Below are 144179 nucleotides of genomic sequence, written 5' to 3' on the forward strand. Positions count from 1 at the left end.
GCCCTAAGACTGAACTGTTTTTGCTCATGTATTGGAATGGTGTGATTATATGGTTGATTTCATGTCTCCTGTTTCGGTTTTCGATTACGGTGCCAATCGGGAAGGGTGCTTAGGTCTACGAACTCGGTGAATTGTCAAGCAGCGAGTTATGCATTGGCATCGAATATAACGGCTGCTGTATGGAATTACAATTGCAGGGGCGCTTTGCATACGCTTATTGTTTTGTACATGCCTGTGCATTTGCTAATATGAGTTGGCGTTTCGGAGTTATGGAATATGAACAGCTAAATCACCCTTCCTCTGAAGGTTACAAGCGTAATGTGTGCATCTTGCTACTGCGTGGCAGATCAAAATGTGTTTATCGCTTTGATATATTTAGTGGAGAAATAAAGTATCAAAATAAAATGTTGCTTTAATTCTGTGGTACCAGTAGTCTGTCGTACACAAAACAAAGAGTTGGTCCAATAAACTAATACCTGTGGTCTAATTGCAACTTTTACATGCCTTCAATAATGTAAAGTGCTAGATTTCAAACTGCAGCAGTAGTCGAGTCTGTCAAAATGAACTCCATTTCGCACTTCATCAATGAAAATAAGTTCATGGCTTTTAGTATGCGTAGATGCAGGGGCAGTGAACTTTCTTGTTATTATTGTAATGTGGGTAAGCTTGCAATAACAACTCTTGTTGCCCTTTCTTATAGGTACATCCAGTCATCCATTGAACTGGAGGACCAAATTTTCATCCCTACTGAGCATCATGTTTGCTGATATGATCCTCAAATTATGGCTTGAGCAGTGGCACAACCAGAGATTGTACGGGGGCCACACAGGACGCGTTCTTAGGATGTGTCACAAGTGGTTTTTGTCACACACCAGGCTAATGACAGACTTATGACATCAGACAATGACCAATATTCTGTTTACTACCAGGAGTATTTTAACATTGGTGCTGAACTAGGTGAACAGTCGGTTATTTCGTTTTTGTTTATATCTAAAAATTGAAGTTAGTTTAGCAGTTGACTGTGGCAGTCATTTAGATGTTTCACATGCAATTCACTAGGAAGACTAAGAGCTAAGACTTTCTTTTAGTGCCCTAACCTGGACTGTCTTGATGTTGTTTTACACCATGTCCTCGTGTTGACTTTTGCACACAATATTTTTCAGGCACCCGCTTTATGTAACGCAAGAAGACAGCTGCAAGGACACAAGGATATCAAAGAGCCAGCCCAGAGTGACTTCACGTGGTGCAGAGGAACGCATGCCAAAGAATCAAAATATATTGCCGTGCAATTTGGACAAGAAAAATAGAATGTGGGTATATTGGGTGCACTATATGAATAAATGTCAACAAAATCAAAATACAGTAATGTTTCTTGTGGGAAAGTCAAAATCAAGTAGGCTCGCTGGAGACAAACACATAGGAGCAAGTGTCATTCAAAAGTTAGAAATGTGCTTAAAATAAGCTGATTTTTTTTTATGAAGTGGTGGTTTTTGTCTTGCCTCTCAACGTATCTATCCATGTGATGAAAAAATAGTGGTACAATGAAATTGCATGTTTGCTTAGCGACATGATACATACATGCAATGAGCATGGGGCCTGCGTTCACTATAAACAGCAACAGCTCATGCTTGGTTAGGTGCTTACATACATTTAGCAGCTTTAATAGCTTACATTTAACAGCACGTGAATGCAAGGGTACAAATACAAACCACTGTGATTATGTATTTTAAATGCTAACATGAAGCAGACAGATTTTCATGTATTCCCTTTTATCAACGTTAGCACTTAATTTTAGAAGTGTGGCTTCCTTTTAGGTTACAGAAAGGAGAAGCATCGGGGGAAGAGAGCGCCATGTTTAAGAAGTCATTATCGTTTACGTGCATGCTCCCGAAACCAGTTCATGAGAAGCGCTCGTGCCTCCCGAAGCGAAAGCAAGCAGCAATTAAGGCCTTTAACTGTGTGCACCGTGGTGCGCACCGTATGTCATAGAAGCCAAAGAGTCACTTGGAATTGAAAATTATTTAAAAAATTAAAATTGTGGCTTCTCCTGGGAAATAGTCATGTGATTGCTTCTGGCAGGTAACCCGCCGTGGTTGCTTAGTGGCTGTGGTGTTGGGCTGCTGAGCACGAGGTCGCGGGATCGAATCGCGGCCACGGCGGCCGCATTTCGATGGGGGCGAAATGCGAAAGCAACCGTGTACTTAGAAATAGGTGCACGTTAAAAAACCTCAGTTGGCACCTCAGTATTGGCACTCTGTGCCAAAGCCTCAGTATTGGCACTCTGTGGAAGAGTACTAGCACTCCCTTGCGGTCGAGTTACAAAACTCTGCCAGGAGGAGTTGTCCTACTCTCTCTCAAAGAGGGTCGATCTGCTATCGAAAAGAGAGTGAAATACGGGACAAGCAGGTACTCCCTCAACGAGAGTGCCCGGAACTCTGTTTTTAGAGTATAGCGCCCGCGAATTTCCCAATTTCATCGCCCCACCTAGTATTCTGCCATCCTCGACTGCGCTTCCCTTCTCTTGCCACCTATTCTGTAGCCCTAATGGTCCATCGGTTATCTAACCTATACATTACATGACCTTCCCAGCTCCATTTATTTCTCTTAATGTCAATTAGAATATCGGCTATCCCTGTTTACTCTCCGATTCGCACCGCGATCTTCCTGTCTCCTAACGTTACGCCTGACATTCTTCGTTCCATCGCTCTTTGCGCTGTCCTTAACTTGTTCTCGAGCTTCTTTGTCAGGCTCCAAGTCTGCCCCATATGTGGGCACCAGTAGAGTGCACTGATTGTACACCTTTCTTTTCAATGATAATGGTAAGCTTTCAGTCAGGAGCTGACAGTGTCTGTCGTATCAGATCCAACCCATTTTTATTCTGTAAATTTCTTCTTGTGATCAGGGTTCGCTGTTAGTAATTGACCTAGGTAAACGAACTCCTTCACAGACTGTAGATGGTGATTGGCGATGCCGAACTCTTGTTCCCTTGCCCGACTACTCATCATTATCTTTGTCTTCTGCATATTAATCTTCAGCCCTACTTTTACACTCTCTCTGGTAAGATCCCCAATCATTTGTTGCAACTGGTCTCCTGTGTTACTGAACAGGACAATGTCATCTGCAAACACAAGGTTACTGAGATATTTGTCGTTGATCCTCACTCCTAAGCCTTCCCAGTTTAATAGCTTGGATTCTTATGGTTGAGATTACTATTCTATTTTATAAACTGTTATGCTATGGAATTCGCGGAGTGGCCCTAAAGCTGATTGAGAATTGCTTCACTGGCAGACTACAATACACATATTAGAATGGGTTTTGTTCACAAAAGAAAGAAATAGCACTCGGTATCCTTCAGTGGCAAATGTTAGGTACATTATTTTCTCTACGTCAACGAAATTGTAAACATACCTCTTACACCAGATATAGTCGCGCTTGTTTATATACATACACTTGTTTTTCTCAGCTAACAGCCTACGTGTGCTCGACATTGCAGCCAATCACTGGTTCGATCAACTTTTAGTTCAGTTAGCAGTGAACTAACTGCAGTCAAACGTCAATGAAACCAAATATGTGATTTTTAAGCCTAAAATAAGCCTCATGACTGTGCTATTTGTCTCAAGTTCAATAGTTGTGCAATGGAGCGCATTTCAGCTTTTAAGTTTTTAGGTGTACTTCTTGATGAAAACCTGAGATTTAAAGCTCATGTAATGATGCTTCATTCTAGTATTCGGAGATGAGTAGGCATATTGTTTAAGATGAGATATCTTGTTCCTATTTGGTTGAGGCACCATCTGTATTACTCGTTCATTCAGACCTATCTTAGTTATTGCCTGGCGCTATGAGGGACTATGTACATACCAATAAAATTTCGATCGGCTGATATGTCTCCAAAAACAAGCAGTTTGCTGTATTGGTAACATTGTGTCTCGCGATCACACAGCATTTTTTTTTCTTGAAGCATGGCCTTTTAAAAATTAATCAACTATATCAATTTAAGCTCGAGATACACATACGATGTGAACTCGGGAAAAATACAGTAATTGTGTAGCAGTAGTACCTTTCAAGTAACACCCAATACAATTTGCGGCACAACCATTTTAGAGTTCTCTTTAGAAAGACAAACCACTGCATGAAACTACTAGCATACTTAGTGCCATTCCTTATATATGCACATCCTAACGCAGTCACTATTGCGCAAAACTTCAGACCATTGACTGCTTTAAAATACTATGACAATATATTTGCTTTTTTATTCTGATTAAGACAGTGCCAATTAGTTTCTTATGTGCTTTATCTATAGTTTCTTTACAGCGAAGCTGTATATGGCTAGGCTTCCGTTCTCGGCGAACAAAAATTATCATTATCAATGGCTCATAGCCCTGTAAGCATTCATGCTCTCGTAAGCAAGGAAAAAAATGCAATGACTCATAGTCTCGTAAGGTTCATGGCTGCTCACTTCGCGTGAGTTAGCTGCGATGACACTACCCCTGCTGTCGTTGTCGGGGATTTCAATGTGGACGTGTCTGTAACGAAAAAGGAGTGGTTTACGCGTTCCGTGTTGCAGACATACTCCTTGCGATGCCACATGCAACCCGGCCCAACCGACCACCCAGCGGCGCAGGTGCATCGATTGGAAATTATCAAAGAATGTGATTGCAATTGCGAGTGAAATAATGACCACCTATCAAGACAATAAATGAGTGTGCGTACCTTTCGTCATGATTACCACCCAACAAGACAATAAATGAGTCAGCATCTTTGTTCAAAATCACGTGTCACGCCGCGTCATGTGCTAAACAGCTTCGCTGGTCGACCACCTCCACAGAGTGGAATGGTTCGTGATTTTTTTTTGTTGAGTCAGTTTCATATTGTGCTTGTCCATATTTATCAGTTTTTCTCTTACACACATTATACTCCGTTTAACCTAAATTGTTCCTACTTACAAAGTTATGTAATGACACAAATATTTAATGTACGTATGTTTGTAAAGTATGCTATATATGTGTAATCCACGCTATTGAAATGAATGTATACTGTATTTTATGCTATGCTACCTCACCGTTGGGCCATGTATGGGGGCAAGGCCTCAGCCAGGCAAACAATGTTTTGCCTTTAGCCTTGCTATCGAAGACCTCCAGCGTGTCTGAACCAATGCTAAATTAATAAATAAAATAAACATGTGCCAAAGAGATATAAGTGAAGGCGGAGGTAGAGAAGTTGGTACAATTTTCTTCTAAAGATGATTTGTTAGATATTAATTTTAAAGCTATGCTTCAAGGTTCTACTTTCACGTCTAAAACATCTAGCTAGGCGTTTCTCCATCCACATGACTGCGAAAAATGATTATCATCGAGGCACGATATCTGTAGGGGCTTCATCTTTACATTAACGCGATATAGTGATGAGGCTCACAACCTCAATTTTCGCCCATGTGGTTAGCTTTCCCGGTGTAATAACAAGCGATCACTATCCCTATATGAGTTGGCACAAGTTGATTCTCCAGTTTTCGCCGGCGCTCAGGCGAATGCCATGCTTCCTACCTACAAAACGCTGAAAACCGGAAACCTATTGGTTAGAAAAGCTGTTGTCTATCAACATGGAGATATTGATGCTGTGCCCAAAAACAAGATCTGCGTTACGCACAGATCCCCGGAGAGGGACACTCCTACAGCCATACTATGGTTCAACGGAGGCAAGAAAGGGTTCAGCTTTACAGTAGTTGGGCATTCTTCCAACTGGGGAAATGATCGCTCTGGGCAACCAAATATACCACAGACCATATGGAGGAGGATCAAAAGAATCACCGGAACACACACAGCTGACGCTAAGTCTCGTAATTAGAGTGTATATATAATAAAGCCCAGATAAAGGCGGAAGCTGTTCTGTAAGCAGTCGTCTTTGGCAAACTTGCGGTATATTTCTGTTACCTCTAGCTTGCCGATTAGGAAGAAAGAATTATTCATTGAAATTGATAATTACTGGTCTGATATGAAAATTGAATGTCAAGTTGTGCTTCCGCGAACAAAATCATCATAATAAATAGTTTGTAGCGCGCTACGATTCTCTAATGTTTTTTTTCACTCGCTTAATTGCCTGACAGCAGGCGAGAATCTAATTGGCAGACTAAGGGTAAATAATTTAGAAATTGTCTAACTAAATATAACAGAAAGAACGAATACCCCAGTGCGCAGAAGCCAAGTGCTGACGGAAAGCTGCGAGGCCCATTGGGGTATCTCGCAGCCTGTGTTGCTTATTTTCCCAATAGCTTAGCTCATGTTAGCTTGGACAGCCTGTCTAAGGAACGAAATGCATATATTGCAGCCAGCATAGAGTTTCGGACTGAGAATACTAGACGGAATTCTTGGTTTAGTGTCTGATTGGGACTGTTCATTCAGCATGTGAATCATGAACAGCACAGCGCTAAATTTCCTCCTTCTGGATTCCCACGAAGTCGTGACGCCTTCTATTAAATATACTAAAGCTCATTCCTGATCGAAATATCGTTGCACGGCTTTCTAATTGCTTTCATTTAGCCTCTGATGTATGTCATTTAATAGTTTTCAGCAAATTACATAAACAATTCTCTCAAAACAACAACAACAACAAAAAAAAAAAGGAAAGCTAGAAGTGACGCTTGACATCGGCACAAAAACAAAAGAATGCCGAGAGTCAGTGGGGCTATACTTGTGTAGGTGCAACCAAATTAGGAAGACCCTCTGAACTTCAACAAAGAAACTTCTCCCTAGTGCAATATTCGGCCACTACCTGCCTCATGCTGTTGCTCATGATGATGGTGAAAAAGAATAGGTACTCGAGGTGATGTTTACTTAGCTTACATCATATGCATTTAGTGACGGACATTCGTGAAGGTAATAATTAATTTAGTACTGTATTTAGGTACACTGAAATGAAAAATGTGTGGTGCTTACTGGTGCAAGGGCCAGGTATGGCTAAAGAGCGCCATTAGTTATTTTGGAAACGTTGGCATGCATTACAGTATGTCACAGGTTTCCCCATGCCGCTAAATTTCCGTATGAATGAACGCTTATGATTGGTCAAGGGGATACATTCAGATATACAGGTGTGCGCTACCAAACGCGGGGAAGTTGTTATTTATGCTCCATAAATAGCGCTAGCTGGATTGGAATATAAAGAAGTTTACTCGTCGCAATATGGGTTGGGTTGCTGACAAGTGCGCCTGTCCATATGAAATACAAAAAAAAAAGAACAAGAGAGAAACATCACGACGGGCTTTATTTAATCGCCCATGAATTCATCGGACATTGAAGAATAATTCACGTACTTCCGATTATTTTCTTGCTGAAGGATCGTAGCACTACTTCTCACAATCAGTGGTCTCAGTATAAAGCTCTGTGAGCGTTGAGACGTGAAAAAGGACGTATTCGCATCCTTTCGGGCTTGCGACCTTCAGGCAGTATTCTAAGGCGCCCGTCCCACGCATGCCTGCACGAGGACGTTGACACGGGGCCGACAGAACGCGTACGTGACGCTTGAAGAACATGCGCACGTTGATACAGGGGCTACTCGCCGCTACATGCACGATTCACACTGCATGAAGAAGCGTTGCATTATGCTCGCACGAGCGCAAATCAAACATTGCGTAAGGAGCCGGCGTGTTATGCCGTTGACGTTCGTCCTTTTAGCGCGCCCGGGCCGGCGGATGTCTGCGTCATTCGAAACGAGCATCGTGGCATGAATTCTCAGCTGCCCGGGCCACGTCTCCACGGAGCGCCCCACTGGGGTTTCATAACACTGCATGCGTTCACTGCGATTTCGCCGCGCATTCAGTGCGTGCGTGCGCGACTCCACGCCCCTTCATGCAATATGAATTCAGCGGTGTGACAACAGTTGGGGCGTCGGGTCCTTGAAACTGGGGTGACGCCGAATTGGGGCGCCTTACATGGCGTGTCGCGGCGCAGATGCCTCGAGCGGGTTTGCCTGTCTCGGCGAGAGGCGCGGATATATTTCAGGCGTTTCGTGCAACGGGAACGCCTTGTTGCGTAACTATGCACTGTGCGGGTGTAGTGCGCAAGATCGAGCGACTGCTTCTACAGGCTGCCTGTTGGCGAAATCAGGTCTCGGCAGCCGCCGCGCCCCAGCTTAGCGTTATGCGGTGTCGTCGTTACTGAAGTCCGTCCTTGAAACCTTGCAAGCGTCTGCCTGGGTCGCAGTTCGCACCCGCCTCCTCTAATGTGTCACATCGAGCGAATAAGTTGCGTGAATCAGTATAAGATCATTTGAACTAGCATTACAGAGAGGAGTTAATTGCCCTAAACAACAGTAAAAGACAGCACCACCATCACCGCCAGCGTTTCTCGGTAAACATTACGGTTTCATAAGCTGCCGCTGCCGGGAGGGGTGAGAAGCAGTCAGGAATTTTCGAATACCATCGCGTTCCACTCTTAAAGCAGATTAAGCGTTCACCAAATTTTGTTGCGTCAGTCAGTGGCCTCACGCCTTCCTCCGGCCGCAGCAATTGTGTAGACCGCCATAACTGCGATAGGAACTATATGAACACTCTAGGCGGATTTATGCCGTCGCCGTCACCGTGAGGTTTCGTATGAGTGAAAGTGTGTGAGGGTGAGCCGGTGAACGCGGAGGAACACGGCCCGGATGCATGCCCTCTCCTGTGGCGCGCTGGGCAGAGGGGGGAGGCAAGGGAGGAGAGGCGTTCTTCTCCGGCGGCTGCTACTGTGCTTCGATGTCCTCCTCACCCGCAGCTCCGGTGGCAACCGCGGCGTCTACTACGGCGTTGGCCACGCGAATCGCGCCCGCAGTAGTAGACGCTTCTGGCGGAAGCCGTAGGGATGCGTTGCCGGCGCTCGTGTGTCTTGAAAGTGGTCTGCGACGTGGCTAAAGCATGGCTAAAGTACGCGCCCACGCGGGCCTCATCTTCAAAGCGATCTGCGACGTTTGCGAGTGCGCGTAGTGCCGGTAGCTTCGTATGAGCTGTGCTTTCGACGTTCCGTACGTGTTGAAGCGACAGACACACGGAATTCAATTGGCTCGCGCCTGCTGCCGCGATTCCTAGCTCCAGCATTTTCACAGACAGTTTCCGCTGTCATCGAGCGATGCTTGTTCATATTTGCCTGTGCGCGCGTGACACCGTTCTGGCTAATGTAGTTAAAACACGTGGACGGGCTAGTTGGTTGGAATCCATGATAGAATGTGTAAGCGCGACTCAACAAGGGCGTACAAAGAAGCAGACACACAAAGACACGCTCTCTCTGCGTGTCTCTTTCTTTCTACGTCCTCGTTTAGTCACGCTTACACATTCTATCTTTGTTAATTGAGTTGGTAAGCGAATGTTTACAAGTTTATACGGCCGATAAAACTACTATCCTTGCGCGTACAACTATCTACTAATTTGCTATCGGTGCTTCACCTTTCGGGTGGAACTGCGATATTTCTCAATTTAATTGAGGTAATTAATTGATTATTAATTACTTAATCATTCATTCATTCATTCATTCATTCATTCATTCATTCATTCATTCATTCATTCATTCATTCATTCACGGTGCCAGGAAAGCAATGGATGCGTCTACAAACCGCAAAACTTATGCCACGCGTTGCTTGCACTTACATACGAATATGCCAAAATAAGGGACGGTTACTGCGTTCGTATACACACGCAACAAGCACAGCTTCGGTTCTTTCGACTCCTTGAAACGTACGATAAGGCTGGCAACGTTTCGTTTCCTTCCCGCCGGTATACAGCGCAGAAACGTGGTGCTGCGTCACACACTGCTGCCACATTCGATTGGTCACTCTCGAGCTCTGGCGGCGCGCTCTGGTGACGCGTTTCACATTCGGCTGATCGAAATCGAACGCTCGGAATACACTGGCCTGATTGATTAGATTAGGGCATCGCGCTTCAGCTATAGGAGCGCTCGGAGGCTCTCCGGCCTGTCCCGCTTTCGAGCTTTCGCTTTCGGGACCCCAGATCCGACATTATTCTTGTCACGTGCCTACTCCGAGTTTTCTGGAAGCACCCGAACGCTCGGATGGGACAAGTGTTCTCTGGCTTCTTTCTGGGTAGTCGGAGCGCGGTGTAAACCAGTCGAATGCACCGTGAGTCATCTTCTGGGGAAATCTCTTCGCAGGAACGAAACTAATGCGTGTTCCGCGTATACGCACGCAGTGCATTCCGAGTAGGCGTACGGCGTCAGCAGCACGCGATTGCATAATAAGCGGAGAGTGACACTGCTTACAGGACACGCTGAAGGAAGAGCCTGTGTCTGAAATTCAAATGCCGTGTAATTTTCAGTAAGTGCGATTTGCTCTGCCATGCGTCATATCGCCTTCTCTCTGTAGCAGCGCAAGAACGCGGGCGGAGGCATTGCAAGTATAGGTGCCGCTTTGCACGGTGCAGGATGTATGTGAGTGTATATATATATATATATATATATATATATATATATATATATATATATATATATATATATATATATATATATATATATATATATATATATGCATGCTAACAATACAGTAGTGTTGTATAGGTGTCTAGATGTACTGTCCATGGGTGCAGTTTCGCAACTCGGTTAAGCTTCGCACTGCACTGGGTCACGGCGCTTGTCTTGCAAAGCAATGACGTTTGGCCAGCCATGAGCACTATCGTTGGCTCTCATGAGGATCTTGGGTCCAGTTCCGTTTCCCCCGCTTGAACACAGTAAGCCCTCGTTAAAACAAACGAATTTATCCGAAATGTCACTTTATGCGAAGTCCCGACCGCAATGCATCCATTTTAGACCTGATTATTCGCGAACCGCGGAACGGAGTGCGAAGCGGGGTAATATGCCCGGTCCTGAACGGGGGCGCACATATACGCGCGTGATCCTTTGCGCTCATTCGTATCAACCCGGTGAGGCAAAGGGCGCTAAAAAAGCAAACCCTCCGCTTGACGGCTGCTTCACTGGCTGAACTCTATCGTGGGAGGCATCTGGTTTGGGACGTCAGCAGAACTTCTCCGCTGTCATTACTTCCATCCGCTATCGAGAGCCGATGTGTTTCAGCGTGCTCTTTACGAGATCTCGCGCTGTCGGAGTGCACGTCTTGACCTATAGCTATCCCCGCTCCATTAGAGCCCCATGCGCGTTTCACAAAAAGCCGCTTATGGAGAAGTGCACTTCCTGTTCCAGTGACAGCGTTACAACGAACGTTTGCTATGCGTGTGAAACGCAGAAACGTTCTAAATAGGCGAACGTGCGCTGAACAGATTTAAATCAAATTTGTTGCATTTGAAACGCTATGTTATCCCAATTAACTGGATGCAGTAGAATTTTGTTTTCGAGCCTCGAGACTTTGCAAAAATTTCACCAAGGTTGATTAATAACTGTCAAAGTAAGTCTAAGACTTCCAAAATTTGGCAACTTCCAAATGTGGATCACAATGTTTGCAGTATAATCTAGACGTGCACGTACACAAGAGATTTGCGGGAAAAAAACCGTGTTTTATAGCTCGCGTAGCGATTGAGGTTGGATACTCTTTCACATTATATATTTTTAATTCGTCCTTTTATCAGCTATGCAGACAAGTTCTACAGATTGCTCGCGGTTTTATTCAAGGCATCTTCTTCGGGACAACAATTCAGGGATATATCGTGCAGGGATATATCGTGCAGACTGAAAACGAGCAGCGCAAATATTTTTCTAACGAGGACAACGTGCAGAGATCTGATGCAATGCAGACAAGTAGGGAACCTTGCAGTTATTTATTTATTTGTTTACGTGGACCAAATTAGAGTGCTGGCACATATTTTCCTAGTTGTATAAACTTTACAGCAGTCGTCTCCAGCGTAAAGGTATTCCAGTTAGCAAGTAAGAAGGTTGGAGAGCCTCTTGAAGATCTTTCAATCCGGTACTGAAGCTAGTCTCGAAACACTGAAACTGGGATTGTGACCCCCGACTGGGTGCAGCCACAGTTCGTTATATATATATATATATATATATATATATATATATATATATATATATATATATATATATATAATTAGTGAATTTTAGCAACATTGTCTTACTGTCATTACTGTCATTGTATGCTCACTGACCTGGAGAGGCAAAGCCGAAGGGTGGGTCTAAAATTAATTTGCAGGAAACTAAAGTAATGTTTAACAGTCCCGGAAGAGAACAGAGTTTACGATAGGTAGTGAGGCACTGGAAGTGGTAAGGGAATACATCTACTTAGGACAGGTAGTGACTGCGGATCCGGATCGTGAGACTGAAATCATCAGAAGAATTAGAATGGGCTGGGGCGCGTTTGGCAGGCATTCTCAGATCATGAACAGCAGGTTGCCATTATCCCTTAAGAGAAAAGTTTATAACAGCTGTGTCTTACCAGTACTCACCTACGGGGCAGAAACCTGGCGGCCTACGGAAAGGGTTCTACTTAAACTGAGGACGACACAGCGAGATATGGAAAGAAGAATGATAGGTGTAACGTTAAGGGATAAGAAAAGAGCTGATTGGGTGAGGGAACAAACGCGAGTTAATAATATCTTAGTTGAAATCAAGAAAAAGAAATGGGGCATGGGCAGGACACGTAATGAGGAGGGAAGATAACCGATGGTCATTAAGAGTTACGGAATGGATTCCAAGGGAAAGGAAGCATAGCAGGGGGCGGCAGAAACTTAGGTGGGCGGATGAGATTAAGTTTGCAGGGACAACATGGCCGCAATTAGTACATGACCGGGGTAGTTGGAGAAGTATGGGAGAGGCCTTTGCCCTGCAGTGGGTGTAACCAGGCTGATGATGATGATGATGATGATGATGTATTACTGCAACGTACTCTGCAATGTACTGCAACGGCATAACCATTATCCTGCGCAGAGGAAATGTTTTTTTATTGTCTAAGCTTTAGGCGTCTACCTTGCTCTATTTTGCACGCGTCAATAATCCATGCTGCCCCAAAGGCTTCGGGCACTGGGAAACAATTTCTGGCGGGGCTGTCGATGATGGTAATTGGGTGAGAGGATTAATTTACAAAACTTACGAGCTTCTAGAAGGAAACACTAAATGAGGTGCGTGCGTGCGTGTGGATGTGTGGTTGTGTGTGCAGAACAGCCAAGTAAACGATAAACTGTTGCGTACAATAAAAGCAAGGGTTTGCAGGAATAATCAGAGATTCTTAAGATCAGAACTATTGCTGCAACATTTCAATGAAGACATAGGGATAAATATAACCGGGAAGACTGTTCCGAAGGTCAATGGCTCTAGGCAGCGCCGATGGAGTGTGACGTACCGTATACGTACAGATACGCGCCTGTAATCTAAATAATAAACCAGTTAGGAGGGCGTGTCGGGATTTGGATTGAACGTGCGTTTCGATTAGACGTAGATGTTGGAGAATATGGATCAAAGCCACGCTGGAGTATAAGCTTAGAATCGGGTAGCGGCTGTCCTCGTCCGACAAGCGCTTTCTCTCTGCTTCCTCCTGAGCACCCTCACGCTTGGTAGCCGCGGTCCAAGTCTACTCTCCAGCCCCCCTACCCCCCCCCCCCTCCCGCCACCTTAACGATTGGCCTGTAAACCTTCAGGTAATCCTACCGACTCACGTGACAGTGAGCCCGAGGCACGGCCCCCGAGACAATCTCGTTTTATATTTATTATCTTTAATCTCTCCCGTCGGCGTGCTTGCGAGAGACGAGATTAAGGATATCTGCGTGTTCTCAGGGCTTCGTGTCGTTTCGTCTGCATGCTGATGACAACGGGGCCGCAATCACGGCCAGTCTTACTGATTGTCGCATCCTCCTGCTTGTCCCCATTCGCGTAGAAGCAAGCAAAACAGCAGCGCTAATTGCGAGCTCAAGAACGCCGACAATATAACGTGTCACGAGCGCGACTGCACTCCCCCGGCACCGTCTCACTTGCGTTATATAGTGCCTCTGTACCCACCTCGGCGTGTCGCACTGACACCCCCCCCACCCCGTCTCTAGGCCCAACCGTGCATCGCGACACACATATTTGCCCCGTTTCGCGGCCGACTGCGGCGAATGTATGCGCCGTATGCGCTTTCGATCATCGCTTCGTCGACGTACACAACCTCACGCGGACGATTCCCGAGAAACCGCGGGGGGCCTGCAACGTAACAAGCAGGTGGAAAGCCAGTGCCATGCCGCGTCGTCGCCTGACACCCAGGTGCATTTCGATTCGCCGAGATCGATGTGGCTGGGACCTGTATGCATCGCCTTTCCATTAGGCCTTTCCCCACCTCCATATCCAGCACGTTTCTTTCCTTCTTTTTTTTTGTTATTTCGGTGTACGTATACCTTTTCTCGCAGTTGTTTTTGCTTTGTTTTGCTTTCTTGCCTTATTGCACCCTCCCTTCTCGCGCCGGCGAAATACACAATTCCTGCCACATGACGCGTATTCACGTATGCTTTCCGCGGAGGTCAAGTAAGTCTATTAGACGTGTAGCTGAGGAACACCCATTGCGGCTAGTGATAAGGCCGGCTAACGCGTACCGCATGTACAAAAAAACAAAACGGCAATGCAATGTGGGCGTTCACGGCGCAATGATAAGCACACGTTAGGTAGTTCGGTATGAAGGGACTACTTTCTGCAATTAGGTTTGCCTATTCTTTTGTTTTTGATTTCTCTGTGTAAGCGATCTGCAGCGAAATCAATAGAACGAAAAGGAAAATAGGAATCCCCAAACTTCGCTGAACTTGGTTTTTTTGTTCGAATTACTTCAAGCAGCACATATTACCGCTTATTTGTCGATACATAGATAAATTGACACGTGATTTTGAAGGACTCACGTGCAGTCCTGTACGCAGGAACAAAACGTGGTGTCTTCGTTCAATAATAGCCTTCACGTAACATGGATTCGCACATGACGGTGTGGGATCTGCGTAACTTATTTAGCGTAACAGCTAAGCAGCCACTGCACTTCAAGTCGCATCTCTCTCGCACTCAATCCAGGAAACGAGGGCCATATCTCCTGAGGCGCTTCATTTATGATGCGAGAATCTTATACATATATCGCTTTTAAACAAAATAAACGTCGCAGTTTCTCCTGAAAAGCATAGCAGTGACAGCGATTGCCAAGTATCAAATTATCACACGATGTGACGCTCTTAGTTTTGTGAGTGGGATAGATTGCATTTAATGTTCGCTCACTAACTAACGCAAAGCGCGGCGTCACGTCTCCCAATGACACGCGTGAACAGAGTTTACGCGAAGACCGCGACCATTAGAGACATTTAGCGCGTCCGGTATTCCGGCAAGCGCGGGCGGTTTGCCGGTTTAGCGGGGGCGTCAACGTGAGCGGCCAGATTGGTGGCGCCAGCTGGTGGCGCCAAACTCAACCACACAAACACAACGCTAATTACTATATTCTGCTTCACTGCTGGTGTAAATTTTCGACAGTGGCGTAATCGTGTTCACAATTACGCCACTGCCAAAAATTTGCACTAGCAGCGAAGCAGGATATAGTGAGTTACTGCGATTTCAGCCCTGTGTTTGTCTGGTTGAACTCAACGCTACCAGGCGGCTGCATCGCTCTGCCCGCTCACGTTTACGCTCCTGCGAATCCGGTAATCCGCCTAAACCGCTCCCCTTTACCGGAATAGCGGACAGGATAAAAGTCTCTATTATAGCGGTGTCACCGCGGTCGTGATGAGGTGCGCCGGCAACATTGTAGCGCACGTGCATACGTCCCGGAGCGACGCCATTCCTTGCTTCGGCTCCCTTCGCCATTCCGACTGCACAATCGCGCCGCCAAAATTTTGGAAGTTCGCGTGAGCTCGAACACTAGACCCGCGTCGAGGTAGCGCGCGCAAAGCCACCAGCTGTCTCGGTTCACCCTCGCGTCATGTCCCCGGCAATCTACCCGAATCGGCGCACAAGAAACACGGCAGCACAAAAAACAGAAGGACACAGGACGATCGCGTTGTCCTGTCAGCGTTCGTCCAGTGCCCTTTCTTTTTTTCTTTCTTTTATTGCTCCCGTCGTGTTACGCGCTGATGCAAAGAATGCATCAATTCCAAACTCGCGTCAATACCAACCCTAACTGCAATTCGACCTCCCTGGCACACGAGTGCATACAGCGCAGATCACGTGACCGTAAACAAACGACGCGCGGGTCGCGCATGCGCTCGGCCTCGCGGGCCGCGCGCAAGTTGTTGCACCTATGGGACCGCAAGACGACGACGCGAATGTGCCGAGAGAAATAAATTCACAAGCAACAAAAAGAAGGAACAAGAAAAAGATGGAAAAGACAATGACGTTAGCCAGTGTAAGAACGGCTGGCTAGTCTGTAAAAAAAAGTATGAGTAAAAGGGGCTACCATTAATTAAAGATGATGGAAAGGGAAACCGAATAAGAAAAGGAAGGGGAAGACGTCTGCACATAAACGTGATTCAGTGGGCTGCAACTCTGATAGTCTATCGCGCTGTCCTCATTTCCTTAAGTTGTCATAGGAGCGCGCATAAGGGCTGTGTTGAGCGTGGCCCCGAGCCAGTTTCCCAGCATTCTCCCTTTCGACGAGGCGTGTTGTCCAGTTTATCAAGGGCGGTTCAATCTTTATTCTTGTGACCCTCTATTGAGAACAGTCTCAAAGCAGATGTCTGATCGCCTCCGTGCAGTCACAACTGTCGCTTACAAGGCAGCCAGCCTCTTCAGTGGGGAAAGAATAGGTTGCAGATAACATATCGTGATTGACATGGATTTATTTTGTTAAGAGTATCAGTAACGGCCGATCATGCGGTATCCCCAAACGTACGTCGTTGATCAAAAGATAAGGAAGCAAAGGAAATTGTACGTTGGTTGTCGGTCTGAGAGTCGGACTCAGCAGCTCTCTTTTCGGAACTTCGCGCTTTTCGAACTTGGTGCGTCGGTACATTTCTTCCTTTAAAGGTAAGATCCTGCGTTTGATTGTCATTTGATGATTGCGTTGCCCACGAAAAGGGCATAACTTTGTTTATGTTATACAGCGGGATCATTTTTAGGTTTTACAGAAATTAAAAAAAATCGCTTGTTGCAGCAAACATAAAGTCCTTGATCCGAATTTTTCTGAAAGATGGGCACTACTTGCACGAGAAATTAATTAATTCGTTTTTATGTATTTATTTATTTAGTACCTACTGCAGTCCAAAGAAAAAGCAGGAGGGGCGGGAAGAGGAACATAGTGATCGAAACTGAACAAGTCCTACAACAGCATATAAGCAAGCATTACCACTCAAAGACAAGCCTACACTAACAAAGATGATTAAAAATATGTTGGAAACATATCGGAAGACATATGCATATAAACAACAAGAATTCACTAAATAACTTCGTAATTACCTTACGGTACATATTGTAAATTCTGATTTGTAGCCGCTGAGTTTGCGAGGCGTATGCAATTGGAATGTATTTCCAGAATGACACCAGTTTGGAGGTGTGCGACATTAAACCCCCCGTAAAAATGCACTGTTGTTCAAAACACCTTCTTGTGGTGATAGCAATTATTGGAGCCACCAGGCGCACTTCTACCGTCGGCGTCGCTGTTGCCGTAGAGACGCATTGCCGGCGCTCGTGCGTCTTGAAAGCCATATGTGACGTGGCCAAAATGCGCGCCCGCGCACGCCTCATCTTCAAAGCAATCTGCGATGTTTGCAGAGTGTGCGTAGTGCTGGTAGCTTCGTGTGCGCTCTGCTTTCGACGTTTCGTTCGCGTTGAAGCGAGATATGCATGAAGGTCAATTCGCTTGCTGCTGCCGTGATTCCTCACTCCGGAATTTTGACAGCGAGTTTGCGCACTCATCGAGCGAGATGTGTTCATGTTTACTTGTGCGCGCGTGGCACCGTGTTAGTTAATTTAGTTAAAACGCGTTGTCAGGTTATAGTTGGTTTGAATCCATGATGTAATGTGTAAGCGCGACTGAACAAGGACGTAAAAAAAGTAGACACACAATGACGGCGCTTTCGGTGCGTGTCTATTTCGTTCTGCTTCCTCGTTGAGCCACGCTTACATATTCTGTCATTGTTAATTTAGTTGGTAAGCGAACGTTTACAAGTTTATACGCCCGATAAAACATCTATCTTTTTCACAGCTGTCTACTAGTTTGCTATAGCAGTCGGTGATTCACCTTTCGAGCGAAACTGCGAATTTCTTTAATCAACACGCTCTTTTACGCATTGAAGCCCAAAAGTAATTGGAATGCCCCCGTACTTCATTCCATACTTTTCGAAGTCGTAAACTGGTGTCATTCTGGAAATTCACTTCAAGTGGATGCGTCTCGCATACTTACCGGCTACAGTTCGCAAATTGCAACATGTGCTGGAAGTAATTAACTAAGAAGTGAATTAGTTATATTTGTTAATTAGTTTAATATGTGTTTTGATTTCTCGTGCTAGTAATATCCGCTTCTGGATAATACAGGTGAAGGAAAAGAATTATGATATCGGCCACAGGCGAGATTTAAAAATGATCACCGCGTTGAATTGAAACTAACCCACCGTGGTTCCTTAGTGGCTATGGTGTTGGGCTGCTAAGCACGAGGTCGCGGGATCTAATCCCTGCCACAGCGGCCGCATTTCGATGGGTTCAAAATGCGAAAACAGCCGTGTACTTAGATTTAGAAGCACGTTAAAGAAACCCAGGGGGTCGAAATTCCCTGAGTCCCCCACTACGGCACGCCTGATAATCAGATCGTGGTTTTGGCATGTAAGACCAAATAATATTTAAATTAAAGTTAAATTCTGGCCTTTTAGGTACCGAAGCCACATGATTATGAGGCACGCCGTAGTGGAGGACCCCGGAAATTTCGACCACCCGGGGCTCTTTAACGTGCACCTAAATTTAAGTACACAGGTGTTCTCGCCCCCATCGAAATGCGGCCGCCGTGGCCGGGATTCGATCCCGCGACAACGGGCTTCGCAGAGCCACAAAATATGATCACCTTGTATACCTGGACAGAGAAACGTTCTGCAAGAAGTATGGTAATTCCACGTATTCGCCATGAATTTCTTGCAGACATAATGCGTATTAATTACGCAAATAATCATGAATTCCCTGAGAACTACGCATTAGGCACATGAATATACTGGACTGCAGAGGGAAACGTTTCAGTTTTTAAGCAACGCAGGATGAGTAATATCTACAGAGGTATCATTTTTAACTTTCCCGGAACCTTTAAGAATCGCCTGTGGCGGATAGTATAATCCCTGATTTAGATTTGAAGAGGCAGACATCTCTAGCTCGATAAATCGGAACACATATCCTGTTAACTAACAAAAATTCACTAATTATGCTCTAAATTATTAACCTTGCGGCGCATATTGCAATGGGGAGATTTCAAGTAGTATCCGCTTGAAGTAAACCTCCAGGATGACACCAGCTTCGAGTTACTATTTCCCAAATTGTGGGACGAAATACATGGGCGTTCTAGTTAATTTTTTGCTTAAACGGATAAAAGAGCGCTTGCAATGGTGAAAAAAGTAAGCGGAACAGGCGAATTTTTACGGCGAGTTTGATGGCGCATATTTCCAAACTGGTGCCATTGTGGAAATTATTTCCAAACTCAGCGGCTACGATTCGTAAATTGCAGTAATTGACGTAAATTACTCAATTATGAAGTTAATTAGTGCACTTCTACTTAGTTGAATGTGTGTTTCGATTTCTCGTGCAATTAATGTCCGCCTCTCTGAATAATCCATGTCAAGGAGGCAAGCAAGAAAAATATTTTTTCTGTGACAGTCGATTTTTAAAAATTCCAGGGAACCTTAATATGTTCACCCCGTATATAGCTCTACATCAACGCACTCCCTTGTCTAATTTCGTTTGTCCTCATTTTACGCATGGACTTCTTTCTACTCCATTTTTTTCAACTGATTCAGGCGCACGACTGGACTTCCTTGAAATCGAAATGTTGATGGGCACGAACAAAAATGAAAATAAAGAATGGCCAGACCAACGTACGAGGTTGAAAAATGCAGATATATAAAGAAAACAAACAATCACTTGAAGCTTGAAGTACAACTCGCTGACCATTCTTGCTTTTCTTCCCTTTCTTTTCTTTTTGCTATGATAAGACTACTACATCGGTATTATTGCCACCATCTATGATAACTTTTAATCATATTGCAGCATCGTTCACTGTATGAAAAATGCGTGAGATATCGCGGCCAAAACTTACGTTCTCTTCACTGCATACAGTAACGGCAGTAGACACGCGGGTAAAGCAGGCAAGGGCAGGACCTCTTGTTGCAGACCGCTGTTTTGAAGACGAGACATCAAATGCTCACGCTGAGAAAGAAATTAGCGACCCGTACTTTCAAGCCCCGACCCTTATATATAGCTTTCATTGATTACGAGAAAGCGTTTGATTCTGTCGAAACCTCAGCAGTCATGGAGGCATTACGGAATGAGGGTGTAGACGAGCCGTATGTAAAAATACTGAAAGATATCTATAGTGGCTCCACAGCCACCGTAGTCCTCCATAAAGCAAGCAACAAAATCCCAATAAAGAAAGGCGTCAGGCAGGGAGATACGATCTCTCCAATGCTATTCACAGCGTGTTTACAGGAGGTATTCAGAGACTTGGATTGGGGTGAATTGGGGATAAAAGTTAATGGAGAATACCTTAGTAACTTGCGATTCGCTGATGATATTGCCTTGCTTAGTAACTCAGGGGACCAATTGCAATGCATGCTCACTGACCTGGAGAGGCAAAGCAGAAGAGTGGGTCTAAAAATTAATCTGCAGAAAACTAAAGTAATGTTTAACAGTCTCGGAAGAGAACAACAATTTACAATAAGTAGCGAGGCACTGGAAGTGGTAAGGGAATACATCTACTTAGGGCAGGTAGTGACGGCGGATCCGGATCATGAGACGGAAATAATCAGAAGAATTAGAATGCGCTGGGGCGCGTATGGCAGGCATTCTCAGATCATGAACAGCAGGTTGACCTTATCCCTCAAGAGAAAATTATATGATAGCTGTGTCTTACCAGTACTCACCTACGGGACAGAAACCTGGAGGCTTACGAAAAGGGTTCTGCTCAAATTGAGGACGACGCAACGAGCTATGGAAAGAAGAATGATAGGTGTAACGTTAAGGGATAAGAAAAGAGCAGATTGGGTGAGGGAACAAACGCGAGTTAATGACATCTTAGTTGAAATCAAGAAAAAGAAATGGGCATGGGCAGGACATGTAATGAGGAGGGAATATAACCGATGGTCATTAAAGGTTACGGACTGGATCCCAAGGGAAGGGAAGCGTAGCAGGGGGCGGCAGAAAGTTAAGTGGGCGGATTAGATTAAGAAGTTTGCAGGGACGGGCTGGCCACAATTAGTACATGACCGGGGTTGTTGGAGAAGTATGGGAGAGGCCTTTGCCCTGCAGTGGGCGTAACCAGGCTGCTGCTGCTGCTGCTGCTGCTGCTGCTGCTGCTGCTGCTGCTGCTGCTGATGATGATGATGATGTCTTTCAAGCCGCTGCTTACAAGCACGTTGTAGACGGTAATTTCTTTTCCTTTCTTTTTGCAGTTCTTGACGGCCGCGGAATATAAACAGTTTTATAGGAAGTTACTCCTTGGCCACGATTTGCAGCAGCATGAGCAAATAGTTGTCGATATCTTGGCACGCTGCAACACAGCCGCAAAAGTTACGAGCCGAAAAAAAAATGAAAATTTTTTTATTTGAACTTATGCCCGGGGGCGAAGACGACGAGGTAACAAGCCTTCTACACGCTCGCGCATTTAATATTCGTTCTTCTTCGCCATGTTTATGCAGCGTATGTTTCGGCATGAAGTTGCTGCGCACGTGGGACCCTCTTCGAGTCGTGCCTACCGGCCAGCTCTGTGTGTTTTATGGCAATTCGCGCGAGCCGAGTCGTTGAAGACGAATGAAAGATGAACGGGCTTTTCGCTTCAAAAGGCAAGCTGCAAGAGTCAGCGGCAGCTGGTAGTAAAACGAACAAACGCGCACTGGCGTGAACGATTGCGAAGAGAGCAAAACGTTGACATGTACAAAGACTTTCTCTCTATCTTTCTTTCTTTCTTTCTCGCTTGTGTCCTTTGCTGCTTTGAGCACTCACGACCGCTGTCGGACGACGATCACTTCGTTAACGCCTGTCAAGACGCCGACAGACAAAAATAAAAAGGAACAAAGAAGAGAGCCGCGGCTAACGTCGTGTATAGCCGCTAGTGTTTCATCCTTGCATTGCGTTGTGTTCGTTGCTGTAGCGTGGATAACAGTTGTTCGGAGCCTCCAGTCAGCTGGCGTTATATGCGGAAACAAACACATTTCTCTCGCTGACATCGCCCGGCCGCACCTCGCACGTCTGATTTGCGAGGGCGCTCGCGCACGCTTACATGCAAGCTGGCGTCGAACAACTGCGTGAATTTTTTTTTTGTGCGTCAGAATGGAAGCGACCCGAGAACCGAGACTCGGCGTTTGGTTTCCCCTGCGGCGTTTGGCCGGCAACTTACGGCAAGACACGTGCTCTGTTGTGATTAGGAACGTGCTGTTTGAGAAGGGGAGGCAAGGCGGGGTGTAGTATAGCGTTTCAAAAAAAGATGAGGCGTGGTTTACACCGTACTTGGCCTCTTAAGCACGTCTCGCTTTCCGTGGATCGTGAAACTCTGCCAATCAAGATGCGAGGTCCCAAAGGCACGCGCGTGTGCGTCTATTGTGTTAAGGTTTGGAGATGATTTCAGTTCAAAAACAAAACAAAATAAAAAAACTGATAAAAAAGGAAACCAGGCGACGAAGACTGCAGTAAACAGCCAGGCATAAACGCGCAGAAAACCTTTAAAACGTACGTGCACGATAAGTCACCAAGCACGCCGTATTAATATTAAAATTAATTAATTTATGGGGTGTTGCGTGCTGAAACCACAGTCTGATTATGAGGCACGCCGTAGTTGAGGCCTGCGGAAATTTAGACCAGCTGGGGTTCTTTAACGTGCACCTAAATCTAAGTACACGGGTGTTTCTCCACCCATCGAAATGCAGCCGCCGTGGCCAGGATTCGATCCCGCGACATCGAGCCCAACACCATAGCCACTAAGGAAACACGACGGGTAAAGCACACCGTTTTATTCCACAGATAGCAATCAATGTGAAAATCTCTTGCGTTAATGCAGAAAAATAAGTTAGGACTGCCTGATTCATGGGACGAGTCTGGGTTACCGCAGAAACTACGGACGCTGAGTGCCATGTACGAAGAGTGTAAGTATAGCCACAAATAGATTTGCAAGTATCGAGCACTCGAACGAGGTTACCCATGGATTAAGTGTAAAGTTTGAGAGCACAGACACGGCAAGAAAATATTTAGCGGTGTATAAACGCGACATAGCGCCATCGCCGAACACAGCGTGTGAACATACATGCGGCACAAAGCTCTCGCGTGAGAGCACGTGCGTTTTAAATAGGTATATAGTTGGCGTTTGGGGAGAAGCTGGCCTGTTCGAGTACGAGATTGGGCGAATGAATCAGAAAAAAGAAATCCCCTTCAAATGGCGGAAAGAGCCAAAGGAAAAATACATAATCGGTCGTTTATTTACCGGAATGACGGGGCGTATGGGAAGATATTTAGGTGCCGTTTGTTGTTTCGTTCCATAATTCCGTACAGAACAGAATAAGCAACTGAGGAGCCGGAACATTCGCAGGGCTAGCACAGATGGCACTACGTATGCGCCGATATAGAGACTCCGTTTATTCTCTGAATAAAACCTATATATAGATAGGCTTTAATGATAGAATAAACGGAGTGTGTGGGGGTGGCCCCCGAAGGGGGCATCGCTAATGGGGGGTGCCCCTACACCAGGGCTCCGCTGGCTCTTGCCATCTTCCTCGCTTTGTGGATCAGCTTTAGCTGGTCGTCGAGGGCCGAGCTGGGCAGTAGTCCCTCGTGGTGTTTGTGTCGTAGTGATATATGTTGTGTAGCGTGAACTACCACGTAATGTGGTACAGGCAATGTGTGGCCCCGCACCACGGGCATTCGCCCCAGCAGGATGTAGGGTGTGTGCGATGTAATATGTGTAGGTTAGCGTAGGTGCCTGGCTGGAGCCTACGCCAGGCAGCGGCAGCCTCCGGTTTTAGTTTTCGACGCGTTGAGAGACATAGCAAGCGACTCCCTCGGTGGTAGTTGACGTCGGCTGAATACTCGAGGTCGCCGACTTCATACATGCGAACTATCATGTCTTGAATCCCATGGTGGGCGATGACGTGGCTTCCGTGAAACGGATGTCTGCGGGAAAACGCGAGAAAATAAACGACGCCAGAACCCATCTCACGATGAATGTCGACGGTAATGTCTTGGATGGATGGATGGATACAACTTTCTTGTACGTCCGGCAAGGTTTAACGCGACCCGGGCTCAGGTCTCCCATGGAGGAACGTCAAGGCCCTGCCTCAACGCCGCCTCACGGGCTTGCTGGACTGCCCACGTCTGGATTCCGAGGTCTGAGCTGCGCAGAGCGGCGGCCCACCTCGACGACAGGGTCTCCGGAGTAACTGCCATCCCTCCTATAACTACATTGCACTCCCACAGCATGTGTCTGAGTGTTGCTGGTCCTTCCTGGCACAATTTGCACGTGTCGTCCTGATGCTTATCTGGGAAGATGCGTTTGAGACGGAATGGATTAGGGAACGTGTTTGTCTGGAGTTGTCGCCAGGCGACGGCCTGCCTCCTGTTCAATTTGGGACTCGGTGGAGGATATATCCTTCTGGCGTTCAAATATGCACTGGTGATGTCGTTGTAACTTGTGAGCCTGTCCCGTTCTGCTCGAGAAGCGTTCGCTATCGTGCGAGAGGCGTTTCCCTGTTCGGCGCAGCGGGTCATGTCTCGCGCCGTCCGGTGCGCCGTCTCGTTTAGGTTCGGGAGCGCGTCGCCTTCCGTGGTGACGTGCGCGGGGAACCATATGATCCTCGAGTTCGCGGTTTTGGATCTGCCCGCTTTGGCCAGAATGGACATGGCTTCCTTGGAAATTCGACCTTTGGCATAATTCCTTACTGCCGTTTGCGAGTCACTTAGTACGACTTCGCATTCCTGTTCTGTGAGGGCTAGCGCAATCGCTACTTCCTCCGCTATTTCTGAGTGTTTGGTGTATACACTACATGTGGTTCTGATTTTTGATTCTGCGTCTATGACTACGGCGGCGTATGTTTGGCCGTTCGCATATTCGGCTGCGTCGACAAAGCGCGCGTTTCTGTCCCTGCCGAATGAACGGAGCAGAGCCTCGGCTCTTGCCTTTCGTCTACCTCGGTTGTAATCGGGGTGCACGTTTCTTGGGATGGTTGCCACCGTAATGGTCTCTCTGATTTTGTTGGGGATTGGCATTTTCTGGCCGTGCTGGTTGTGGTACGTTATGCCGAGCGTGTTCATAATGTGTCTTCCCGTCGTGGTGGTCGACAGGCGTTCGAGCTGCGAGATGCGTTGTGCTTCGGCTATTTCTTCTATGGTGTTGTATATGCCCAGCTGAGTCAGGAGCTCGGTGCTCGTCGATTCCGGTAGGCCCAGGGCTATCTTGTACGTTTTCCTTATGAGCGTGTTAATCTTGTTCTTTTCCGCGACGTACCAGTTGTGGTAGGCGGCTACATAGGCGATGTGGCTGACAACGAATGAGTGGATCAGTCGAATGACGTTGTCTTCCTTCATGCCCGCGTGTCTATTGGTTATTCTCTTTATGAGTCTCGTGGCGCTGATGACTTTGCCTTCGATCTTCCTCACGGTTTCACCGTTAGCTCCGTTGGCCTCAATGATCAATCCGAGGATTTTGATCTTGTTCACTTTGGGGATTGCGTTTCCGTCTTGGGTGTACAGGCGGATTTCCTCGTACTCCCGGGGTCCTGTGTAGCTCTTTGGTGGCATGCCTCTGCGCGTGGGCCGGTAAAGGAGTAGTTCGGACTTGCTCGGGGAGCATTTGAGGCCCGTTCCTTGGAGGTACTCTTCCACTTTGTTAATGGCCGTTTGTAGTGCGTGTTCAATTTGCCCATCACTGCCGCGGTCTGCCCATATCGTTATATCGTCTGCATATATAGCGTGGTGGATTCCTTCGATTTCGCGTAGTTTGCTGGGGAGACCCAGCATGACTAAGTTGAAAAGGAGCGGAGATATAACTGAGCCCTGGGGGGTACCTCCACTTCCCTGGGCTCGTTCTTCGGACTCGAGGTCGCCAACCGTAAGGGTGGCTTTGCGATCGTTCAGAAAGTCCCTCACGTAGTTGTAGGACCTTTCCCCCAGGTTCAGATTAGACACTTGTTTAAGGATCGACTCGTGAGCGACGTTGTCGAATGCTTTCTCCAGGTCTAGTCCTAGGATGGCTCTGGTGTTTCTTGTCTTGTCGTCAAGGATCTGGTTCTTTAGTTGTAACATGACGTCCTGCGTGGACAGGCGGGATCGGAAGCCTATCATGGTGTGGGGGTAGGCTTCCGTCTCTTCTAGATGGCTGTTGATACGGTTCAGGAAGGCGTGTTCCAAGACCTTACCCACGCACGACGTGAGAGAGATTGGGCGTAGGTTCTCCAAACTCAACGGCTTTCCGTGCTTGGGTATGAGGATAGCCTTGGACCTCTTCCACTGCTCCGGGATGCGGCCTTCTCTCCAGCACTTGTTCATATAGCCCGTGAGTTTGGTAACAGATTTGTCGTCCAGGTTTTTGAGCGTTTTGTTGTTAACCCTGTCCGGTCCTGGGGCTGACTTGCTGTTGAGTCCTTGGAGTGCCGTTATGATTTCCGCCTCACTGAAGTCTTCATCTAACTTGGGACTAGGACTGCCAGTGTACCGGCCGTGCTCGACCGTCGGTCGTTGCGGGAGGTATTTGTCGCAGAGTTTCATGACGATTTGCTTCTCGCTCGCCACCCCTTTTTCTTTGTGCAGAAGTCTCTGCATGTCGGCTCTTTGCTTGGATTTGCACTGGGTTTCGCCCAGTAGGTGCCTCAGCAGTCGCCACGTATTTCCGTTGTGGAGTTGGCCATCCGCGGCATTGCAGACTTCGTCCCACTGTTGCTTGCTCAAGGTGTTGCAGTGCTCTTCGATTTGTTTGTTTAAGTCGGCTATCTTTTTTCTCAGCTTTCGATTGAACCGCTGGCCTTGCCATCGGGTTTTTATGGATTTCTTGGCTTCCCAGAGGTGGGCGAGGCGACTGTCCATCTTCTCCGTCAGGAAATCGGGAGTGATGGTTTGCGTGGCCTCCCCGACATCCCTGGTCAAGTCTGCGATCCATCTGTCAATGTCACCGATTGGCTCGTCGTCTTGCCTGATATCCCGGTGCTTGCGGAACTTGTCCCAGTCTGTCCATTTGAAGCTTTTGACTGGGAGGGTGGTTCCCGCTCGGGGGATCGTGATCTCGATGATCATGTGGTCGCTACCTAGGTCTTCTAGGGTGTTTCTCCAGGTAGCCCTCTCGATGTTTTTGACCATTGTTAAGTCCGGTGTGGTATCTCTTGCAACCGAATTGCCCATACGCGTTGGGGCGCTGGAATCCGTGATGAGCGTGTATCCCAATTCTTGCGAGTCCTGCCATAACTGTTTGCCCTTGGTGGTGGTGTGGCCGTATCCCCAGGCATGGCACGGCGCGTTGAAATCCCCACCCACTATTAGCGGGTTCAGGCCGGCGAGCTCGGCTGCCTTTTTGAGCAGGGAGAGAAAACGCTGCCGTCTTTTGGATGGGCTACTGTATATGTTCAATATGAAGATGCTATTCTTTTGCGTTCTGTTAGGAATAATTTCTATCATTATATGCTCGGCCTGCGGGCCTGTAATCTCATGTTCAATGGATACTAGACCCTTTCTGATTAGTGTGGCAATGCCCCTATCGTTTTGGAATTTAGGGACGAGGGCGTGGTAGCCCGGGATGTTGGCCGACGCGCCCACGGTTTCTTGAAGCATTATCACATCGGGTTTGGGTTGGATGTTTCTTACGTATTGTTGTAGGACAGGTTTTTTCCCGGCTATACCTCTGCAGTTCCACTGCCAGACCAATAACTCTTTATCGTGTCTGGCCATCCTGGAGTCTTGAAGAAGAAGCTGTTGAAAAACTGGAGCGGTGCATGGGGGGCGGTGCCACCATGGGAACGTCTGAGATTACGGGATTTATATTATGAGTTCCCATGTTTGGCTGTGGTGATTGCGACAGAGACGGTGCCCACATCGCACATTCTTCGAGCTTGACCACCCTGGTTGTGAGGCCGGATATGGCGGAAGACAGATTGCCGATTGCACTTTGTAGTTCGGTAAGCATGGCTTTTATTTCCGATCTAGCCTGTTCGGCGCGGCTGGTGTCTTGGCTTTGCACGGCTCGCTTTTTCGCGGGTGGGGTTGCTTTGTCCGGTTCCTCGCCATTGTTGCTCGGAGCAGGAGTACTGACGGGAGTGGGTATGGGGATTTGCGCGGGAGGCGCGACCTTTCTCAGTTCGCGTACCTCTTGGGTTAGCTGTTGTACAAGGCTCTTGAGCATGGCGTTCTCACGTTTTATTTCTGCAATTATCTCATTGTCTATGTTCTTTGTGACTTGCGGTTCTGAGGCAGTTACTCCGTATACCCCGCGCCTTGGCGCACCCTTGACCGCGTCTGCCCAGCTCACCTTTTCTGGGAGGGCCTGGATGGATCTGGACCTGGCTCGGCCCGGTCCTGGGGTGCGACTGCGAGCTCTGCTCCTCGACTGGCTGTGCTGGCGGGAACGAGGGGTCGCGGTAGCCGACGTCGATCTGGACCTGGCCCGGCCTCTGGATCTGGATCCTGGCTTTTGCAGGGCGGGGGCTTGATCTTCTCTGGATTCCTTGACCGCCTCGAGTTCTGCTTCCGCTTCGGCTCTTTTCCTTTCCCATCTTCGTTTCTTAACTATATACGGGGTCTTGAATTTTGCTCGGCAGGATTTGTCTGCCGTAGGGTGTTTCCCTCCGCATAAGCGGCAGTTTGGCGTGCACTGGTGATTGGGGTCTGGGTTCTTGGCACCGCAGCCCCTGCAGATCTTGTCCTGGGGATTTGGGCAGACATCCATACGGTGCCCCAGTCTACCGCATTGGTGACAGATGTCGACCTGCTTCCTGTACAGCGAACAGCGAAGCAGAGTGCCTCCATACCTGACGAGAGTGGGCACTTTTAGGCCTTCGAAGGCGATGATGACTGTGGTCGTGTTGCTAAGACGCTTGGCTGCCAGGGCTGTCGGGTTCCTGTCGTTCACGATCTTGGAGTTAATTGTCCTGGAGTCTTCTTCGAGTGGTATGCCTCGGATGACCCCCTTGGCCGTATGATCGGGCGCCGTTTCATAGGCGTTGACTTCGTATTGGCGGTCGCCGATCCTGATGACCTCGAGCTTCCTGTATTTTTCTGCGTTGGTGCTGCTGGGTGTGCTGATAACGACGATATTTTGGTGGGTGTTGGGGCAGACGGTGTCTTCGCTGGCGTCTTGATCGGACACTCCTGCAGCCCGGTATATAGCTGACGCAATCCTGACTGCGCCAATCGTTGCGGTGTTGAGGCCGCCCTTGGGTCTAACGACGATCTTGATGTCGTTCCTCGGGAGAGCCGGCATTCTGCTGGCCTTGAGTATTTGTTGTTTTACGTTCCGTGAGCGTCGTGGCGTTTGTCGACCGTCTCCCTCGCCGGTGCGGGAGTAGGCTTCGTTCTTAGGTCTATCCCGCGATGCGCTGGGGCCGGACCGGCTTTTGGAGCCGATCATGCACCAGCCGGCATCTTCACCGAATTCCTCAGGAGACATCTCCTGTCCGTCGACCTGGACCTCCATGCTTGGCGAAAAGTGATTCTTAGGGCTTGGGTATTGTTAGGCCTGGCGGGCGGTAGCTCGCCTAGGCTTGCCTCCAGGCGTGCCCAGCGTCTGAACTCGGCGTCGGCGTTGCTCGGGCGGAAGTGCTTTCTAAAGTAGCCAAACAACGTTTCCCACCTTGAAACTTGATACCAGCACGCTCCTGGCAGCTTGCTGCATTCGAAAATTGCTGAGCTAGAAAAATAGCGTTCTGGCTCGGAGTCACTTCGTCGTCGTCCCTCGTAATGTCTTAGTATTTAATCAATGTATCGACTCAACGTATTGCCACGTACCATCGAAGTGAGTTATGTGTGAGGGATGTAGTGCAGCGGGACTACTCTTTTGCGCTTCCCTAAAAACGCGTGGCGCCACCTAGCGCCACGGCTACGAAGCCTGCGCGAGACCTCTGAAGTGAATGACGCACCGTTGCGTGCGAGTGCTATGAAACTCGTCATGCGGCGACCGGGCTCCTCTCTCGCTTCTTTCCGGACGCGCGGGGCCATCGAGTGGCACTGCCGGGAAGTCCGCGCCTGGCCTCCGATACGAGAGGCGTGGCACGCCGGTACCTGCGAACGCTGATAATTGTTCTTTCGCTTGCTGCACACTCAATGGCACAGACTCAGTGACCCAAGTTGACGAGAGATTCACGGAGGAGTGGCGCATACCCAGTGACTTCATAGCGCGGCTCGCTAAAGCGTGGGCGTGAAATGCATTAATTGGAAATGTGATGCGGGTTTGGTCCGGCTCAACATCAGAGAAACTTAAGGGCGTTTGTCGTCATTGTAGAGAGAGAGAGATAAAACTTTATTGTGTCTTTGATGGGGTTCAGGGGTGGCGGGGGTCGGGAGACTAACCCCCAATCCCCCCCTTCCTCAGACGGCGGCCAGTCCTTGCTTTCTGGCGGCGTCTTCGGCCATCCGGACGGCCCAGAGCTGCTCCTCTGGGTCCAAGCTGAGCAGCAATGTCTCTCGCTGCTCGGCCGTACTAATGATGCGTGTGTTAGTGCGGGAGGTGTTGGTGGGTGAGGCTTTGGGGCATTGCCCCAACATGACAAATGTGTCGCTCGTCATTGTAGAGCGACACATTTCCAGTGCCATATACCTAGTTGCTCATGTTGGCGTCAAAGACGTCCATGGAGGAGCGGCACACACACGTACCAGCAAATATCCAGCGACCCAAGTTGGCATCAACGAGGTTCAATGGAGACCAGCACAGACCGAGGGTACACATACCTTGTAATACAAGTCGTCGTCGTCAAAGTGTTTCTTCGAACAGCGGAACCTATTCAGACCCGCATCTACCGTGACCGCTGTCGGCGCGATACAAGTTCGTTCAAGAGAGGCAGATATGTGCACATTTACAGATACTCAGTGACCCAAATTGGTCCGATGGTTGGTTTCGAACCCTGTTACCTCAGCACCGCAGCCCGATGCACGATCCTATTCGACCCCTTACTACAGTGGCCCAGACAGACGGGAAAACGGTTAGATACAGACATACAAACGCTTGTAGATAGATAGATAGATAGATAGATACATAGATAGATAGATAGATAGATAGATAGATAGATAGATAGATAGATAGATAGATAGATAGATAGATAGATAGATAGATAGATAGACAGACAGATAGATAGATAGATAGATAGATAGATAGATAGATAGATAGATAGATAGATAGATAGATAGATAGATAGATAGATAGATAGATAGATAGATAGATAGATAGATAGATAGGCGCATTGACACTTTCCGCGGTAAAACAGAATAGAGTGTAAGAAGTGTGATTACTCAATGACCAACTGAGATTGAACGAGGAACAGCGATAGGGAGTGCCTTTGCGCTGACTTACAGGTTTAGCCTTTCCTAGTTGTTTTACTTGGTTCCGTGCTTCAACAGGGTTCCGATTATCGGACTCGTAGACAGAGCAAAATAACGCACATCACCCTCACGCACACAGTCTAACGGTGCTTGCTTGGCAGAGCAAGCTCGGCGTCGGGGACTGGTATAGGTGATGTATTGCATTTAATCTATGATGTTGGAAAAGTTGTCTACTTTTGTCGGCACTCAGACACACGAGCGCGCGCGTGCAGGCAGGCGGACGGACGGACGGACGGACGGACGGACGGACGGACGGACGGACGGACGGACGCAGTCTCCGAGAATAGTCGACGAAATGTCGCCCACTTCACCGTTATCGTCGCGGTGCCGTCGTCGTTGTCGTCGGGTCTTCGTTGTGATGCCATTAACTGCTCTGCCGTAGAAAATAACTGAAGGACGTCTAGAGAAGTGTGCGCGTCTTTATGACTCCATCATCCAGTTCTTTATCATCCCTGTCGTGAGTGCGCATTTTAGTTCGTTGAGACAAAAGATAGACTGCTAGGCGCGGCGCCAGCCTGATCCCAAACATACAACCGCGTTGCTTCGTTAAAGAAGTACGACCTCTTTTTGGGACTTTTCGCCGAACTGCCATTATCAGGCTCCTTATACAGGGTGCTGGAGAATGAGGACCCGAAGAATCTGAAAAGGAACCCATTGCTCTTGGGGTTTCTTATTTAAGTGGTTGGATAGCTCGAGTGTTTCCTTCGCTATGTAGGGTTCGGACCATTTACGAATTGCTTAGAAAAGACCGCAGAAAAGTTCATAGAACAAGAGAACAGAGCAGCGATGTCACGTTGTTTATACGCTGGCGCGATCGGCGCACCGTGGACAAGAGTTTGCCGGACGCCACTGTGACTGCTGGTCCTTCATAGAAATCGTTAATGAAATGTTGCAGTATTTCCATTGAGTTTTTATTGCTTTCAACGTACCTTTTGTTCAGATGCAAATGGGTGTCTTGTGCGATTTTCGTTGGGGGCGGCCGACACAAAGCGCACTCATGGTCCGGTACACGAATGAGAGACCCAGCTGGACTAGTTGCCATTGCGACGACTCAAATTAGGAGCATTTGATGAGCGAAGTGCTTCTCTCTCGGCCTCTCTCCCCAACGTTTACGAACTGTTGTAATTGCGGTTCCTTTTTTTGTTAGTATGCATTAATATGCGCCCGCGCTTCGCTCAAAAAGACATTCACTGGTGGCATATTCATGCACGACCACTAGTCACTGCATTTATTTCTCAGTAAAAGCATGTATATCAATGGGTGTGCTTCTTGAACGTCGCACAGCGCTCGTTAATGGCCTACTTCTACAGGCTCCGCACTGGGCCTATTTAGAAGGTATTGGGGAGTATTTTGGTATTCGATAGTGCCCGCAGAGAAAAGAGAGAGACAGACAGAGAGAGAGAGAAAGAGACAAAAAGATAGAGATAAAGGCAAAGGAAAGACAGGGAGGTTAACGAGAGATTATCTCTGGTTGCTACCCTGTACTGGGGGAGGGGCAAAGGGATGCGATAAGTGAGAGAGATAAAGGGATAAAAAAATGAAAAAAAGGAAAACTACCCCCCCCCCCCCCCCCGGGGAACAAGCCGACTAATCAGATTAACTGCCGGACGTGTAGATATTTCATATTCGTACAGTGAGATTTCGTGCTCTCTGGAAGTTTTTCGTGCCGTTACGCACCATCCCTGAAGCGAGTGACCTTTCCATGCCTGTTCGGGCCGTATGCATATTTTTGTATGACAGATTCTCCCGCAAGCAATTATCTAGGACCGCTATTAAGCAGGTCACACTGCGAATCCATCAGCAAAAAACATCTGAAGTTGAAGGAGTCTTCCGTGGACATAACTGGTAGTATATAGTGAAACAAAAGTACCAACTTCATTAATCGCTGGATAAAATAAGTAGAAAGGCCTGTTCGCAAACCCGCGTTTACGCAAAACTATAACGTGCGTGCTCCATCGACCAGTCCGGAAGGGAAAAGTACCAAGGGAGGACTATTTTCTTCGTTTTCTTTGCGCCGCAGCAGATCGAAAACTTTGGCTGATGACAAAATTACGTAAGGGGCTGCTCACTGCTCGACGTCGACGCTAGCTCGCAGGAATGACCGAGTAGGTCACGATCGATCCGCACAACACTCGTTTACAGCTGTCACTCAGTCACGTGGCCTGTGTTCGCTGAAAACCACAGTAGCAAACGCGCAGAAATGCGAGCCTTTTCGGCTTCGTTCTCTGTGCCTCTGCATTGCGCCCTCAACTGCCTTACTTCCTGTTTCTTTTTTTCGTCCTCCAACTGCTCTGCCGTTGCCAAACAGCCTGGCAGTCGTTTGACCCTTTCGCTTTCTTAACTGCGACCTGCGCCCCTCGGAGCCACGGTGACCATATCTCATCGTTATATTACACGCCCACTTGTGCGCAGTTCGCTAATGAGGGGCTCAGTTGGGTTCGTAATTACGCGACACTTCGGCAATTACGGAGAGAAAAGACGGGAAGATGCCGAGCCCCAGCTCCTCTTCCTGCAGCGCCATCTTCAAGTGCAGGGAGGCCACACCGCGCGGCAGTGGACCACTTTCGCTCGCCGCTGGAACCGCAACGGGAGGAGGCCGAAGGGCCGCGACTTGGGAAGCAACAACAAGTGGTTCGAAAGAGAAAGAACTGGTTTCGGATCCGAGGTGGGAGGGAATCAAATGGGCGAGCAGGAAGCAGGGGTGTTCAACGGCGCGACCGCTGCTCTACCCTTCGCCTCCCTCATTCGAGGGAGTCGGTCTCCTTTCCTACGCGCTTCTCATACAAGTAACGATAAAACAGCTCATACCTGCAAAGGTTACATCAATGCCCGTTCCACGGAGAGCGGCGGCTGTGCCATAAAAAATAAATAGTAACTATAAATAGAAGGAAGGACGGAACGATTGTCTGCGTCGAGGAAGAGCAGAGGTAGGTTCGCCAGAAAAGGGAGGGATGTCGCACACAATCAAGGAACGTGCGAGTGTTCTAGAGGCAAGTTCTCGTAAAGGAAGTAAAAGAGAGGTGAGGCGTAAGCGAAACCATTTAAAGGCCCCTGGTACAAAACGCCTTTCCTTCTGCCGCGCGCATCATCTTCGCAGCGATCCTCCTCGAAGCAGCCTGCCAGTGAGACTGAGCTTCTCTCTCGCTCTCTCTAATTCGCCCTCCTCGTTCCTGGATAAGCAAGCCGGATGGTCCGGCAGGGAACTGCTCCCGGAAAGGAAACAAACTAAAGCGAGAGGAAGCCGAAGACATAAATGTCCCTGCCGCAAAAACTCCTTTATTGCGGGGCCCCTCTTTCGCGACTTTCGTTGGCAGCTCCTTCACGTAACCTCCTCTCGCTGCCTCTGGGCTTCCCTCTCTTGATACGCTTCCTCTCTCTCCCCTCTCCCGTCATCATTCGCGGCCGATCCGAGCGGGGCGCGTTGCGTCTTCGTACGCGCTCGCTGGCAGCTCGCGCGTTCGTTTAGCGAACGGGAAGGAAGAGGGGTCCGGCCGCACAACAAACCGGGCCAGGCGATATACTACGGCAAGGACGGCCGGAGGCTGGCCGAACCGGCTCGTGCTGTTTCCTCGGCTCCCCGGCGGCTCAGTGTAACACATGTGGCCCTCGCCGTAGTACGTTTCTTCCACCCCTCTCTGCCGGCACCCCAACCTCCCCGGTCCGGTGGGTGGCAGGTCGGCCGTGCGGTGTCCCATGCGGAGGCCCGTCCTCTTTCTGCGACCAGTATGTATCGGACGCCTCATCGAAGATGACGACCTCAGTGTTCGACAAACCGTTGCTGCTCCCGGAGTGATCGGGAGATACCGTTTCGTACAGCGTCGCGCTACTGAGTGCCACTCTGCTTCGACCAAGGTGTTGGAGGCGCTACATTTCCTTGCATTTTGCGTCTTAGACTACCTAAGATGTTTTTGTAACTAAACCTCTGGCGGTGTGTGGCGGGTCAATCCACCCACTGATGGTGGATGGTTCGCCGCTGGCGCTACCGTGCCGGAGTCCCGTACTGCTGCTTGTGAAGGAACAACGATCTGTGTCCTCTAAATGAAATCGTTCTGGTTCGGAACTTTGTGCGTCTACGTATGACAACTCATCGGACCCGGAGCGGCTCGTAATAGGTGAGTACATTGTAGCCAACAAATGGCTCGCCGTGGTTCTACGCGCTACCCACGAGCGCTCACTCCCACGTGGTTTCGAGGCGCGCTATTCCGCGTTGGCGAAGGTTTGTGACCCGGTTCGGTTTCTTTCTTTTTCTGCATATTTCTTTTTTTTTCGTCCCGAGCGCGGTACCCGTGCCTCTTTGTCATTGTTTTTGTTACGTGTCGAGAAACACACAGTACAAAAAAAAAGAAAAAAAGAAAGATGAAAAGAAAGAGAGAAAGAAAAGGAGATGGGTCAGCAACTGGAGCCACGTGCGTAACTTTTTTTTGTGAGACTTCCGCGTAGCTGTATGTCTCGTGAAATCCGTGTTTTGAGTCGGGACAGACGAATATTCCGCCTATGCGAAGTGCAACTGACCCTTGCTGTATCTTGTCCTCTTACGTGAATCTAAATGTGCTCTCTTTGACGTCGCCGTTCGGTTAAATCAATCTAAGGTCCTTTGCTTGCGCACTCGTGAATAGATCACTGAAGCGAACTTAAAAAAAAAGAACAGTGCCACCGCCTCGGTGACGGTGGGGCTTTTCGTGTGGTCGCGGGCGTGTTTTGTTGTAGCGGAGGCTGCATTGCGATGAGTATAAGTGCCCTTGTGTCATGACACTTGTGAGCACCATAGAAGATCCCAAGGCCTCTATACTAATCCACTGCCCCCAATACTAACACTTCTTTCAGAGTCTGGGAGTATGTTTAAAATAAATGTTACCGATTATTTATATTGATCAACTGACGTCGCGGCGCTTCGAGTGAACAAAAGATCATATTATCGACCAGTTACAGCCGATAATGTGCACACTAGGCGAAAAATGATTCCCATATCACGTTTAAACTTGGTGGATTCTACTGCGGGCGCTGTGCCGTAAAGCTGTTGCAATGTGTTTCTGTTCCGTTTCTGTCATTAGCCCTTCGCGATCGGTCACGAATTTCCGGTCCACTTCCACTTCTCCTGTCTGTCGCAAAGCGTCACAAAAACTGCGAAGATTGTACGCACACGTCATCTTACGTGCCGTGCGCATATTGATCATGCATGATTATACTTAAAAAAATATTTCTGATTCTACACGTATTTTGCCATTAACGTTCCGCATTTGGTCAAAAGTTCATCTGGATGCACCACCTCGCCTGTCTGTCACATGACGCGAGAAAACCGCGAGAATTCACTACGTCAGTGTGACGTACACGCACTAATGGTGCGTTAATATAGCGCAGAAAACTGTAACGTTTTCGGAATAGCCGGAGAACGAGCCGTTCCGAAAGCCATAGACCATGGCTGCCCGTCGATCGCTCTGGCACTGGGTGCTCGGAGCTGCCAACGAGAATGGATTTCTTTGCGTGCAATCAAATTTTTCCGTTACCCCTTAACGTTGCTGAGCCCTCTCGGCACGTATGAGACATCGAGCTGCCGAGTAATCTACACTGATTGCTTCGCTTTTAGCGAGGATTTAACCTTCCTTTCTCCGGCCCCCGCGATTTTTGACCAGCCACCGCAAGCTAGTCGAGGGGAAACTGACAAACCACTGACGCCGGACCGACTCTGCTCACCCGGTTATCTGTACTTTCACTGCATTAGCTCGGCCCCACTGAAACCACTTCTGCGCTCTCTTCGCTTTTTATCAGCCTATTAGATACGAAATGCCTGTCAATGTAGGCAGTGCTATCCGCTTTGAAAGCAAACAGAAGTGAGGTACAAACAAGCAGTGCGTATTATTGGGCTGCTCAGCCAAGGCCCGCTGGTTGCATAAATTTCTTACTTCACAAGATTGAAATAAAATCGCTATGGAATATTGTTACGTTATAAGGCTCCACAAAGTAAAAGGAAAAAAAAAGGAAAAGGCAGATATGACTAAAAATGGTATGTGTAAATGAGTATATACGTACCGATTGTGCCGAGGGCTTTAAACAATTTGCGTATCTATTTGTATGTCAGACAGCGCGAATCGCGATCAATTTAGTGCCACGAGGCATAAAAGCAACCACTGTTAGATGATCAAAAACGAAGCCCCTATGCCAACAGGAAGAGCGATGTTAGGATTCGGGCGCCGAATTCACGGAGTTCATTGTTCCTAAGTGCTCTTTCTTTGTGATTGGCCGGTTATCTTCGCTAATAATATTTTTAAAAAGATGGTGGCATTTTAAGTGCCAAAACGACGATATGATTATGAGGCGTGCCGTAGTGGGGGATTCCGGACCAGCTGGGGTTCTCTAACCTAAATCTTAAGTACACGGATGTTTTCGCACTTCACCCCCATCGAAATGCGGCCGCCGTGGCCGGGATTTATCCTGTGATCTCGTGCTTAGGAAGCCCAACATCATAGCCACAAAGCAACAACGGCGGGCAATAATATTGTTACGAATGAAGAATGGGTTTGTTTACAGTCAAAATGGTGTAGAAGACGTGGGATGGTCCGAAACAGCCGATCACTCCGAAAAACCTCGCGCCGCTTCTTCCTCCTCTTCGCCGCTCCTCCGGCGCAGCGTTATAATTTCCCCCGGGGCATACTTCCGCGCGCACTCTGACTCACCGAGTGAGTCAGAGTACGCGTTGATGCTTCAATCGTTCGGTGATGATTCAATCGTTCGACGTGCACAACTTGTGCCTTGCGTGAACGGTGGTTATCAGCCGTCACTTTAGCGATGACATAGGCCACTGTACTCAAGCATTTGAGAACGACGAACCGGCCCGAATACTTGGAGGGAAGCTTTTGGCAAAGTCCCCCTTTTCCGAACCGGCGTCCACAGCCACACGAAGTCACCAGTGGCGAACCTGACGGGCAGATGTTGTGCGTCGTAGCGAGCCTTAGCACGAGCATGCGACGATAAGGTTCTTAGCCGGGCTAGTCGACGTGCTTCTTCGGCACGACATAATATCTGCGTGATAGAAGCATCGTCGTTAGGTGAAAAAGGAAGTATGGTGGCGCCAAAGCTTTGAGGATGGCGAGCATAGACGAGAAAGAAAGGTGCGTATCCTGTGACTTCATGCTTGTCTGTATTAAAGGCATGCGTGATCAACGGTAATTCGGCATCGCTTTGGTACGGCTTTCGTAGTGTCTCCGCTAGTCATCGACGTCTTTATCTAACAGGGAATATACGTGGTTCTGGCGTCCAGTATCTAGGATGCCTTGGTCTCTTGCTGGCTTGAACGATGCCTTCTTCTATGGTGTTCGTTGATCGGCCTGCTTGGGCGTCGGCCACGCTTGTTGGCTCTGGTGGCAGTCCAGCTAGGCGTCTGCTTATTCGAAGACCTTGTAGGACTGGATAGTCCAGGGCGTCCAGTACCCAGCACTTCCTTCACTTGTTACTAATGAATAATGGTTTTACTTAAAGTGAAAATGGTACAGAAGACATGGGACGATCCGGAACAACGTGTTCAACAGCACGATTGGCAGGCCTTTCCTCTTATATGTATAGTTACATCGCAAGAATCTTTTTATCTTTGTGACTATGGGTCCAACATTGAAACGGGATGTTATCGGAACATAACTCGTTTTTTCTATATCGCGTGCTCCATGTGCTCTGGATGCATGAGAAGAAGGTAGGTTGGGGAATGGCCGACCTCCGTGATGATTCCCGCCAATCGGGACCGGCAGACGCCACTGGTATAGCTAGAGCCCGATAATGAACGGTAAACTGAACGATAATGAACGGCCAAGTCACATCAATCATGACTAACATACGTGTGCCCGCCATAAGCGGCGATGCCATCGGCGTCACTGCCGACGGTGCCCGCGTACTGCTGGCAAATGAGTCGTTCTGCCCCAGTTGTGCTGAGGCTCTGGTTCGCAGATTTCCAAGGTTCCTGGGGAGAGCACGAACACGTACGCGTCAATCGCTGTAGAGAGACGTAATTACTGAGCGTCGGTCACCCGCCGAAAGAGCGGTAGAGATGCATGAGGGTGCATTTTGGAGAATCCCATATATCTGTATGACATAATCCCATAAAGAAGCGCAAAATTTTTATACGAGATCTTATACGTCCACACAGAATTTCGCATTTCGCGAAATGCGAAGGTTGTGGGTTCGGTTGCCACCTGCGGCAAGTAGTTTTTTCATCCACTTTAATTTGCATTAGTTTATCGTTTCTTTATTTCATTTATTAAGCACAGGTAATTTCCCCTATGTTCTCCTTGGTGTTAATGTTTGTTGGCTTCTTATGATATGACTAATAAAAATCGGGCCCCTCGGTTAACCCCCTTTCTTCTCATACAGAATCTGGTAACGTAGCCTCACGTTTTCTGATTACGTGTTTTCTTTTCTCTTTTTAGTGCTGCTTTGCTTAATTTTCTTCGGGCTATGGAAAGCGAGATAAAGGAAAACGTGTCATGTAGGCCCCATGAACAATATATATCATACGGTAGTACCAAATTAACACATGAGAACACACGTGCTCTGATACAGAATTATATGGGGTGACATGATGCCATTATTGAGAACACAGTTCATGCGGCGTATGCGACAGAAAATGCGACCGCATAACTTTGTAACCCGAAGAGGCAGTGCACGCAAAAGGAAAAGACGTTGTACGTTTTTCTTTTTTTAGGTATCTTCCAGTTTTCTTGACTCTCAGTTCTCACAGCTCATTCAGGAGATAAAAAAATAAGAAAAATGGGAATGAGGAAGAAAGAGACAGAGTCAGGAGATTAAAAAAATAATAATAAGAAAAGCGGGAATGAGGAAGAGAGAGACAGAGAACAAAAATGGTTTCCAGATTCTGTTCGGTGTCAGCAAGCGGCGGACGATGTACAACGTTCTCCCGCTTTGCTGAAAACAGGTATTTCCGCTCGTCCTTGCGGGAGCGGCCATAACAGTCAAATCGAGAATAGCAAGAAGGCGAAAAAAGGCCAGCTCCACAAAAAAAAAAGCTTCCGCGAATGGTTTCTGTAGCTAGGTTCCTTCGATTCACGATTATCTCCAATCTCGTCACCTGCTCTCCTCTGTATCTCTCTTTTTCGCTTCTCTCCTTCGACTTCGACGTATCCGTCAAGAAAATTCCTCGAGCAATGTGGCTGCTGGATTTGGCAAAGCGTCTCGAATGGCCGCAGCACTACTGAAAGAATCCGCTATAGGAACAGAAGAGACGGTTCCTTCTTTGTTGGTCTGATTTCTGCGATATTGCCGGCATCGAGCACGTGAAATGATTTTTTTTTTTGTTCAAGGAGCAAATCAATGCCCATTCACGTGCACGTGAGCGTGAGGGTCGAAACACTGCGAACATGTCTACAGACACCAACAGCTGTTGTTGGTGTCTGCAGACATCAACATTGGCTCAGATCTGTATGGCGTTCTGCAGCTCAGCACGAGGTCCCCGGTTATATTCCCTGCGCGGCGGCTGCATTTCGAGGGACGTGTAATGCGATAGTACTGACCGCGTACTTATATTTTGCTGCCCGCCAAAAAAAGCTCAGGTGGTCAAAATTAATTTGGAGTGCTCCGTTAGGGCTTTCCAATACGTAATATACCGCCGTGGCGTTTCGTGACGTATTTAGCCCCCGCATTTTAATATTATGGGTGAGCTCCAAAACGTACCAGTATTTTCCGCCCCTGTGCGCCTGTGCCTGCAAAACGACCCTGTCCTATCGCCACAGTTTAGCGAAACACGGAAGCGTCTAATACACCGACCCACTTTCTACCCAGTATTCTTTCTCGCTAGCTGTCCTTAGTCCGGGGAAAGTTACGGGTCCAGTAAGCCAATCAGGAACGAGGACCAGAAGAAGGGCTGGTTCGACGCGCCGATTATTGCCGTCTGTCCAACGCCGCCATGGTTGGAAGTGCGTCGAAAACACTGGCGGCATGCAATGTGCGAGACCGGCTCCACTTTCCGAAACACGTAGCCGGCTCCCTCATTCCTGATTGGCTGACAAGATTCGTCATGCAAGGATTAGCTGCCCGCAATGGACGAAATCGAATAGGTCTGAAACATCCGAGGTGGCCTTTTACTTGAAACACGCTCACAATGCGCTGATATCTTAGCCGCGGTACAATGTTTCTTGACCTAAACGCCTTTGTCTGCTCTACTATCACAGAAAAGAACTGGTAACTGGTCCGCTAAAGGTGTGCAAAATGAGTAATCCTGTTCAACATCCTATTTCATCTCCACTGTAGAACGAAGGCTTCTCGCGGCGATCTCCAATTGCACCTGTCTGTTATAGCACTCTTCATCATACGACGCCGTACGTACGCCTCCACCATCGTATGTGAGTCTTATTCTATATACTAAGGAAAGAGAGTCGAAGTTTGCAAGTACACAGTGCCCCACAGAAGCGTGAATATCAACTTGTTAAGAGAAAGTCGCAGAAATCGAGGTCACGGGTGTAATACCCGACCGGAGGGGTTCTCCTTCGACGAAGTCATGCGGCGAAGCAAGACACGGCGAAGGCTGAGCGCAGAGTGGCCCTAAATAGCCCGAAGGTCTCCGCTGCGCTGTCACTGAAGCCAGTAGCGAGACGCGGTAAACTTTATTTTTCTTTTTGCGCGTGTGCGTTCTATGGTTACATATTAACTAACTTAGGTTCCATGTTTGTAGCTCGGACGCTGTATCTTCTGTTTAACATTCTGTAGTAACGTGACATTCAGTGACTTGCCCTCCTCTGTGCTCTACTTTATTCTTTTTGATTTGTCATGTTGCTCTTTCTTTCCTCTTTCCTCCACTCCTTCCTATCTTCCATTTCTGCCTTTCTGTCACCTCCTTTCTGAAGAGTAGGCAGGCGTTGTGCCCTTTCCGGTGGCATTTGCCAGCCTGCTGCTCGCTTTCCCGTTCCTGTCAAATATGTATATTGTTTTCAAAACAAATAACAATAGGAGAGTGGAATTTCTGTGGCCAAGTTCGCGAAGTCATGAAGGCACCGCCGAAGTGTAGATAAGATTCGAAGCCTAAAAGGCCAATCTGAAAGAAGGCAGCGATATATGTTTTATCCAAATCGGGGTAGCCTTTGCAACATTGCGACCGCCTATGCACTTTAAGAGCGGTAACATTTATTAAAGGTTCACATTTTCGCATGCTTATCGGTAAGTGGTGCTCTACTGTAAATTTACACTTTGTCAGGATGGAACTCATATTCTGTAGTCTGTGATTGCAATGTAATATGTCACACTAGGTATGTGCGATACCATACGCGTTTACAATCTGAAACAGTAATTTATGTCTGTTATTTAATGTACACGTCTAGGGTACATATAGAGTACGTGAAATTTATTTATTTCTCAGTTTAGACATTTCAGCGCAATGTCATTTCATGACGAGTTTCATTTATATTCATGATGTCGCAGTAATTCGGGCATATTTCTGTTTCTCTTCCAAAAAAGGGCCTAGAGCCGGTGTCATGACTTGATGCCAATATCGCCTTAATTAATAATGCCAATAAAAAAAGGAAAAGAAAACAAGAGAAAATATTTGTGCGATTCTGCAGAATCACAGCCCAATTTCCAACACAGTTGTTTCTTTCGAGTAGTTGCATTGGGAATTTCAGTGGAGTATGATTAACTACATACTTTAAAACGTTGCCCGCATATGAGTCACCTGTTTGAAACCTTGCCTGCATATAACGCTTGCGAGCAGTTGCTGCAGAAAGTTTTTACAAAAGCTGCACTTGATCCGCATGCACTTCACTTCGCATTCAGGTACGGCATGATGATCCCCTCGTTTTCGCTAAATTTCCTCTCTGTTGCATCCTCTCTGTTGCATTGCTCTCCCATGACAGCGGGCTAACTTCGGCGCCGCTCATAAAAAAAAACACATAAGGCTACGAGTTGTGTGCATACGTAATTTACTGCTAAGACCGCAATAAGTACACACACTTTGCACTTCGCCGACAGGTTACCCATGACCTGCTCCTAATTTTTACTAAATCCAAGTACAAACAAGGTGCCTTGTCTAGTTCACCAAGGACTCCGGTAAAACCCGATATGAACCTGGTATTAAGCATGAAAATTGTAAAAAAAAATGAGTAGTCAGTAATTATTTGCAACGCTCCTCATTAAACCAGAAACCGTAAAGTATGGCCACAGAGTAGTCGTAAAATTACCCTCGTTTTCATACATATAAGCTCATTCTAACCTACAGTTCTTTCCGGGGCACTGGGAAACATAGCGTAAAGCTGCTGTGTAATTCTTTCGAGCACTGGGGTGAAGGATTTTCTCGCAAAGGCTGCAATTGAAGTACAAACATTTACCTTCGTATACGTATTGCCTATAATGTTAATCCTGCTCTCGGCAAACATCATCTCTGTGACGGCTATAGTTTTTTCCGAGACGTCAAGCTGAATTACGCGCCGCTTCCAAAACACACTCGTAACTCTCCGGAGTGCTTGCATACGAAATTTATTGCGAAGGCCGCAATTACCCCGCCCACCTTTAACGTCGCCAGCACATCACCCATAACCTGGTCTTTACGTTCAACAAAGGTGAGCAAGCTGCCTCGCTTATTTGACTGAGGACAGCGACAACACATTTAGTACAAAATTCGCATAATGCACGAAAGAACGTGAACAAAAGACGGTTCAGTAATCGTCGCAACGCTCATAATTAGACCAGAAGCGTAGAAGTTTTGCTTCTCATTACACTCTCTCTGTTGGCCGTAATATAACGGCAAGAGCAGCGCAGGCTTTGAGGTTTTGGTTATTATTGATTAGTTATTAATGTAGCATCGACACGATTAAAATTTGTGTCGACACCAATGTGCACTCGACCTTAGCGCCTCGCTCTATGCTTTACAATCTGCAACATTACATGCGCCACGGCAATCACATATTATTGGTTCCTGTAAATTTCTGCGCCTTCTGTAAATTTCACCATTGCTCCTGCAGACGCAATGGCGAGAGACAGGCGGCGACTGTCCTGCGAAGTTCAGTCACCGAGTCCTCGTCACGTCAGGGATTCTCACAGCGTCTCTTGGCGTCTAGTTAATTGTTTATAGGTACAAGATAAATATTCGAAATGAGCGAGCAACTCAATCTGGGAAGTTTCGAGAAATATTGTTTTTTTTCTTTTTCTTCTTTTTTTCAGCCCCAAACTGACCAAATGCGAAGATACATATTTGAACGGCGACGCAAAAAACATACGCCCAACGTGCAGTAACGGGACCACGAAGGAGAAAATTTTATTAGCGCAATATTTCGTAGTATATATTGATGATTGATTGATATATATTGATTTCGTAGTGATGCGCTTGTGTTTCGCGCCTCCGCTCAAATATGCATTTCAGTAAACTAGTTAGGTATGGGTCTAATTAAGAAAAAAAAAAAGACACTGAAGAGTGTGATGTCACTCTGCCGTACAGGCGTCGCGGTTCAAGCGTGAAATTAAATGGCGTGGAGCTTAACCTCTACTAGTTCTGCTACTGATTATAATTTTCACTCTGATGGAATATTCAAATAAAGCTATGGAAGAATACATCACCAGTCTCAACTGGTTAAGCCCTTCTCTTCAATCGCCCTTTGTGTTAGCAAACGCAGCCACCCTGTGGTATAGTTAAGTCTCCTAGTTAAGGACTTAAGGTATGAGCACCACGGCGGTTCAAGCAGTCACAACAACAACAACAACAACAACAACAACAACAACAACAACAACAACAACAACAACAACAACAACAACAACAACAACAACAACAACAACAACAACAACAACAACAACAGGGAAAGAACTCCGTATGTTTATCGAGTACGCCCTGTATGTTTCCGTTGTCCATATACTCTGAATATGAGTCCTCCGTCTTGAAGGAATTTTTCTAGTCGTGTATGCGACCGTGAGCGCCCGCCAACGTAAGATTTTATCATATAAAGGGGCAGGGTTGCTTCGGATGCATGCGTGTACATATGTTGGTCGGGAGAATGGGATGGAAGGCTGAAGTCAAAGTGCTGGGAAGTGTGCGTCAGAACACTCCAGTGCCGCGTGACCGATCTCAGTACCGAGCTTGGCCTGACCAACGGCAAATGCTGCTATGGCCTTTGGTGATGCGACCACGAAAGCTAGCATGCTTGGCGCGACTTGGCCCTTGCTCAGTGATACTTTGATGACGCAGTATACACACCGACCACGACGGTGTATTCGGTGCTAGAACACGTATATGACTGTACGCAAAATGCGTGTGCGGTTGTAACCGCGTAGGAGATAGGCGAGGCACTCCTGCGGCAAGACAACGTCGCCAGCCATGCACGCGTTTAGCTGACATGTGGCGGCCATTTGTTGGCAACGTGGGTCGCTGCGAACGTGCGGGCAAGTGGTTATTCTCGCTTGTCGCTGGCTTTGATGGCAGCTCGTATCTGTCCGCGTAATCTTTCCCACCTCGGGACTTGTGGACTGAATCGCCCGTCGTAAACTTAATCCCCCAATTTCGCTTTAGCGACATCGTCGTAGTCTTATTGCTACGCACTTCAGGCAGTAAAGTTGTGCCCGCTGCCTCCTATATAAAGGCAGAAAATCTACTTTCCAGGTGTGGCGATCACAGTCACGTTATTTAAAGTGTCATGATCGCGATAAGGAGGAAGAAATTGCAGACAAATAAAAATGGTTTGGAGTAGATACGGCAGGCATTACCAAGTCAAGACGAGCGGCTTACCGCTGTCTATAAAAAATGAAAGCGCATACAATCATAGCATGGTGCTGTTACTAACGTTTTGTGCATAAGCTTAAATGCTGACGAAGTAGCTTTATAAGAACTGGAGGACACTGCAAAGAACGATAGAACGAGAAATAACAGGTGTCCCCCTTGAAAAACAGGAAGGCAGGGATATGGGTTAGAAAAAACAAAAATAAAAAGACGCTGGTAGCCTACATTGTAGCAGACATTAAGAAGAAATGAAGTTGAACAGGACAGCGTCTGGACAGTCACTGATCAGCTTCGTCCTGTGCTGTTCAGCAGTGACTGAGTTTCTGTGATAGAATTGAGACGTGAAATATCTTGGCCACTTCATTTCTCTCTGTTCTACAGCAACAGATAAATAAATGACTGACTATAATGATAATGACGTAACAAGGATAAGGATAAGCCACAATAGGGCTTTCTAACTGCTGTCCTCGTCAACCGCACAAATTTGGCTCCCACTTTGCAGCCACTGCCCTGTGGCACGTGAAGGGTACTTTAAATGGGAACGCCTGAACTGAAAATCAGAGCACACGAAGTGGGTCTTCCTGCAGGCCTTCGAACGGCGTGCGGTGTGAAAGTGGGCCGTTTACGAGCGCACCGCACGAATGGTGTTCTCGTCTGCTCATTCCACTGATTCTGTGTCTATTGTGGCGCCTTATGTTAGCATGTTTCTAAGTACCCTGGTGTTTCTGCGAAGACTGACAATTGTGAAAGGTCAGCGGTGAGCAGATGGCATAACTTCTTTAATCTTCGAGCTGCACTGCTCAAACAGGCGTACATTAGTTGAACAATAGGTCTAAATTTACTAATTCACTAGAAATAATTATGGACTAATGAAGAAAAGTTCGCCACTTCAGTTTGTAACTAATTCCTTACGGCCCATATTGCGAGTTGCCAATTGTAGCCGGGGAGTTCTCAAGGTGGATCCACTTCGAACGAATTCAGTTTCTAGATATTATTTGCCGAACTTTGCAAAGAGATACATTGGCGGTGCAGTTACTTCTGTGCTTCAAAGCATAAAACGGCGCTTCGTTAAAAAACCAAGTGGAACGACTGTGCCTTTTTACCACAATTTTGACGGCACATTATCTCGAAAAATTGTGTCATCCACAGATTTCTTTCAAGTGGGTTTGCCTTGCAGTCTGTCGCAGCCTCTTTCAACGACAATGTTTCGCGTAATGTAATTAATTAAAAACTTAATTAGTGTATTTTCCCGATTAGTCGATTACGCATTTCGATTTATCGTGCAAGTGCCTCTTCGAGTGGACCAGCTCAAGTACTTGAATAGTGCGATTTGTCAAGGGCAATATTCAAAAATTGCGTAATGTCTTCGCGGAAACAGCCGGTACAGTGCAATTTTTTTTATGCTTCTGACATAACACTCGTGAGTTCGACGGCACCAGGCGAGGCATAACAGTCGCATAAAGCGCCGCTTCGGAAGTTATTGGTCGCTCGGGAAAACGGAGCTCATTTCTGCCGAACATGAACCGGTTAACCTGGTCTTCGCGTTGTCTTTTTTACGAGACTTATACTCAACATCGCATAGGGAACTTGTCCGAGTCACCCATTTATTTCAACTCATTAGTGCGCTCTAGCGCATTTGGCACTTAGCGGTAGAGCTTCTTAACGTATGGATACAGCCGGCTGCTCAACCATATGCTCAAGAAAGTGTCTCAAGGGCACTTCGCTACTTTCTTACATCTTAGCAAATACCTTAAGTTAAATTTCCCGGCGCGGATTCAAGGTGGGAATAGAATAACCTTTATTATATGCTCGCTACGTGTACAAACCTGGCTGATGTGCAAGGTACTTCTGAAGGAGTCATTTTGCAGCTGCATTCGGCGCCATGCGGTCACGCAACCTTAACGGCGTTAAGGGACTGTAAAATTAACGTGAAAATACATTCGAATTGACGCCGTGCGAGAACCGTTTGTCGAGAGCGGAAGCTTTATAATGCACCCCGACTACTGTAATAAGTTATAAAGAAAAGGACCATAACAAAAATTTCTATGCGAGCAGAAAAATAAATTCGACACCGCTTTTGTAAACACTGATTTTTCTATATTCACTAGTTCGTTTTGATCTGATATACGGGCTTCGGTCGTAACAAGTGCTGCTGTTACATATAACTGCTCGGGCTGAGTTTGACTAGAACTGTCCGCGGTCTCGATTGAGCCTCAGTCTGAATGTGTAGTTCAACGCGCACATATATTTTTTTTTGTCCTCTGGAGTTCAGCGTGGGGACGTAGGTACTATTACTGGCTGTTAGCTGCGGAACGCAAAACACGCTACATGAATGTGCACAGATAGTGTGGTAGAATAGGAAAGGAGGGTGAAAGAGGGGTTCGGCAAGACGCATACTATACACTCGGACACAACTCAAGTCTGCAGTGAAGCCCCGCCCACGCCCTCATAACCGCCAGCCACTGTTCCCCGACGAGGCTGCAAATAGTACGTAATTCAAAGTTTGCCTGTTACCTAAATAAACCGGTAACCACATAAATAAAGTAATGAGCGCGTAATTCTTTTACGTTTTCACTCGTCTATTATAGCGGAACGGCGAAAGCCTAATTCTTTATTGAATCGGAATAAAACGCTTGCTCCGCTGCAACTATTTACTGTCAAGTTTCACTTCAGTTGGCAGTAAAGTTTCACGACTAAAACGGGCTCAGCAATGAAATGAACTGCACGAGCGGCCGTGGCTTTGGTTGCCAACTGCTGTTTTTCTAAAGTTGTACTCTGCTATAGAACAGGAACTTCTCAGCGGGGGAGTGGAGGGTGGGGAAGCGGCGCACGGGCCCGATGCGCCCGCTTCTGACTACGCCATTGGAAACCCGTATGGGTTCTGTTCGTATAGCATTGTGCGACAGTCGACTTTGATGCCAATTTTTCTTTTTTAAGTACCTTCCTGCACATTGCCGGCTTTCGTAGAACTGATTTGCCGTACCGGGATATGGCTGCGAGCTAAGGAACCTCAGGTGGTCAGCATATAGCTCAGCTAGAACCGTATGCCACGATGTTTAGCCGGATGTGCTTCTTTGGCGCGTTAAACCCCACCAATCAATCAACAACAAGGAGGGAAACAGAGGGGCTCGATTTTCGTTGATCATGGCCATATAAAGCCAACAGACAATGAAGCCAAGGAAAGCACAGTGGTATTTAGCTATGCTTGAAATTGAGATGCAAAGAAATTCCAACCACAGCTAATTATCCGAATCCTTTCTTTCGCTTCATTGCCCGTTGTCGGGGTTGGAGGACGGACTTCGGGATGGAAGCCCAAACTTGGGAGGATTTTTTCTACATTATGTACAGAGAGGTGAGCGTCAATTAACAGTCGTACAGTCATTACGGGCCAGCAGCAACTCGGACGCTGCGGCCCGCGGCAAGAAGTTCGAGAGAGGTGAATCAGGGAATCAGGGACTGTCCCAGAATGCTCAGGTCTCTCTGGAAGGCTTCTTATAAACCCTTCGAGCACTGTAAGTCACGTCATGTTTCACCAATGGGAGAGTCCGCTCCGATGACGCCACTTTCAGCCAATGGTAGGCGCCCGTGTCGCGGTGTCGCACCTGGCGGCTCTCTGCGGTCTTGCCTCGCAGACTGGCAATCCACTTCTTCTAGGCTGGAGAAGGAGGGGGGGCGCTCCTGCTTCATTGCACAAGGGCCCACCTGCACCCGGTGGCTCGGCTTCGCAGCGGTAGCAGATGCCTTCTTCAAAGCCGAAGGGGGATGATTGAGCTCCATTGTACGAGGCCCCCTTCTAATCCCGGCGACGCACGAACTTGTTGGCACGTGAACTTGTTGCCTTAAACTTGTTTGCTCGGCCGCTTCTCTGGAATGCGCTTTCCTGCTTCTGCATTCCTCAATTAGCTGTGCTGCAATCCGATGTGGTCTGGGGAAGTAATCGCAGGAAACAGCTCCATATCTAACACCGTTGGCTTGACATGGTTCTGGTGAACAAAAAATCCAGCCCCCATGTTTCGCTGCTCCTTGTTCATTCGTAGCGACGGTCACGAATCTGACAGCCTTTATGCCATTAGGCAGCGTACGAGGGTTTACTAGCCACGTGCCTGCTCTCGTAAGTTCAAGCGTTACGTGATGCCATCCGGCAAAGAACGAAGTTCCACATCCGCCCGCCATGGCCATGATCGGCTCTGGATTAACACTCCCATAGGGCTAGATCTAGTATACATAAATACCAAAGATAGTAGACGCATTGATGGCTGTCGCCGTTCCACAATTGGCAGTGTAACGTATGCGCAATATGCAGGTCGTGAGTTTGCCTCCCACTGGCGACAAGTTACCTTTCCGTCTACTTTTATTTCCCTCTTTCTTCGATAATTTCCATATTCAATTTTAACCACAGCTTTTCTTGACTTCATTACAAATCAATAAAAAGATTTACGCAGTCGTCTTTGGACAGTAGCGATAGATATTGGCGTCATCATGTTGCACCAGGATACGAGAGCCCTCACTTTCGGACAGCCAGGTTTTAAGGCGTCTGTAACCGTTTCGCCATCAATGAGCGTTGAGTGAGGCAACGTTTGTTCAACGTGCATAAAGCACTCGGCGGCGGGAGGGGGGTCTCCTTGATCCCGGATATTACCTCGTTGCCAGAGCGTGTGGATCTCGCCGTGTTTACAGCTTTTTTCTCGTTTCTCACGCGCTGGTAAACACCCGCGAGGTGTCGCTTCCGGCGACCTCTTTTCTTTACGTTTACTTCGCGTCCTCCCTCCTCACACCGTCAGCATTGTACGTTCCCTCTCCCACGGCGTCTCGTGCCCCTTCGCCTTTCCAGGCTTTTCGCAAGGCCTCCGCTTTCTGAGCCAACTGCGATGTCATCTGTACGTCGTGTTCGTTTGGCACGCGAACCCACAAAACGTAGGTCACTGTGTCAACACAGGAGTCCGCTTCGCTTGGAAGGCTCCGGCCGACCTTTCGTTTTTGTTTTGAAGCTTTCCTGTTGGCTAAGCCTTATTTCCCTGTCACCCACTCTCCGTCGCCAGCTTCTGCGGGCCGCCGTAGCATTTATTATGGTTATTTTGCGGTGCGGCGTCCTTTCTGCTGAACTGTCGCAGTGATTGCTTTTGATATTGCGGCCTTCGGTCCATTAACCCTTTCTTTTTAAACGTCGTTTCCCCTTACTTCATTCTGTAGCGCTCGTACCCGCTGCAGCACTCGTAGCCTCACCGCCATCTTACTTCTTTTTTACTGTTTTCCCCTCCCTTTTTTATCTTATGCCGTCTGCTCTAGCGACCACCCTCACCGTTATTTGTTCTTGCTCATTTTCTTTTTTTCACTATCGCGTCGCCTGCTGCGACGTTAACCTTCGCCAACATCGTTTCCTGTGCGGCTTTCTTTTTCTTTTTTTTTCTGTAGGGTCTTTTTTCTCTTTCATTTGATGCGTCGTCTGCTACTGCCGCTAACCCTCGCCGCCATCTTTCCTCCAACTTTTGTTCTTGTTCCCTTTGGGTTCCCCGCTCGCTTGGTTTTGCTCCACTTCTGCTATACCGTCAACCCAAGTTGGAATCGTCCGCAGCGGCCCAGTTTGCGTCACCTCGCGTGCGAGCCAAACATTTGCCCGTATTTCAGGGCCAAGGCTTAGCGTGATAAGTTGATTTCTTTCCTCTTAAGCGCTTTCCAAACAAGCGGCTTGCCGCGGGCGAAGCGCTGCGCGCTTTCTAAGCCCACCGGTGCGTGAACGGAAGACCCCCCTCGCATTTTTGCGCACGCTATGCCTTTGGCGATTTTGTACAGACACCGGATCCGATGAGCGGGCGCAGCCTGCCGCTCGCCCGCCATTGAATCGTATAGTATAGTTTGAAGAGGAGTTTCTGAATCGTGTGGTGGCGTGCGCGTTTGTGTGCTTCTGGTCGAATGGGCGTACGGGTTCACCAGGAAACAGCAGTCGGGCCAGTGATAGCGCGTGACGCTTTTGTGCTGACATTTCGCCGGGGTTTCGAATGGCGCGTTTTCTTTCATTCTATACTCCGCATATCCAGAGCCGAGCTTTATACCGGGCGCGGTGCGGTTGTGAGCTTTAGAAAAGCGCGCGCAAACAAACCTGAACACATCACCCGTACGCAAAGAAATGGCGTTTTCTGCACTGCGCATGCTCCGTTTGTTATTTTGTTTCTGTAGTTCGCTAACGTGCATTATCTAACGAGTTTATCTTATACGTAGCGCTGACGCGCACTAATAATTAGCTTCGGAAAACATGGCGGCACCTCTTACTCTCACTCTTTCAGTGAGTTGTCGTGATGACTGCACTCTCGCTGTCGTTGATCGCTAACAAATAGTGAAATAAGCATTTCACTTCCTCTCAGCTTACCTGGGGCCAAATTAACACAGGTTTAGCTTGGTAAGTGCAGTTTGCCATTGTTAATCAAAAATAAAAAACGGTTCGCTAGTCTAGTAATATAATTTAAACAACATCGCGATTTAACTGGCACCTCCTGTTACGAGCACTTCGATCATCTAAAGGTAGGATGAGCTATAGCCTGCCCAATTTTTGCTGTAGTTCGGCGACTTTACGGTCTAATTCTCGTAAGTGCTCTATTGCTATTGGCGAGCCGCCTTTGCTAATAATATGTTCACGATCAATACTGACTGGAATCGGGGAAAATTCTAGCGTAAGATTTTTTTTTGTGTGTGTGAATACGGGTTCTGCTGTTCGCAGGCCTGACACAAGACGCGTTGGCATAGAAATATACGCTTGGGGTTGATGGATCCTCTCGGGCAGAATCGACATCGTGCACCATATGGCGCCACGTCCTCTAGCGCTTTTCCTCGCTTTGCTTCTGTTTTTTCCACAACGAAGCCGCATGTGACTGCGATCCCCGGATTCCTTCGTCTCCGTAGCCAAATAATCAACCAATCACCGCTCAAAGCGCGCAGCGCGTGCGCCGTCGGGTTTCTTGCAGCGCCACCTGCTGGCGGTCGCCTTCGCGCATGCGCGGAGTCGTGCGTGGTGGTTCAGAAAATTTGATGCTGGAAATTGTTTGCGTGTGTGTGTTCTTTTTCAAAAAAGGATAGGTAGGACATTAGGCAAAATAAGAACAAGCGCTTAGACATACGATGAGAAAGTTAGGCTTGAGGGTGTTCGAGCCCTCGCAATACGTGCCGTGCGATACTGTCCGTATCACGTCTTCTGCGCTTCTATAGAGTCGTTCTATTTACGCAGCCGAACGTCCCGCATGACTTACCGAACTCGGCCGTGCGGCAATTTGCCGCGCATGGCGGCTCGAACAGAGCGCTTCGCTCCGAGTGACTCGGCGAAATCAAAGCGTGTCCGAAGGCAGGTCGCCGAAACGTGAATACATAAAAATAGACCCCGCGTTCCTGGACCGCGCCGCGCTTTCGTCGCACGTGTCACTCTAAGCGCTCAGCCGAGACTGCGTAATCACGAAACAACGCGAACGTCGCCGCAGCAGGGAGCGCCGTCTGATGCCCTGGCTTCTCTGTACGCCGAGACAAACATCATGGGGCGCACGCTGCTGATGTTGCTCTTGATCGCCGCACTTCCTTCACGTAAGCGTCACGATTTCTCGAGCGAGCCGCTCGTCGCGCTGTCACGATGAGCGCCGTGTTATGCGACTCCGTGGCGTCCTGCGCGGCTTCGAGAAAGGGAAAGACGTCCGACCCAGAGCCGGCGTGGCGCGAGCGTGTCGTGGAATCCGGTGCGCCCGCCCTGTTTGCCCGTGAGGGGCGTGCAGAAAGCTTTCGAAGCCGAACAGCTTTCCTTGGCCCTTTCGACCGTCCTTAATCGGGGCCGTCGGTGGTCGGCGCGCTTTCACCGCCAAAACAAAGGCGCTATGATCTCGTGTCCTCGCGCAGTCGAGTTGTGCGCACCCATATGAATGTCGACCTTAATTGCGATTGGAAGCGAATTCCCCTTGACGTCATCGTGCCAAGCATGAGTCTTGATAGTATGCGCGCTGGGCTTATCGCATCTCGCGCTTCCCACTGGACACGCTGCCCCATGTATACGTAGCGACGCCGTCATGAAGTACTCGCGCACGTGGCGAGTGCGTTAATGTATATTCACGCTAAATTGTCTCAACGCTAATGATGCGGGTTAGATTACAGCCCAGCACCGAAGGTACCCTAAGAATGCTACTCGCGTTAATAAAGATTTCGTCAAATTTCATTGAACATTCAGGCCTGTCGTGCAGGTTGCGAAAATGGGCAATCAACGACAACTTGAAGGTCTAGCTATAGGCTCAGTTATGGACATACTTTCAGTGTACATCGCATCTCGCTTTATTTATATTGACCATGTAGCAATACATATACACGATAGGTTATATTCATTGTGTGTGCCCTTCTATAGGCACATAGCGCTGCTGTACGGGTGCGTAAGGTGAATAGATTTGATATAGTGTCTCTTAAGCCTAACAATCGTTATGCGTGCTGGCACTATAGCTGTGCTTTCTTAACAAGAATTCAGACATAAATAATCGAAGATAGTTATTGAAGAAGGGAATTGCCGGGCCTGCCAGCACGTGTTATCGCGTGATAGGCTTGGGGCGCCTGAAGGTTTGTACGCTGTGGTGGAATGCTGGGTAACTCCCCTTGTGGAGGCTGCGAGAGAAGAGGATAGCAGCCACCTTCCATGCCGGCGCTTTCCGTGACTCCAGACAAGGTGGTGGTGGTGGTAGTGGTGGTGGTCGTGGTGTTGCAGCAGTCAGGGTTAGCCTGGCATACATAGCCGGCAATTGTTCCGCCTGAGCCTTGTGTAAGTGTCACTACGTGCGTCACCAGGTGTCGAAGGGCACCGTGTCTCGCATGAAAGCAATCAGCACTCGTTGCCCTCTCTTCGTGAACGCCGCGGGCCCTCAGGGGAAAACGACGTCTTCAAGGGTCCTGCGCGAAAGACCATTATTTTGCAGGCTGCCGACTAGCACACGTGTGAGGAATAGCATTTATGTAATGCCGCCTGTGCCACCGCTAAAGGCGGGCTGGTTCACGGCTTTGTCCCCTACAATATTACGCCACGAGACGACAAAGGCAACGTAATAGCCTCGCTGCAACCAATGTATGCCTTTAAGTACACATAATTCCTTTCGTAATCCCCTGAGACGGAAATTAAGAATTACAACCAACGAAGCTCTGAATTACATCGGATTATAGTTCTCTCACGTACTGCAACACACTGCAACCAACAAAAGCAATGCTATTTCTGGCCCCCAAAAATAAGGTCGCGTGCACATTTATGCACACGGCGCCTCAAGGGAACCTTCCGCTTTTGACTAGCAGTAAGGCTTCATGGTTTGAAATCATTTGCTTCCAGTAATTCGTTTGTCAAATCAAAGACCTTTTGGAAACAGTTGAGTGCTACAACACAGGATTTCACATTTAGGTATGACATTCCTAAAAGCAGTCGTTTGCAGCAGACAATCAAAGAAAGACGACTTCACGCTTGCGACTGCAAACTCGGGACTTTCGACGAGAACGCGGTCCTCGGGAATAGTTGGCAAGAGAGAGAGAGAGAGAGAGAGAGAGAGAGAGAGAGAGAGGCTTCATTCAAAGTCTTTGCTGGGGTCGAGGGAGCCTGACCGGGGCCTCCCTTTCTCAGGCTGCGTCCAGACCTTGAGTCTTGGCGTCGTCGTCGGGCAGTCGGACTATCCAGGTTCTATCCTCCGGCCGTTCGTTGAGCAGCATGGTCTCCCACTGCTCGGGTGTGGCGATTCTGAATGTAGGATTGGTGCTGCGTTTGATGGTGTGTGGTGCTGCGAAGCATGCGCAGATAATGTGGTGGGCATCTGCGCATGATGACGCGCGGCACGTTTTGCAGCTCAGCGTGAAGGCATCGGTGTAGACGTGATGACACAAGGATGGTGTAGAGAAGGTGCGCGTCTGCAAGAGCCGCCGCGTGCTCGATTGGTGCTTTTTGAGAGGCTTGTCGGGAAGGGGGGTATTTGAGGCTGGCTTTAACGGTAGTACGTGAGGATCTCGCCATAGGTGATCGTACGCTCGCGCGCGTGGCTGCGCCAGGAGGCTACGGTCACGTGATCGGGGGCTTGCCGATGGTGAGGCCCACCGGAAAGCAGTTCGCCCGAAGAGGAAGAGGTGCGACGTCGCCGCCGCCTGAGCAAGCGTCCACCGGACATGACAAAAGGGAGAGTAGGGTCGCGTAATGAACGGAGAGGGACACGGTGCGCATCTGCTGGGACACCAGCGATAGCTTATCACTACAGGCACGCTCTGGCATATCACTGGGCGTGTTAACAGTACCGCACGATTGTTCACAAGTGCTTTTAGACGGACAACCAGATCGTTAAAAGAGAAATCTTGCGCCGTCCCCACGTGTTTCGCTACGATGGACTTCCGGACGTGTGTTGACAAGCAATGTAGACTCTGAAAGATGTGTTACAGGAGGAGCAGCTGCTCTTCTCGACTACGGGGCCGCGACCCGCTAGTTTTGCATCCCAACTACCAATTCCGTTCCCCGCACTGCAGCGCCAGTGTGTCAGCGTGGCGTGACGGATTTCAGGGGACATGTTTCTTACGCGTTTGTAGCCGTTTTTGTACGCAAGAAACTTGTGAAAACTCGCTAGCTTGGCTTTCCGTCTGATTCGTATATTCTTGCGTATACCTTTCTTTGTATTCTATTAGATTTGTCCCCTTCCACTTTCTTTCCTCATTCCTCCCCTTCTTCCCAACTTCCATTTCTATGGTTCTGTCTCCTTCTTTCTGAAGAGTAGGCAGACGTTGTGCCTCTTCCGGTGGCAGTTGCCAGACTGGTCCTCACTTTTCCTTTCCTTCCATGCCTATATATGTTTTCAAGTCAAGCAACAACAACAACAACAACAACAACAACAACAACAACAACAACAACAACAACAACAACAATAACAACAACAACAACAACAACAACAACAACAATAATAATAATAATAATAATACCTTTTCCGGGTAATGAGCCACGAAGTTGTACTATTTAATCTGTAAGTCAAGTGCACCGTGTGCAGTATGCCGCCGAGTGCGCTATCAGTACGGGGCCTGGCCGAGACGCTCGACCTGCTTACTTAATTTAGCCCGCTGGTGACTCTAAGACGAAGGGCGATTCTTCCTCTCCGCTGCCATCATGCAATGCGGCATATCGGTGGGGGCTGCATATTGTTCTCAAGGCACTGAGAATTAACCTAAATAATCACTGATCCATTCCGCCGGCATAATGATTCACTCTGTCATTGCGTTGTGGGCCGCCGTGAGACCTCACTGAGACGGTTCTCACGACCTTATTGTTGCGAAGTTTCCAAGTGTGTACATGTTTTTGCGAGAAGGCTCGCATTGTCATTAGCCCATAGATAGATAGATAGATAGATAGATAGATAGATAGATAGATAGATAGATAGATAGATAGATAGATAGATAGATAGATAGATAGATAGATAGATAGATAGATAGATAGATAGATAGATTTTCAATATGTGTGTTGAAGATTTTGGCGCTTGTGAACGATGCCGTCTGCTTCTCTTAAACGCGTGATGTGATAGGTCGGTGCAGAACTACAAGGAGAAAGAAAGAACAGTGATTGATTGGCAGATTGATCAATGAGATTATTAGCTGATCGATTTGTTATTAGCTGTCTTAAAGCTTAAAAGCGTTCGCGCATGTATAGATGGATGGATGGATGGATGGAAAAGCATTATTATGGTCGATTAGGTCGCGCTAGTTTCCTAGCCCGAAGCGGGCCGCTCCCACGTTGGGACCGAAAGGCCCATCCTTTCGACCTCATCGCGAGCCCGTTGAACTGGCTACTATTGTTTCTCTGACTTGACAAATGCGCCCAATACGCCTCACATACAAGCAACAATACGAATGGAAGAACAAATACACGGTGATTTACTGAATAAGGTTAATGAACAGAATGCAGCGATGGTAAGCACGAGACCGTCTTATTTGCCAAAGAAACGCACGGGATGTATGATACAAGCCGCCTGGTTTTGCGTAGTAAATGTGGTAGCCTTAGAGGCGCCACAATTGGTGAACTGAGAGCTGGACAGAAGGGCGCCTTTACATTCTGCTTCCGTCGAAATGCGACCGCGCCGGCCTGGAATCAAAGCTGCCACCTCATACCCAGCGGGATGACTGCGTACGCTGTAACCGCTGTACACATGCGATGCGAGTTGAACGGTCTTCCAGGCTGTGACAAGCTATTTCTCTGCCTGTGCGTTCGACTCAAGGTGCCTCGGCAGCTTCATCACGATCAGCGCAAACGACCCATTGTCTGTACTCTCCCGGCGTGCAGTGTGAAGGACAGCGATTCGAAAGAAGATAACGCTGTCGGCGGGCGGCGAATATGATCGATGTGGCGATTCTTACAGACACGCTTAGCGCTCGACTCCAGGATTAGAAATGCCGACGCTGAAAACGCGTTACAGCGGAATACCCGCCAGTATTATATGCGGTCGGCGCGTCTTCCAAGTGTTTCTTCAACTTTTTATTGTTCTTTGTTTCTTCGTTTCGTTTGCTTGATGTTGCGTCTCTGGCTGCCAGACGTTGAACAATATTGTACGCATTAGATACACGAATAGACTGCTCCCTGTACGCCCTGCAAAGGCAACAGCTGCGCTTTAAACTCGGAGTTCTGGGAGATCATTCCTTGTCCCTTGGTACAATAGTTGCACCATGGCCTTGAATGAAGGGTCATTCCGCGCCAACTGATCCAGAGTTGGAACTCGACCATCTTCCATTTCTTAAAAAAAAAAAAATGATGGCTCATTGCGTTACTATGACAAACGTTATCCCAGCTTGTTTTTGGGGAGTGAGTCAGTGAGTGAAACAACTTTAGGCGGTCGAGAATAGACGCAAACTTTTTTTTTCGTGCCGTGGCCGCCATCTTAATTTTGCAAGCGGTAGCAAAACCTAGTCTAACCGAAACAGTTTCTACGAAATAAAAGTTTTACGAATGACTATGAAATATTTTTCACAAATATAAAACACATTGCTCTTTCATAGCTATTAAATTGAACTGAATCTGTCATACTTTCTTTAAATATAAAACACAGAAGAAGGTACAAGAAGGTGGAATTTCGAAATTCTTTAAATGAAATTTTATGTTCTCACCGTAGTCATCCCAACTATTTCTCTAAGTTGTCCAGAAGGCAAAGAAGCCGATAAAAGTGTTTCAGAGCTAAAAAAAAAAAGAACATGACGCGTGTGAGAAAAACAAATTCCGAGCTTGGGAAAATTTGCTTTTCAGGCACTTTCAGCCGTCACTTGCATTGTGAGGTGATCCAAGCAAAGATATGAAAGGTAGTAAGTTACACAGCACCTTTAAATGACATTTATTTCCGAAAGTCTAATCGGTTCAATTTTCGTTTTAAGCAAGAAAATAGAAATTCTGGAAGTTGAGTCCCTGCGTTCAACCCCAGGGGGCGTTGCTCCGTGCTTGTTCTTCACCGCAGCACACTTTGCCAACCGGATACAAATGTGCACAGAACCATCGCTACACCACTAGAATACAATTGTGCGCTAGGCTTGGATGCTGCCAGCTTCGGCAATGCGGGTACCTGTTTAAGGGCGCGGATACGAAAAAACTAAACATGAGGCGACAGCCTGGCAAGTGAGGATCAGGATATCCCGCATGCGGTAACTGGAGTTGCGAACCACGACTGTTGCAACCACGCTCCTCATCCCCCAGCCGCGAGGAGCGCTATCGGATGCAGGTACCGCCTTCGGTCCGAGCTCGAATAGAGGGGCTAGCGCTCCTCAACGTAAACGGTACAGAGAGCTGCCCTTTCGGCAGGCATTCGCACTTTGCTCTCAGACGAGCAGTCAGAGTTAAAACCGCTCAGAGAGAGGAACGAGCCGTGTTGCGTCTGGGCGACACGGAGTCGGTTTCCGCTGTGCCTGTGTCCATGGCAGAAACAAACCGAGGCGAGAGAGTTCGCAATTCTACGTCTCCGTCTGCTGGAGAATGAGGTCGGTACCAAGATTTTCCACGCATTGAGCTTTCGAGCTTGCCTCCGTGTTTCTGTATTGCCCTTTTACAACAGGTTTTGCCGATAAAGTACGAGATTCGTTCGCGTGCGTTGACCTTCGCGCCACGAAACTGCGTTCCTGCCGCTTTCGCGTCTTCCTGCTCTATTTCGCTGCCTTAGAAAGAAACGCAAACTGCGAGAGTATGCTGCTTGCATCTCATGGATGCTATGCGCGCTGCCACATTTGTCATTCAGTGCATGTTAGTTTGAGGCACCTGGGTGTTGTTTCAAAATACATTTTACTTTCAAAAATGTTTAGCAGATTGTGAGCTTCCTCCTGGCTTACTCGGGCCAAAAGACTGCCAAAAATTAACACAGACAAGAAGGAAGCGGAGAACCATAAATGGGGAAAACCTGGCTGAAACGGATCGGCGCGTCTTGGTCCTGCGGGCTAAGCAGACTCATGATGTGACAACGGTATATGTGCACATCACTGTCACGTGTACGTTAAGAAGTACACCACATTAATGGCTTCGAAATTTTGCTGCAATCCCTTCTCCAAGCACATCAAGAAATGCCGGCTTACCGGGGTGATTACAATGGCCCTCGCCGACCGCCTACCTTCCTTGGGGCTCATTGCGGGAGAGCGGCCCTGCCAGAATTGCAGCCGGCGGTGCTATAGCATGCAGGTAATTGGAACTTCTCAACCGACGGTGCAAGCCAGTGATGCCCAATCCGACCACTGCAGTGACCCAGAAGTTATAGGGGTCGATATCAATGAGGCGCTTACGGACATGGGGTTGAGCCTCCCGGAACAGAAAACGAGACAGAAGGCTCGGGAGTCGTACGCAAGGAAGAAAGCCAGTAAACTTCAGAAAAGCACAGAAAAAATGGGCGTATTCCTATCTCTGCCTCAACCAGCCATCGACTTGTGTAGTTGGGGTTAGTGTTGAGTTCATCATAAGCGGTTATACTATGTTTCAAACGCACGATATCTCTCTATTTTCCTTTTTTTTTTAATCCCTCTCAACGGTGCATGCGGGATTTACGTCCTACTGAGCGACGCAAGAGTTTAAAGTGACAAAACGTGAATGAACACGCCAGCGAAGCTTTAAAAAGCGAAATGTAAAGAGCTTCCAGTTGGAGCATCGGGCAGTGTTTCTTATGTATTTCCTTGACGTCGTCTCTAGCGTGCACTGCAGTGGAGAGCAGGCATGGAGCAATGCTGGGGTTGAACGCAAGGGCTCAGCTTCTAGAATTATTTTCTCGCTTAAAATAAAAATTTCTCCGATTAAACTTTCAGAAAGAAATACCTTTGAATGTTACTTCGCAACTTACTGTTCTTCATAATTTTTCTAATAGAACCTCACTATGGAATTGACGGCTGAATATGACTCAAAAAGCAAATTTTCTAAATCGTGGGGTTTTTTTTTTGCTCGCATGCCTTATGTTTTTTTATCTGTGAAACATTTTTATCGGGCTCTTCGCCCTTTGGACAACCTAGAGAAATAGTTGGAATCAATAATGTGGGAACCTAATATTTCATAAAGGATTTCGAAATTCCACAATTTTTCTACCTTCTTTCGTGTTTTATATTCAAACAAAAGTAAGAGTAATTCAGTTCAAGTTCATGTCTCATAGTCATTCGTAAACATGTTTAATTTGTAAATTTTTTTTTGTTAGACTAGGTTTTGCAGTCGCTTGCAAACTTAAGAGGGTGCCAACAGCGCGAAAGAAATTCTTGCGCCGAAACCAAGCTGGTTTAATGTTTGTCACAGTAACGAAATAAGCCATGATTTTTTTTTCAAAGAATTCGAAGATTGGTCGAGTGCGAACACTGAGTTGTCGCAGAATGACTCTGAGCAGATTTTAATGCACTGAAAGTTTTTATAAGCTTGGGCATGTGCTCGAAATACTGGTAATGATCTCGTTCCGTGACTCGCTTGAGGTGTTATGGCACGTTTTTTCTTTTCTTTTCCGCTCTTGTACATGTCACCGATAGCGTGTGCTAAAGTGCTGCTTTCATTGTCATTTTGCTTCGTGTATGTTAACACAGATCAATTATTGTTACAATACTAATTTATTTTACACAGAAGTGATACGCCGTACTGCAGGTGTGCTGCTTCCACCGCCTGCATACAGTCAAACCTCGTTCTTAATCTACCTACCTACACGCATACTTTCAACGCGAGTGCGTTAAGGGCCCCGCGTCTCCGAAAATACGGTACCTGCGTCCCGCGTCCTGCATCGGATGTCGCACATGCAAAAAGAATTTCGAACTTGATTTCGAACTACGCACGCCCAACCACTCTTCTACCACCAAAGTTGCTCCTACCTTGCCTTTCACTCTTTACAAAGTTATTCCTCAGCATTTTGAGAACGGTAGCTCGTAAACAAACGTAATGGCAAAAAACACCGACAGCGCATATCATTTATGTTAGCTTTAGTCAGACTGAAATATTGCGAAACAATAACAGGAGATCTACCCATGCAAGAGGCCGCGTTTCTACCAGAAAGCTGGCCTTCGTGCATAGCGTTCGCTGCCGGCGTTTGCCGGTAAAAGTTACGGTTACATGAGCTGCAGTTTTGGGGGAGCATGAAAAGCAGTCGGGGGTCTTTGAATGCTATCGCATTGAACGCTTAAGACGAAGCTTTAGTTCGGCCGCAACTCCGACGCGGTCTATTCAAATACATGTAAAATGCAGAAACGCTTTTCTCAGATAACCCTTGGAGCGATCTTAATGAAATTTGTTGCATTTCAGAGAGAAAGCTAAATTCTGTTGACTTTCGGAAGCGGCATTTAGATTTCGGGCCTGAATTTTTTAAAAAGAATTTTCAAAAATTAGGGAGTTAAAGATAAATAGACGCACGAAGTTTACAAATTAATGGCTCTGCATGAAGAAGAGATATCACGGTTCTGTAAACGGCATCCGTCAGATCATTCAAAGGGGACAAATTAGATATGTCAATGTATAGCTTACGTGAATTTGTTACGTTGTGTACTAGAGTTCTGCAAAAGCTGTATTTCCATATTAGTAAACTTCTTTTAGATTCAGGTGATTTTATTAATTTTGTCTACTTTGCATGTACCATTAAATGAAATTCACAGAACTGTGGTATCACTTTTTATAGCTGAGTTGAAGAGTTGTAAATTTGATAGTTTCGTATTCTGAAAATTTCTTGCCAATTTTTAATAAAAAATTGACAACCTAAATCAAGAATTCGAAACGGCTGTTAGTAGATTTCATGCTTCTCTTTCAAATGAAACAAACCTCGTCAGGTTTGGTGCAGCGGTTGCCGAGAAAAACGAATTCTCCTCTTACACGTATTTAGATACGAGCGCCCGAGCTAAAGCTTTCTCTTAAATTTCCTAGGTATACATTGTGGCGCAAAATACATTTCTTGAAAAGGGACAGAACAGAGGAAGACAGCGAAGCGCCAAACAAAATTGCACCACAAAGTGTACCTAGGAAATCTAGGCACCAACTTGCCCGAGAAGAAGTCCTTTTGGAATATCTTCCTCTTAAAGGCAAAGCCTAAGCGTCCGCCAAATTTGTTCATTGTGTTTCGATGCGACCATCTTCGAGAACGCCGCGCCGTCCACTGCGACGTCGACGATTTCGACGCCTGCGTTCGCGTCGTCTCGCTCCGACGCTTGGCTTGCGTGTCCGTCCGCCCGGCTGCACTCGACGGCGTGGCGTGGGCGCTCAATGCGGCAGAGCAGGAAAAAAAGAGGCGTCCAGCTGGCATGCTCGGGCCAATCGTCCTTGGCTCCGGTTCACTCGCGACGGAGGGGGCACGGCTATTACGGCCGCTGATGACGCCGATGGGGTGACGGAGTAAAAGGAAGCGCGATGCGAACATGCAAACCCTCTTGCGTCATGGCGCGCTTATAAATGCACGCCCGAGAAAGGTAGCGTCGAAAAGCGAAACGTAGTAGTGTCAGTTCGCACCTGTCTGCCCGCTGGCGCGAAGCAATTGTGGACGCAAATAGGGAAGCATACGCAGTCGATATCGTTCTGCCCAAAGAACGAGAGATGGCTGTCTGATGAATCAATTTTATCCGAAGCATATTACTAGAGCCCAACCCAGCTCCTCAGGCGCGGCGGTGTCGCCTTCAATACCACGTGACACCGTGACGTCACGACAGAGGAGAAACGGGGCTCCAACTCGCGCCGTCGCGGCGGTATATAAACAGCTGCGCTTGCCTCTGCTAGACACTCGCGAGGTGAGATGCCTCCTGGAGACAGAGCTGCTCGTTGGAATGAGAAGCGAAGGTTGCGACGTGCTACAGAGACTGTTTCTAGGTGGCTTTGCTACGGCGCAGCGACTACGCGCCCCGCATCGGACGCGGTGAGCGTCGAGCAACGCAGCGTTCGGCGCGACAACGAAATGTGCGCCGCACGCCTGAGCCGACGCCGACGACACCGGCTTTTCTGCGACACGAGCTCCTTAACGCTGTCGCGTTAAAATAAAGGCTAGTATGCTTCGCATCCTGGGCTTAACCTTAGCTAAGCCACAGCCAGTTTTTTTGATCCAGTGCGCTGTCCTGCGATACATCAGTGGATCAAGGCGGTTCAAACAACCTCACCCACATTACGCAACCAGTTGACCCTAAATGTATGGCGCGTGGCAGATCGCTATCAGCGGAGACATGGGGGGGGGGGGGGGGTTAAGAGCAAATGAGGAACAAGATCTTGGGACCATGTGCTCGCATTTCGCAGCTATAAGACGGCATGAAAGCGCTGCTGCCATTTCCGAAGGCTCCCGAACATAGTGACCATCTGTAACGTAGTGCAGAGGACTGTCAGTAGGTCGGTGGTATCAGCAGTAGAATTTCTCTTCTTCCCCTTTATCTTTTCCTGCATTTTCTCCTTCCACAGCGCACGGTACAGAGCTGGGCTCAGTCCTTTGTTAACTTCCCTGCCTTTCGCTTTGTCTTCTTTTCCCTTTCTCTCTGTTTCTCTCTTGTCGGAGAAGATATAACAAAATTGAAACTAAACTTCCTAACCGGTGATTTCTAAAGCTAAGCTGTCGATCGAAAATTTCTGGATTCGAAATTGTTTTGGGAGTTGAACAGAAGATCTACAATATCCCCATCATTGATGGCATACGCGATACTCGTGTGCTGACGCTGCTTTCCAGTACCAATGCATAAATGCGCCTAGACTTATCGAACAGCGTATACGCGAGTCTCTGATGAGCTCGTTTACTCAAGTAAACGTATAAAAATTTTGCTGGATTCTCTCAAGCGTCGGTTTGTCTTCTTGTGAAGCGCAGGTAACATCTATAACTGACGCGGAAAAAAACACAGCTCAAAAGGCTGTAATTGCAAACATGGGAGTTCCTTTTTTGGCACGCCTTGTCACACGGAATTGCGTATTTAAATAAATACGTTCTGGCCTTTCTCTTCTTTTTTTTTTGTGACTAAACCGCAGAAGTGCCTGGTAGAACCCATTGTGCATGGCAAACTGCGGATAATCATCAAGTTGGACTCCTCGTATCCGAACACCCGTAAGCACTTTCGTATCGGCAAAATATCTTGTAGTTTGAGATAAAATTCATCATCCGACGGATAAAGACCGTCACTCCAGACTTATGTGTTGGCGTAGGCTCTCTACCATCTCGGGCCTTGAAAGGGAGCTTGAGGGGACGCTGCCCCTCAATGCACCCTACCTGCCAGCATTCGTGCTGGCTCCATTTCATCCTTCTCCTCCTAATCCCCATCACCCCGCATCCACGCATTTGTTGTCATGAGCTTACGCTCCGCGCTTCGTTGCAAGAGCTATAGCAGGCTGCAACCGACTGGCGAAACCCTCGTGTCAGCCAATTATGCGAACTGGTCATTCCGCTTGTATAACACCCCCGTTGTTCACGTTCAAGAGAAACAAATGCATCTCCGGATCTCAGTATTGTCGCGGCGCTGAACGTGTTGAGCAGATGCGCTCGTGTTTACATACAATGGCTGCGGCGGCTCAGCCGGGCGCTGTCTAATCAGCCATTCAGGCACCTCGCGCTGCGCGCCTTAGTTGTCCGGGATGTTCGCGCACAATCGGGACTCGCGACTGCACTGTTTTTCTCACGGCGGAAGCGCGCACGAAACGGAAACGTCTCCCCTGAATGCTAATGCATCCATCGCGCCATGGCCAGCATGCAGCCGCGTCACTACTCCCTGTTCATTTTTTTTTACACTGCGGGCAAGCTCTACCCAGCTTTCCCGAAAGTGAAACTGCACAGCCACGCGCTCTCGTCAGAGCAAAAAGGTGGCAAGGCTTGAGCGAGGGGGAGGTCGAAATCGAGCACAGAGAAGGGGGCGATTAGGCGTCGGCCGTGTATCGCGTATACCCACGTTCACTTCCAGACCATCTGTTATAGTTGAGCGCGGTGAGAACGGCAACCGGTTCCCCGTTCAGAGCGGGCACGCCGACATAGCTGAGACGGTGACGGCGGCCCGCATGCCTGGCTGACCCTGTTTTCGCTTTTGTTTTCGCTTCTGCCGGCGCCTCGTCGGGCAGCGCCGAGCGGTGCAGACAATGGAGAATTACGGCCGCTGTCGCTACCCTTCCTTTCGCCGCGGTGCTTCCTTTCGCCATTGTTTCATATTTTTTTTAAAGAATTGCGGCAGCGTTCTCGGCCTTGCATTGTGCTCCTCTCCCTTGATGATAACGAGGAAGCGCTCGGTCAGAAGCGAAAGTCGGAAGGGAAAGCGTGGGGGGCAGGTTCGTGCAATGTAAGGGCAAGCTGGGGCGCGCCAATTGTTTCGTTTTGTTGCGCGCACGGCGCGGAGGCGAACTCGTGCCGGAGACGTCGTTTAAAAGAATCACCCTGTGATGTCGTACGCTTTCGGAGTTTCGGAGCGATTCGTGAACTGCTACGTCTGAAATAGCCCGTAGATTGTATTTATTTATTCTGGTGCTAGCAGGTATTTCGTTTTGTTCAGAGACCACGGAAACGCCAAAATTTATCAAAAGCTCATTTCCTGCACGAATATGGTTGAACGCCACGTTCCCCCTGACATATCATGGCGGCACAGGTGGTTCGTTGCTACTGGTGCATTCGAATTCGCCGGTCTGTTGGAACATGACCATGCGCCCAAAATCAGCCAAGCGCAATTGCTTCGAAGGGGTGAGAAAATGCGAGGGAAGGCATCGGCGTCGAATGCGGAAGACGGAGGCATTGAGTGGACAGTGTATGACGTCATGCTCGGTCAGTTTTGTGCGTTTCGTAAAAACAGGTGCGCCGCGGTTATTAACTTCGCGAGAAATTACCGTTCTGTACTCGTCATTAAGATATTTGAAGCCAGCTGAACCATTTAAAGGCGACTTCTCGCGCTGTCATCGACGTCGCGGATTACAAGCCGTACGTAGACACGGACCGACGGACTAGGACTCATTTAGCCTGAGAGCGCGTTATATACATGCATTCAAACCAGAGGGCCGTGAAGACACCCCTCCTAGACGCAGCAGAGCATCTGCTCTGCCACCAATGTCGACTGGGGAAGGGTTATGTCGCTGCTAGTAATACTACAAGGAAGCGAGGTAAAGCAACAAGAACCTCGATATATTGAGGCAGTTCGGAAGAAACCATGCTGGAAGCGGCGCACCCCCATGCACCCTTGCGAAGGTGAACACCGCCACGGAAACTACCTGAACGTTATGACTTTTGAAAGGGGAGAGATGATGCGTCATTGGCAGGCAGTCATTTCAACGCTCGTCACTGCAACGACAGAGGCTTGCAGTATAAAAAACACGCTGCTCAATAAATCGAGGTTCGTGTTCCTTTATCTGGCTTCCTTGTAGTATCACTAGCAGCGACATAATAGGGATGAGTGGGTGCCGTACTCTAGACGACACGGCAGTCGCCGCGCGCGTATATGGCCGTAACTCGCCGAGATCTTACGCCGAGATATTAGAGAGTTTTAGTTTAGGGGACGCAAGCGGCTTGGGTACGCAAGTACAAGGGGCGACGGTTATGCGCATGCGCAGACCCCCTACGTCAGCGTCTGCGCATGCGCAGTACCGTCGCCCCTAGTTCTTGCGTACGAAAGCCGCTTGCGTCCCCTAAACTAAAGCTCCCTATTTGCCTGGACACCTCGCTTCCGCGTAGCGTCGCGGTAGGTGAGCGACTTTGTCGTTGCGCTGCTCAGGTTTAATTTAATTATGGGGCCAAATTACGTGCCAAAACCCCTTACTGATTATGAGGCACGCCCTAGTGGAGGGCTCCGGAAATTTCGACCACCAGGGGTTCTTTAACGTGCACCTAAATCTAAGTACACGGGTGTTTTCGTATTTCGCCCCCATCGAAATGCGGCCGCCGTGGCCGGGATTCGATCCCGCGACCTCGTGCTCGGCAGCCCAACACCATAGCCACTGAGCAACCACGGCGGGTGCGCTGCTCAGGTCGAGGGTACGATCGCGGCCGCGGCGGCTGCGTTCTCACGAAAGGGTGACGAAATGCAGAGACGGTCGTGTAGCGTGCGTCGGATGCACGTTGAAGGAACACCAGGCTGTACAAATTAATTTGGAGCCCCTGAATACCGCGTATCTCATATTCAAATTGTGGTTTTGGCACGTAATACTTCGTAATTTCATTCTTTAAGACGTTTTCTGAATTGAGTGAAACAATGGGGCTCGACGCACATGCGTAATCGGTGCGAACCGGTGAACTTATAGCGAAACATTTTGTTGCATATTGAGAATTTGGAAAGCGCAGCCACAAAGCCCTTTGAAGCCAGCTGAAGGACGAAGTTTCGGCAAATTCGTATGTAAGTAATCCGAGTAAATTCCAGTGATTACTTCTAACATGGTGCTTTGTATTTTCCCGCTGTGTTTACCTTAGTTGCTGATCGTATTTTCCTCACTTTTATACGTATGCTAGGAGAGGGGCCCCTGCCAGTTCTTGCTTTGGTACCTCGTTCTCTATAGCATTTCCTTTGTAGTTGTATTAATGTTTAATAGGAATAATAAATCGTTGAACGATTGAAATACCCCAACCGCCATACCTGTAGCCCTCATAAAATCACTATCGCCAGAGCTCCCTCTAGGGATCTTTAAATGAAAACTCTATAACTGTAGGTGGTAGCGGCCATGTCGACTTCCCGTTCGACCCTCGTGAAACAACGGCAAAGTCAGGCCTAGGTTAATGAGGACAGCCAGAGGGTGGCTAATGACCAACAAAGGACATCTGCAAAAAGAAATATATAATAATCACACGTTCAACGTATTCTTTAACTGCTGACTAGAAAAGTGAAAAGCTGGCACTGGTATGTTGTCGTTGATACAAAACACTGTTTTCTATAGGGGTGGATGAAGATCGAATTTTCGAATGCGAGCACGAATAGTTATTGTGTAATGTTCGATTCGTATTCGGAAAAGAACGATTCAGTACTTTTGAATGTTCAAAATTAACCAAACATCCGGCAACGACCAACCGTAAATTTCTAGCGACTGTTCTCCGTAAACTGAACAGTCTCGCAAATTGTCAGAAGTCAATGACAAAAGTTTGCGATGCAATGAAGAAGAAAAATGGGCAATGAAAACTCTGTTCGGTTTTGCGGCAGAAGCGCACTTGGCAAGCTGAGATTTTTGCTTGTAGTCTGTCGCATAGTGTTCTTGGCACTCCAGTGATGTAATAGTCTTAGCTCTTACGCTACAACTTGTGATGTTTTCCCCACAAGGTCGTCAATAACTTTTCGTTTTCTTTTTCCACAACTTTCCATTGTTTCGCGACCACAATCGATTTCATGTATTTGGAAAGCTAGTCATACAGCATCCAGTTATTCTTGAAAGGCTGGTTTGCCACCAGGCTCTAGAGTTGTTGAGAAGTGATCCGTGTAGTAATTTAATGACATTTAATGACCTAGTGTTTGCAACTGTTCCTTAGTCCTTGATAGTTCGTCTTTTCTGCACTTATCAGTGCAGAAAAGGTACTTAATTATACCGAAATGGGTTTTGCTCATGTAAGTATATGGGCCTGCGCTTGACAATTCGACATTCGATAGTTTCTATTCGTATTCGTTTCCTATTCCAAAAAGTTGATGTTCGCCCACTTCTGCTGTTTCCTCTTCGCTCTATACAGTATCTTTTAAGGCATTAGCAATTATCCGCAACCCTTGCGGTACCAAATTTTAATACGTAGGCGCGTTTTGAGGAGTGGCAGGGCAGGCATCCTCTTGGCAAAGAAAGAGGAGTGTATCGCAAATCAGTTCTGTTGAAGCCCGCGAGGTGGACGATGAACCACGAAAAGGAAGATTTGTCGTCCACCGCACAGTATATACACGAAGCTGCAAAGGAAACCCAATACGGGTTTCCCTGAAAAATAATGCGGGTTTCTTTTCTAAGGAAATCCGTAATGGGTTATCTTTGGGGTTTCGGCTGCTGTGGGGTGGATGTATAATTTTTCCCTTTGGAAAAGTTAGGAATTTTCTCTTTGGAAAAATTATGGAGTTTCGTCGGGGGTCACGTGAGAGTCTGCTATAAGCTCCGGAGAAGCTCCGGTTGGCGGACAATCATTGAGTAAGAGGGACGTGCCACTGCTAAACACATGAAAGTCTTTCAAGTGCAACGTGAAGCCCTGCGTTTTTTTTGAGCCAGAACAAATGAATATGCTATCTCGAGGCCTGAAGGGCCAAAGCTGTCTCTTCTTAAATATTGTTCACGATTGGACGGACGGCAAGCCTCCCGATGTGTGTGTGTGTATTATATATATATATATATATATATATATATATATATATATATATATATATATATATATATATATATATATATATATATATATATATAAACCATCATGTTGTTCCGCTGGTCGCTTTGGCAAACTTACAATATCGCCAGTTAATAGGTCAGATATAACGATTGCCTACCGTATTCTCTTTAGAATAGTGCACTAGAGTTGAAGCTTTATTTCGTTAATTCAGGAATACGAGCCCGGGTTCATCGAGATTTGGCAGCACCGTAAATGACTGCGCAAGGACCAGCGCGGACGAAGTCAGAGGGTCGCGTCCGCGGAACGAAGACGCTCGTCTTAGCGTCTAGCGCCTTGGAAAAAGCCCCGATTACTACTAGCGGTTGGGTGGACACTCCTGACGTGTCATCGCGCTTCCTCGTCTTTACGTAGTTTCCCGCAGGTCTGGAAGTCCCAGACATACTGGGCGGGGCTGCAGTGCCACAGCGGCGGCGTGGCTGTAACAAGTGGAGCCATTATCTTTGGAAACTCCACGAGAACGTGGAAGAGAAAGAAAAGCGACAAGAAAGAAAGGTATTTACGACGTCTTGTTTTCGGATTGGACATACAGAAGGCACGGAAGGGGTGCCTAGAGTGAGCCTCATTTCTCCTGTTTCTCACTCATTCAGATGTGTAAAAGCGGTGGTGTTAAGTCCGTGGCAAGCGATTGAAAAAAAAAAGGGAGAAAAGAGTGTTGGGACATCTATAGACGTAATCAACTTAACACAATTCATGCTTAAATGCAGTTTGTCACATTGGACAACTCTCAAAGGGGCCCTAAAAGCTCGGAGCTATTAATGGAAACTCCTCGCTTTGCTGACTTCACGGGACACTTGAAGTGGGAATATCGAGGAAGCATTACCACTTTCTTTTCAAGCGACGAACGTTTATACCCAGCTGGAAAATCGCCAGCACCACCTGACAACATTGAAATAGCTAGCCGCCACAGAGTTTACCGTCTTCCTTTCTGGAGACCAAGATTCATCGACATGTATTCGACAGAAACGGGAATATATCGGCGAAAAAACGGGGGAAAAAGAGAAAGACGCAACATTGCAGCGCGTATGAAATACCCTGCCACCCGCTATATGTCGCCCAGTACCGCAATTTCTCGATGATACCTACGGGCAACTGCTAACGCTAAAAGCAAAGACTTCAGTGCGCCAAAAGAGCCCTCATTCCTCCGTGTGGTCCTGACCACCCTGCAGGGTGGGCTCACTCGCCAAGATGAGGTGGCGCTTCAGAGACTTCGTGCCGGGCTTCCCTTACACCGGCATTGAGCGCTCACTGCAACCGCGTATAATAGTATGCCCTTTTTGGCCGACTATATTAATGCAGCGAACGTGACACACTCTCTGTGACCGTGCCCAGAGCTGCAACATGCGCGTCTGCGACACCTTCGAGTGACTGGTCAACGTCCAGGCCAACCTCCTGATTTCCAACACTATAGATACATCGGCCGTTTCATTGGTCCTTGCTAGAATTTACACAAGAAAATAAAAATAAGGAAGAAAAGCTTGTTCGTGCACGCGTGACGCTCCTTTTTTGTATTTATGTCGCAAATAGTACTATGCCCAAGAGGAACCTTCCAAATAATAAAGGAAAAAAGCCACCACACTCAGCAACGTCATTAACCACCGCACCAATGACACGACTTCTCCCTGTGATTGGTAAATAATTGGAACTGACTCGATATATACACCTGCACTTCCGACGCGTATTTTGCTTTTCAGTGGCCACCCCAATATCAAAGGTGTTGTGGCATTTGGATCAGGAAAAACCGCGCGCAACAATCCGCGCGCTAATATCTGCACCGTTAAGTAGTATTAGACCTTTAAATATATATAGTTCTTCACAGAACTGCAGGCAAGCATCCCATGGACTGCTTCCTTTGGGTGGAACTGTTTTTTTGCTCTGAAGTAGTGCTGCTTAGCTGCATAAGCTAAGGCTAAGCTCTCAAGCTAACTGCAACACTGATCCCGATTGCGGCGCGTACATATTAAGTGAATGTTAAACGCCGCAATCAAATCTATAAATAGCTTGTGTGCCAGTGTTTCGGGAAGTGGACAGCTCTTTATTACACAGTATAAGTGGTCTCCGCCACTCCCAGATCTTACACACCTTGCCAGAACTTCCCAACCGCTTATCTTTCTCTGCGGCTAAGCCAAGGCCTGCGCCCAGAGAGCGCACATGAGCTGTTGTGAAATTGGGGGTACGTGCGGCCAACGAAGGTTCCATGGAGGATGCCGTGAAAGTTGCCGGGAGAAGTAATGGTTCCGAGCTAAGGTTAAGAGAACAGAAAAAGGATTATATTCGACAACGGTACCTGATTCAGTTTTACAAACATGGCTCCAACTATCGGAGCATATCACATGCTAGAGTTTATGCATGTCCGAGCCTCTCCTCTTTCACAGCCGTAGGGATACGCTTTTTGTGCAGTTTATTTCCCTCTTTTTCTCGTCGAAAGAATTCACTGGCCAGTCACGAACGCGGAATCGTTCACCACCTCCCGTTCCCCAACGTAGCATGTGTCTCCAACGTTGCACAGCACGACGCAACCACGTGGCAAACTGTGAAGCGGCTGTAGGCGACTTTCCCCGGGAATTCTCGACAGTGACCCTGTCATCAATCAGTGACCTCTTCGTGACGTGAAAGAGGGGACGACATTGTTGTTTTGAAGCGAGCTGTGATTTCTGGGCGCTGGAAGAGCCGAAGGTGTGGAACCTGACTGCCTATCCGTAAGGCTCAGGTGGTGCAGATTTATCGGCCTTGAGTGAACTATGAGGCGTGCTCAGCACGCGTAACAGCCGCATGTCTGCCGTTGAAGCATCCTTTGTTCTGAGGGATCGCCAGGCACAACAGAGAAGACACCGATCTTAAATTAGAGAGCTTTAATTTGCACGTAAACTTTACATATTACCGGGTTACACTATCAGTGGACGTCGGTATCTTGTCATCTTGTGATGCTTTCTCCAGCTACAATGCGTTTAAAGATATTTTATTGGGAAATAAATTTCATGGAGACTCGACGCGTACGCCTGCCGTTGCCATGAAGTTCCGTATAAGGTCCGTGGGCGAAAAAATCGTCGCCGCGCGCCGTATGCTGTATGTGAAAGCCTGAGAGGGTGAGCCGGCGATCCCGGCTCAATCTGACGCATCCAATGGAGGAAAGTGGGGAGGAAGCGCGCCGTCTTCTGTCGCGCGCGAGGCTCAGGGGGGAAGGGAGGGATGGGGGGGGTGCGTTCTATTCCGGGCCGTTGTATCTTGAAAGCCATCTGCGACGGGTACAGAGTCCGCGCTTCGCGGTGTTTTCGTGGCTTAGTTCGCGTTGATGCGAGCGGCAGCACGAAGGTAAATTCGCTCGCTGCAGCTGCCACGCTTGATCACTGCAGCGTTTTGACAGCTAGTTTCCGCAGTCATCGAGTGAGATGTGTTCACGCTTGCTTGGAGCGCGTGACACCATGCTCCCTAATTTAGTTAGTATGGCTATGTTTAGAAATTTATATGGCAGGTAAAACTGCTATCCTTACTTCGTATACCTGTCCACCACTTTGCTGTCTGCTAACATATGGGACAGAAATTTGGAGACTGACATAGAAGCTCGAGAGCAATTTAAGGAGCACGCAAAGTCCTATGGAATGGAGAATGCTATATTAAAGTGGAAAGTTGGGCGTGTTGCTATACATTCATAATGGGAACAGCGCGAACAAGACAACGACGGAGTGAAACAACACAGGACGAGCGCTTCAGTTGAGTCCGCGCTCGTCCTGTGTCCTTTTACTCCGTCGTTGTCTTGTTCGCGCTGTTCCCATTATGAGGGAGAATGCCCCGTGCAACGTTAAGAGACAAGACGATAGCGGTGTGCATTAGAGAGCAAATGGGGATAGCCGACATTCTAATTGATATCAAGAGAAAAAAATACAGCTGGGCAGGCCATGTAATGTGTAGGTTAGATAACCAGTGGACCATTAGGGTTACAGAATGTGTGCCAAGAAAAGGGACGCGCAGTCGAGGACGGCAGAAGACTAGGTGGCGTGGTGAAATTAGGAAATTCGCAGGTGCTAGTTGGAGTTGGTTGGCGCAGGATAGGGGTATTTGGAGATCGCAGGGAGAGGCCTCAGTCCTGGCAGTGGAGATAAAACAGGCTGATGGCGATGATGAATTTGCTATCGTAATCGATGCCTCGCCTTTCGGGCGAAACTGCGACGTTTTTCTATATATTACGCGACTACTTTTGTCTAAAAAAATAACCATAAATGGACAGCGTGTTAACGGTCATGTTGCTATAACACTTTACACCGGCAGTTAAGCAGAATACGGCAGGTCATCGCAGTGTATTGGCTTTTTGCACTCTTTGGTTCAACTCTGCGTGACAATATGCCGCCACGGACATTGTTACCGCCGTACGCATCTCCGGTAACCCGGCGACACGATTACGGAGAAGCTAAAGCTCCGCGTTGTTTGCGAAGCGTGCGCGGGTTGCTCCTACTCGACAGAACCGGGAAGGACGGAGGCCCCCCGGAAAGGGGAGGACGCGCACCGCATACCGCTGCGACAGGCTCGCTCATCGGCCGTCCCCTGCGGTCGAGCGCGCGGGCGACGTCACATACGCGGAACGCATCTCCGCGCGCTGATGCAAGCTGCCCGTCGGAGGGTCGACCCCGACGACAAATTGTAGCGAGTCGTCTCACGGCTCTCGCTGCGAGAGCGGAGCACGAGAGAGAGAGAGAGAGAGACAGAGTCGTTCACGTTGCAATGCTAACCGGTTCAACCGTGCGGGCACGACCCAGATTCTCCGCGGCCTTCCGCCGTCGCTCTCGGGCACTGCTCACGCCGCAAGACGCCGCCTCGGGACCTAGCGGGACAGTTACGCCTCGCCTGCCACGGCGGTCGCTGGGAGGATTGAAATAGCGCGAGGCCGAGCGCTTACCGCCAACCCTTTTCACAGCAGCCCCTCTCAATTTCCTTCGCTATACAAAAGCTGCGGCGGTCGGATGCGCTTACTTTCTTTTTGCCTGTTACGAAAAAGCGCGCGCTTGAATGAGCGCGCCGTAAACCGTTACTGTACGCGCGCACTGTGGTCTATGTAACAAGGGGTGGTGCCCACGTGACTGCACATGTAGAGCTGTGGCTCGGTGCACCATGTTATTCGGCGGCCGCTCGTGGTCTCACAAAACTCGACGCATTATCCGGAAGTATTCATCTTCGGACCCAGCGCTGCGGCTCAGTGACGCCGCATCGCATTGTGCAACTCAGCACAACGGGACGAGTTCGATTTCCGGAAGCGGCAGCCGCATTCCAATTGGGGCGGAAGGCAAAAAAAAAAAACGCTAGTGAACTTCGAAGTTACACTCCGTTTAGCCCCCCCCCCCCCCCCTCCATCCCCCACCTGCCCTCCCCCCCAACGGTGTGTCTCGTAGATCCTATATTGCTCTTGGGAGTTAAACCCCATAATGTTATTTTATTTTGATTTTATAATCTAAGTTTGGTGTCCTGGAACAATTGCAGAAGTTAAAATTGACGTTTATCGTGCGACCTAGTTCTTGTGACATCAATTATCATGCGAAAATTAAAAAAAAACTGTACCAACAAACGGAGACTTCACGAGGTGAGCTGAGAATATAATAATTCGGGCGGAGCACGATCTCCAAGGCACTGAAGGCACAGCGGAGTGCTCGAAGCTGGAACCAGGGTGGTCCGTGGGTTGGGGCCACCGAGGCCGGAGCGGACGGGTGGTCTTTGCGTGCAAGAGCGGCTGCCCGCTAATTTTGTTCAAAACATGGCACGCGGAGACCTGGACGTGCCCCGAACCCATGGACCAGTTAGGTTTCCAGGGGTCGCCAACACATGTTAGACATACCTAACAAATAATGACGTATTGTCGACACTCGCTGTCCGACGCGCACAGAAAGAAGCGTACCGTAAAGAACCGCTACGTCAAGGATGACATTCTGTTATAGCGATTGTATTATAGGAAATGTGGAGACATTGAACGGAGTCCGTTCACCCAACAGTAGAGTACGGTTATTTTGGGTCATTGGGGAATGGCATTCCTCCTGCAACGGACGTAAGATAGACTGATGGTCATTATTATGATGATGATGAAAACCAATCCTGAGCGTGAGCTTTGATTACTGAAGGAGAAACAGCTCGATTCGGCTGTCGGTGCAGAAGGGACGCACTGCAGGTGCACCGGTCAGAGACGTCACGTCGACCGGCTATGATGTCTTCCTGTTGTCCTAGCTCTGCTCGTTGCAGGCGTTGACGAATGCAATGCACGGGGTTAATAGAACATTTACTTCATCCAAAGCGATATTTCTCACCCACCGTAATGTTTCATCCAAACAGGGCATGACTGAAAGCCAGCGATGCACGTCACCGGTTTCATATTATCGACAGGAGAAATCAGACAGCCGCCTCTAGCATTTCCACATGTCCTAAAAATGTCGTGACGAGATTCACCAAAGCTATATATAGTGGCGCTTTGATGTCGAATACGAAAGTCCCCCTTTCGATTAGGTAATGGCACCTTTGCTGAGGGATGCAAATAAAAAAAAATAGCACCACTTTAGTAGTGTGCTTCAATATTGTCTAATATATATATTTGACTGGTAGACACGTCGGTCTGGTGGGTGGTTACAAACAGTGGCATCGCTTATGCGCAGTTCGTACAACGCTGATAAACAGCCAAGCGTAAAGTAGTAAGACAAAGTTAAATTGATAACATGATAATGGACAAAGGTAGAGCAAACTAATACCTTTATTTGCCGTAGCTATCATACATAAAGTAAGTGCCCATTTCTCGACCTCCAGCGGTGGGCTCTGTGAGCTACATAGCTCAGCCACTTGGATCACAAACCTCTCTTGGAGAAGAAGATCCTGGGACTCTTGCATAAGAACGTTTGCATGCACAAGGCTGTAAAAGTTCCATTGAGCCAATTCTTGATGGCGGATGGACTGTCTACGAAAGCCTGTTGGCGTTTAGTGTTTGTAGCGAGTGTAGTCGCAATGACTGCCTCTTCACTATTTTTCTTATGCTTCTCATCTAGTCTTCACTTTTTCCCCCTCCCCAGTTGTACCAGACTCTTGACTGGCTAACATACCTGCCGTCCTTATGTCCATCTCTCTCTCTCTCTCTCTCTCTCTCTCTCTAGCCGCTTTTCTTATTAAACCAGACAGACAAAGAGGGAAAGGCAGGGAGGTTAACCAAGGACGTGCACGGTTGGCTACCCTACGCTGGGAGGAGGTATAAGGGGAAGAGAGAGAACGGAGAGAGATAGGGCAGCTAAGCTACAAGAAACACTAGTAAGGACCTACAGACGTTCACCCAAGAATTCGCGATGTGATGAGTGGTTGCTCATGAAGAGTTTCGGCAACACGTCTAGCCCGCTTAACACCGCATTTGCTTTCAATCGACCATTTCTAGCAGCCGTCACGTATAAGTTACACTTTACCTAAAACAATGTGCATCGCTTTCTTGTTATATGCGTGTATATACTGCATTAACATGTTTAACACCGTGAAATCTCATGTAGTACATTAATATTTCTACGATGTGGCATGCATTCCTTCAGAAACGACATCGCAGCTTTGTTTTCTTGTATTGTTTTAAACTGTGTGATTCTAGTGTCACGATGTTTCTCCAGAACAGTTCATATTCATTCATGTTCATCGCGTAAGTTGCAGTACGCATATAAATCACCAAACATCTTACTGTGTATCTTTGTCGCTTAATCTAAGTGATCTTTGGCAACACTCTCCCGTTCGTAACTATTTTTGATATTCTAAAGAACTACTCTTTTTGGGATGCTCTGAGAACTGCCGAATGGTAAAGATTAGAAGTTAAATAGCACCAGTGGCTGCCATGCAAAAATTGCTGTAGCAAGTGAGCGCAAAGAAAGTTATATTAATGCCGAACGTCGTTAAAAACCAGAAGTTCAGGTAAATCTGCGTACCGCAAATAATTGCCTATAGCCGGCTGAAAGCGAAGTTAGCAGACGTAAAAATGCCGCACAGTTCAATACTAATGACAGACACGCAGAATAGAAGTCAATAAAAAGAAAATGCTTCTGGTTTCTGCTAGTTATAACACGAAAAAAAAAATACCTTCGGTTTGTTCCGGTACTCTGGGGGATATATTTGTCCGTTTTCATGACACGAGGCTGACAAGAGCAATCGATAGCTTTTAGCGATGCATGGGAGTAGCGCAAACAACAAAAGAAAAAAATATGCGTGAGGGAACGACTTGGCGTGATGCGACAGATTTGCATACAGCCCGTGCGGCAAGTTAACGCGCACAGGCTTTGCAAAATGGAAAACGTGTAGGCATAGGTGACGTGTCCGCTGTAGCACACGCGATGTTGTGTGACGCACCCCTTTTCAGTAAAACCTACACAAACGGTGCGAAGGCAAAAGAGAATAAAAAAACAACAAAAAAAACCATGGCGGTTGGGACATTCTGCACTTATGCATTTGGGCCATTTCGGAATGTGTTTATTTTCCAGCTCTGGGCCATTCAGCCTGCAGTCATTATCGGACACACTTCTACCTATATTCTTACTTCTGGGACGGGGGAAGAAGCAGTAAGCTCTGGACTGCGTTATTACCAAAACTTGCTGCGAAAACCAGGAAAGTATGATTAGGTTAATCACTTTCAATCCATTATGGTTCGCCGACGTGGCGGGAACCGGAGGAAAGCTAACGTGAGATAACTCAGGTTGTGGCGAAATCGGGAGGCTTTGCTGCTAATAAAGCAAACAAACGAAAACATGACAACCATTCCAATCTTTGAAAATGGAATGACAGCGAAAGCTGGCGACAGTCAAAGCTGCTCTCAAACAAAAAGCAAAGTGGAAGTATCGTGGCTGCTTGGGGCATTGTACCGGTCAGTATAGAATTCTACCGCTGCTTTTACTACACCTTCGAGATTGCTGATGATAATACCCTGCTTATCTTTGAGTGCATGCACCTTCGTTTGTCCTACACCAAGTTTCCTTCTCACTCATTTCATGCTGCGTCCATTTTTTTACTGCTTCGATCCTCAGTCTTTGTAAAGTTATAATGTCGAATATCCCTTACTTTCTCCTTGTTGATCAGTTCTTACAGTGCCACGATTTCTATCTCATCGTTTGAGTTGAACACTTTCATTCTTTGTCGTTTCTTTATTATGCACTTTGTTACTTGGGAGAGCTTAGCTAGATGTCGCCTTGGTGCCTTACCTCCCACATCAATTGCAGATTCTGAAGCTAGCCTAGTTTCCTATGATCCCTGCACTTTACCCCACCTAACACTTCTACATCCTGCACTATGCTGGTATCGGCAGATTGTACGAAATCAATCTCATTTCTTCTTTCACCATTAGGGCTTCTTCAGGTCCAATTTTTTTTCCAACGCTTCCTGAAGAAGGTGTTCATTACTCGCAGCTTATTCCTTTCCGCGAATTCCACCAACATTTGTTCTTACCCGTGTGTTTGGGACCTCTTTGGGTGCCACGTGTGACAAGAATAGGTCAAGGGTGCGTTACAGGTTCCCGAGCCCACAGGGGTATGTGCTATGGAACTAGGACCATTTCTGCACTGTCACCAGGATCGGCCCACATGATGCTTTTTCTTTTGTTGACGGACGCCGAAAAAACCACGGAAGGTTAGTCACATACAGCTCTCGCTTTAAAATTGTTTGAAATAATTATTTGGTTTGGTTGAGTTGAATAAGGTTAGTATCTGGCTTTTGCTTAGAACATTTGGCTTGAGCTAAACCTTCTCATATGCGCACTTCTACTTACTTTTCCTGACATACGAAGGAGTAGCCAGTAGGACTGGCAGGTTGGTGGAAGTAACTACGCTGCTAGTTACCTTGAGCGCGTGCAGATGCGTTGGGTAGGTCTTCAGAAGAAAAACTGCGCTTTTATTTATGGAACGCATATGCGAAAACTACGATCGAACAGCGGTGGCGTTTCGAAGAGGCTAGTACTTTTGTCGACGCGTGGGCACTGGAGGGAAGTAGTGTTGTCTTTTGCACTTCGCCGCTCGGGCACGTCTTTGCTTCGCAGTGGCTGACAGTGCCATGGTAACTATGTAGGCGCCGTATTTAGACCACAGATTCGTGTACTGTGTGATTTGACTGCGTTTGGTGCACAGAAAGAGTCACTCTTCCTCGCGTTAGCGCAACTGGATCATAGGCCTTTGTCTCTACGCACAAGATATTGGAACACCGACCTTGCCGTTCAGTTGCCCACAGAGCTTGAATGTGCTTTACCGCGTTCCTCTTTTAAAATATACTCGTCTGTGTAGTCTCATTTGACAATGTAATCTTTTCATTGCGTGTGCATGTGTTCAGGAAACCGTCTGTCTTTCTTTCTCATAAGGTTCTTGATAAAACAAATTCAGAGGGGACTCTGGAACCTGTAAGTGTCACCGGCTACCCCTCGACTCACGGCAACACAAACAAGACATGAGATCACGAAAAGTAACGAAAAGCACTGAATACAGTCAAAGAGCACTTAAACGTCAAGCATTCTGCACGTGAGTCCTGGAAGCCACAGAAAAGGTAAGAACACAGCACAAACATCCACAAACAGCTTAACAACTATTTCCGAACATTTCTTATGTATAGGGCACTCAACAGAACGACTTTCCGGTTTGCCTTAGTGCCTTCTTAACTTCGTATTATCTTCTTCTTTTTGACCTTTCTCATTTGCAAAAAAAACCCGCAGTAACAAAGCAGTTCTACTTAAAATTATCTAAGCCGTGATGAAAGCATAATGAGGGTCATTCACACGAAAACGCATTGAAGAGGACGAAGGAAGGCTTCTTGCCTTCACGTATTCGTTTCTTGTGTCCTTTGTCACAATAATTATCCTTTCATGATGTATTGCATTGGTTTGACACGTCAAGTGTCATACGGCTAATTTGAACTGTTCTAATTGCACTTTATTTGGTTCGCTTACAGGAATGAGGCCGCCATGTGCGCTGTGGTTCAGAATCCACAAGAACTCCTACCTCACCCTGCCATACACTGCTGTACCTTCTATTCTACACTAAAGGTGAGAGTTACAGCTTACACAGCAGGTGTAGTTGTGTTGTAGCGCCTGTCAGTATATTTAAGACTCAATCTTTCTCTTAGTCATGCTTGGTGCAGTAGTAGAAACCTGTAGTGTTTAAAAAAGTCTTTCTTTTCGAGTTACTCCAACTTTTAGGTTTTGGGTATGCTTCTATCATATTTCGTGGGCTGATCTCCGAGATGCGCAGTCTAAAATTGTGCGCCGATCCCTAGGATAGATCTAGTACCGGGGAAACTACTGCTGCACCTGAGTCCCGATGGTATCGCTACCAGTAGTGCCACCGTGCAAGTACCACCTCACGGGGGTGGTACTTGCACGGTGGTACTGGGTGGTATGCGGTGGTTGCGGCGGTGATCGGGGGGAGCGTTCTCGCATTCTCGCCTCGTGACAGCTAGGGTTATTGAAATGCTGTCGTTTCAAACACTGTGGGCCCCTCAGAATAAATTATATTGCTGGCCCAATTCTTACTCTGAACTCTCTCGGGAAAACTCTGTTTTATGGACTTCAACAGGAAGTTGAGTCGCCTTCCAAATTTCTGCATTCGTTTGGCAACGAGCAGTTCACACAACTGAAACCAGGGGGAGCCACCACTCGCACAACGCGTCTCTTCCTCCATTTCTGGCCTTGTGTGCAGCCAAAATACAGAACTAGCAGCGGCTACAGGTGCAGAGGGTGATGCTGATTGTCAGCTGCGAAAGGCGACGCTTGCTGAGAAAAAATATTAAGCTTTTAGAAAAGCAACGTTGTTTGGTTTAGGAGAGCTTATCGGCCTATCAATAATAATAAAAAAAAAGAAATGAACAGCACTTGTCTGTGCGGAAGGGCCCTAGCTCTTTTCTGCACAGACACGGCCCTTGCTGTACGGCAAATGATAGAGCTTATAGCTCGTGCAAGTACGTGCACACGCGGAAGCGCTTGTCTTTCACAACGTCAAAAAAAAAACGGTATTAGAGCCTCGCGAATCTCAAGAAACGCAGCAGCGCTTTCATGACTTTCTACTGTTGTGAGCAAAAAGCTTGACTAGCGATGGTGGCAAGAAAAGATTTCCTTTTCCCTCGCAGCCTGGACGTGCCGGCTCAAACCAACTGGTGCTGATTCGCCGTTATGGCGCAGTGACTTTGGACTTGGGCTGCCAAGCTCGAGGTCCCGGGGTATAATACCGACTGCGGCTACCGCGTTTCAATTGGGAAAAATATGCAAAACACCCCTGTATCGTGCTTTTGGTCACGGTAAAGAGGCCCAAGTGTTTAAGATTAACCCGGAATCCACCACTACGGTTTGCCTCATAATCACATCGCGGTACTGGCACGTAAAACCACAAAATTTATTTTGTTTAACACTATTAGTGCCATCCACGCGTGTTTGTTTGTCCAATTCAATGTACTGGACCAATGCCACGTTGCGGCGATGTTCTAAGAGGAATACATCTTCTTGTGCTGATTCTGTAGTCCCTGCAAGCTATGGCCCGAGATTTTACAAAGAAGGCGCGTGATTTCTGCATCTTCTCTTCAGTGAAATGCATGTCATCCGATTTCCTTGAAACGGAGTTGCTTCTGACGGGCAGTGACACAAATAATACTCGAATGTTTTTTCTGTGTCACAGATATCATATTGGACACTGCCCGCCGCTCCAGTTAGGAATTAATATGCGTTCGTCAAAGAAAGGCCTAATAGAAGACCACACAGTAGGTCTCCACGTCGACCATGGTCAGCATAATATGCGTGTGTTGAATGCGGAGAAAAGAAGAATGAACGCTGAATGAAGGACCGACGCTTCTAGCGCGCCTGCCTTTCGCCGACACCACTATTGTGTCACCTGCAACCAGTATACCTAGCAATCAAGGTTATGCATACCATAGTTTGTTATAACACGTGATCGTTATCTCCTATTTTCGTAATGTAAAATGAGCGCTCGTCTACACCCCCTGCACCAGGAAGCCACGTTGCTTTCGGCACACGTTTTCAACTCGCCGCATGAAAACAGCATGCAAGTAACTATTTAATGCGTGTGCGAAGAATTCTAGCACGGCAACGTTGTTACAGAGTCGTCAGCTATCAAAAGAACAAAAAACAAAAAGGAAAATAGAGAGAGAGAGAGAGAGAGAGTTCAGTTTCAGTGGTACAGAACCTGACCTCCAGCGTGCAAAATTTGTCGTTCGCAGTTACTTTGTTTGTTGAGAATCAATCAATCAATCAATCAATCAATCAATCAATCAATCAATCAATCAATCAATCAATCAATCAATCAATCAATCAATCAATCAATCAATCAATCAATCAATCAATCAATTTGGGCAGTCTCTAACGCTTCCCTTCTTGTGTACATAGGGAATGACCTCTGGTCTTACCTTCTAGATGTGTGAGTGAGCCTTCTATCACATTACTGGATGCCGAATTTAACTTCTTGCGCGACCGCCTTTGATGTGCATGTACCGGCTTCACTTCTGCTAGGGAGGCGCATGCGTCACAAGAGGATATATATATAGGCACTATCCTTCCTTTCCATTAAACAGTTGTGAGTAGCGCTTGTCCTTGTCTGTCTTCCTTGTGTGTGTGGTCTTATTTGCGCTAAGCTACTACTTCTTCTAACACTTCCCACTAAAGAGAGAGAGAGAAACATTTATTCGGACCATCGAGGTGGTTGCTCTTGAGGTCGAGTGGGTGGGGTCCTCATTCCAGGACTCCACTGGCCGTGGCTGCTCGACGTACTTGCTGGACGAGAGCTTCTTGTCCCGCCAGGGTATCGCCGGTCAGCTGTACCTCCCACCGCTCAAATGACGTGCTAGGCGTCTTTAAGTGTTGAGGTTTGCCCTCGCACCCCCACGAGATATGAAAGAGTGTAGGGCGTGTGTTGCCGCACCAGGGGCAGATGCCGCGATATGTATGTGGGAACATTTTACTCTATCTGTGTAGGTTTGGAAATGTGTTGGTCTGTATAAGTCGGAGAGCTACGGCATCTTCAGTGCTGAGCTTTTTGTGAGGCGGGGGATAAATCCTGCGGTTGAGTCGCTGGATCTCCAGTCGGTCGCAATAATTGGATGGCAGGGGCATGAGGGTAAAGGGTGGGGATTGATGAGGCGATTGGTCTTGCCCCCCTCGGTTGATGAGCGCTCGAGCTAGGGCGTTCGCCCTTTCGTTCCCCTCCAGACCCGCGTGCCCCGGCGTCCACGTGATTTGATGGTATTCATGCAGCCTCGGGCCTAGAATCTGAGCCGCCAGCAGCGGTGTCCGTCCGTTCGTAAAGTTACGGCAGGCCTGTTGCGAGTCCGTAACGACATGGACTTCCCTGCCTACCCTGTCTTCTTGCTTTATTACCAGCGCCGCGGCTATGGTCTCAGCCGCAGCTGGGGTCTCTGCCCTCACGGAGGCCGCGAGAGTCAAGGAGTTGTCTCTCCCGTTCACGGCGGCTACCGCGAAGAGGCTCCCCACAGGGTACGCCGCCACGTCCACGTACGTTACGTACGGGTCACCCTGGAATTGTCGGCGCTGTCTGTCGACGCGAGCCTTGCGTCGTCCTTTATGGAGTTCATGACTCATGTGCTTCGGTATCGGGTTCGCCTTGATCTTGCCTCTGACCTCAGGCGGGAGTGATCGTTGCCTATCGAGGGCAGGGCGCTCCGTTGCCGTTCCGGTCCGGTGGAGGATGGCTCTGCCCGCCGCCGTGTTCTGTAGTCTGGCCTTTTGCGAAGCCATAACCGCGTCCGACAGCTCAGCGAAGGTGTTGTGGATCCCGAGGGCCGCCAGCTTCTCGTTTGAGGTGGTGACAGGAAGACCCAGAGCCGTTTTGTACGCGCCTCTGATGATGGCATCGACTTGTTCTTGGTCGCGTTTGTTTAGCGAGTGATGGTGATACGGCATGCTATACGTTATTCTGCTGATCACCAAAGCCTGGACGAGACGAATCGTGTCCTCTTCTCGCATGCCCTTGCGGCTTCTTGTAATTCGTTTTATAATCCGCGAGATCTGGTTGGTGGCAGACCTTAGGGTTTGGATGGTGTGGGAGGCTTTCAGGTTACTCTGGATCCAAAAACCCAGAATCCTAATCTTATTGCCTTCCGTTATCTTCTGGCCCTCAAGATAGAGGTCGGTAGGGCCGGGGGACTTGTAGATTCCTCCTCCGTGCACCCGGATCACCTCAGACTTTTCGGGCGCACAACGCATCCCGCTCGCTGCCGCAAATCTCTCCACAGCCGTCGCGGCCTCTTGAAGGGTCGCCTCTTTTTGTGCTAGGGAGCCCTTGGTGGCCCAGAGCGTGATGTCGTCTGCGTACAGGGCGTAACCTAGGTCGGGGATCTTCTGCAGCTCTTTGGTCAGCGCTAGCATCGCGACATTCAAGAGAATCGGGGAGATTATCGCCCCCTGCGGTGTTCCTTTGTTCGGCACGTCGATCGTATCCGATCGAGTCTTGCCTATTCCGATGGTTGCCGTCCGGCCCGTCAGGAACGATTTAACGTAATTAAAGATGCGCTCCCCGCAGCTGATGTCGTTCAGTCCCTTGAGAATGGCCTCGTGGGAGATGTTATCGAAGGACCCTTTTATGTCGAGTGCGAGCAGGAGGTGTTCTCCTCCCTTCGGTATGCCCTTGAGAACTTCTTCCCTTAGGATTAGGAATGCATCTTGAGCAGAAAGTCCCGGCCTGAAGCCAAGCATGGTGTGCGGGAAGAGGTCACCGTCCTCTATGTAATGTTGGAGGTGGCTTTCTATGACCCTCTCGTACAGCTTGCCGAGGCACGAAGTCAGCGAGATGGGAGGCAGGGCGTCGATCGCGGGCTTCTTGCCGGGTTTGGGAATGGTCACGATTTCCGCGTGTTTCCACTCGTTTGGTACGTGGCCCTTGCTCCAGAGTTCCTCGTTGAGGTATTCGGTCAAGTCCTGGATGTGCATCGGGCTCAGGTTTCTAATCATGGCATTGGTGATTTTGTCAACTCCGGGAGCTGTGTTGCGCTGTGAGGCTCGTGCCGCGGCATACACCTCTTCCTCCGTGATGGGAGCGTCCAGTTCTGGTCTTGGTTCTCCTTCATATTTTAGGAGGCAGGGTTGTATGGGGTCGCTACCCAGGTATCTGGTTTTTAGGGTGTCAATCAAATCCTGGTCGTTTCCGGGGAACTTGTGAGCGATTTCTAGAAGCGTCCGACTGGTTGTCGATTTCGCCTTGTCGGGCTCGATCAGGCAGCGTAGGATGGCCCACGTCTGCGCCGTACTCAGGGTACCCTTGAGCGAGGTGCAAAACTGTACCCAATTTTGCTGCGTCAGCTCGTTTGCGTAATTTCTGGCCTCGTCTGTTATTCTCTCGATGCGAAGACGTAGCTTCCGGTTGAACCGCTGTCGCTTCCACCGTTTGAGGAGGCCCTCACGGGCTTCCCACAGGTGTAAGAGCCGGCGGTTGACTTCGGGCGTCTCGACCGTGCGCTGGATGGTTTTAGTGGTTTGGATGTGGGCGTCCCGGAGGTGCTGCATCCATTCCGCTATGTCTGTTATACCGTTTTCGGGCGGGAGGTACTGCCTGAATGCCTCCCAGTCCGTTTGCCTAATTTCGCCAATTGTTCTCTTGAGTTTCGGCGTGGATACCGAGATGCTGAGGATATAGTGATCGCTGCCCAATGTTTCGCCCAGGTGCGCCCATGAGTATTCCCTTACGTTTTTGACAAATGACAGGTCCGGAAACGTGTCTCGACTTACACTGTTGCCTAGTCGGGTTGGTTGGAGGAGGTTGGTTATCAATTCGAGGCCCATTTGGTCAACCGCATCGAGGAGCGACCTTCCCTTTTGCGTGTCTTGTTGGTAGCCCCAAGTCGTGTGTCTAGCGTTCATGTCTCCCACAACTACCAGCTGGTTGCAGCCAGCGGCTCTCACGCTGTCGTAAATGATGTTGCGGAAGTCGTCTTTCTGAGCCCTCGGCGGACTGTACAAATTCAGGATGAAAGTGCTGCGTCTACCCCTCTTCTGCGGGAGGACTTCCACTAGCACGTGATTAATGTCATGATGTTGATAATGTTGTCCCACGGCCGTCACCGTTTTGTGAACTAAAACCGCGACTTTCGGTGATCCCGCGTGTTTAATTACGTAGTAACCCCGCAGCCTGATCGGCTGGTTCCCGACCTCCTGAAGGCAGATGACGTCGGGGGGGTATAGGTGATTTTGGATGAAGAGTTGGAGTGAACTTGCCTTCTTGTTGAAAGAGCGACAATTCCACTGCCAGATCTCGAGGTGTTCGGGCGCGCTGCGTGTGGTGTTAGCCATTGCTGACGTTCATGCCACCACCGTCGCAGTTGTCGGCGTCCCTGACGTCAGTTATGTTATTTATGCGCCTGTACGCCTTGATGCGTGGGTTGCTGATCTCGTCGTCGACCCGCTTGCGCGAGCCAAACTCAACCTTGCGTATTCTTCTTTCAAGGTCTTCATGGCTTAGTGTGTTCTCCTTGACTTTATTGTTTAATTCGCCCATCTGGTAAAGCATCTGTTGTATCGTAGCATAAATACCTTCGAGGGTGACTACACTTGACTGGACTGCCGCTGCCGAGGCCGCACCGGGGAGCGATGAGGGCGTGGTGGTTCTTGACGGGGGAGGAATGGAGATGGCGGGCTCGTGGCCTATCATTCCGCTTTGCGACCCTGCCTGTGTGTTGTTGCTGGTTTTGCTTAACAACGCTTCTAAGCGTTGCATGCGTTGGTTTAGGTCGTTAACCTGAGCCTTGAGTTTTTTATTTTCTTCCCTGATGCGCGTACATTCTGGGGAGCATTTACTATTTTCACTGGTATCTTGAGCGGAGGAGGTACTAGACTGATTCCGGCTCACCTTGTTGTTGTTGGCTTGGTTCTTCTTGCCCGATTGGTTCTTCTGTTTAGACGTGGATGTCGAGGTAGAAGGCTGCCGCTGCCCTTGCTTCTCTCCTAGCCTGGGCCACTCCGAGCGGAAACGGGACCTAGACCTGGACTGGGACCGGGATCGGGACCGGGACCGGGACATTGACCTGGACTGGGCCCGGGACCTCGAGCGGCTCGCCGAGGATTCCGAGCTGAACCACCGTAGGTGGCTTCGCCTTGGCCTTCCTCCATCATTGTCGTCGTCTTCCTTCCTCCTTCCGGGTGGAGGATGCTTCTTGGTGGCAGTGCTCTTGTTTTTTAGCTTTTGCTTGCACTCGCGAGACCCCGTGGCGTGGGCTTCGCCGCAGACGGCGTACTTGAGCGAGCACTCGTGGTCGTCCGTCGGGTCGTGCGTCCCGCAAGCGAGACAGATTTTGATGTTCGGGGTAGGACAAACGTCCGATCGGTGTCCCATGCGCTGGCACACATAGCAGATTTGTTTTGTGGGCTTGTAGGTGTGGCACTCGGTCTCCCCTCCGTAGTAGTAGACGTATCGTGGAACTACGTCAGAGCTGAACGTGATCAAGGCTGTCTTGGTCTTTCCCAGCATGCGGGCCTGCACGATTTCCACGCCTTGGGTCCCAACCCTTAGGTGAGTCATAAGCTCCTCGGGCGGGGTATCCGGGTCGATTCCATGAATGACGCCCCGGGCCACTCCGTCCGGTGCCGCAACGTAAGAGTTGACCTCGTAAACGTTGCCGCCCAGCACAATCCGCGTGATCTTGCGCGCAATATCCGCGACCTCCTGATCTGGGGTACTAACAATAATTATGTTGGAACCGGGTCTCAAGCGCACGATGAAATGCGAATCGTCAACTTTCCCTCCGCAGGCGGCCGAGACGGCTTTTGATATTTGGTGGTTGCTGAAACTCTTTACCTGAAGGCCTTTCTTGGGTCGAATGATGATTTTGAAGTCGCTACGTGGCAGTGGGGGGAGTCGTCGCCTCTTCTTAAAAGAAGGCTTCTTTGATGCCCCAGCGCCTGCAGCTGCGTAGGATGATGATGATAACGCAGTGGCAGAGGAGGGTGATAGCGGAGAGATCACCCTGCCTGCCACGCACACTTGCTCGCCTCTGGCAAGCTTCTTCTTCGTTCTTCGCTTAAGGTGTAATGACCAGTTGGAATAAGGACATTCCGATGGCGTCCCTTGCGAAATGTCCTCTTCCATAGTGGCAGGGTCGTCGTGGCGATCTTCCGAATTGTCTTGGAAGTCCATGGCTGTAGTTTCTGGCGACGAAGGCCCGGCGGCAGCTTGAACAATAGCACCGGGGGCAGGTGGGGCTGTAGCAACAACTCCACCTCCACTCCCTCTGGTAGAAATAGAAGTGGCCGGCTGGGATCCAGCAATGTGCGCCATAGTGAGTGCCGAGTAATCGTAGCAAGCGAGCGGTGGCAAAGGCGGCGGAGCGCCTCGCCTACCTCCCCGCTGCTACGTACGGCGGCGTCAGGCTTAACACGGCAGCGCCACCCCGGAGAACTTCAAAGTCCAAAAGCGCACAAAAATATGCACTCACGGTCTTCAAACTTCCCAAGGGGGTTCCGGATGACTTCACGAAGGTCGTCAGACAAAGACTTCGGTCCTCCGATGTGAATTTCTTAAGAGAATAATGAAAGTCGACAGAGCCCATGCGAAGCACGTCTGCGCCGCTCGGCTCTTCTTCTTCTTCCTTCCCACTCAAGCACTGTTGGGACTCGAGCCTATGTCATCCTGGCCTAATTCAGCGAATGCATGAGTGTAAGATTAGTTATTTATTTATTTACTTACTTATTGTGCCCTCAAGGCTTTACGGCATTATAGAGGTGAGGGGCACAGAAATAAACTTAGAAATTTAATCAAGAGCACTTTACAGAAAAATAAAGAAAATCACAAAAAGCAACAACAGAAAATGAAAATAAAGGATGGTAGCATGCGTCATAAGGAACGTGGAATGACGAAGATGGTAACATACATGTTAATGTGCTATGCACGCATACATGCACAAAAAAATTACGAAGGTAAGAAAAAACAAAATTTGAAAAGGAAATAGACCATTAAAAAAAAGGAAACTATCAAGCGTACCTGGTAAGCTCTTCACTGTTTTTTTTAATGTTTTCCTCTATGTCCTCTTTCTAACCCCTATCTCCCACCCCCAATGTAGAGTAGCAAACCTGAGACTGATATCTGGTTAACCTCCCTGCCTTTCCTCTTTATCTCTCTCTCTCTTTCAGTGTTAGTAATACTGGCCGCAGAGGTGGGTAGCTGATTTTATTCCCGGAAAGGTATGAGTAGAAAAGAATGGAATATGCTTTGGTATTTCCTCGAGGAATAGCAACTTTGCAGTGATGATCAAAGCAACAGGATATGAAAGCAGCAGGCTGTATCCAGCGTGATTTACGTAAGTGATTGTGATAATAGATCGTTTGGTAAAGGGAGAGGCGAGAGAATTTTCTGTGCATGCCAAGAGAAGGGAGATTAAGGCTATTTTTCATGGCAGTTGTACTGGATTTTCGATGATACGTAGTTGAACAGTATGAAACGTGCCCCTCGGTTTCGAACTAGTTCTAGCTTGTTGATAAGTGTTACCTGGCCGAGGTACCATACAATTTGAGGCGTATTCAAGCACAGGATGGACGTAAGTGAGATATAAAGGTTTCGTGAATGGCCGTGGTGGAAGAGAAATGTTTTGTTTTAAGTAATCGAGCATACGATTAGATTTGGATGTTGCGCAGTCAGTGTGCATGATAGCCCATGAGAAAGAGTAATGTGCGGACCAAAATATAAGACCGAACAGATTCGATCCGGATTGCCTAAAAAGAATATGAGCAGTTAAGTAAAGGCGTGTAATTACACGAAACTCTAATTGCTTTACATTTAGAAATGTTAAGTTCCATATTCCAGAGGTCACCCCAATGCGTAATATTACAAAGGTCTGTTTGACAGAATGCGACGTCGGCATCATGAGTAACTTTCCGGCAGATAACGCAATCGTCATCAAAAAGACAAATAGACGAATTTATACTATTAGGTAAATCACTGATTTATATTAAAAAATATAAGTGGTGGGCCTCGAAGAGAACCCTGAGATATGCCTTAACGCATGGGTACTTCAGGCGAATCAATATCATTAGTGGAAACAAACAGCGTGCGGTGAGAAATAATTTTGGCCATCCACTGGAGCAGCGGCGGTTCAACGCGCAAAAATATTGCGCGGTGAAAAGTCAGCCCATGCTGAGCGTGCCGCGATTTCGAAAGAGGGCGCTTTCGTCACGTGATTTCGCCCTTCCTCAATACGCCCTTAAATGGTTCTCGGGCGCCTGGCTCATATATATACATATATAAATATATATATATATATATATATATATATATATATATATATATATATATATATATATATATATATATATATATATATATTCTGTACTATGCTGTAAAGCAGCCTTCTAATCTACCCGCTTCCTCCATCCCCATCCGGAAAAAAAAAGGCCCGATAGGCAGAAAAGAAGAAAGGTAATTGAAAAGGAAAAACAAGGTTACTTATGCAATCGTACGGAAGAGCCCGGTGCGCCGAAGACGATTAACCGCGCGCTCCCGTTTCCCCCCAGACGCAGCGCAAGCATAGAGATAAATACTTGTCGTAATGACAAGTGATAGAGAGATGGAGCTAATTCACCCCGAGGGGGTCTAGGAATATTGTAGGTAGAACAACGTTTCCCGCGCTACCGTCGCATTCGCCCCACCTTCGCTTGGGGCGCCACTCCTGACGCTCTTCGGTGGGGCCATCAGCCGATTGGACCGGCGCATTGCGCATGCGCGTGCCTCCGCTGTCCGACGCTGGAAATCTTCCTCTGCCTCGATACTTCCCGCCTGTGCGGGCACAGCGCGCGAGCTCTTTCGCGCTTTGCGTGCGGTGATAACGGAGCAGACGTAGCCCGGATGTCATATTCCTAAATTGCAGTGCACCGCAAAATAGTTTACACCCTTCAAAGTGAAGAAGGGTGCAAATTATTTTACGTTGTACACGACAGGGGGGCGCTCCTTTTGCAAGGAGGGCGCAAGTTAACCCCCGTATGCGGAGAGGATGGACCAGACGAGCGCTCGTCTTGCATGCCGTCCATGGGTCGATTTGCGCCCCTCTTCTCGAAGCCAAGGTTCACCACTGGCACAGCACCAAATCCACTAAGCTGTCCCTCCAGTTTTTGTTTATTCTGCGCAAATGGGCTCCTTCTTGAGGTCGACTTGGGGGTCCTCGTTCTGAAGCACTTTATTTGACCGGTTCGTGAGGGCTGGCTCGCCGCCTAATCTCGTCGGAAATTGCAATATTAGAGAGAGAGGGAGAGAAAGAGAGACACATTTATTTGAAGATACAAATTGCGTTTGTGGGGTGGGGCCCACTTGGTTCATGGGTCCCATACAAGTTGAGGTGGCTGCCCTCGGTCCAGGGCGCCACAGGCAGTTGCCACTCTGCGCGCCCTGTCGATTAAACTGAGTTGGTCATCAAGGGTGTCGCTGCCCAGCAGCCCCTCCCACGGTTCCAAACTCTCTCGGAGAAGGCTACAAACCAGTCTATGAGAGAGGGTCCGTAGGAACGAAAACTTTCGGAATTCCCGACATTGCTCTTGTACGATTATAGAATTTTCTTTAGGCTTCCCTTGTTTTTTTCTCGTTGCTTTGAATGTAAGATTTCGTGGCTGTTTAAGGGATGAGTTTTGTTGTGTCAAATTAGAGTTCGACGGGCATCTGCTAAACGATTGCATTCCTATGGTTATCACTTGCTGGAATGAAGGCGTTTCAAGAGCCGCGTGCTTTGCAGAGAAGCTCCCTTGTATTTTCGTGTCGCTGTGGCTGTGGGTCAAATGTAGGAGTAAATGACAACGCTAGCTGATACAGGTTATCACGTGGTGTCTGCAATTTACTTCGCCCCGCCCTTGATACTTTGATCAATCGCTTATATTTTTTTAATAAGTTATGGGGGTTTTGCGTGCCAAAACCCCTTTCTGATTATGAGGCACACCGTGTGGGGGACTCCGGAAATTTGGACCACCTGGGGTTCTTTAAGGTGCACCTAAATCTAAGTACACCTGTGTTTTCGCATTTCGCCTGCACCGGAATGCGGCCGCCGTGGCCAGCATTCGATCCCGAGACTACGATATGATCATGAGGCACGCCGTAGTGGGGGAGTCCGGGTTAATTTTAACCAGCTGGGCCTCTTTACCGTGCCAAAAAGCACGGTACACGGGTGTTTTCCATTTTTTCTCCAATCGAAATGCGGCCGCCGTGGCCGGGATTCGATCCTGCGACCTGGTGCTTAGCAACCCAACGCCATAGCCACTAAGCAACCACGGTGGATTCAGTCGCTTAGCAATCGTCCTCTCGGTGCTTTGTGCGCAGCGGATGTCAGCGCCGAATGTTTAATCACTACCGTTGGTGACGCGCGACTGTCGTGGCGTGGGTCTGCCACCGGTATCCGAGGCCTTCCCCTCTATACACGTTGCTCGCCACCGAGGCCCAAACACTCTCGTTCGCCCGCCAAAGCAGGTAAATGCAATGTCAAAAGCTTTCGGCGGACAACGAAATAAAGAAACAAAAATGAAACAGATAGTGGGTACGCAGCAGGAGGAGGGCACTGGCGAAGAGGACCGGAACGAATGACACCACACACAGAACGCAGCGTTACGTACACGTACAGAGCAATCACAAAAGCGCGCGCCAGAAAAAAAGGGGGAAAAAAAAAACGTACGGAAATCGTAAGCGTGACGTACAGCGATGCATAAAGCAAATCACCGAAGCACGTGACGTATTGCCTGCGGTTGGCCGGCGGACGCACCACCTATCAGAAAGGGCGAAGGGGAGAGGAGGAAATGCGGCCCGAAAGTGATAGCGGGGGTGAGGAGGGCATCGTGAAGTAGGCAGCACACCTATTTAACGATTTTGGCTCCGTGTACACGCTCGGCCTAGCGGTAGCTAGAAGGGGGCGGTCACCCACGTGGGTGCCGTCCACTACCGACGGCGAGGATACGGCACGGGACAGTGGGTTACGCGGTGAGAACCATCGTCGCGCCGGGGCCGGATCGCTTATACACCGCGCCCCACTGCGTGTGTGCGTCTGCGTGTGTGTCGGCGTGTCCAGACTCGTCACCGCTGCCCGTGTGACAGATTGGAGGGCAAGTTTTTTTTTTTTGTGTGTGTGGGGGGGAGGGGGGGCTTCAGTTTACAGCAATGGAGTCGCGTGCGTGCGCGCTGGACGAGATTCCTCGAGATGTTATCGTGCGCCGCCCGGTGCCGTTGGCTCGAGACGGGGAGACGCGGCGTGAGGTGAGCTGAAGCTTGGATTCTACAGCCGGTCGCAAAATTTTTCAAAGTGCTTGGCACTTCGCTGTTGAACCCTGGAATGCAGCTAAGCAATGTGGCGGTCACGCGCCGGTGTATCTAGCTAGTACTGCGCTTTTCGATTAGAGGGTGGGTGCACGGATTCAACGCTTGCGATCACATTTCCTTTTCTCCTGGATTTCGAGCTCCAAGCACTTTTGCGCTTTTGGGTTCATGAACCGTTCATGAAGGCTTGTCCCGAGATGGGGCAAAAAAATAATAATTAAAGACCCGTGGGGAAACGATGCATCGCGAAGACAGTTTATGGTTTTTGGCATCCATTCGGCAAAATTACATCGCGGGTGTCTACGGTGATCTCCGCCTCTAACCCAGTCATTTTTATGCCTTAGTGCGAATCAGTTTACCGAACGTTTTCATGCGCTGAACTGATTACGTGATTTAAGAATGCGTTCATGGAATAAGCGTGGATGTCAGTAACCACTCTGCGACTCTATTTATATGCTGCTTAAAGATTGTAAGACTGTATATTGGTGCACCTGGCTCTGGTTGAACCTGAAGTGGCTCGCATACCTTCAAGTAGCTGTTGCGTTTCGTGTAACATCTGCTTGCGAAACTGTCCACCTCTGGGCGCACCGTATAAGCGTTACAGACTTACTTTCAGCCGCACTGTACACGCTAAGCGAGTAACAGCCGGTGTTAGACCAAAGCGGCGATTTTCACTCCAGGTAAACCTCTTATTTGTTTTCAACTTTCTTAATTACACACTTAAACTGATTGGAGAAAACGAGAAACAACAGTTAGTTGAGCAGATTAACATCACTACTAGTGATGTTTGTGTGGACATTGTCACCCATAAAACTCCTCGTGCAAAGGTGTCAAGAATCATGTGACACGCTGACATCAGCTGTTTTGTGATAGCGTCCACGGACAGACTATACAGCAGTTACATTTAACTAAAAATTACCTGAAATGATTGAAAGTAGAAAAAGAAAGTAATTTAAGTAATAGTAGAACGGGAAGTACTTGCAACCGGGATGTGTAGAGTGTTAGTTCAATAAATTTTATTCGACCGAAAAAAAAGACACAAGAGAAACAAAGGCTGCTAGAGCGAGATTTCAGTTATCACATTAGTAGTACATTTTGGTGGACGAGTTGGGGGTCAAAGGGGGATAAAAACTGGGTCAACATCGCGAAACTACGCGCCCACGGACAAACGCAGATGGAGAAATTAGTATAAAAATGTGGCATTAAATGACAAAGCGCATGTGACGCGCACACATATATATATCTATACAGGAATTTGAACTGAATGTCTCTTACTTTTGTTTGAATAGAAAACACGAAAGAAGGTACAAAAAGGTGGAATTTCGAAATCCTTTATGAAATATTATGGTATTATATATTATGTTATTATTATATTATGTTATTATATAATATAAATATTATATTATATATATATATATATATATATATATATATATATATATATATATATATATATATATATATATATATATATATATATATATATATATGTATATATATATATGCGCGTCACATGCGCTTTGTCATTTAATGCCACATTTTTATGCTACTTTATGTATATATATATATGTATATATATATATATATATATATATATATATATATATATATATATATATATATATATATATATATGTGTGTGTGTGTGTGTGTGTGTGTGTGTGTGTGTGTGTGTGTGTGTTGCTAATAAAGTAACATATATTGCTTTTGCACATACTTGTTTATTTGATTATAGCGCGCGAACTGTGTGTATCGTAAGGCAGACTTGCAATATTATGGACAGTTCTTTGTTTCTTGTACCACGGCTAAATGAGTCACCTCGTCGATGTTGATAAACGTGCACTTCGTTTCTTCGAACTAAATAGCTCCTTGTCTTCATGTCCCACTGCGAGCTAATAATAACCTGATGATCTTAATGGTAGATGAGCAGTAATGTTTCCACGAGACTCCCGAGTTCCTAGACAGGCATTATAGAGTGCTTGTCGTAGCAGTGTTGCTAACTGCATGTGTTTATGCAGGCGCCTGATGAGCTGTGCGGTCATTATGCATCTTCGCGGCCGTCTGAACGTTGTAATGCGTAGGACGCCATTATAAGCACTCGAACACTTACGCCGATCATTTGTCAACTCTGCTCCGGTTGCCTTGCAGAGAGAACTCCACGAAAGCACCACCCTGGTGCAGTCGTTACACCCTCGCAGTAGATTTGGATGCTCAAATGTCAGCCCGTGCAAGATTTTCTTCTCCGGGTTATCAACCAGCCTCCGCAATGCAACGGAACACCAATGACCAGAGCAGATAAGAATCTCCCGCAGATAGCAATCTGTAGGGCTGCAGGGCGTTCCGTACTTCTGCAAGCTCGCAGACGCCCGTTCGTCTGCACGGCTCCGGATGTCTGGGGAAAGACGAAAGCAATTGATAAACTAAGCACGCGAGCTTGCGCGGCACATGGCCCAATAAACGACCGTGGGTCGCGGTCCTGATCGGCCGCTACGGAGTCTCCACAAGCAGCGTGTTTTTTTTTATTGTCTTGCATTTAGATCGCGAGTATCACTTATTCCGCGGCGCTTAGGAAATGCCGTCGGGTCAGGGGCTCCGCCCTTTTCAATGGAAAGGATAGCTCGTTTCCCGCAGATGGGAAAAAAAAAAGATACGACAACGATACTCCGTGTTATGCGTGACATCGGAAGATACGAATGAGTTGTTGCGTATATTATAGGGCGTCCTGTGTGTGCGTGCTTGTGTGTGCAGTGGGGGGGGGGGGGCGTCACACACACGCGCATGCACGGATGCACAGAGACCTGTTCGGAGCAGAATATGCATGCACTTCACGTCACCAGCGTGGTGAGATGCAGTGAAACAACGTGATGGGTCAACCGATCAACAAACCTTACCATCCCAACATGAGGGCTGTTACCAACATGGGGTTAGATAATTTGGGCAGTTCTCGTTCCCATTTTTTATCGTTTAACTGTCACCTAAACGGTGTTGTAGGCACCGTAAAGATGTCCGCGAAACAGGAATCAGAGTTCTGGTTGGGGCAGGTCACACAATCGACCGGGACTGGTGACTAAAGGCACAGTCGCGATTATTTAAGCCCAAATTCACGTCGGCAAGCACGGCCTGTACATCTCTGTGCGCACCGTCTAAGCGTTACAGACTTCAACTTAATTTCACATCAAGCAGATTACTAGCGGGCAGCTATCGGCAGCAGTGGTGGGAAAGTTACAGGGCCGGAGTATGTGAACGTGTGTTGCTACATCAAGTAGTTCGCCGTAGTCTGACAGTGTTCTGTTTCAAGAGCCCAATTCGCCAGTTTCCTTCTCTCGTAAGTGATAATCGTTGCCACTGCCAAGACACCTTCCCTAATTCTTCCCTGCTTCTTTGTACTTTTTTCTTTTTTTTTGTTGAGACGGTGATTTGCCCTGATCTGTATCTTTTTTTTCTCCATGTATTCTATATCAACTGCTGTTTGTCAATGATATATGTAATTCTCTCTCCCCCCCCCCCCCCCCCCCACTGTAATGCCAAACTGGCGCTGTGGGTACTGTGATAAATAAATAAATAAATAAATAAATAAATAAATAAATAAATAAATAAATAAATAAATAAATAAATGAATGAATGTTATTTCCAGCACCATCGTTTCCTTAAAGTTTATCCTGAAAACAATTTTAGGGTAAGAGCTTTTGTGAATACGGGTCCTCTCGGAGGTCTGTAGGTGCAGCCCGCTATTTAGGACGGTTTCATATTTCTCAGAACGACGAAGAGCTCAGCATATAAAGGAAAGTCGAAGTTTAACACTGAGTGGTGTATTGAACGCTTTATTTTAATACATAGCGCTGTAATAAATAAGATGTTTATATCTTTAGTTCCCCAGCTAACGACAAATGAGAATGACACTCGGGGATTAATTTCAAGAGCGCCTTCTCGTGCGCGCTCTTTGCTTCTATTTGTATTCTTTCATTGCTCCATAAGGTTACCAGAAAGTACACGAGGTGCTTCGGGCGAAGCCATAGCTTTCTCGCATTGGTACTGTTGGTGTCCTGCCGCCGAAAACTAGTAGCTGGACTCGAAAGAAAAGACACGCACCAACGGAAACGCCTCACATCGAGTCTCCCTTTTTTTCCATGCGGACAAGTCCTTGCATGCTGACGTACGAGCTGCAGTTCAGTTGACGTCAGTTAATGCTCGCAGGTTTGCCTGTGAGTTTTTTTTCTAATGCGTTATTTCCGAGCCTTGCATCTCGAATTTCGAGCATGATCTTCTCGCAATCACCTGGAAACATTGTGATGCGCTACTTTTATTTGTCTATTGAGCACAGTTCACCCTGTGGTCTACGAGCATGGCGATCTCAATGAAAGGGGGAAGTTGAACCTCACCTAATAATTACAGTAGTAGCTATATACTGTACCACACGAGCTATATACCACGAGCTATATACCAGTGCCACACGAGCGAAAAAAAAAAATGGCATTCAGTCGTTAGCGCCTTCAGTTCTCTAATGACATTCTTCTCGGCAGAGCTACCACGCATCCAAATTTAATTACATTTGTCATCATAATGTTAATCACCGCGTCTTCTGAAGGAAAAAGAAAGAACTTGTGGTACTTCAGAGTGAAAACAAAAAAAAAACAATAACAAGAAACATACGTGTTTTACAAGCTTGTAGTTCGTTCATGAATGCGTGAAACATGAAAGTAAGCATACTCTGATAGCGTTAGATTTAGTTTGTTGCCGTATTTTACAACGTTACAATCGTAGCTTGGTATTTGGGCCATTTCATCTCAATTCCGAAGTCAAGAGGCAAAATGGCGCCTGCTGAATGGAAGCCGTTGCAACGCCACCCTGAGGCAGTTCGCCGTGTATGCAATTTGAGACAGGAGCATTATAGCTGAAAGCTGTGTATAAACTATTTTCTGACGTGATAGACGATATTTCAAACGTTTTCTTACTTTGCACTGCAGAATCTATGGCATCGAGGAGTACGCATGGTTCGTCGCATTTCTAGCTCCCGTGGCAGTTTAATTTTACAGTATGCAGCTCATAACGGCGGTTTTCACTCTAGTACATATATCGTGTTATCACCTGCAAAAATGCTATTATTATTATTATTATTATTATTATTATTATTATTATTATTATTATTATTATTATTATTGCTATTATTATTATTTACGCTGACGATATCAAAATATTTGAGGAGATAGGCAGTGTCGAGGACTGCCGCGCTATGCAGTCCGACCTGACCTCATCTTTTGAATGGCACCAGTTAACGGGCTTAGTCTAAATTTATCGAAAACCGGAATTCGGTCATATTCGCGCAAAACCCGCAGTATCTACTTCCTTGATTCTGTTTTTCAAGCAGTGTTGACGAGAGTTGTTGAAATAGGCGACCGCGGTGTGCCTTCTGACATAGTACGGGAAGCTTCTGCGCACGAGGCCTGCGCGTGTTCGGTGAGATATTTTTCGTACCCCACTTCCGTTCCTCAACTCGCTTACATCCACCTGTCTCCCATCACTTGAATATGCCGCAGTGGTGCGCAATGGCACAAGCGATTCGAATAGCGTTTTGACTGAGCGTGTGCCGAAAGAGTTAAATAAATCATGAGCCATATTCCACTCTGTGAAGGTGGATGACCAGCGAAGCCGTTTAGCACACCACACGGGGGTAACATAGGAAGGAAAAAAGGGGTGAAGGAAAGGCAGGGAGGTTAACCACTTTTGCTTAACCAGTTTGCTACCCTACACATGGGAGCGGGATGGGGGGGATGAAAGATGGGGAGGAGAGAGAGAGAGCACACAACACAGCACACAGATCGTCACAGTCCGACACTATTGCGCGGTACGTGACATCACTGTCGCAGCCTCTTGTCCAAGCCAGTCTCTCTCAGAAACTGTAGTCCCTCCGTCGCCTTCAGCTGTCGACTCACTCTAATTTCATCGAAAACTGAAATTCGGCAGCACAGAATCCTGAACAAGGGTACGAAGTCATTTACCGCGATTTTGTGTACATTCGCTTGCGCGACGGGAACGCCGCACCGTGGAGCCGGGGGAAACGAGACACGCGTGACGTTTGGACGGCACTGCCAACACGGGCGAGCAGAAGGATAGTAGATGCGCAAGCGCTTGGAACGCCGCCAACGAGAGGGCGGTGCGAACGTAGACGTGGCCGACGCGAGTCAAATTGTTGTATCTGTTTTTATCAGCTCCATATCTGACACGGGTTCCATTTGGACCCAAGATGTTAAACTTATTACAGCGAAGCTGTGTACACTGTAAACGGAAATAACTCCGAGGTGGGAGTATACTGCTTGTCCTATAGCGACCCCCCGGTTCGGAGTTTTTTTTGCTCCGTATGATCGGAGTAGAATTTTTACTCCGTACGAGCGGAATTTTCGCGTGGAATTATGGGAGTTTTTTTCTGTGTTTTCTTTATTTTTTGCTTTGCTATTGACGGAGTTTTTTCGAGGTGCAACGGGAGTATAAAAAGAGCCATCGCGTGAGTTTGCGCGAACATGTTTACATGCAGAGGCTGCTGGTCAAATTTCGAAATATGCACACGAGACCGCGTCGAATTCGACGGAACAAGTCAATGAAAGCACATATATCATGACATACATAAACATTTCAGAAACGCCCAATGCAGAAATTTGAAAGACATCACACGTACACGCGATACTCATGAAGCAACGGTGCCAGTATATATAGCCACGATATTGTGTGCCTCGAAACCGCCTAGGGAGCAGCTGTGCTGTTTTCAGAATTACGACTCACATGCTCGTTCATACGAGATCTCTTTCTCTGAAATTAACAGAATACCTTAAGCAACACAAAACTGTTAATTCAAAATAGTGAGAGAAAAAAAGTTAATGGCGTAATTTTTCAAAATTATCATGCCATTCTGTGAGTGCTGAAGCGACTTCGCACACTGCCGGCGTTCGCGACCAAAAAGTAGTGCGTTAGTTACAGTAAGCAAGAAAAATGTAAGTGCATGTGTTGCATAGCAAAATTAAATTTTTGCGATATAGTGGTAGCGTAGCAAGAAATTATTACGTTTGAGCGTGACCCGCAGCAGCCGACATAATTAACACCGAGAAATGCGCAGTCATACATTTTATACACCGCACTACTTGCTCTTCGTCCGAGCAATCTGTCTCGGTTGCGAAAAGGAGCTACATCGCTGATCTGTCGAGTGAATCCCTAAACTCGGAGCCAGCAGGCATGCGTCTAAATCAGTGTCTCGGATAGAGCGTAATGTTAATGCAATATAGGAAGCAACGACGTGACCAAAACATATATGCGCGATAACAATTCGATTCACATCGCTCAATAAGAAGCTTTATTTTCAGTACGCATACTTATGTCCTACCGTTTTTCTTCGGGCGAGGATATCCGTTCACAGATACATAAAAACAGTTGCTTGCACTCCGGTCTTTCTCACTGGCAACACAGCACCGCAACGAACTTGGGTTACGCCATTCATGCGCGACTAGCACGGATGTCGTCGCTCGAACAGTGGCTACTGTTGCCATTGCTATGCGGTCCTTTCAAACACCACACTGGACGTTGTCAGCATGTACTAAAAGGACATAGAAGTCGCATTTCACGTACTGAAGAACACAAGACAGGGTGACGCAGCACGAAAACACAGCAAGAACGTGAGCCGACATCACGAGCCAGTGAGCAGCTTCGAGGTATACCTAAGCCTTTTCCCGCACTTGAAAACGTGGTTCTTGCAATCATTGTTGTCAGCAAAGCGATCACAGCTAATGTACTTGATGCTGCGATACAGTGAGCTTCAGGCATGCCTATAACACTTTCTGGAAGGAAATACGGGAAACAAATTGACGAAACGCTGTCACGGAACGACACTTCACAGACGTAAACAAACCGTCAGCCATGACCACTGCCCGCTCCGCCGAACGCGCCCGGTCGCTGGCGAGGCGCACAGCCTCATGGGAAGCGCCACGTGACAAACCTGTATCGGCGGAGGGGAGTTTTTTAAAACTCCCTGTCGGAGTTTCACGGGAGAACAAGATTTTTAAGCGGAGTAAAATCGCGTCATGTCGCCTTAATACTCCCGCAGCTAGCCAGCGGAGTGAAACGAGGGGATGGCGCTGTTTTGCTCCCATACATCGGAGTAAATATTTGAGAGGGGAAGTTTTAGGGCACATCACCTCTTAAAAACTCCCAGGTGGGTTTATTTTCGTTTACAGTGATATGATTAGGTTTCCGTTTTTTCTGCGTGCGTGGAAGAGGTTCGCGTAGACTAAGAAATCGACGCGCCCGGCGTCGAGCGACGCTCGGCCGCGCACCGATAACGTCGGACTTCAAGCTCTAAAGGCTCGTTTGCAGTACGACGTTATCAGCAGTTGCGTTCTGGCCGCGCTATGGGTAGGGCGCGTAATGTGCGTTGTGAGGAACAGGACCGTGCCCTCCGAGAGCGATGGCGTGAGCACAAGCGGGAATTGGGACAAACGCACACAACACGCGCTGAGAAACTTCTCCGTAGTGCCGAGGCACAGTAATATATTCAAAGAGCAAAAGCCCGCATACTTTCTCTCTCGCGCCCGCTCTTACTCGCGCATGCGCACAAACGTCCGGTGTCTCTGGAAGTGCCACGCCAAGCTGTACTTACGAGCAATTGTAAAGTCGCAAACGGGAACGGGCATGACGGCGGCGGAAGGAGACCACCGACGACGAGAGGGCCGCCAACGCCAAGCGTATGCGTGATGCCCGCTGGGAAGCCAAGTACCGCGTGGAGGATAGATTCGGCATTCAATCCTATACACACGTCAGTGCGCCAATTATGTGTCAATGGTCATGTCTAGGCTTGACGTTCACTAAAGATTTTTCCAGCATCGTCCTTCAGCCCATGGCCGTCTACCATAGTGACTATAAAGCGATGATCGCTATGGTAATAAAATAAAATAAAATGTGGTGGAATCGCGAAGTCACGTGTACGTGTCATTATTCAAACAATGTACCAATCGCCATATATTAAATTAATACGGTCATCACTACACACAACTTCGCTGGTCATCCACCTTCACAGAGTGGAATTGGCAACGCGTGCACTAACTACGAAACGAATCGAACTGCGCGCTCGAAGAAATCAGTCGCAATACTCGACAAACGCCCGCTCTCGCTGCAATCGCTGCCGTGCGCTCGCCGATCAACCGTGGGCCCGGAGAGGAGGCGCACGCCCCAAGCCCGCACGCTTTCAGCGATGGCCCGAAGCAGTTTCCCCGCCGATCATTGTTCGATGTGGCTTAGGAATGAAGCCTAGGGCAAGCGTGATTTTCGCGGTGCGCGCAACGTCATGTCACCAGTCTGCCGCCGTCCTCGTCCCACTGTCGTCACCTGGCGGCGGCTGTTGCTGCATAATTCCGATTGCCAATCGGCTGCGTCTCGGCGATCCCTAAAAAACTCGTGCAGATCGAACATTTCATCTTGCTCGCCTTTGTAAAGTGTGGGGAAGAGCTGCGTAAAACGTGGCCGCCGGATGCGCATGTGTGAGTACTTCCATCCTAGCCCGTCCTCATCATCGTTCGCCATTCGCCTTTTTCTTTTACCTCTTATTCCCTTTCCCTCTGAGCAACGGGGCAAGAGAGAGGACTCTACATGAGGCCAGCCCCTCTGCTTCTCCTCAGACTATCTTGCTTTACTCTCCTTGTGCAGAGTAGGCAACGAGAACTACTTCTCTGTTGAAACTACTTCTCTCTGTTGAAATTGAAGTTCATTGAGGCCTGCGGCAGTCTGCGCGCTCAGGAGAATGGAAAGATGCGCCAATGTCTGACTGAGCTTATATCAGAACACAGTGCCATTGCACTCGAATAAATGACAGAAACAGGAGACACGGTACATCACAGGAAACAGGAGGCCTTGAGCATATTAAGAGCACATGAATGTATGCACATCGCGCTCTAGTCGAAGGACGAGGATCATGTTGTTAGCTACAGGCGGAGCTAGTCCACAGGCTAAAGGAGGCGCTCCGACTGAGCGTCTGCTTTTGAAGCGTGGAGGTGAGAGGCCGCAGAATTTCTGTCGGAGTACCCGAGGCAACAATGGCAATCAAGCAATCTTTTGAGATAGCGGAATATAGGTTATAAATCCCATTTTTGCACTAAACAGATGTTTACGACGTACAAAAGTCACAACATTTGCAAAATAATAACAATTCGAAAACAATATTATCCCTGCTAATTTTGAAAAACCTTGGAATGAAATCACTGACCGAGCAGTATGTTATATTTTTTTTTTCAGTATTTTCTTATACCTGGAATTGCTTGTCAGTTTCTATTGGAGTTTATTATTGTTTATCTCGTCCTTTATCTCTCTCTCCCTATCTCTTATAAGGGCGCAATTTTCTTACCTCGCAGAAAGAAAGCTGCAGCACCAGCGCCACAGGAGGCGGTGGTCGGCCATGTCCTGACTCCGGCACGTCCGAGTTGAACCCGGTGCCTGACTGGGTTTCACAGTAGGCCATGGTTCGCCACAGGCGGCTGCTGCTGCTTCTATCGCTGGGAGCTGCCCTGTTCCTGGCGGTAGTTCAGCTGGCTCCGGATCTAGGCTTGCCAGCAGTGCGGGCACCGCCCGTGTCTTCCGTCAACTCGCTGGTCGGGAAAGTCAGCACCGGCGACGCACTGCGAGCAGGCGAGGATGAGAAAGGTGTGCGTTCGGGCTTGGCCCGTGACAGTACGAAAGTCAAACTCCACTGTATCTAACCCGGATAACTAGGATTATCTCGCGATAAAGGTATATAGTGTTGCAGAAGTAAATTACACTTAAAAATACAAAAAGAACAAAAATAAACGGAAAATAATGCTTCGTTTGAAGAACAATTGCTAGAACAGGAGCTACACCAAAACAGGTGGGGACGCCGCCTTGATGTTCGCCGTCGAAGTTCGCAGGGACGTTCTGAGTTTGGACATCGTTGGCTCCGACTCGTTAACCTTTCGTATTCGTAAACTCGGACTGCACATTATACACTAAAAGGGTGAAACAGTGAACTTATCCGGTTTTCAGGAACTTTGGTGCCACGACGGCTGAAATACGCGAAAGTAGTTTAAGGCCAGTTTCGTCTCGTTGACGCTCAGTCGCTAAATGGTGGCGCAATCTTAAAAATAAGGAAGAGAACATGGTAATAAAACATTTGCTTTTAGTGCTAGTAATCGACATCTTTCCGCGAAATTACCGAAAAAATGTGTCTGAAAAAAAAAATTCATTAGACTGTACTGTTCTTGCGTTTATCTTTAGTGTCCGTTTGCATCAAGCCACTTATGTAAGTTCTCAAGTTGTGGCGAGAATACATAATGCAGACGCTGGGCCACTACAGAGCGGTAGATTTCATGTGTTTTAAAACACAGACTCAAAATCACAGGTCAATATCGGCAGCTCGCTGCTAATTTCTCTGTAGCTCGATCTTGTGTTAAAAAGAAGGTATCCTATGTAAATCTTTTATGTCAGCTTTAGAAGAAGTACCGCTGACTTAAACGCAAGTATATAGTTCTCTTTCATATTAACGAGTCGTGTGCGGTAGCATAGAAAGAAAATCGTCTGTACACAAAATACATTGAACTCCCCTTAGCGCGAAAGGGTTCTTTAAGTTGGCTTTTCCGTACAGGGAATACACTATGAGACACCCGACGCATATGTAAAAAGGTGTCTTTTCATGCGCTTTTGTGCGCTGTGTACTGACTTACGGTGCCGCAGCCATGTGCCTAGATGTGCAGTGCAAGCGCATCCCCCAAGAAAAAAAAGGACTAAACAAAAATGCATCTGTCAGCTGGCACAGCGCGCGTGAGTATCTGGGCCCGCGATTTCACTTAACCTCCTGTAAAGAATCAAGCACTTTATCTTTCGTTAAGGCAAGCTCCTTTCGAAAAAAGAAAAAGGAACCGTTGAACTGTGACCTTCCGAAAAAAGAAAAAAAAAGGAACTGTTGAACTGTGATATATTTCAATATGTCGAACTTTGTGAGACATTAGCTTTGTGTCATTTTATGTGCTGCTAGATTGTCTAGAAATTTGTCCGGCACCATTATTAAAGTTGGGTGCCTTTTATGTCCCCACAGTTTGTCCCAGGCAGCGCGGGGCTTCGAACGTTTTTTTACGCTTATCTCTTGGACGTTGGCCTGGTTGACAAGATTTAGGAAATGTTTGATGCACGCGACAAAACCGAACAAGTGCATGTTTTTCGTGCCCTCGTTTTTTTTTTCATGACACTTTTTCTTTGTTCCGCTCTCTCTCCTTCAGTGTTTTCAATACCCTGATCTATCTTCCTTGCAGATTGGTAGATGGACGGCTATTCACACGGCTGCAGAAATCTCCGAGTTTCATTAAACAGCAGTCTCTCTCTCTCTCCCTCCCCTAGTTGAAGAATGAACAGGTGTTTTTAGTTCTGCTGTTCTTTTGCCACCATCTATATCGCGCCATTTAGTAAAATTAACCAATGAACCAGTACGAGATCACTCTAGTTTCGTCGGCCAAATTCACAAAGGTTTTCGTTCGTCAGTGCTGTTTGCCATCGGCCTTCGCTAAGAGCATTACAGGCATCACGGTTGGCTGAAATCTGCACTTGCGAATAACCGTAGCATGATAACTGTTTTGCGAATGCGGGCAAAGTTCTGCGAAGCGAGCAGTCAAAGCAGAGGCACAAGGACACGGAATAATTTCGCACTAATCCCATCTCTATGCACATCGGCAATAAGACACGCCAAAGTAGAAGTTAGAGTCGTGAATTATATTAGCTAAGACAAGTAGCTTAGACAACTGGCAGGAACGTGCCAATGCACCGCTTCTGCTACATTGACTAGCGAACGGCCAAACTCACTGTGGAATTTCGTATGAGAGGTTTGTATCTGTAGCTCCACTTACCTTCCCCTACCAACAACCCCAAACAGGGGACGAACGGTAATATAAATGTATCATTTCGGTGTAATCTCTTTCACCAACAACGCTTTTCCTCCATTTTACAAGATAAAACAAGGGAGTTACGGAAATGATAAGAGTATCGTTGGCGCGACCTACAAGAATGACAGGGGGAACACCATTACTTACAACAATCACAGGCAATTGAGACTTTTGTAGCTCGCTGTGTGCGATGTGCAGTTAGGTTTAGCTGACTCTGCAGTCTCGCTTTAGACGAGAAGTGATAAATGAAAGTGTGGATCAGGCGTGGTGGTCAACGTAACACAACCTTCTCTCGCTTACTACTAGGTGGCGAGAGCATAGCCCGTTCAGAAAAGCGTGAGGCCGTCACGAAGTTCCCGAATTGTGCCAAAATTGAGACGTAATTACTTAGTGCTGAGGAGATGTAGAACGAGGACGTGGAGCACACAGCAGGCTATGACGAGCACAACCGACACCAGCGTGGTGTACTATGTGCTTCTTTTTTCTTATACGCCGTCTCTTTAGCACTATAGGGTAAATGCGCGTCATTTCTGGAATACGCAGCAACTACCCCAACTCCGAATTGAATTGAATTGTGGATTTGTATCTGATTGTGAGGCACACCGTAATGGGCTACTCGGCATTAATTCTGACCACCTGGAGTTTTTTAACGTGCACCCAGTGACCGCTACACGGGCGCTTTCGGCATTTCTCCTCCATCAAAATGCAGCCGCCGCGGTAGGGATTTAATCCCGCCACCTCATGCATAGCCGCGCAACGCCAGAGCCACTACGCCACCACGGCTAGTTCGCCCAACTTTCCTCTCTAATTGTGCTTCAATTATGTTTAAAATATTCGCCATCATTCACATGCTCAGAACTCTGTCGAATTGTCTGGTCGGTATTTATATTATGCATAAATACCGACCGACGATTAGACCGACAATTATAACCTGATACAAGCGATGGGTGGAGGTAGCGGCCTATAGTTTTTAGCTGATTTTCCTGCACGCACGAGTGTGAGTAAATGTACCACATATCACAAGCTCTTGCTGAAAGCCGTAAAAATGTGCTTGAAAACCTTTTTTTTTGTCGTGCTTGAGTTATTGCCATTAACGAGACACAATGAAAATAGCTTTTCAAGAATTTAAAGATGCCCTTGATGGCACAAATAGACATACTTGTTCCCAACGATGTCTTTTGCTATACTGTGCAGGAACGTCCTCTCCAGGAGGCATGGTCAGAAAAGCCATGGGACATAATAACATTGACGTCCTGCAAGCATCGATTGCAAAGGCTTCGACGACGAAGAAGGCACTGTATAGAATTACCCCTGCCGGCGTCCTGAGGCCAGGGGTAGTAACCTCCACGTCCATCTCCGTGGTGCGGGCGCCCGTCGCGTTTCGACATTTCGTCATCCACCAGAAGGCCTCCGTCACTAGGCCTGCCATGAACCGTTTCAAGCCGCTCTTGCTCTCCAGAATGCTGAAAACGTTCGACAGGACCCTGGCTCACTACCCCGTCGTGCCCGCCGACAAGGTCCAGAGGGTCATTGTCGTCACCTACTTCCGGGCCGGTTCTACTTTTGTCGGCGACATTCTGTCCTCGACGCCGCGCACCTTCTACCATTTCGAGCCTCTGCACATGTTCAGCAAGGACGCCAGGCTCGATGGCAGCGCGGCGGGCAACGCCTCCGGCTTGATCGGCCACCTGCTCCGCTGCGACTTTCAGCGCGTCCAACATTACGTACGCTGGGCTGCCGAGAAAAAGTTCCTCTTCAGGCGGAACCACTTCCTCTGGGCCCTGTGCGGAGGCCAGTACCCGGTCTGCTTCAAGCCAGACTACGTGTCCAAAGTGTGCGCTCGGGCCCCCGCGCAAGTCATGAAGATCACACGTCTGCACATGTCTCAGGTTCGCGACTGGCTGCACAGCAACCCGGACATTGCCGGATCTGTGAAAATTCTGCACCTGGTGCGCGACCCGCGAGGCATTCTGGCTTCGAGGAGGCTCCTGGACTGGTGCAACGAATCCAAGAGCTGTGCACACCAGGACACACTCTGTTCAGAGCTCCGCGCAGACCTCGACACGTTCGAGGACCTTCAGAGGACGTTTCCGAACAGCACATACAGGCTTCGATACGAGGACGTGTCTCTGGACCCAAAAAAGGAAGCTTTGAAAATGTTCGACGCTCTCGGGCTGAACTACACGGTGTATGTGTCCAACTTCCTCAAGACGCACACCAGGGCGCGTAAGGCGGACGCCCTAGATCCGTACTCGACGAGGAGGAATTCGTCCACGGTAGCGTTTCAGTGGAGGACTAAGCTGAACTACGAAGACATCGCGGATATTCAGCGGTCCTGCTCGGACGTGCTCCTTCGATTAGGTTACAAGACTATCACCAGTGAAAACGAGTTGCTCGACGAAGTACCCATAGCTCCTGTGCCGCATTTGATAGCAGCCAGTGTCCGTACGACCATGAGGGTGTCTGTGGGCACCGCAAGATAGTACATTAGTCAATGTATGCTTTTCATGAGTGCATTACGCGCGCTGGATTTTATTACTGCGGTTACGGTGAGAAATTTTGACTTTCTATGGTCCGTAGCTTGCTTAACGGACGAATAAGTGTGATCTGCAATTAAATATAACGTTGACTCCATTGTCAACCGACAGGAATGGTGACGTTGCGCTCTGCGAGTTCCCACTGCTGAAATGCCTGAATGACTGTCGGATCAAGGTATCTACGTGAGTGACATAATATGAGTGAAAATTTAGTAGTGCGATCGTGAACCACATTTCCAGATCGCGCCAAGAAATCGTGATGTGCTCATGGGACATGTGTGTGCGCATATTTGAAGTTCATCTGTTTTGTTTGACGATATAGTAAGCCTTCCGCCTTTGTTGCTTTGAATATGGCTACGTCAGCGTTTATGTGTGTGTGATGTGTCGCTGGTATTTCTTGTAGTTCTCCCGCATTTACGTTTGTTGCTATGAACATCAAGCGCATTCTAGAAGCACCCCCAGCAATTATTTATTGGTTTATAAACCTCTTGGGTGGTTGCTTATGCACAAGTTTTGACTTCGACTGCAACAGTAAACAACAGTAGGCGAAGTCAAGTGTTGACTGAAGCACTTAATCACACAGATGCAAAGCATTCACCGCTGGAATAATTTTTACGTTTGTGAATAATGCAGGTTTATAGGCATTTGGAGTGGTGGGATATATGACGCTCATGGTGCTCTCTCCCTATTGCGATTTCACAAACATAATTTGGGAAAGGTTCATTGACGAAAGGTCGGTAACGTATCGTTAGAACGGATATGGTATATAAAGGTTATCACTTGTTACAGCAATGTTATGTCTTTCCGTAATCAGAAGGAAAGCTGTACCTGGCGCCCTCAAAACGGTTACGATAGAAGATATGGTTGATTGTTAAAACAAATTGTAGTTGATTCTCCTGCATTTGATTCTACCTACACCTGCATACTATGGCGTTACTCTAACGAAGGGCACAGTTTGTTAACTTATATCCTGGAAGGCTTTTGACAGGTCACTTCAACGGTGACCATGTTTTGTAAGCCTGTGCTTTTCACCTTGAAGCGTTTTTTTCACGATACGGGCTTGGTTATGAAGCTGTGCAGGGTGTGCAGTTGTCATCTCTTATTTGTGAAAACTTCATTCAAATCACGTCTACGTGCACCTACACTATCTCAATTGTGCAGCAGTCTTCCTTTCATAGTGTTGACAATTGCATCATATTCGTAACGTGGTTCAAGTAGCAAAGGGTAAAGTTGTAAAGATCAAGAACAAAGAACCCATTTCAATGCGATTCCTTAAACGCTACCAACAGCAACAACAACAACAACAACAATAACACTAACAGCAAAAATAATACGGCGTATAGGTTTTAATTTATTGGTTTCATTATGACATATTTTGTGTGGATTGGTAGAACCAAAAGCAAGGTTATCTTCTTTATTAAAGAAAATTTTAACATGGAAAATCATATAAGAGCATAACACTCAACAAGTCGGTTTGTTATCTCCATCAATTTATTTGAGGCTAATTGGTGTGCCTATTGAATTGTCTAAATGCGGTTTTTATTTGTAGCACTGGACGGTCGAGGGATGGCCAACACTACGCGTTTGATAACATCTCTGCTTTGACAAAGGTACTCTGTTCACGCCTAGGCCCTATCACATGGAGAAGAGCTCTTGATAGACGAATGAAACCTGCTGAAAACTAGCGTGCGTTTGTGGCGAGGTATCGTGATTTGAGCGATAGAATAGGTGCACGTATTCGGGCTGTAGCCGTTTTGATTATGCGACTTGCTTCATGATGCTTAAGAAGACAACCGGTCACGTTGAGCTGTCAAAAACTACAATCTCCGGAAAGAGAACGGTTAGGGAAGAAAAAGAAACATATTTAGGCATCGTATAGGACCGGAATGAGTGAAGAGGCCTGATTGTGTGGCGATTTGCAGTGTTGCTAGGTGAGAATGATGTAGCGAAGGCTTTGTTTTCATGACGTGGCACAAAGAGAGTTGCCTCGAGCCCAGTCATTCCGTCCGAGCTTGTACAACTGCGTTTCCACGCGCAACGAGTCCTGCAATCGACCATCATCGGCGTTCCACTCGCCTGGCGCTGATGTCTAGGTGCCAAAACCTTGACTGGTTCAGGGAGCTTACGCACGGGCTTTTTTGTGCAGTCCATTTGTGTTTGGCGAGCGGGCATTGATGTTGCGTGTAAGCTTTAGGAAGCACGATATGGTGTTAAATTTATTGTCCGCGCATGACCACGAGACACAAGAACAGCATGATGAACAGTGTTGACGTGATTTTGACGAGAGGGCTAATTGGATTCGTTTACACGGCCCTAGGCTTTGTCGTTGGACCTGGAGTTCAAGAAGGTGAGGAGTCGTCAGCACTTCCCCTTAGTTGGGCAACTCGGAAGCCTATAGACAGTGCTGTTGGGCATTATATTCACGAGGAAAAACATTTTACGATATCTATTTACTGTGCATGGCAAAGTGCATAACTACTGTTATATCAGCTACAAAGAGTTTAAAATATTGATTGTTATCAGACTGCAAGGTATATTAAGATCACTGTGTTTACGTTCAGTCTCCAAAAACAGCAGCATGTCATTTTAAGCACAGTGTGGTGCGGAACATGCGAATATATAACGAAGGGCTAGTCAAGGCTGAGCTAGATTAGTAACGGTGAAGAGTTATATAATTTCAGATGACAAATGTGCTCTTAAAGCATTCATAACGCCTGATGGTGACTCATGAAAAGCGTTTCAATGGCACTATTAGCACTAGGACAAATTTCTCTTGAAGCTCCTCGTGACGCAATGTTCAACATACGTCATTCTTTGTGCAACGAAGATGCGGTCGACGCGTCGAAACGTCGTTATTTATAAGCTTCATTATCAGAAACGTAGGTATGGGTCATTTATCACATGCTGACGATGAATTGAGTGAAGTAAACGTAGAAATGCATGGCCACTCGTCGTGTCTGTTTCTCTGGTTTGTGTACATTTGTTTTTCCAAGTCGGGATTCCACTACCGTTGACGTCATAATGGGAGCACATGAAATGTGCTCATGTCTTCCGTGAAGGTTGAGTCATTTGGACTGGCAGGCGAATGGCACCCAGTGCTCATTATGATGTTGCTGTTACTCTATCATGTGTCGTTATGACTGAGCGTGACCGCTTGCTTGTTATCCAGCAGGAACTGGATGTGAAAACTTAGTGTGGACATTTCTCAGCATGTAAATAAAATGCACCATCGTTACTCCACTCTGGGTTATCATTTATGTCATCAAAGGTAACAATAGTATACTACATACATGCGCCGACTGAATTTAATAAATATGAGCGGATGCAAAATAGCTGTGTCGTGTTTGGTCGGATAGGATGTTCGACATGCCCGCGTCGAGAGAGAAGGAAATGGCTTTATTTAGTGTCCAGCAGTTTAGGAGCATAAGCCCAAGCCTAAACGGCGGCCAGTAGCCCTTGGGCCTTCGCTGTGTCCTCGGCCAGCTGGACGGCCCAGAGTTCGTCTTCCGGAGCCAAGCAAAGCAGCATAGCCTCCCACTGCTCATCTTTGTAAGCATTGGAAACTTATAAGAGGAGAAAAGTTCCATTATGCTCCTGGAAGTTACCCGACGTGGAAAAATATTGCCTTATTGAGAACTCACAAAGCTTTCCTTTGGTAAATGTCCTCTACTATTGGCTAGCCACCTTCGACAACAATATTCCCCGTTTCCCTTCTCCCGGTGTAGGGTAGCCAACCAGACACTCTTCTGGTTAATATCTCTGCATTCTCCCTTTCTCTCCCTCTTTCCACCATCATGGATGGATGAAAATTTCTCTCGGGAACAACTACAGCATAATAGCTTTTTTATTAAAATACGGGCCCTGTAATTTTCGTAAGTGTGGCACATTGTGAATGGCATGAAAAATAATAGATGTAGTCTAGAATGCGGCAGCTGCGGTGTTCTTTGGGTGCAGCAATCATGCACCCTTCCTACTCACCAACCAGCCACCGCCATACGACCGATGGAATGCTTACAAAAGTGCACATGATTAGTCCTTGCTTGAACGCCACTGTGCCACTGCTGATGAATGGCTGGCGATTTTTTCATCTAGAAGCAGGTGAATTCATTCACCAAGTGCCGGTTCAGGTTGCCGGTACATGGTAAAATGGTAACTACCCGACAGCTAGGATGCATGATTCAGAACAATCTCCTCTAAAGCACATAACTCGACAACACGTAACAAAGGCGGAATCGGCTTCTTCCTGCATGTTATTGTCTGGTGGTGATGATGACGGTGTACTTCGCGGTTATTTCTGCACTCCAGCACCATATGGCGCAAGGTGTTGGGCGTGTCCGGCGGGCAGAACTTATAGAGGTTCCGAAAAATGCTGCGGGATTTGCCAACACATACATTCTCAATGCCTAAGCTTCGCTTCCCAGATGATGAGGTGAGCAAAGTATTTTTTGCGCTTACTATGCAGGTAATACGTCGCCGAATTCCTCAGAAGCAAGGCGAAGTGGGTGCATGTCTTGAACAAGTTTCTGCGCACGTCAAGCAGCTGTAGAATCGCAACGTCACTGCTGCCTGCAACTGCAGCGCCTCTACAGAATGTCGCTGCGCTGATGAAACGTGCCTGCTCGCTTCTTACCTTTTCTTTGCGAACTAACAGAGTCGAAATTTTGGTTAACCGTCTGTTTAAGTTACTGTATATAACTATACTATTATTGAAGCAGGCTTCCCCCACGTGGTCAACGTGCTCTTTATCACACCTAGATGTTTCATTTTGCATGAGCGCAGCCTCAGGGAAGTCCTCTGACCAGAAATACAGAGTAAGCGGGCTCGATAAGTTAGAAGGAACGTTTTGTACCTGCTAGGAATACATTCAAGTGGGTTTGGAAGGCACAAAAGATTAAAAGTAGCCACGGTATCTTGAGAAGTAGCGAAAAAATGTCGCCACAGCCGCAGGAAGAAAAAACTTGTCTGAATACATAGCCTAAGTTGGTTGCACAGTGTTGTAGGAACGTTCCTTACGAGCTAGGTCTACAGTCACCTGGGTTTGCCAGACGCAAAAGGTTAAAAGCATCCCCGAATTCTCGAGAGGTAACCGAAAAGTGTCGCTATGCTGCAGTCATGGGCAATCAGGTGAGGAAAACATAGCTGGGGTCAAGTATAATGAAGCTGCTCGTTGGGGAACATTTCCTTTAGTGCGTCTAGATTTATTATTACCAAGTCTTACGACTGTATGCTCGTTGTCCTTAGCTGCAGCACGTAACCAAAAGAATTAACATAACAGGAGCACCTTCTGCATGGGTCTATGTAACGCAGGCACGTACCAAAGGGGAGGGGGCCCGGGGGGCCGCCCCCCCCCCCCCGAAATCATGACGCATACCCCCCCCCCCCCACCCACGTCACCACTTCTCACACACATTCCTAAAGCGCCGCCAAATGTTGAGACTTGACAGCGATTGGGCGGTCAACATTTGCTGCCTTTTTCACTTCTTTTGGATCGCGGTAGTTATCGGCATCTCTTGGGGTTTGACGGCCAGTTTTCTGGTAGGTTTGGTGCCCGCGCGATTAACTGGAAATGCGTTCAGTTCTCACCGTCTATTCAACGGTCACGCGCATCGTTGTTTCTTCGTTAGTTCAACCTTCTTCGTTTAGACTGATCCAGACACCAGGAAAGAGATTCAGTTCATGGTCAGCTGGTCTGTATGTACGTGGAACGAGTTGCGGCCAGCGAAAATGCCAACTGCGTTTACATTTTCTTTTTGTTTAATAATTTCCTCGAGTGACGACTCGCTGCGGCGCTGACAGATCCTCGGAACCAAATACCGTGATATGGGTTAGATAAGGTGGAAAATAAAATAATGCGAGACAGCGTCCATCATCAAAACCTGCAATAACCAATGAACTCAGACAATATGGCTGTCACCCGTTAACTCGTGTGGTTTTTCCTTAATTGTACAGCTCTTTTCGTGCAAAATTGTCAACTCGAAACAAGAGTCGCAAGGATTTGAGAAATTAAGCGATCCACTAAGGGAGAGAGCTAAGGCAACAGCCAAACAGGAAGGAAAAGCGGAAATTAACAAATTTTACCTAAGATAATCTAACAATTTAATTTAAGATAACCTTTTCATTTAAAAGGAAGTAGATAAAACGCCGCCGGAAGTGGAGGACAATTCCGTGTGTTCTGAATGACGCTGCTACAGTTGTCATTCGAGCCGCCTAACGTGGCCACTTCTCTGCTGTACTTATGTATGTGTTTTTCTAACCTTTCGCGGTGGGCACAATACGCGACTGACAGCCACGCATGGTTACGTAACTTATCAAATAACAATACGAGTCGGTTGTGGCACTTAACTGGTTAGAGCAGTAAACGAGGGATCCAAAGAAACTCTGATTGTTTCGCAAATATTTATTTCTGTATAATTCTTCCAGAGATAATTCAAAAACGTTACTTGAGTCGGATACAACTTAAGTCTGCAGGGAAGCCCCGTCCACGCCCTCATAATTAATTGCCAGCCACTGTTCCTCGCGAGGCTGCAAATATTTCGTACTTCAAACTTTTTCTGTTACCCAGATAAGGCGGTAACTGCAAAAATAAAATTATTAGGGTGTAATTTTATACCTTTTCCTTCGCTTGTTATAGCGGAATGGCGAATGCTTAATTCGTTAATAAACTGAAATAACATGCTTGCTTCGCTACAAGTATGAAGTTTCATGAGTAAAACGGGTTCAGTAGTGAAATGAACTGCCCCGCATACTTTTGAAGAGTGAAATGCTCAGACTCCGTACATTTTGCCCATGTCTGTTGCACACCCCATGGATTCCACCGATAAAAAGACTCTTCAAAACATCAGACGCTCCGGAGGTATCAAGTACGACGCCATTTTGAAAAGGCCGCATGACGACGGTTTTGTTTGCTTCTGTGATTGGCTGGCGGAGTAGCACAACTCCGCTCAGTCCGTGTGCCTTTGTTGACAACTGCTGTTTCTTGAAGTTCTATTCTACTAAAGTATTCTTTATTTCACAATTTCGCTTCTTTACTTGTTCTTGGCAGTGTTCTTCCTGCGCTTCTTTCCTGTGCGAGTCCATTAGACGTGGTGCTTTGTTTGTCAAGTAAAGGAGAGGTGCATCGCACAGGTGTACCTGTAAAATACACCTTATTTCATTTCTCTTTTGTGGGTTTGCGCGTTTTTATGGTGAATGGTGAGCGTTATTCATATTTGTACTAATTAAGGTAACCCCCCATTTGCATAGAATAATTGGCTTGGTTTGCCCCCCCCCCCCCCCCCCGAAAAGAAATCCTGGGTACGTGCCTGATGGAACGTCTTTTTTACTATTGATTGCTCACAAATGTGCAAGGGGACAACAGTTTCATTACAGAGGAGACGTAAGCTGCCGCTCACCCTGGTCGTGCGTGAAAATGAGGAAAGGTACGTGATGACGTTGTTATGTTTGAAGAAAAATTACCAGAAAAAAAATTATCCAGGGATAAAAACTCCGCTCTTCTCATATTGCCTAAAAAAGTACACTTAACGCACAGGAATCCATTGACAAATTACTGTAGAAAGCTAGACTTGTGGACGTGAGAAATTCGCTGGTACTAGCGTTATACGATAAATAGCAGTTATGCTTATTTAAGTCATTATTTTCGGAAGAACAACAAATCTCGAACAGGTAAGGATTCTGATTCGCCAGTCCGAACTTGATCCTCAGTATGCCTCAATATGGCAAAGGTTGCACTGTCTTTTTTCTTCCGAACAGATACACTTGATGACGGCCGGTGGTCGTTCCTCGTTATGTGTGCCACGAAGACGTAGTGCAGCAAATTATACAATTCGAGTATAATAGCTGGGCTTGTTTGTTCGTAGTTGTCGTTAGGGAATGCTGGTTTTAAGGTTGCCGAAAAAGTAGCCAAGTAGCCAGCCCTAACACATTGCGAGAACGAACCTTCAACCGCAGCCAAATCGGCGCAAGTTAAGCTAACCTCACAACCACAAGCTTTTCGACCTGGGGTTCCATTCTGGATATTGCCAAATTCCGCCATGTTGTCGAATTTGGTAATGGCGGAATTTGACAATGTCCGGCATGGTACCCGGGAATTACGCAGGAGCGAGTTCCCCTCGCTACAGGCAGAGCGCTCTGGCGAGTGGCTGGCTTGCTCCCGCATTTAGTAGCTTTGTCGAAATCAACTCCCCTATACTCTGATTGCGCTCGCGCGTGTTCTCCTACGCAATACTACAAAAGCAGAAAACAAGGCGCATGCGCTTGGAGCCGCGCATACCATTATTAACAAACACGGAGCCCATGTTTCCGAACGCTGCGCTGTAATAACGCCAGCAGCTTGACGCGCGAACGCGAACTGCGTCCGCTCTAACAGCATGGCCTCGAATATCGGACTGCGCGCCGCGCAATGTCGGAGCCTATTTTAAATATATGGCCTCCGAGATTGAGCGCTGCGTGCTGTCTTTCTCAGGCCGTCCCTTTCGTACGGAGAGCGCATAGTCGCGAATTTCCCTCTCCGGCCGCAGTGGCGCTGGCTGCCGAGGCATATGCGGGACGATGTACGTTTGTGCGTCACGGAACACACTTTCGCAATAATGTAGCAACACCGTTTGGACGTTGATCCGGGGCACGGGCAGTAGCTTCTTTAGGCTGGCACCAGGCAATCGACAAGACATTGAATGTAGCGACACATCAAGGAGCAAAATTAAAGCGAACGGAGTTCAGAAAAGGCGCGCGAAGGATAGGCATAGAAATGGTAAACTTTATTACATAGACATGCCGGGCGGTCGCAAGCAGGATAAGTGGATGCAAATTCAAACGCAGCTGAATGACGAAGCTGTTAGCGTGCAAGCGTTGACCGAAACACATCAACGAGATTTGGAGCAACCGCTTGTTATTGATAATTCGTACGGGAGCGTTGCAACAGGATGACTGGGTCAAGGGCAGGCGGAGGCGTAGGCATGATAATTAGGTGAGGTAAGAAGTGGTAAAGGGAGAAAGCCACATGGAATAAGGATATATGGATCAGCGGCACATGAGAAGGAAATACGATGTGGCTGGGAGTAGCATACCTGTGGACTACTAGTGATAGCGCAGGTAAAAAGAAAGAAATGATAGATTGCATTAGAAGCAATATTAATGAGTTCAGGAAATCCAGTCAGGTAGCATTTGAAGGAAATATGAATGCGCACATGAAAGATTTCGACCTTTTTAAGCAAGCACAAGGTAATTAAGATTGTAAAGAGACAACCCGGAGCCATCAAAAAGAAAGAGAAACAGAGACAGTAAATCGGACGCAAAGAATGGAAACAAAAAAGACCATGGAAATTTACAAGAATGACAAAAATGAAATTTGAAGGAAAAATGTGTACGATAAATACAATGCGAAGTGCCTCCCTATTAGAGACTCGAGCTGGTTATAATAAGGACAAAAACATATCGGGACAAATATTCACAACAACATCAGGTATGTGTGTGTTGCAGGGAAATTACGGAGACCACTCACATCCTAATGGAATGCGAAGGTATTCAGCCAGTGAGACCCATTGGTAACGTATACTTTTCAGAAGCGCTTGGACTTAAAGTGGATGGCAGCATCAACCTGTCAGCTGTAGAGATAAGCAAGAAATGTTTAGAGCACCGGTGGAAAAAAAAACTCGGACGTTTTCAGGAAGAGAACAAAATATCAAGGACATTTATGGGAAATGCTAGACTAAAAAGTATGTCAGTATGCCTGAGTAACTCAAGCAGGCTGTGTGACTACTTGCGAACACCCTGTTTAAAAGGGGATGCGAGGAAATCAACGTAACCATCCTTATTACTCTTCGCGGGTGCCTCTTTGGTGGTAGTCAAAAGAAATTAAAACGAAAAACAAACTCAATGCCATTCTACTCTGTGAAGGTGGATGACCAGCCGAGCTGCATATATGGTGATAAACTATATTATTCTTAATAAAGACACATACCACATGCATTGCCATTTTCTACCCTCCTTAATTTTGTACCACTTAGACGAGTATATCTTTGTGGTCGCTACGGTGGACTCGGCGTTAGCAGCCTTCGCGTCCATTCTCGCTTCTGCTCACGCTGTCGTTCTTGGTACGCATGCTGTTCTTCCACGGTCCGCACAATACGCGTCCTACCCATCACGCAGCCGGAACGCAACTGAGATAACGTGCCTGTGCAGTGCGTGACGTCACTAGCCAAAGGACACACCTACCGGCTATTTTAAGTTTGTCATTGTAATTTTATTTTGTTTATTATTATTTCATTTGTAGTTAGACTTTAGCGCATAACAGCTCCGCTGTAAAACGGCTTGCAGTGCTTCTTGCTGCTTTACGGCAAAATACAAAAGCGTATATTGTTACTTTGGACGATAGTATATTGCACTTAGCTTCGTTATTCCGGCGGGCAGACGTAATTTGACGTAGACGGTAAATAACGACTGCAGGTGGCACGAGCAGGGGGACTCGGCTTGACACTACAACTAAACTTTTTCTCCACAAGTGTTTGGTGGCTCAGTACGAAAAGTGTGTGGGCTGTGGTTCTTCTAAAAAGTAGAGTTGACCGAAACGGGACGAATTCTTCGCGGGGACGCAGACGTCGTCATTCCTGTGAGCTAAATTTTCGCCGTGAACAGGAATTAACAGCAGGCAGGATTTTTGGCTTTTCAAAACTAGAACGAACCAGAAACCTGATTATTAATTACAGAGCTAATGTTATTCCGCACCCCGATTACCTTTTTTCTGACAAGTTGTCTTTTATTAATTTTTAGTAATTATTTAGCATCTTTTAAGCTAAGTGTTAATGTAAATCTTGTTTTATATTTATTGCGGTATTTTATATTTCATCGCTCTATCTTCTGTCTCACTTCACGGCAGTACGAGAATTATTACCGCGTTGTTTCGTTTCCAATATGCTAATATTATTCTTAACCGGCCAATACCGATGGACTTGATAAGATTCAGTTTCCTTTCAACCTTTCGTTGCGAATGCGTCCAAGGCGCATTATGCGAAAATGCCTGCGTCTGTCATCTGTAGCAGCGAAAGGGCATCTAAACTTGCATTGCCATTGGCTGCGACGACAGGTCACGAGCTGCGCCTCGACCGAGCAAAGCGGGCGAAAGGGAACACCCGCTGGCGCGTCAGGCGTTGGGTGAGGGGAGAGGGCGTCAGCGCGACGCCACGTCAACCTCGCTCCCCCTTTCGGCACGAGCGCTCCTCGACGCGGCAAGAAGTTGGCAGAGCGGGCGAAAGGGTTCATCTGCTACCGCGATAACGCATCAGGTGTTGCGTGAAGGGAAAGGGCATTGCCGCGTCGGCGGCATGCGGCGCTGGCGGCACGTATTGCTATGGTACATTACTCGCAGCGCAAAACTGGAAGGACCGCTCAGCGCCATTCAATCGGACATTAATGCTTTCTCTTCCACAACTCACAGAAATGCCTAGTTGTCCTCGCAACTTTTGGTTCCCCCTTTTAGTCTTCTATAGCTGTGGATAGCCAGAGCCATAAACATATAACCTTCTCTCGTTATTACCTCCTTTGTGGGAAAACAGGGAACGAATGACTAGTAACGTTTCACGGAACAAAATCAGCAATTAATCTTTATGAGTGCTAAGTTGAGGTGCATGTAGTTATAAAAGTTGGGAATCGAGCAAAGAATTAAAGTGTGATAACGCATACACACTATGATGTGTTTGTATGATCGTCTTTTCTTCGTTTGTTTCTTAGAAACATGACGCGTAACATCGAATGCGTGACTTAGAACTTTACAACTGGCCTACGTGCTACCGGTTAAAGAATCTTCACACAGAAATGAGCGTTGTTGGAGCGGTGGCCCTCGTTTTCCGAGAAAGAATTGTTCTTTCTGCTTGTTTGTTGTAAGGCAAGTATATACTGTTGTTACTATTAGTGGTGGCATTTCCTTTTTTGGACTTTTGCTTGGGTCACAGAACAGGTTCGGTATATTAACATAAATTTACCGAAACCAGAACGCTCCTTAAAAAAAAGAAGAAAACACCAGCGCAAACAAACATTTGTTGCGCAAGAATTCGCTGTTACTTACGATGCAATACACTTTATCGCTTTTCGAACAACACGGTATGTAACTTCAAAAAAAGAAAGAAAGACAGTGCCGGCATTGTCAAAAATTTCTGCGAGAATTCGCTGTGTATATCTACGAAGTTAATTCCCATAAATAATATCAACACAGAATTTTTCTGATTTGCTGGCGTATGGGAAAACAGATACCTTGCCCGGGACATTCCTTAAAACAGAACGGAAGGAAAAAAAAGAAGAAAGGACAGTGTCCTAAAAAAATTTTTGAGAAAGGATTCACTGCGGTTAATTTCACAATGTTCATGCATCGCGACTACGCGATATCTGTGATTTTCGTGCATAAAATATTCGCTTGGCAAAACCAATACGCTCGATCAAAAAAAAAAAAGAAGATGGTGCTGTCCCACTTGTCTTTTGTGCAAGAAGTTACTGTGGTTCCCGCAACAAGCTCAGCATGTGTGTGAACTGTGTGCTCAGTATGTGCGCAACACAATATCTGTGTGAATTGCGCGCGCAAACTTCGCACTTGCTACGCGGATGCAATTTCAACCAGCAAGAAGCAGCGGCTCGATGCTGCGGTGGACAGCGCGCTTGGCGGCTCGCGGTGGAACTAGAGCCAACTACGCGCGAACTGCTGGGGAGCGCAGCCTATGGAACGGTCTGGGAAAGTCAGCGCGCGCCGATGGATCTCGGAGGACATGCTAGAAACTAGGAGAGTGCGCCAGTTTTTCTCCAGAGTGCTCTGCCTGTGCCGTGCGGCACGCGCTGCCGTTTTCCCGGTTATAAAGCTTCCCATCTGTAGTTTGGATATATGCGAAATGATTTCAGAGTGTGTGCCTGTCACTGCCGTCTCTTTATTTACTTATTTATTTTTTACATACTGTTTGCTCTCCTTGAGGGTACTGCGGGAGGAATTATACAAAAATATAGTTCATAAATTGCACAAATAAACGCAGCATGAAAGAAATCGCGAAAAGATTACGAAATGCCCATCAACAGATTAGGTAAATAAAGGAAATATTAATAACGTTTGGCTTCAAACAAGAAAACATCGAATGGGATGGGGGCGAATTTTTACAGGCGGCAAATTCTAAGACTCTGTACACACACACACACACACACACACACGCACACGCATATATATATATATATATATATATATATATATATATATGCGAGAAGAAAGGGGGTTAACCGAGGGGCACGGGTTTTATTAGTCATATTATAAGTAGCCAACAAACACTGACACCAAGGACAACATAGGGGAAATTACTTGTGCTTAATAAATGAAATAAAGACACGACAAATTGATGGAGATGAAAGGGGATGGAAAAACAACTTGTCGCAGGTGGGGAACGATGTGTTCCCCACCAAGATATGTTCAAAATGCCTGAATAGGCAAGTAATGCTAATCACATTAAGAATCTACTGTGAACGGCCTGTAAGAAAACTGGCGATCCATTAAGAAGAGATCCAGGACTGCAAAATAGAGAGTTTTAGCTTGAGCGTTTTTACGGCCAGCGGGGCGGAGCGGGCGAGCGGATACACCAGCGGAGAGGCGCGCGAGAAAATAGTTTTAGCCGGGCGGATCGCCCGTCTTCTCGAGCGGAGTAGAGTCACTTGCTCTGCTACTCCACCTATTGGTCACAATTCGAGTTAGAGTGAAAAGAATATCAATTAAACCTGCTAATAATGCGCTGAAACTGTTTAGTAAAGGTAGGTTCTGTGTTTTTAGTTAGTTATTTGGTTAAACTTCTAAACGGGCCTGAGCAGCGGTCGCCGTCGACTAAAGGGACTTTACCGTCGACAACGCAGCAGCGCCGGCGCTTGTGTTGACGGCTGCCATCTTGAATACCCATACACGCCCGCGCGCTTTTACGCACGCTCGCGCGCTGCCTATCGCTCCGCTGGAGAGGGCTTCCCAGCGGGCGTAAGCTGCGCTCCGTAAAAACGCTGGCCGGCCCAGCGACGTGCGCATGCGCAGTGGCGTCCGCGCTCGTCCGCTCCGCTCCGCTGGCCGTAAAAACGCTCAAGCTAAAACTCTCTAATGTGATGTCATTATTGCGTAAAAATTGGGAGTTAGTGACTGTATCGAAATCTTGGAGGAGTTGATAATGCTAGAGTGGTGAGCCGACGTAGTTCGTCCTGAAGGCAGCGTTATCGCATTTGATTTGTATCCTTTGTGTTTTTACAAGTCATTCGGAATCATTGGCTGCTGCAATATCATTACGCAGTGTTCAGTGTGTGGGCCCGAAAGGGTAAGAAATTATTCTTTACCAAATTACTTTTGTGGAAGTGTTTTGTAGTTCCCAGTTCGTTTTTTGCAAATGTTAATGCAACAGAAAGCTTTTCATGTTCCCCTGCAATTTTCTCATTGGCACTCTTCATCGAATTATAATATGTGAGGAGGAGGAGGAAATAACTTTAATGTGTCCTGAGGAACCCCTCCCCACCCACTCTTGGTTTAGTGGGCGGCAGGGGTCGCGGGCCGCACCCACGTTGGGACGGGAAGCCCGTGAGCCTCCGCCCTTTCGTGAGCCCTCTGGACGGCCCGGAGCTGGGTCTGGTGGTCGTCGCTTTGCAGGGCGTCCAGCCAGTCTTCTTCTTTAGTGAACACGGTGCCGCTTAACGCGGAGCATTGCCAAAGCATGTGCGCTAGCGAGCAGTAAGATTCGCCACAATCCGGACACTGCGGCTCTACTTCTGGTGAATAACGGCTCAGTCTGCCTCTCGAGGGGAACGACCCTGTCTGAAGCATTCTGAATATCGATGACTGTGGTCTCGTGAGTTTAGCGTGGGGGAGTGGGAAGGTCCTCCTCGACAGCTGATAGTGTGTTGTTACTTCGTTGAAGGTGAGCAGCGGGTCTCGGTGCTCCCCTCCCTCCCCGCCACCTCGCTCGCCACGATCGCCGCGGTGCGTGAGTCCTCGCGCGCGTCCGTGCGCCAGCTCGTTGGCGTTGGGAAATTCGGGGTGCACGTCGGCCCCCATGTGGGCTGGAAACCATTTGACGAGGTGCTGACCCGCGGCTCCCTCGCTGCCGAGGACGGCCGCCGCTTCCCGGGATATCGAGCCCGAGGCGAATGCTCTTGCCGCCGATCGCGAATCTGTGTAGACGTGAGGACGTTCGGGGTCTCTCATTGCCATGGCTATCGCCACCTGTTCGGCCACTTCGGACGTTACCCCCTTGACCGATGCTGCGTTAATTATTGTGCCATCCCAGCGTACCGAGACGGCCGCGTACCGGTCGCTGCGCCCATACTGGGCCGCGTCTACAAATGCCGCCAGGCCCGGGCAGTTGGCGGTCGATTTCAGCAGTGCTCGGGCCCTCGCCTTTCGGCGCCCCTCGTTGAATTGCGGGTGGACGTTTCTCGGAAGCGGTTCTACCTTGAAAGTGCCCCTTACCGCCGCGCTGAGCGCAATCTTGTGTGCGTTGCACTCTGCCTCGGCATTTATCCCTGCTTCTTCTAGGATGCGCCTGCCGGCCCTGGTGGTCGACAGCCGCACGACCTGTGCCTTGGTCTGCGCTTCGATGATTTCTGATAGTGAATTGTGGACCCCTAACCGATCGAGCTGCTCCGTGCTTGTAGTGATCGGGAGACCTAGCACCCTTTTGACGCTCTTGCGCATCAGTGTCTCTATTTTGGCCGCGTCTCTCTTGGTCCATTTTAGCGCCGAGGCTACATAATTGACGTGACTCATGAGGAAGGCGTGGTAAAGTCTGATGAGACTGCTCTCGCTGAGCCCTCCTCTGCGGTTCGTCACCCTGAGGATCAGCCGGAGCATGCTCTCCGTTTTGGACGTTAGTTTCATGACAGTTTGTGTGTTACCACCTTTCGCCTCAATTAGCAGCCCCAGGATTCGTATAGTGTCCACTCTGGGAATCGGCTGGCCGGCATTCGTATGTAATTTGATCGGTATTTGATCGATCGGCGTCAAATTCCTCATGCCTTGTTTTGAGGGCCTGTACAGCAACAGTTCCGATTTGTTGGGTGACAGACGGAGTCCCGTTTCCTTCAGGTACTCTTCCGTTGTGTCCAGCGCCTCTTGAAGAGCCTGCTCGACTTCTGCGTCGGACCCTCCCGGGCACCACACCGTAATGTCGTCTGCGTACAGGGCGTGATTGACGTTGGTCACTCTCGTCAGCCGGTCAGAGAGCCCTTTCATTGCCAGATTGAATAATAGTGGGGAGAGCACCGCCCCTTGTGGGGTGCCCCTCGCGCCCAGCGTGTACCAATCGGACGTGGCCTGTCCAATTTTGATCGTGGCTTTCCTGTCTCTGAGGAAGGAGCCTATGTAAGAGTGGAATTTCCGGCCGAGCCCCATCATCGAGATCGTTTCCATTAGAAATCTGTGTTTGACCATGTCGAACGCTTTCGTTAGGTCCAGGGCCAGTATGCCCCTGGTGTCTCTGGTCATGCCGTCAATTATATGCTTTTTGAGTAGCAACATTACGTCCTGTGTGGAGAGGCCCGGTCTGAAGCCCACCATGTTATGTGGGAAGGGGCCCTCTCTCTCTATGTACCGGGATACTCGGTTATGTATGGCATGATATGTGAGGAGTTTAATTTTTTTCCTTCGGACAGACGCAGTTTGCAAGTCAGTGCAACCACCATGCACCGGCCCCCACATGGCGACTGAGCGACAAGATGACAACAAAATGTAGCTTGTCAGCACAATTTTTTGTATAGGTTTCTACTTTTTTTTAGACATGCAGCGACCAGCAACTCGGGGTAGTGTCCGTGTTGTGTATGCGGGCCTTATGTATTGTGTGTGTGATTTGTGTGCACGTGCATGTACATTTTCCTCCATGGCGAGCGATGTTCGTTTTAAGTGTATTATTACGATATCATCGAGCGATGCTCAAGGGACGAGCTGCCGCGAGAACGACGAAGAACTTGGTCGGTGCCCTTGGCACGAGTGAGTGTCAGCCTGGCTGCCTGGCTCCAGTGTAAATAGCGTGTAAATAGCTTATTTCGCCTGTGTCCTTCTACACGTAACATTCTGGTGGAGGTCAGCGATCCCCGTCCTCACCACGGAACTCCGAAGCGCTCGGCACACCGAGCTTGTCACTATGCTTCCCAGTGACGAGCCCGCCTGTGCAACGGCTTCGGCTTGTCCGACTGCTCCAATCGTCACGGTTGCCCCACATCGTGACCCAGTTGTGTTCTCTGGCCTGGACGGACAGGATGTCGACGACTGGATCAAGTTCTATCAACACGCCAGTGCTAATAACAGGCGGGGCCCAACAATTATGCTCGCCAATATCACCTTTTATCTCGGTGGCACCCCACGTGTGTGGCACCAAACGCATGATGACAAAATAACCAGTTGGGACAGTTTCAAAGAAAAGCTACGGGAACTGTTCGGCGACCCCATTGGGCGCAAGGCTGCCGCGAGTTGCGAGTCGTGAGTCGTGAGTCGTGTTCAGTCAGCTACAGCGTCATACGTTTCCTACATCTTCGACGTCTTGGCTCTATGCCGTAAAGCTGACGATAACATGTCCGAAACAGATAAAGTGGCACATGTGCTAAAAAGCATCACCGACGACGCTTTCAATTTGGTTGTTTTCGGCAACGTCTCGACTATCGACGCCATTATAAAAGAGTGCCGTCGCCTTGAACAGGCTAAGAGCCGCCGTATCTCACACCACATTGCGCGGCTACCCAACACTGCTGCTACGTCGACATGTGAGGGTCGACCGCGTCAGACCACCACCTGTGACGAAGTCAACCATATTGTTCGCCGCGAACTCGAGGCCGCCTGTTCACCAGCCTTCTCCACGACGCCTCCCGATCCGCCCGCAACCACCATTGCGATGATTCAGGCCGCCGTCAGACAGGAATTTGAAAACATGGGTCTAAACACCGTGTGTTCCACGTCTCGACCCAACGTCCCCCAGTTCTCGCCGCAACCCGTCCGAATGGCGCACCCTTGATGACAGGCCGATCTGCTTCCACTGATGTCGCATCGGCCACGTCGCCCCTCACTGCCGCAACCGATAACCACTACCTCCGCGGACTTACGCCGCCACTTATTCCCGCACCTTTGGACCTTCTGTAGCCTATGCCACCCGCCGTGAACCCACTACCGCTGATGCCCCTGCTCCGAACCTTTGTTAGGGCGCTCGGCCTGACCTCTTCGCCACCAGTCTCGTTCGCCCCAACCCCGCTGCTCCTCTTCGCTGCCTATCACCTCCCCGACCCAGCAGGAAAACTAGGCACTGCAGCTTCTGGAGGTGAAGCTGTGTTGTCGATCCTGCCCTCAAATCCTCTGCTCACGTTAGCTACTAATCGAAACCTTCTTGACGTTGACGTTCACGGCTATCCTGTCATGGCACTCATCGATACAGCAGCACATCTTTCTATTATGAGTGCTGCCTTGCGACGACGACAGAACAAGCTCCTCACCCCAGCGTCGGCACGCGTCGTCCGCGTTGCGGATGACGGTACTGTGCCTACCATCGGCACGTGTACGGCACGTCAGCACCGCCGGCCACCACACTCCTGTCCTCTTCACCGTAATTGCTCATTGGCCCCAAGACCTCATTCTCGGCCTCAATTTTCGCTCCGCACATTCTGCTCTTATTGACTACTCTGCCAGTACCCTTCGCCTTGAGTTGCCGATTCTCGCATAACCTTCTGACGCACCCCGCTGTCGCTTACGCCCCACCGGCTTTCTTCGCCTGCCGCCAAAGTCCACAGCCTACATTGAACTGTTGTCTTTCCCACCAGTTCCTAATGGCGAGTACCTCGTCACTCCTCTGCCCGACATCCCAATACAGTATGACGTCACCGTCCCTCACAGTATATTTACTATTACCGCGAACCACACTCGCATGCCTGTTTGTAACTTTGGATAGGTAAAGCAAATTCTACCGCAAGTGATTTGCTTTGCGACCATTGATTGTCTCGGCGACCAATACGTGGCAGCGTTATCGACCGATGGTTCTCGCGAGCTTAGCATGCACCTCGCGCGAGCCTCGGGCGTCGGTCCCGACATGAAGAAAATGGTTGCGACGGACCTGTCCTCTACGCAGGCTGAAGACCTTTGCGAATTATTATTGTCCTACCGCGATATTTTCGACTTCGACGATCGCCCTTTAGGCCAGACGCTCGCGGCCAAGCATCGGATTCTAACTGGCGATGCTGCGCCTATTCACCGACGACCGTATCAAGTTTCTGGGTCCGAACGCCGAGTAATTCAAGATGAAGTGAACAAAATTCTCGATAAAAACATATTTGAGCCTTCATCGAGTCCCTGGGCGTCACCTGTGGTGTTGGTACGTGGACGGCAGGTGGCGCTTTTGTGCAGACTACCGTCATCTGAACAGCATTACAAAGAAGGACGTCTACCCGCTCCCACGTATAGACGACGCCCTTTACTGCCTGTACGGTTCCAGCTATTTCTCGTCTATTGATCTTCGTACGGGATATTCGCAGATTGCTGTTGACGATATGGACAGAGAAAAAAACATGTTCATCACACCTGATGGCCTATACCAATTTAAAGTAATGCCGTTTGGATTATGCAATGCCCCTGCCACCTTTGAGCGTATGATGGAGTCCTTGCTTCGAGGTTTCAAATGGTCCACATGTCTCTGCTACCTCCACGACGTCATCGTCTTCTCGCCAACGTTCGACACTCACCTTGAGCGTCTCACAACTATACTTGATGTATTTCGAAAGGGGAAACTGCAACTTAACTCATCCAAATGTCGTTTTGGCCAGTGACAAAGTACTCTTCGGGGCCATCTCGTTGACGCTTCCGGAGTACAGCCTGATGCCGACAAAACTCGCGCTGTCCGAGAGTTTCCGGTTCCGAAGATAGCCGCAGACGATCGAAGTTTTGTAGGGCTGTGCTCGTACTTTCGTCGTTTTGTTCCAGATTTTGCGACAATTGCTAGGCCCCTAACTAATCTTTTGAAGAAAGACGTACAATTCTCGTGGGGTACTGCAGAAGCCGCCGCCTTCTCTCGTCTCGTCACTCTTCTAACCTCACCACCTATTCTCGCCCGCTTCGACCCTGATGCCCCTACAGAATTACGTACAGACGCCAGCGGTCATGGTGTATGTGCCGTCTTAGCCCAGCGTCAGCGTGGCAAGGATCGCATTATTGCTTATGCTAGCCGCCTCCTAGCACTATCGGAGCGCAACTATTCCATTCCGGAACGCGAATGCCTTGCTGTTGTGTGGGTGCTTGCGAAGTTCCGTCCTTACCTTTACGGTCCCCCTTGTTCCGTCGTCACTTACCATCATGCTCTCTGTTGGCTCTCATCGCTAAAAGATCCTACAGCCGGGCTAGGTCGATGGGCTTTGAGTCTACAGGAATTTTCATATTCCGTGGTGTACAAGTCTGGCCGCCTGTACCAAGACACTGACAGTTTGTCGCGTTACCCTGTTGACGACTCTGGCTCCTCCAATATTGCCAGTGCTTCTTGCGTATTCTTTGTATCCCAACGGCTACATTTCGCCGACGAGCAACGCCTTGACGCCTACATCAGAGCACTCATCGATCGTTTTGAGCACTCTCCGGCCGATGACACTCTACGCCTTTTCATCCTCCACGACGGTACTCTGTACCGTTGTAACCTTCATCCGGACGGCTCTCAGTTCCTACTTGTAATACCTAAACACCTCCGCTTCACCATTCTAGAAGAGCTTCACGACGCACCAACAGCAGGACATCTCGGCATATCTCGAACCTATGACCGTGTACGTCGCCGTTTTTTCTGGCCGGGCCTTGCCCGTTCCGTACGACGTTACGTCGCCGCTTGTGAACTTTGCCAACGATGCAAGAAGCCTTCCCAGCTCCCCGCTGGTTACCTGTAGCCGCTCGACATCCCTGCTGAGCCCTTCCATCGTGTCGGCTTGGATCTTCTCGACCCGTTTCCGGAATCCACATCAGGAAACAAGTGGGTTGCAGTCGCGGCGGACTACGCGACCCGCTACGCCGTAACCCGTGCTCTTCCGACCAGTTGCGCAATTAAGTTGCGGAATTCTTCCTACATATCATTTTGATGCATGGTGCTCAGCGTCAACTGCTTACAGACCGCGGCCGCACCTTTTTGGCGAAAGTCATTGACGATATCATGCGTGCCTGCTCAATACAGCGTAAATTTACCACCTCCTACCACCCCCAAACGAACGGCCTCACTGAGCGCTTGAACCGCACCCTTACAGACATGCTATCCAAATACGTTTCAGACGACCACCGTGAGTGGGACCTGGCTCTACCTTACATTACCTTTGCATATAACTCTACCCGTCTCGAAACTGCTGGCTTTTCCCCGTTTTACCTCTTGTATGGCCGCGAACCAACGCTACCACTGGACACTGTGCTTCCGTCCGCCACAGCTTCAACTAGCGCTTATGCCCGTGATACAATCGCCCATGGTGACCACGCTCGCCAACTTGCGCGGAGTCGTCTACAAGTGTCTCAAGACAAGCAGAAGAAACGCTACGACCTCCGTCACCGTGATGTCCATTTTGTGCCCGGCGCCCTCGTATTGCTTTGGTCACCATCCCGTAAAGTCGGCCTATGTGAAAAACTGCTTTCCTGTTACACAGGCCCATATCGCGTGCTCCGCAAAGTGACCGATGTCACCAATGAAATTGTTCTAGCCACATCCACTACGTCCTCCGCTGTGATAACCAGGGACATTGTCCACGTTGTCCGACTCGAGCCCTACATCTATCCGTGCACTTTGGATATTTAACAGCACCGTGACGGTACTTTTGCCGCCGGGGGGTAATATCACAATATCATCGAGCGATGCTCAAGATACGAGCCGCCGCGAGAACGACGAAGAAGTTGGTCGGTGCCCTTGGCATGAGCCAGTGTCAGCCTGGCTGCCTGGCTCCAGTGTAAATAGCGTGTAAATAGCATCTTTCGCCTGTCTTTTCACACGTAACAGTATACAGTGTGACTTATTGGGTAACGTACTAGCTTGTGCAGTTACCTCAAAATAAATAGACGTGTGGCTGGTATAATAAAAATAATTTGCGAGTAGTTCCACACACGATACTCAAGACACACACTGCTTGGTTTTGTTGACTACTCCGCACAAAAGAGAAAATGTTGTGCTATAGTGCCTCCCTCAGCTCTGCACAATCATACGGCACCGTATGCATGATAAATCACCACTGTTGGTGTTCAGGTCAATCGTAGCATGCCAACCTGACGGAGGAAGCAAGGTGTAGCGCTGAAGCAACCAGCACAGACTTGCGCAAAAAGTTGTCTCCATAATCAGGTGTCTTCAAGATTTAAATTTAGAGTCAAGTTTTAAAGCAAACGATTTCTACAATGTAATGCCGAGGCCACTTTGAGTAATTTTACAGCACTACTATGGACTGATATGTAAGCTGGTTCCCATGTACAGTAGTAAGGTTTTAATTGTTTCTGTTTTGTTTCCACGTGGCTTATTTGGCCGTCAGTCTTACTTTTATTACTTCAAAAATTTAATACTTTTAAATAAGACTTTTATATTTTCAAACAAAACTCTAGCATGGCACCTCTTTGTAGCATCAATTATCACATTGTTGAAGCTGCCAATTGACTTTTGTCAAGCGTCGCTCCATGATATGTGCAATTCCCTGGTTTATAAGGGGAAAAAGTGTTAAAATGGCGTAGATTGAACAATTTTCAGGTGAGAACCGTTTTGTCATTTTATCAGTCGGCGACGATACTCTTAAACCAATAACGGACTTTCGACAACAGTTTCTTTTCATATTAAGAAAGCATTCGCTTATATTTTCATGTTGAGAATAGATCTCTTCAATGCGTATTTGCATTAGCTGGATACTGTGACATAGTACACACTGCACACCCAGCTTGATGCTATTGTAAGTCGCGAAATTATGGCCAAATACACACGGTGACCGATTCAAAACCAATTTACTGACAGCCGCGTCGGGAGAGTTCAGTAAATTGGCTATCAATGCCTAATAAACACAGAGGTGTGCGTATTTATATAAAGCACTTGCTTTGAAAAGACATGTACATTTTACTACGAAGCTGTATATAACTAGCCGATTCATCTGGCCATCCGTCTGTCGCCTGGACCCCGAAAACTCATCCGGCGCCACCCCATGCGCACGCGAGAAAAAAAAAAAAGACAGAGAGAGGTGCGCGAATGAGTGTGCCAGTACTGACGTCGTTGCTCTCTGCCGCAGCCGAGCGCGCGCAGCAGTTTCTTTCCACCTCCGAAATGGGTAGACCACGTGTCATACGTATTCCTGAGGAGCAGGGAGCTTTTGATTAGCAACGCCGCGAGCAGAACCGGGAACGAGCTCGTCTACGCCATGCCGATGCTGCAGCCCGAGCTGAAGAACAGGCTCATGAAGCCGAACGCAAGCAGCAACTACGTACCGAGATTTCGGGAGCCTATCGAGCCTTCGTTTAATGAACCGTCGGGATTACCCCGTGATAAACACCGGCGCTGCACGTTTCACCTTCGCTGATTGACCATCCGTACGGAGTGCTCGGGCATCATTTCTTCTGTCCTCAATTCTTTGCCTACACGTGCGATCCATAGCGAGCGGACGCTTAACTAAAGCCAGGAAAATCGAGTTTGAAGATGCCATAGCAACAAGAGGAAAACTGATGCTGCTTGTTTCCTAACTCGAGTGCACATAAGTAGTCCTATTATATTCCTGTTTTCACATTTATCTGTCCCAGGATGCTTTGATGTAAAATGAAACAAAACTCGTTTTCTTCCACAGTGTCCTAAACTACGAATTCATAGAGCCACTGATAGAAAATTGCTGATCATACGTAAGAGAAGCAGAAAAAAAAAAGAAAACTGAATGAAGTCAAAAGAACGGAGACAGGCACGAACGCTACGGCTGGTCTTTGTCTTTTTTGCGCTTCAGTTAAATATTTTCAGCTTTTACAAGATGGCTTAATTTTCGTTTCGAGACAAAACTGCATGTTTGCAGGATATTTGTTAACCTATAATGTTCTTGTGACGCAAAATAGAAAAATTGACGCATGGCAGAAGTTCAGATGAAGATGCGGGCTGCGAGCGATAAACAGTGGTGGAACAAGGAATGGTGGTTGCAGACAAAGTTGGGACAAAGGAAGTTCTTTGCGTCGGGGCGGCAACTAACCTCATGAAGACAAGTGCCCCAGTCAAAACATTGGCTTCAGCGACATTCCTGGCTCGCCCACGGTTCATCCCGACAAAAGGTGTCTTAACTAGTCAAGTTTACGTACAGATGAACAGGAAAAAAAGTGAAATACCAGTAAAGAATTAAACAAAGATACATAAACAGAAAACAAAATTTCTTGCGGCTGAAAATGGATGATTGCTTTCAGACATGCATGTTCTGTAAAATAAAACAGAAAATATAATAACATACCTGAAAGATGTAAACAGGAAACAGAGAAGTATTTCATTAATACAAAACAGATGCCTTCTAAACACAGAATTTCTGCTAAAGTAAAACAAAACAAACGTGTTCGTTAAAAAAATAGAAAACGGAGCGTTGCAAGAAGTTTCTAGAATGGCAGCTGCAAGAAAATTTAAGTTTTTTAAGGAAATATAATTTCATGTTGACATTCACGTTTTGGTAGCGCTGAAGGTAAACATGGCTCTAGGTGGCACTAGAAGCAGCACTTTCGCGCGCAGAGCGATAAGATAGATCAGAAAGGCAGGCTTGCGAACTCCTGGCGGACCATTATACTTGTGTGAGCCACAGGGTAAGCAGAGTGGTCGATTAAACACCCAGAAAAATGGCTGCACGGGTTACTGCTTCTAGTTCGCGGTGGACAACGAGGGCGATATCTTCTAACTGAGTACTAATCATCGCTGCGTCTTCGCACGGCGATGCGGCGGCGCTATTGGGCAGCCCGAATCAACTGGCTGGGGATGCAGCAGTTCTTGGCTAACTAGGCACACACACACATTCCTTCACAATAGGACGACCGTGGTCCAGTCCTTGAAGGCAAGCAGAATAAAGGCAACGCCGGTATTCCCTTCACAATATGAGAAATCTTGTCAGATTTGGTCTTTTTGGCGTCAGCCGCTCGATAATGACCGAACACATCCTGTTTGCAATGTATATGATTCAAGTCTAACTGAATCGTACATACACAGTGTGCAGTGACAGGAGGCGAAATAAGTCCGCGCAAGTTTAAAAGTTCATTCCAAAGTTGAGATATTAGTCGACAAAAATTCACCTCTTTCGGCTCGGGTTCCGAAAGAGGGTGTGAAGAGGACTCCAGAAATGCAGCCCACGTATAGCGCTTCCCGCATCCTTTTGGTCGCTTATAAACGTCGGATTTCACGACATGTGCGCTCCTCCTCATATCGGGCGAAGCTCGTGCACTGTTACTATCGGTAACCGACTGTGGTTGCTCAGTGGCTATGGTGTTGGGCTGCTGAGCACGACGTCGCGGGATCGAATCCCGGCCGCGGCGGCCGCCTTTCAATGGGGGGCGAAATGCGAAAACCCCCGCGTACTTAGATTTAGGTGCACGTCAAAGAACCCCAGGTGGTCGAAATTTCCGGAGTCCTCCACTACGGCTTGCCTCATAATCAGAAAGTGGTTTTGGCACGTAAAACCCCATAAGTTAACTTTTTCTACTATCGGTAAATTATTAAAATACGAAGTGTCTCTGCCGCCCACCGACAGTCACTTGCGCGACAAGTACGTTACTAATGACTCCGGATGCCTCTTCGTGGCAGCGCAGTATGCTTCACGTCACGTCGACCGTCCCGCACGCAGCACGTTCGGCGCCATTTTTACGCCGATGACTTTTATTTTCTCACATTAATGACGTTTCCCTGTCATTTAGCCCTTTTTTTGCCATATTATCCTACGCGCATGCCTCGCACGCCGCTGTTTATCGCTGGGATCAATCACTCGTCTCGCCGCTCAGTAAGATGAACCGGAAATGAAGTTGGACGCTAGAAAATACGGGCCTTTTTTTGCAACCGGATGCGAACAAGCTGTGGTTTTGTCTCATAAGTTGTTATCGTCGTCTATGCGTGTTCACACCGGCGCTCTTTCTGTCCATCTCTGCTTACCTGTGCTTAACTTTCGCACCAAGAACACTCAGTGCTTTAAACTAGTAGTTGACGAATCAAGCCTCTTTATTTAAATACTACTTTTACAAAGCACAATATTTACGTCTGGACTAAATAAATACGCATGTCTATTTGATCACAACGCACACTAAATTGACAGAGACTGACAGACCAAAGCCACCACAGAGCAGTGTGATCAAATACACGTATAACCAACTAGATATAGCCGACTAGTTCGTTCTGAGCAACTACACATGATCGCAAGGTACGATGCACGTTTCCAGTTATTGAAGAAAATACCACGGCTACGTGCTCGGCGGTCTAGTGCGCCACAGCGTGCGGATGTTGCTGTAGGCGTGGCTATCTCAGCATGTTTGATTGCCTAGTGTTTTGCCTGTGCATGTTGTACGTTATTAATGTGGTCGCCTTGTCACGATGTTTAATACATAATTATACATTTCACTGGAAACATTGTTTAAAAGCTATTTAACCATGGTATGTGTAATATACATAATACATTTCACTGGAAACATTGTTTAAAAGCTATTTAACCATGGTGAGGATTATTTCTTTACTCAATGATTCAGTGCGGCGCACACACAACGGGGAGCGAGAAGTGCTCAATTGTTGAAAATTTCGTCGCCCGTCTAGATAGTCCCTACGAATCTCTTCGAGCTGCTCTAATGCGTTGGTCATTTCAAGGCATTAATTAGACAAGTTAATTAACGCCGCACTGTTCCTTATTTAACAGCAAAACTTACCCCTTATCTAAAGGCTGCCAACGATTACATTCAAGGAATATAAAACCGAGATAACAATAATTTATATGACATCATCCTGCGTGCGTGTGTCTGCGTGTACCTAGGGTACCCGTTCTGTTTGCTCTCGAACTGCCAGCTTTAATAGGGAATTAGTGAAAACCACTGTATTCGATAGCCTGCGATAGTCACACACATGATCGCTTGTGAAAAGAGATTGAGGTTTTCTCTCCGTGTTTACTTTTCGCGTACTTCGTGCGCGTGGTAGGTTGCGTCAAAGACGGAATAAATAAATAGAATTCGTTATTCGTCACACAGGAAGTTTTCGGAAACAGCTGCTATGCCCGATGCGGGCAATTTCTGTCGCGCTAGGCATCTGTTCTCGTGATTCGAATTGCTTATGGCCGAAACCCGTATACAGATGGGCCCACACTGTCGCCGGCGAAGGTTTGAGTTCGCGAACGTGGTTCAGACAGCGAACACCACTTCTCGAGGGTTTCGTTCAAAATTTTTGCCCCCGTGCAGACGCATACACTTTTACGGGCACGCGCTTCGTAAGGTAAGCAAAACCGCTTTCGTGTTCTACCTAGTGCGTTGAAGTTTGCCACGCAAATCGTTACCTTGAATGGGCACTATTTAAAGAGGTACGTTTATTAGCAAATTACGTTTCTAAGATACCGAAAAAGGGCACTGTTACGCAGAACGGAGATTCTATAAGCCAGAAAACACGCAAAACACTGAAAGCGAGGGGCGGCGTCACTCTGAAATTTTCGCAACCACACCCTGTGACGTCATGAATTTGTACAGTGCCTAGTCAGGGTCTATAATAGCATGCCTTGAGGGAAAGAGAGAGAGAGAGCATTGCACTCTAAAGAAACGAGACATTAAGGAAGTTAGCAAGTTTGGACAACGTTCACTGTGCCAAATACGCCATAATTTTGGGCAAATACTTAACAATCCGTGACTTCACACTGACGTACCGGTGCTGATGGGTCAGCGCGAAATTCTAAAGAGTTCTTACATCATCGCCTCTAGTAAGAAACATTTCTCGCTATACGGGTGCACACAGAGTTTTGGAAAAGCACTTTATCAATATCGATTACTGTTGCATTTCGGTGTGCCTTTAATAAAAGCGAGAATTATACAGCATGTTCCAAGGTAAAGAGACCCAACAGCGCAAACGTTTGAGGTGTAAGTGAGCTTTAGAGCGGCGTTTACCGTACTCTACGCTCAGGCTCCTACACGTGACAGGTTGCTCAACCAATCAGCGGGAGCGCTTGCACGCATGCGCACCGCGCTCATGGCATCAGCGAAAGGCCAAATGCAACCGCCACCTCTCCTACCGAACCCGTTATCGTCATCGTTGTCGTTGTTGTAGTTGTTGTTGCTGCTGCTGTTGTTGTGTGATCACTTCAAAGACAGTGGCAGCTATCCGCGGATTAAGGGCATTTTACAAGTGAGCTGTCCTTCACAAATGTGTTTCACAGATTAGCTTAACCATCACAACATGAAAATGACGAATACATGAAAGCAAGAAGAGTAGAGATAACTTCTCATTTAACAATTAGCCTAAGTGAGCGCCACAACAACAACAACAACAATTCATAGAGATAGGGGGAACGCAGAAAGAAAGCAACGAGTTTAATAATAAAATGAAAGGAGACCTTTCATTTTTTTATGCTGATTGAGTAAAAAAGAAGAGGTTGGTCGACTAAAATCAGCGGAATTCGCAACCACACTTCTCCATCTTGATGCACCATTCCTCCAGACGAGTCTCCCGGCACGGCATCCATGAAAGCTGCTGCAGTGTAATTTGCAAAGTCCCGTTCCTTAGGGATGCTGTTATGCACAAGACCTTTGGCTCAAGCGCGATGGGACCGATCGTACGCTTGGCATTTTTTCATTGCCGTTCGACAACCGAGCGCCAGTGCGCACCGCCTCAGTCTGACGTGCTTATAAAAAGAAATGTGCAAAAGCAACTCGAACGTCGATCGTGTAAATTGTGAACCGATAAGGCTGTAAGCTACGCTCAGCTCGCAAAGTCTATTAAAAGGTGCGGAAGAACATGTACTTATTGCACGATTATTCGTTCTTTGCAAAATATTAACACACGTTTTTGACTGTATTCTGCCGTGCGGAGTAGTTTCATACCTCCAGCAGTTTGACAAATCTTTTGTGTTAGATTCTCGCTGTCGAAGGGCAACGACGCTCGTCAAGCGGAATTATTTTTTTTGTCCAACAGTACACGTTGATGGAGTGGACAGGAACAAAAAAGTGAGAAACCAGTTCACTAAGGTTCCTGCTCTCCTGTCGTAAAATGTCAATGTCTGTCGCAGAGAGACAAAAAATAAAAACATAAAAAATAAGGTATGAACCATCTGACACACGTGTTTTGCAAATGGTTTATTCACATATGTCATATCATTTTTACTACAGAGTATGGCATGTATCCTAGAAGAACGCATAAGTGAAACAAAACACCACTCCTCATCGAATACATCCCTTCGTCTTTTAGATGAAGCGATGTATTCAAACCGCGTTTGACACGAAGGTCGCCGTCTCCATTCAACTAAATTTCATTCCATAAATGTTCCGTTAGCTTCAATCAGGGCCTCAATTTGGCTTCGAAAGCTTTCGTAGGCATTATTAGGGCGCGCTTTAGGAACCCTCACGACCATGTCCGTAATGACCGTCCTGAGTGAGTTTTTGGCTTTACGGTGCTGCTCGTTGTACTCCCTTTTGAGAATGCCCTAAACATTATACTCCATTCACATTCCATTCACGTACCACATTGACTTAAACAAGGAGGCCGCATGCTTAGAGTTACGAGATCGGCAAAATTTTCATGCAGTGCCTCTGGAGAAATCGACGACGTACGCGCGAGCACAGCCACGTTGGAAGATTTGCGGTCGTCCCAGGGGTGACCAGCGCGATCCAAAAATTTACCACCACCGCCAGCAATAAACGTCTGCAACAACGTTGACTTTCAGGACTCGAAAGAAGAAATAGGGTTGCACGACGTGGCCCTCGGTGCCGATTGTCGCGGGAACCACGACAGGCCATCGAATCTCGATGTTCACGAGAGTCGGAAAATCTGCACAGACGTTGCAAAGACGCGTGCAACATTTACACGCGCTGCGATCTCCCAAACGCAGCGGTCGGCGACAGTGAGCGTCGCATGAAATTTAATTTCGTGCGTAAGGCCTGACGCTATGATCTTGACGCAAATACTAGGCAGATGACCTCCAAGGACATTTGACGTGATCAGACTCAGGGAAAGGCAGCTGGAAACTGCCACCAGAAGAACGCAGAACGCCTGCCGGCACTACAAGAGAAAAGGTACGTAAAAAAAAATAGTAAGCGAAGAACAGGAGGTAAAATAATGGCACATTCCAGCAGGGGCATTCGACGTTTTTTGCGACCGGAAGTATTCTGCCGCCAAAGTGCCGTATTCTTCACGTTTAGCGGCATGCGAATAGTAATTTTGCGACCGAATCGGATACGAATCGAATCGAATACCAAATGCTTTTCGATGTTTTCGAATAATAAATGGTCATTATCGCAAACAATATAACAGGATGTTCACATCCCAATATTGTAAAAGTTAGCAAGTTTCTGTCATTAGCTAGTACGCTATGAAGTGTTGCTTATTAAAAGCACGAATGGAGCATTAGAAGCAACCAAGTAGTTTCATCGCATGCCCAGGGCTCTACCTGTAGTGCGAATGATCGCTGTAGGATCTACAATGCGTAGCTTGTTCTAATACGCAAGTTCTCGTGTTTCATGCCTATCTTATGCCCGCGGGGGTGAATATTTACCACATTCTTGTTCCAATTTTATGTTTGTGTCGGCGCAGTTCACGTCTCGAAAAGTGCGAACAGTATTAAATAGTATTCGCAATTATCAATATTGACTATTCGTTTCCAAGACAGAATCGAGTAGACTACTATTCGGTTCATTATTTGAAATGTTCGCATATTCGGATACCTCTATTCACGTTGCTTTCCCACCGCAACGCCGAAGCCTTCGCTAGAGCGTGATATTTTACTGCTAGCATGACCCGTCGAGTACGTCCACGCGGTGTATGCTGGATGTCCCCACATGCCTCTCACTTTCTCCGCCTTCGTCGAGTATCTGTTTTTAAGGCGAAAGCCTTTCTAGGCTCACGGTGAAGTTCGTGTCAGCAGACGGGAGCGCCGGAGTGTCCGCCGAAGCGTCATCACATCATACGGAGACAAATTAAAGACAGATGAAAGAATGAAAAATGTTTGATAGTGACAGATAGTGAATGATAACGTTATAGTAGAGATTGGTAGAGGTTAATAATGACTAGTAATGACTAATAATGGATACTAATGACATGTAATGAATACTAATGACTCTGAAATGACCAATACGCCTAACGACGACTTGTAATGATTACAATTAATTAGAAATGACTAGAATATTTTGCCTAGTAATAAATAGTAATGACTAAAGTTACTACTAATAGCTTGTATTGACTACTAATTACTAAGAATTGAGAAATATGTCTAACGACGATTTGCAATGACCACAAGTGATCAGAAATGACTAAAATGCTTGCTAGTGAACGGTAATGGTGCTGAAATGACTTGTAATGACTAGTATGGGCTATGGAAGGACCAATATGTCTAACGACAACTTGTATCGACTTGTAACGGCTACAATTGATTAGAAATGAGTAAGATTGCATAGTAATGACCAGTAATGACTGAAATGACTTGTACTGACTACTGATGATTATGATATGAGCAATATGTCTAACGACGGCTTGTAATGACCACAACTGATTGTAAATGAATAAAAATGCTTAATAGTGAGCAGTAATGACTAAAAGAAAGAAGAGAAAGAGGCGAGTGATAAGTGGACGAAGGGTAGGCTTTCGCCGTTCATTTTTTTTCGTCAATCGCGAACGGAAGCCAAATACGCGGTGCTTCTGGGCTTCTTGGTGAGTACCAGGGGCGTAGCCAGGGGGGGGGGGGAGGGCTTATGGGGCTTCAGCCCCCCCCCGAAATTTTTTCGTGCTGTCCATGCACCGCCGACCAAAGCGACCCCCGGCGCCGGAAATCACTCTGGATTTTGTCTAGAATGTCTTTTTGACGCTCGAAAAGACATTTAACCGCGAAGATTGCGAACTCGGGCTGGATTTCGTGGCAACGCCCATACACCGGCAGTCACATAACGCCAAGCAGTGCCATCCGAGCACAAAGTTTCAAGGGCGCTTTGATGGTGAGCGGGCTCGCCGCGGCATCTCACTGAGGCCACGGAATCTATGGAGCGCATGGATATCAATTGCGAAACTTTATGGGTATAAATCTCATAAGCTCTTGATGTGAAACGTGCATTGACATTTCCAAAGGTGTGCTTTAAATTTTCAATTGCGGAACTTTGTGGGTTTAATGTTGTTATAAACATTTGACGCCAAAGGTCCATTGACTTTTCTAAAGTCTTACATCGGAACATACAACGAGACAAGCCAAATCAACACACTAGCAGACGAGTTGACAAAGCACGCAGCGAGGTCCAATGAGACGATGCGTTGGGGTGGTTCATTTGTGCCGTCATGTCACATAAAAAAATATCAACATTTTTTATAACCTACGTCAGAATATCCATGTCAAGACACTAAAGCCAGCCAAAGTAACTACGTTCTTATTTATTTTTTCTACTTGGACTTTTATTCGCCGAGAACACATTGAGCCTCTTCAATTTTTTTTTTTTGTTCTCGCTACCCTACCCGCGGGCTGCCAGAGCGAGCCAGAGCGCATATGTTTTTCTCGTATGGCCCCGATCATCGCGCAGTGCACTTCGGTGGGCGTTCGGTTTGCTCTGGCCGAGTGGATTTTCACCTGACATAGTTTTGTAAGCTTCCTTGTGGGGACTCGAAGGATTGCACCACGTTCCTTGAGCGGAACCTTTCCGGAAAGTCTTGTTTCGCCGGTGTAGGATACTGAGCAGTATGCGTGTGGTTCTCAGTGGTCCAAGCGTCTCATGTTTTCTTCGGTATTAATTCCGTAGCCCCATTAGGTGCCCGATGTAGGCATTCGATTCTGGCCAACATACTTTCCTATGCGTTTTTTTTCATTTCGGTGCCTTCGCCCCACAGAAAAAAAAATACATTGTTGCGGCGCAGCGAATTGTCGCATGGTGAAAGTTCGATTTTGATACTTCTTTTGCGGAAGTAATGGGCGACGGGACGCTTCAGTTGCCGGATACGTTTATTATATTATTGCGAAAGCAATTATATTGACACTCCAGGCGCATTCCTGCCGTCGCCGTCGCCCTAATGTTTCGTATAAAGTCCAAGGGTGATAAAGTCGTGACCACGCGCTGCATGATGTATGTGCGAGTGAAAGCGTAGGAGGGGAGGTAAAATGGGTGAGCCTACCATGGTGGTTCAGTCTTGTGTGCGCAAAGGAGAAAAGCGGGGAGCAAGCGCGCTGCCTTTCGTCGCGCGCAATACATCGGGGGGAGTGGATGGAATGGGGGCGGAATCTAGGATTCTGTGAATCTATGGTTATGCCACATGTTTATTTGCCTTGTTTGACGCATTATATACAGTTACTTTTTCTTACATCCATAGACTCATTGGAGACTTATACGTATACTTAAAT

The 144179-nt window shown here is 47.7% G+C and overlaps 1 protein-coding gene across 7 annotated transcripts; it reads left to right on the forward strand.

The window, feature by feature from the left end:
* Nucleotides 1-35007: 35007 nt before the first annotated feature.
* LOC139061208 (carbohydrate sulfotransferase 1-like) lies at nt 35008-113948 on the forward strand. 7 transcript variants are annotated; one of them, XM_070540861.1, is made up of 5 exons: nt 35008-35713; nt 81927-82020; nt 88885-89064; nt 105640-105928; nt 109366-113948. In XM_070540861.1, exons 4-5 carry the CDS (start codon nt 105745-105747, stop codon nt 110652-110654), a joined length of 1473 nt encoding a protein of 490 aa, XP_070396962.1. In that variant the 5' UTR covers nt 35008-35713; nt 81927-82020; nt 88885-89064; nt 105640-105744; the 3' UTR covers nt 110655-113948. The 7 variants fall into 7 exon arrangements, with proteins under 7 accessions (XP_070396962.1, XP_070396965.1, XP_070396964.1 ...); XM_070540864.1 differs by having other exon boundaries at nt 88934-89064; XM_070540863.1 differs by lacking the exon at nt 88885-89064 and adding an exon at nt 100623-100711.
* The last annotated feature ends 30231 nt before the right edge of the window (nt 113949-144179 follow it).

Source organism: Dermacentor albipictus, chromosome 6, assembly GCF_038994185.2.
Source record: "Dermacentor albipictus isolate Rhodes 1998 colony chromosome 6, USDA_Dalb.pri_finalv2, whole genome shotgun sequence".
NCBI lineage: Eukaryota > Metazoa > Arthropoda > Arachnida > Ixodida > Ixodidae > Dermacentor > Dermacentor albipictus.

Coding starts and splice junctions, on each gene's coding strand:
- LOC139061208 (XM_070540861.1), top strand. CDS start 105,745: ATGGTTCGCCACAGGCGGCTGCTGCTGCTTCTATCGCTGGGAGCTGCC. Junction 105,929..109,365: donor AGCAGGCGAGGATGAGAAAG/GTGTGCGTTCGG, acceptor TATACTGTGCAG/GAACGTCCTCTCCAGGAGGC.